This window comes from Dendronephthya gigantea, unplaced genomic scaffold, assembly GCF_004324835.1.
Source record: "Dendronephthya gigantea isolate DGI-Jeju-01 unplaced genomic scaffold, DenGig_1.0 000009F, whole genome shotgun sequence".
Taxonomy (NCBI): Eukaryota; Metazoa; Cnidaria; class Anthozoa; order Malacalcyonacea; family Nephtheidae; genus Dendronephthya; species Dendronephthya gigantea.
In genome coordinates, this window is record NW_021163019.1 from 1,882,063 (window position 1) to 2,019,225 (window position 137,163).

The 137,163-nt window shown below is 37.5% G+C and overlaps 16 protein-coding genes, 1 long non-coding RNA gene and 1 pseudogene across 25 annotated transcripts in view; 14 read left to right on the plus strand and 4 right to left on the minus strand.

Moving 5' to 3' along the window:
• Positions 1–450: 450 nt before the first annotated feature.
• Positions 451–3,250, minus strand: LOC114517565 (homeobox protein XENK-2-like). The gene is made up of 2 exons (XM_028537344.1): positions 2,506–3,250; positions 451–1,484 (listed from the first exon to the last, which is right to left on the minus strand). Exons 1-2 carry the CDS (start codon positions 2,687–2,689, stop codon positions 1,021–1,023), a joined length of 648 nt encoding a protein of 215 aa, XP_028393145.1. The 5' UTR covers positions 2,690–3,250; the 3' UTR covers positions 451–1,020.
• A 5,817-nt stretch (positions 3,251–9,067) lies between these two features.
• LOC114517569 (malignant fibrous histiocytoma-amplified sequence 1 homolog) lies at positions 9,068–17,835 on the plus strand. The gene is made up of 11 exons (XM_028537349.1): positions 9,068–9,878; positions 10,420–11,441; positions 11,570–11,786; positions 12,476–12,837; positions 13,150–13,485; positions 13,661–13,860; positions 14,129–14,354; positions 15,065–15,319; positions 15,911–16,124; positions 16,459–16,530; positions 17,070–17,835. Exons 2-11 carry the CDS (start codon positions 10,443–10,445, stop codon positions 17,348–17,350), a joined length of 3,162 nt encoding a protein of 1,053 aa, XP_028393150.1. The 5' UTR covers positions 9,068–9,878; positions 10,420–10,442; the 3' UTR covers positions 17,351–17,835.
• A 325-nt stretch (positions 17,836–18,160) lies between these two features.
• Positions 18,161–24,972, plus strand: LOC114517587 (ubiquitin carboxyl-terminal hydrolase 37-like). 3 transcript variants are annotated; one of them, XM_028537373.1, is made up of 25 exons: positions 18,161–18,349; positions 18,422–18,581; positions 18,820–18,942; positions 19,171–19,482; positions 19,642–19,679; positions 19,793–19,913; positions 20,178–20,235; positions 20,433–20,654; positions 20,874–21,002; positions 21,199–21,319; positions 21,393–21,485; positions 21,563–21,621; positions 21,694–21,756; positions 21,853–21,895; positions 21,973–22,052; positions 22,273–22,373; positions 22,485–22,542; positions 22,686–22,802; positions 22,921–23,626; positions 23,747–23,795; positions 23,945–24,015; positions 24,103–24,190; positions 24,360–24,433; positions 24,610–24,674; positions 24,856–24,972. In XM_028537373.1, exons 1-25 carry the CDS (start codon positions 18,167–18,169, stop codon positions 24,896–24,898), a joined length of 3,177 nt encoding a protein of 1,058 aa, XP_028393174.1. In that variant the 5' UTR covers positions 18,161–18,166; the 3' UTR covers positions 24,899–24,972. The 3 variants fall into 3 exon arrangements, with proteins under 3 accessions (XP_028393174.1, XP_028393176.1, XP_028393175.1); XM_028537375.1 differs by having other exon boundaries at positions 19,171–19,341; XM_028537374.1 differs by having other exon boundaries at positions 18,820–18,927.
• Positions 24,973–25,451: 479 nt separating this feature from the next.
• LOC114517670 (CD63 antigen-like) lies at positions 25,452–29,031 on the plus strand. The gene is made up of 7 exons (XM_028537454.1): positions 25,452–25,619; positions 27,487–27,675; positions 27,955–28,029; positions 28,276–28,368; positions 28,488–28,613; positions 28,718–28,801; positions 28,878–29,031. Exons 1-7 carry the CDS (start codon positions 25,560–25,562, stop codon positions 28,941–28,943), a joined length of 693 nt encoding a protein of 230 aa, XP_028393255.1. The 5' UTR covers positions 25,452–25,559; the 3' UTR covers positions 28,944–29,031.
• A 588-nt stretch (positions 29,032–29,619) lies between these two features.
• LOC114517744 (nephrocystin-3-like) lies at positions 29,620–42,368 on the plus strand. The gene is made up of 33 exons (XM_028537554.1): positions 29,620–30,502; positions 32,210–32,443; positions 32,658–32,794; positions 33,076–33,159; positions 33,253–33,338; positions 33,652–33,744; positions 33,827–33,881; positions 34,005–34,076; positions 34,465–34,620; positions 35,031–35,134; positions 35,206–35,320; positions 35,391–35,537; positions 35,684–35,793; positions 35,868–35,967; positions 36,253–36,335; positions 36,422–36,467; positions 36,587–36,655; positions 36,802–36,966; positions 37,466–37,557; positions 37,733–37,855; positions 37,928–38,105; positions 38,303–38,424; positions 38,550–38,628; positions 38,971–39,011; positions 39,175–39,250; positions 39,609–39,739; positions 39,906–40,025; positions 40,122–40,173; positions 40,270–40,338; positions 40,429–40,460; positions 40,687–40,780; positions 40,938–41,063; positions 41,591–42,368. Exons 1-33 carry the CDS (start codon positions 30,007–30,009, stop codon positions 41,732–41,734), a joined length of 3,831 nt encoding a protein of 1,276 aa, XP_028393355.1. The 5' UTR covers positions 29,620–30,006; the 3' UTR covers positions 41,735–42,368.
• Positions 42,369–42,714: 346 nt separating this feature from the next.
• Positions 42,715–50,134, plus strand: LOC114517644 (regulator of MON1-CCZ1 complex-like). Its single transcript, XM_028537428.1, has 27 exons — positions 42,715–42,834; positions 42,973–43,052; positions 43,424–43,508; positions 43,618–43,674; positions 43,752–43,838; positions 43,924–43,995; positions 44,084–44,152; positions 44,232–44,341; positions 44,480–44,590; positions 45,019–45,088; positions 45,422–45,457; positions 45,869–45,977; positions 46,156–46,209; positions 46,326–46,379; positions 46,533–46,591; positions 46,673–46,742; positions 46,815–46,921; positions 47,172–47,212; positions 47,723–47,789; positions 47,971–48,045; positions 48,235–48,300; positions 48,466–48,504; positions 48,787–48,855; positions 48,971–49,024; positions 49,366–49,477; positions 49,558–49,617; positions 50,033–50,134. Exons 1-27 carry the CDS (start codon positions 42,715–42,717, stop codon positions 50,110–50,112), a joined length of 2,013 nt encoding a protein of 670 aa, XP_028393229.1. The 3' UTR covers positions 50,113–50,134.
• Positions 50,135–50,780: 646 nt separating this feature from the next.
• On the plus strand, positions 50,781–53,372 carry LOC114517734 (trans-1,2-dihydrobenzene-1,2-diol dehydrogenase-like). Its single transcript, XM_028537545.1, has 4 exons — positions 50,781–51,162; positions 51,868–52,192; positions 52,317–52,482; positions 52,780–53,372. The coding sequence occupies exons 1-4, from the start codon at positions 50,797–50,799 to the stop codon at positions 52,925–52,927; spliced, it is 1,005 nt and encodes a 334-aa protein (XP_028393346.1). The 5' UTR covers positions 50,781–50,796; the 3' UTR covers positions 52,928–53,372.
• A 133-nt stretch (positions 53,373–53,505) lies between these two features.
• Positions 53,506–55,669, plus strand: LOC114517733 (annotated as a pseudogene).
• A 510-nt stretch (positions 55,670–56,179) lies between these two features.
• Positions 56,180–70,503, minus strand: LOC114517729 (1-phosphatidylinositol 4,5-bisphosphate phosphodiesterase beta-4-like). Of its 2 annotated transcripts, XM_028537541.1 has the most exons (37): positions 70,211–70,503; positions 69,871–69,948; positions 69,490–69,552; positions 67,408–67,443; positions 66,813–66,950; positions 66,655–66,734; positions 66,459–66,509; positions 66,296–66,380; positions 66,083–66,183; positions 65,841–66,007; positions 65,474–65,620; positions 65,156–65,219; positions 64,600–64,687; positions 64,444–64,523; positions 63,857–63,941; positions 63,639–63,759; positions 62,701–63,365; positions 62,019–62,169; positions 61,739–61,823; positions 61,484–61,556; positions 61,259–61,310; positions 61,123–61,174; positions 60,884–60,986; positions 60,574–60,738; positions 60,379–60,478; positions 60,167–60,271; positions 59,848–59,939; positions 59,371–59,572; positions 59,050–59,099; positions 58,907–58,972; positions 58,639–58,754; positions 58,437–58,512; positions 57,886–57,984; positions 57,552–57,724; positions 56,878–56,935; positions 56,691–56,777; positions 56,180–56,564 (listed from the first exon to the last, which is right to left on the minus strand). In XM_028537541.1, the coding sequence occupies exons 1-37, from the start codon at positions 70,289–70,291 to the stop codon at positions 56,493–56,495; spliced, it is 4,107 nt and encodes a 1,368-aa protein (XP_028393342.1). In that variant the 5' UTR covers positions 70,292–70,503; the 3' UTR covers positions 56,180–56,492. The 2 variants fall into 2 exon arrangements, with proteins under 2 accessions (XP_028393342.1, XP_028393343.1); XM_028537542.1 differs by lacking the exon at positions 67,408–67,443.
• Positions 70,504–70,712: 209 nt separating this feature from the next.
• On the plus strand, positions 70,713–76,815 carry LOC114517732 (DNA primase small subunit-like). The gene is made up of 12 exons (XM_028537543.1): positions 70,713–71,392; positions 71,904–72,064; positions 72,190–72,296; positions 72,498–72,571; positions 73,404–73,540; positions 73,859–73,917; positions 74,236–74,431; positions 74,769–74,895; positions 75,098–75,167; positions 75,501–75,583; positions 75,886–75,993; positions 76,602–76,815. The coding sequence occupies exons 1-12, from the start codon at positions 71,266–71,268 to the stop codon at positions 76,619–76,621; spliced, it is 1,269 nt and encodes a 422-aa protein (XP_028393344.1). The 5' UTR covers positions 70,713–71,265; the 3' UTR covers positions 76,622–76,815.
• Positions 76,816–79,377: 2,562 nt separating this feature from the next.
• Positions 79,378–97,357, plus strand: LOC114517500. 2 transcript variants are annotated; one of them, XM_028537256.1, is made up of 21 exons: positions 79,378–79,574; positions 86,922–90,724; positions 90,923–91,046; positions 91,214–91,298; positions 91,372–91,521; positions 91,672–91,808; positions 92,110–92,263; positions 92,493–92,647; positions 92,819–93,172; positions 93,339–93,582; positions 93,997–94,193; positions 94,308–94,384; positions 94,475–94,512; positions 94,612–94,687; positions 94,912–95,049; positions 95,211–95,341; positions 95,460–95,615; positions 95,716–95,865; positions 96,249–96,426; positions 96,522–96,618; positions 96,690–97,357. In XM_028537256.1, exons 2-21 carry the CDS (start codon positions 88,023–88,025, stop codon positions 96,774–96,776), a joined length of 5,430 nt encoding a protein of 1,809 aa, XP_028393057.1. In that variant the 5' UTR covers positions 79,378–79,574; positions 86,922–88,022; the 3' UTR covers positions 96,777–97,357. The 2 variants fall into 2 exon arrangements, with proteins under 2 accessions (XP_028393057.1, XP_028393056.1); XM_028537255.1 differs by lacking the exon at positions 79,378–79,574 and adding an exon at positions 80,713–80,929.
• Positions 97,358–97,521: 164 nt separating this feature from the next.
• Positions 97,522–101,065, plus strand: LOC114517557 (synaptosomal-associated protein 25-like). The gene is made up of 9 exons (XM_028537328.1): positions 97,522–97,642; positions 98,687–98,767; positions 98,896–98,937; positions 99,015–99,181; positions 99,330–99,409; positions 99,540–99,597; positions 100,190–100,234; positions 100,397–100,496; positions 100,758–101,065. Exons 2-9 carry the CDS (start codon positions 98,696–98,698, stop codon positions 100,824–100,826), a joined length of 633 nt encoding a protein of 210 aa, XP_028393129.1. The 5' UTR covers positions 97,522–97,642; positions 98,687–98,695; the 3' UTR covers positions 100,827–101,065.
• A 4,986-nt stretch (positions 101,066–106,051) lies between these two features.
• Positions 106,052–107,145, plus strand: LOC114517440. The gene is made up of 4 exons (XR_003686384.1): positions 106,052–106,092; positions 106,333–106,377; positions 106,539–106,638; positions 106,899–107,145. It is a non-coding gene; the product is annotated as an uncharacterized LOC114517440 (long non-coding RNA).
• Positions 107,146–114,475: 7,330 nt separating this feature from the next.
• On the plus strand, positions 114,476–118,173 carry LOC114517437. Its single transcript, XM_028537167.1, has 10 exons — positions 114,476–116,390; positions 116,486–116,566; positions 116,681–116,867; positions 116,963–117,049; positions 117,156–117,239; positions 117,333–117,365; positions 117,453–117,524; positions 117,598–117,670; positions 117,777–117,848; positions 117,920–118,173. Exons 1-10 carry the CDS (start codon positions 114,569–114,571, stop codon positions 118,061–118,063), a joined length of 2,655 nt encoding a protein of 884 aa, XP_028392968.1. The 5' UTR covers positions 114,476–114,568; the 3' UTR covers positions 118,064–118,173.
• LOC114517645 lies at positions 118,065–119,989 on the minus strand. The gene has a single exon (XM_028537429.1). The coding sequence runs from the start codon at positions 118,974–118,976 to the stop codon at positions 118,065–118,067; it is 912 nt and encodes a 303-aa protein (XP_028393230.1). The 5' UTR covers positions 118,977–119,989.
• Positions 119,990–122,225: 2,236 nt separating this feature from the next.
• On the minus strand, positions 122,226–124,122 carry LOC114517439 (stimulator of interferon genes protein-like). The gene is made up of 2 exons (XM_028537171.1): positions 122,531–124,122; positions 122,226–122,385 (listed from the first exon to the last, which is right to left on the minus strand). The coding sequence occupies exon 1, from the start codon at positions 124,060–124,062 to the stop codon at positions 122,548–122,550; it is 1,515 nt and encodes a 504-aa protein (XP_028392972.1). The 5' UTR covers positions 124,063–124,122; the 3' UTR covers positions 122,226–122,385; positions 122,531–122,547.
• A 60-nt stretch (positions 124,123–124,182) lies between these two features.
• Positions 124,183–128,367, plus strand: LOC114517438 (rho GTPase-activating protein 11A-like). 3 transcript variants are annotated; one of them, XM_028537169.1, is made up of 11 exons: positions 124,184–124,317; positions 124,406–124,509; positions 125,162–125,256; positions 125,390–125,486; positions 125,586–126,132; positions 126,236–126,352; positions 126,486–126,609; positions 126,814–126,950; positions 127,147–127,387; positions 127,658–127,712; positions 127,813–128,366. In XM_028537169.1, exons 1-11 carry the CDS (start codon positions 124,311–124,313, stop codon positions 128,029–128,031), a joined length of 1,743 nt encoding a protein of 580 aa, XP_028392970.1. In that variant the 5' UTR covers positions 124,184–124,310; the 3' UTR covers positions 128,032–128,366. The 3 variants fall into 3 exon arrangements, with proteins under 3 accessions (XP_028392971.1, XP_028392970.1, XP_028392969.1); XM_028537170.1 differs by having other exon boundaries at positions 124,183–124,509; positions 127,147–127,294; positions 127,813–128,367; XM_028537168.1 differs by having other exon boundaries at positions 124,184–124,509.
• A 144-nt stretch (positions 128,368–128,511) lies between these two features.
• LOC114517712 (apoptotic protease-activating factor 1-like) overlaps positions 128,512–137,163 on the plus strand; it is a 9,734-nt gene continuing 1,082 nt past the window's right edge. Inside the window, exons 1-15 of one of the 3 annotated variants that reach the window (XM_028537515.1) lie at positions 128,512–128,529; positions 128,852–128,992; positions 129,200–129,524; positions 129,652–129,954; positions 130,395–130,732; positions 131,199–131,838; positions 132,193–132,603; positions 132,689–132,943; positions 133,215–133,439; positions 133,842–134,060; positions 134,406–134,649; positions 134,885–135,123; positions 135,233–135,321; positions 135,602–136,052; positions 136,227–136,861. In XM_028537515.1, coding sequence (XP_028393316.1) covers positions 129,224–129,524; positions 129,652–129,954; positions 130,395–130,732; positions 131,199–131,838; positions 132,193–132,603; positions 132,689–132,943; positions 133,215–133,439; positions 133,842–134,060; positions 134,406–134,649; positions 134,885–135,123; positions 135,233–135,321; positions 135,602–136,052; positions 136,227–136,861 — 4,350 coding nt within the window. In that variant the 5' untranslated portion in view covers positions 128,512–128,529; positions 128,852–128,992; positions 129,200–129,223. Of the gene's footprint in view, positions 128,530–128,711; positions 128,993–129,199; positions 129,525–129,651; positions 129,955–130,394; positions 130,733–131,198; positions 131,839–132,192; positions 132,604–132,688; positions 132,944–133,214; positions 133,440–133,841; positions 134,061–134,405; positions 134,650–134,884; positions 135,124–135,232; positions 135,322–135,601; positions 136,053–136,226; positions 136,862–137,163 lie in introns of those variants that run through there. The other 2 variants (XM_028537513.1, XM_028537516.1) reach the window with 2 other exon arrangements.

Genomic DNA, 137,163 nt, shown 5'->3' on the forward strand with positions numbered 1-137,163 from the left:
GTATATTCAAATACATGTGTATTTATATAAAATTCCAAGCATTATTGCTTTGGACACGTTTGATGTAAAACGATGTCGTATTGTGTACGAAGAAGCAGCTGTTTTCATACGGGATATTTTCTCAGTCATAGGTTGAAATCTACACGCACGCACGCAATATATGAAAACGCCTATCATTCCTTGGCATGGGATTTAAACAAAGCATTCAGACACACTTGCATGCTTTTCGGAATGAATTCATGAGAGCTATATCAATGCCAATGGCCTACTCCGATAAGATCTTCCTTCTTCAAAATCTTTTTCAAAAGGTTAGCCCCAAGAGAACTCATTTTAGTCACTGAATCATGCCCATTTACACTATTCTATTATTTTCATTTAAAATCTTCTATCTGTACATCGATTTTAAAATAAATATATACCATATAATACTATATATATACAATTCTTTCTTTTAAAATATTTTTTAAACTGTCCACAGAAGATCTCTTCACTAGCGACAAACGTTTTCACTTTGAGCTTACATTTATCTATATATATATTTCCAAATTTTTCGAGCATTTTGCTGAAATACAACCTGTGTATATATGCATTAATAAGTTGTTGTTTTCGTCCATTGGTATTTTTCGAGGATAAATTTTACTACTAAATTTACAAAGTTGAGAAAGGTAATAATTACTTTTGAGTTCAACCGAAACATTTTGTTGCTATTATATAGAACTACTGTATCTATGTCTTCAATTTATCCGGTTTAAGACGCGTGGGTTCGTGGATGAAGGCGATAAATTTTGTTGTGATTTGCATGCATGAGCGGAAGGTGAAATCGCTTCAGATATCGCGTTTTAAGACGCTTTGAAAGCAAAAGGTCTTCACGGGAAACTTCAGAGTATTTTCCAATGCATCGTAGTTCAAGAAATAAGGCTGTAATCCGTGCACGTATATCAGTATAGAATTCATGAAATGTAACGAATTCAAGTCTACTGAGGCCAGCTCATATCTCATAAGCACGCTTTCACAATTCTTCTACCACGAATGGCAAGGAGCAGCGGTAAAGTACGGAGATGCTGGGAGATGTGCAGGGTAAACACCGCAAAATTCTCCTCCGTGCGGTGGAAAATACGATGTGTAGTTGCCAGTTGGGTTGTGATAGACTAAGCCATCTCTCACGAGCATCGGATAGGCTGAAATGCTGTGAGCCATGCTCAGGCTATCGAAGGCATCTTCCCCGTGCTCGCTGATGTGTCTTTTCTGTTTGTAGCGATGATTTTGGAACCAAATCTTGACTTGTGTTGGCGTAAGGCATATCATTCTCGCCAAGTGTTCCCGCTCAGGAGCGGAGAGGTAACGTTGTTGACGAAATCTTCGTTCCAGTTCGAAAGTTTGAGCTTTCGTGAACAACACCCTTCGCTTACGTTTCTTCTGCTTCCCCTTGGAACTTTGTTGTCGCTCGACTTCAACACTTGACGCCACCAGCTTTGGCTGTTTTTCTGAAACAAGTAAATATAATTTTAAGATGCTGTGTCCTCGCGCGTAAAATACCTAAAAAATATGCTTCGAATGCATCAAGTTAGTGTAAATCTAATCTCAAACAGCGCTTAGAAAATCTCAGCTATTCTGTAAGCCAAAATACTTCAAAGGGTAAAACTACGTGTATATGTATATAATTTGGTTACATCGTACTGTTAATCTGTACCCTTTTCAAAAACAGCTTTAATAGTGTTAACCAGCCTGGAATTGGCGACATTCAGCTTCGGAATAGGCGGGGAACTGATGATATTAATTTGAGAGAATTAAGTGACACATCAATTCATTTATTCCTATTGTTTTCGAGGAGCCTGTGCGACCACCTTCTGGCGTTAAGTTGTAATAAGTACTTCTAAAGAATACGAAAGTCAAACGAAGGAAGTACTTGGACCCGATGTATCATCGTGCTTTCAATTCTAAAACTTCGCACATGCACAATGTGCCGAATCTGGTTATGCGCGTGTCCCTAAGCTGACGCGACAGGATAGACAGGCATCGATTGTACGGCTTTAAGCCCAATGCCTTGATTCCTTCCATTCTTAAGTTAAGCGCAAATAAGCTTCCTTGGTTTAGCTCTGAATAGATTAGAAGGTCTTTGAAGTTTTCCGTGCGCAGAGCCTTCTTCAGAACAGATCAGCACCCAGTTGTAAATCATTGCTCTCTAAGACGCTTAACCGTACCGCGAGTGTCGTTCCTATCATGTTATTCAGCGCAAAAGAAACGAACGCTTAGACGGCCAATATCGCTACGTGATCTGGGCTACACAAATAATAACGTCTTCTTAAATGAAAGCCAATTCACTTTGAAAAGAGGAAGTCCTCCAAATGAATTGGCAAATTTTGATTCATAAGTGCATGCACGGCATGCCATCCAGCCTCGCTGGATCAATTGATCTTATACGACTCTGATACATTTTGAAATGCACTCATTTGAACTCTCAACTATTCCAGGAGGAATATCATAGAAGATCATCCCTGTTATTACCTTTTAAAGATGACTCCTTCAGTTCTTTCGCTTCCCGACTTGGTGGTCCATCCTTGACTTCATTGGCAAGCTTTTTCGTTGGAATATCTGGATTCTCTCTTTTCGTGTCCATCTCCTTCGATTGAGGCATATTGAGAATATCCCTGACGGAAAAAGCAGTTCTACTCGAATTAGAGGTCTCCATGACGGTTTCGAAGATCGCGACTTACTAACAGCTCTTTGTCGACGAGCGTTGCTTTCTTGATCCTTCAAGACTGAACGCCTGACCAAACTAAGGGAAGTGCAAAACAGCCCACTTTATCTCAACGCTAAGTAGACAGAGTAATTATTTAAAGAAGGTTGTGGGACAAAAGGCGTGCGTCGTTTTGACACCTCGATAACTGACGATAAACATTTCAGCGTTGACAATTAGCAAACATGTCAATATCACGGTGTGCTACTCGGAAGTTGGTTTGAAGGCTATTAGTAAGCGCAGAGGACTAATTCCTGCCATGTAACAAAATCTACTCCAAGTCTCAAAACACGTCGTTGGCTACACAAGTTTAGCGGCTCCAACCGCATACCCTAGGAACGAACCATGACGTTCTGTTACCTGCCGGTACCAACGTGTTTTTGGTCAGATTAAAAACCTCATTTTGGGCAGATTACCAAACTGCAAGCGAGCTAGACACGCCACTGTGAATACACCGGATGCTCACATATGTGGTCACGAGTGTTAAGCCGTATAAAATTGGTGAACTTGAAATCCCATTAAGATAATAAAATACGGTAAACTATATTAGCTACCAACATTCTACAGGTCTCCACAATGAGATAAATTTAGCAGGCGTTTAATGGTTTTTAAAGCTTTACGGATAAGCGTTTAGATCATTAAATATTTGGGTTTGAAAATATGTGAGTTTGTTGTTTTGTATCATGGATTTGGTTGTATGTTACCATGAATATACAAACAAACTTGGGTTAGGTTCATGGCTACGCCAAACACGAATTTACACCATATTAACTAAAAGACTGTGCTTTGAACATTCGGGCATAAAACTCCGCGAATTTATTCACCAATAAACTGCTTTGCATTTCGAAAATAAAGTTATCGCAGTTTCGTATCAAAATGTAGGTAAATAAAACAGATATATTCATATTGAGACACCAAATTTTTAGTTGAATTTATTCAGATGACATTATTGTCAATTCTGACATGATAAAACTGCATGGTCGTTTTTGTAAGGAAGGAAACACGGTTCATGGTAAGGTTTACACAACCAATGCCTTGTTCTTTTCAATCTGTGTTATACTGGAGCAAACTTTACATTTTAGTTCAATTTGGCTTTGTTTACCCACGATTATGAAGACCGGATACTGGTGTTGTTTGGACGATCATTTGTCACAGAAGTGGCATTGGTTGTAAAAGATGGGAGGGTTTTAACACTTGACAAACACAGCGAGTCGTGAATGCTATTCGATCGCTGCCTAATCGATTTCTGAGTGGGCTTGGACGGCCTAATTCAACAAAGTGTTTTTGGCAAAAGCACATATTCTCGCATTATAAATCCGAGACAATTAACCATTCGATAGTCGCTGAATGAATAGCTATTTCCGCAGTATGGCGTTTCATTGCCGTATGTTTCTGAGATATAGCTTGTTGTAAACACCTCTGATTTTGCTCAAAATCGTGGAAACCCTTGAATCGTTTTTAGGCATGCAAGGAAACAATTTGAGCCAAGGTCGGTGCGGTAAACTAAATTTGCGCGCTCGTTTAAACCCTTGAGGCAAAACTATAGATGCAATTGATTTGATTTTATCACACACAGAAAACTAGGCGTTTCAATTTTCAAGTGAATACAAGTTAAGTCATCAACGTTTTGACCTGGGCGAAGAAACTGAGGAAGTTCAGATATATATATCAGACACAACTGCCTCTCCAAGTCTGGCAGCGTCGAAACTAAAATGTTTTTAGAAGCGTTGAAATGTCGCAATTATTGGCAAGCTTTGGACAAGCTGTACATATATGCTAGTATCCAATAACTTTAGATTTCTTTTTGTATCTTCAGCAATATTTCCTGCTTTGAATTATTCAATGAATTGGGTTTCAGCTAATCTCCACGTTATCCATACTATAGACAATTGGAATGGTATTTAAAAAAAACGTCAGTGCCTAATAACTCTGTGAAAAGCCAGTGGATGACCTTGGAATACAAAGAGAGAAAAAAGTTTTTTATGAACCATGCATTACTCTTGGAATGTTGACATTCGATAAGTCTCAATAGGATTTAAGTAGGACGTAATTGCGATTAATTTAGTTATCGTTTGAAGTTGATATACTTTTCATATAAATCACTTTTTGAATAGTAAATATTTCCAAGTGCTAAAACAGGATATCATGCGGGTCTTATCAGACCGGTTGAATCTTGGTTGCGATAAGAAATCGGGCCATTAATATGATGATATACACCTATCAGTCATTGTACCAATATCATTGGTTTTTATTCTGGTTAAAAAGCGTCTTACTATGCATCTTTAGAGTCAATCGTGCCAATCAAAACGAGAGGGGATTGGGGTGGAGGCTTGTGTGTAGGGGGGGAGGGGTTGAATGGCTTCAGGGCCGGAATTATCGCTTTGAATCCTGCCAAAAGTTAATGGTTCTTTAGCTGGGAAACTGCATGGCTTACAATTAACACAGTTATGAACAATCAAAATTTGGCCAAACTTCTAAATAAACCACAAGATGTTTGGGATTGCTGATTACTGTGATCCGAGTAAATTTGCATCAATCATACTTTCAAAAAATATTTTGGTTAAATCCTCCTCAAATAAAACGATAGAAATTCTAATCTAGTCTAAAAGTGGCAATATTTTCGCCAGAGATTGCGATTCCCTCGAAACCCGCATCTTCACCTTTCGTTGAAAGCATCCCAAGGCTATCTTCCCCGAAAAGGTTCGAAACGGAAAGCTATTATCACATTCTAAACAGATCCACCTAGGCGGCAGACGTCTTCGTCTTCTTGTTTATTAACCTCTCTGACTTATTAAAATGCCATTCTTTAAAAGAAATAATCCTTCAGTCAAGACTTAGTCAACTTCAAGCGCTTTTGAGAAACAACAGTTGAATTAACATCTTCAATATTTTCGTATCCGGATTGCCGCATACTGGTACAAGGCGCGCAAAGCCATATACGACATTTTTTTCCCATTCTGTGTTTGTTTTGTGCAGGCTAGTTCAATATAAACGGTCCCCATGCCTGGCGCTAAGAGCCTAAGTGGGGATGTGCGGTGTGTTGTATGTGGGGTGTGTTGTATGTGGGGTGTGTTGTATGTGGGGTGTGTTGTATGTGGGGTGTGTTGGATGTGGGGTGTGTTGGATGTGAATGTGTTGGATGTGGGGTGTGTTGGATGTGGGGTGTGTTGGATGTGGGGTGTGTTGTATGTGGGGTGTGTTGGATGTGGGGTGTGTTGTATGTGAAGTATGTTGTATGTGGGGTGTGTTGGATGTGGGGTGTGTTGTTGTGGGGTGTGTTGGATGTGGGGTGTGTTGTATGTGAAGTATGTTGTATGTGGGGTGTGTTGGGGATGTGATGTGGGGTGTGTTGGATGTGGGGTGTGTTGGATGTGGGGTGTGTTGGATGTGGAGTGTGTTGGATGTGGGGTGTATTGTATGTGGAGTGTGTTGTATGTGCGGCGTTTTGGATGTGGGGTGTGTTGTATGTGGGGTGTGTTGGATGTGGGGTGTGACCCCCTGTAAAAAATAAAAATTGAAGAAAAGGTGTTTAAGTCTGTTAAGAGATAATTTGTCGACGATCAGGGCTGAGCAGTAAATTGTTGTTGGGCGGTTATCTGAGGACAGCACAGGACTAGGACTCTAGGTTGCGCTAGAATAGGGTGACTCTCTTGTGGAAATATATGGCTTATGATCATCCGAGTGATATACGTCTAATTCGCTGGATTACCTCATGTTCTGTGTAAATATCATAAATATGATGCTCGCAAATACAGCTGTACCTTTGAAAATCTGTTGAGTAAATAATATTAAACTGTATTTATATTATTTTAAACTGAAACACATTTTATGTGTCAATCTTACTCTTGCTCACATGTAATGCGCCGAATCACAAGCTGTAGTCGTGATTTTAACATGCCCATAATGGTGGTTTTTGAATGTTAGAAATTTAACTGCTCAAATTGAAAGCGCTGTTTATTTTTACATGAAAGTATTAGCGTAGCGAGTTATGAGATTAGGCAACCCTTTGCCGGCCTCGCATATAATATTCTTCCTACCTCTGTTTGTTTAAGAACATTAATAGCGTATATGATAGCCATTTAATTGATCAATTTTTTAAAAGGCCCCCAATTCACTTCATGTTTTCATCCACTGAAACAACACTGATATGTATTGTCGAGTGGTATTAGGAAGCCAGAATTTAGCGATTATAGAGATGCCAGATTAGTTAGGTCAGCAGAATGTAATGTAAAATGCGCACGAGGATTGACGCTTTAGATCTGAACTCGCGGGGTTTCTTAAAGCGCGCATAACATATTCACTTTCTTTACTTTTTATCTACCATTCTTAGAGTCCTGGGTTTTTTATAAGTTCGTATTTAGCAGGCGATATATATGTTTTGAAAGCCTTGCCATGCAATTAATTCCGTGACAAAGGCGATATAATTTGGGATTTGAAATCTATTTTTACCTCTGATAGCCATAGACTTAGCGTCCTTTTTTATACCAATTTAAGTCCTTAAACGTGCTATGATTGTGCACAGTAGTCATGGGCATGTTGAGATTTGGCATATGGCTTGATTTAAAGGTAGAAAGGTGGTTTATATGAAAGTAAGTATAAAGTATGGCCTGATCCTAAACGAATACATCCCAAGAGAGATAGTTTCCTAACCATGGTTCCTTTCGTTGGAGTGGAGTTCATACCCCCCTGGCCACCCTCGTCCCCCCCCAAACTCCAGCACATCCTAAATTTCAGGGTGACTCAAATACATGTTATTTATGAAATTCTAATGGCTGCTATTATTAAGAACACATTTAAACAAGAATGATTCACGGTTCTCCGACATGATTTATAGTTTTACTCTCCCCGATTAATTCTGTCAAAAGGCCAGCGTCGGTCATTCCGGACATTGCTCAGAGCTTAGAGTTGAAGTGGCCTTCGTATTTTCTCGAAGTGCTTTGAAACTTGAAAAGGAGATCTTAATGTGTTAGGGTCAGGGTTCAAGGTCTACCACTTTTAATCCGCTTTCTGTTCTCTGGAAAGTGTGTTCATTAAGCCGACGATAGTTCATTAAAAAGTGAATGTTTTTCAATGCAAGGCCATCCCACACACAGAGTTGAACTCACACTTTAGCAGACTCGAGAATGCCTCGCGTTTCAAAAGGGACGGGAAGTGCTACGCGTTTGCCATTCTGACAGATCCAAGCCAGAAACGGCGCTTTTTTCTGCTCAACCGCGTAAATCGAGACGGAGAATTTCATGGTGAAGCATTTGAAAGGCATGCAGCAGAAACGGAAGTATTTTTGATAACCCGCGTAACTGAACGATAAGTCATGGGAATTGGAATCGCAGGATTTGGGGGAATTACATTCGATATGATTACATAAGTTTACCATGAAGATTTAAACAAACTCTATTATCGCTGACTTATTGGCATATTGGATGCTGTCATATACGCCCTCTCTGCGTTAAAAAAACAACTCTACTTCAATATGTTAAATGTATGTCATTTGGCAATTGAACTTTACCAATTCATAAAGATTTGAAGCAATAAAATTCTTCAATGCAGTTTTTCCAAAAATACTTTCTCTTTATTACTCTGTGTATAATTAGGGAAATTAGAGAATTCATTGGTCTGTTAATTTGTTTACTTTCTTCGCCAAAACAAATAGAATTTAGCGAAAGAAAGGAAGGAAGGAAATATTAGATTAATTGGAGGCCAGAAAGAATGCGAGATATTTCGAGAAATGTATTAATACGAGGCTATCTCTCTGTTTATGGATGTCATGTCATAACTCTACTTACACAAAGATATTCAATTTTTGGACAAAAATGGTCAAAATGCTGTTCGTTCAAGGTGAAATGCTTTTAAGCTAACATACCTCGCAGTTAAATAATTTAACGGGGTTATCATGGACGATAGTTCTGAATCTTATCAAAACCATTACGAAATCGCCCGAAGACATATCCAGACGAATTTTTACCCTTTCATCAACCTCCATCTGAATTTTTCATGGAAAGTTACAGGTTTGCTGAGTCTGCGTACATGACGTGTGTCTTAAGAGTCAAAAATTCGCCTTAAAATAAATACGAATTTTATATCTTTGAGGAAGAAATTTTGGCGCAGTGAAAAGTCACCCAAGGGTATAATTACAACGCCACCTCACCGGAAATTGTGTCGAAAACGTCACAGCGTAAAATAGTAAATATTTTTCATCATATTTTTGAAACTATCCAGCTTATTGAGTTATTGTGGGATTAATGTTGAACGCACACCCAAGGTGCGAAGATCCGAAATAATCTTTTACAAAAGAAATTTTTGTCATACTGTTTTTGGCGTCATGGTGACGCATTGGCTGTTATAGACCAACCACATTTATACCACATTGTAAATGTTCCAAATTGTTTGAAAAATGTTTCGTGAGGGTGATGGTAGGTTAATGGTGGGAAACAAAAGCGTTCTTGTTTCATTTTTTGGTGTATTACGAACACTTCTAGTCTTCGAAATTTTCGGTAAAATATGTGTCCTTGGATACCCCTTGGATAAGTCGATTGTGGCGAAGAATTGCAAAACTTAATGAATGCTCAGCTGCTGAGTCAGGTATGAAAGAAGTTGGAGTCGCGCCTGCCTTGCACCCTGGCCCTCCGTTCGTGGGTTCTCGTGGGTCGTGGGGCGCGGTGTATTCGTTAAAGCTCCTTGAAGATGATTGTTAAACAATCGCAAGTAAGGTAATCGTTTTATATCCTAGTACACAAGCTTCGATACTCTGGGAAACTTGAACATAAATTAGCATAATTTGCTCGCAATATTTGACGTCATTTGCGTCATTTTCGACACTTCCCGTCCAGCAATCGTTTTTCTCCGAACGAGGAACGAGAACAATACGAGTGTTGCCGATTGAGATGGGATGCAAACATGCCAAGTTTCAAAGAATTCTACGGACGTTTGAGCAAGATGTCTTTTCTTCCTCCATGCACGAGATAAGCGAAACTCATTATGCACGGATGATTTGAAGGCAACTTCCTTAGGGCTTGAACTTAAAAGTTACTTTTTCGCGACCCCCTATGATGTGTTTATGTGAATATTCCCAATATAGTGTTGACTGGGTTTTATGACACTTTGCAACAAGTTGTTTTATTATTAATATGTTCATCTTTCAAAGGTAAGCCGTTGCATTATTTCACACTGACTGCATTGATTTGCGTATTGTTTGTCATATTGTCTTTCACTTTTGAATGAAAGGTATCGATATGGATCATTTTTTTGCTTTCATTTCCCTTGAGGTAGCAACTTTAGATTGTGATTCTTTTGCAAATGAGGACTTCCTAGTTTTCAGTGTAGAAACTAGCGAATCATGTTTACAGTAGGAAGTAGGAATTTTCATCACAAAACAATAGTGAAATGATATCCTTGTTTATATTTGCGTACTGTACAAATAATTAACTGTTTATAAATAATTTGTCTAATTGTTTATGTATGGATATATTGAATTTCTAGGAAAGAGTTGTTTATTGAATAGCATTGTTTTGTAATTAAACCAAAGGCATTAAGCCCTATTAAATATTAAGATTTATTAATGATGCTGTATCCTGATGAATTCCAGCTCTCTTGTATTTGCTAAATAATTTATATCTTGTATGTCAGACTTGTCTTTCAGAATCGCTTCAACAAAATTGTATTGAATCTAAAACTTATTTGTTTAGTTCATGATATAAACTTTTTCATCATGGCAGAGGAAGATGATGATTTTCAATTTATATATAACAATTTCCCCCCGGATCCTCCTGAAATAGATGAAGGTGACAAGGTTACCTGCGATTTAACAAGGTTCGATGCACCTCCACAGTTTCCATTCAGCGTGTGTTCACGTCAAGACCTTCAAGTTCTAAAGCTCTTCGTTGATAATTTTCCCTTCATCCCAAAGGAGCTCGGGAACTTGGTTAACCTAGAACACCTTGTTCTTTGTCGATGTGAAAATGAAGTAGATCCTGACGCACGGTGCATTAAAATCCCTTGCACTCTGAAGAATTTAAAAAACCTGAGAGTTCTTGATTTACGGAACAATCCGCTGGGAACCTTTCCGCAACAGATTACCGAGTTACTGAATTTGGAAGAACTTCATCTCAGCAACTGCACACTGCTTGGTGTTCCCGATGAGTTAGCACTACTTCAAAGTCTAAAAACTTTAGACCTGAGTAGCAATATGTTTAGCACCCTACCAATTGCAATAACCCAGCTTCGCAATCTTAATATATTATATCTCAGTGATGGTCAGCTGCAGAGTCTTTGTGGCGAAATAAAAAATTTGGTCAACTTAGAAAGACTTCAGTTGACCAATAACAATCTGAGCTCATTACCTGAAGGTCTGTTCGAACTGGTCAACTTGAAGAAATTGTACCTAAATAGCAACAAGTTGACCTCACTTCATGAGAATGTCGCAAATCTCGTGAAGTTGGAGTACCTTGTCTTAAACCAAAACAAGCTGACAAAGATTCCAGAAAGCATTGGAAAGCTAAAAGAGTTGCGTTATCTCAACCTCCACGAGAACATGTTGTACAAACTTCCCGAAGAGATTACAAATCTGAAACAAATTGAGACACTTTTGATTGACAATAACCCACTGCAAAACCCACCTGTTCAAGTTTGCAATCAGGGTATTCAAAGCATATGTAATTACTTTCAAGCGAAGAAGAACACAAAAAACATTCATGCAAAACGTCTGAAGGTTGGTTGCTCATGATATTGTACTAAATTTTGAAATTTAGAAAATATTTTATGGGCCACACATGTAGCCAGTATTAGAAAGCAATCTTCTCTACCCCCCTCTCTATTTACCATAAACCTTTATCCCAGGTTGTAGTCCTTGGTGAATCAATGGCAGGAAAGTCAAGCGTTGTGAATGCATTAATCAAATGTGACCCGACCGAGATCAAAGAAGATGACCGAACATTCGGTGTTGTGTTCTTCCACTGGAAACCTGAGCCTCACGTGGATGAACTTGAACTCATGGTCGTCGATTGTGCTGGGCAGAGAAAATATCAGATGACCCACCAGCTCTTTTTGTCTGAAGGTATGTCAATTCATTAGGAAAAAAACATTGCCTCTAAAACTAGCCAGCCTTCAATTGGCCATTGTTTTTTATCAATCCATCCTGATACATACATATGCCTGACCATCCTGATACATCAATCCATCCTGATCGATACATACATATGCCTGACCATCCTGATACATCAATCCATCCTGATACATACATATGCCTGACCATCCTGATACATCAATCCATCCTGATACATACATATACCTGACCATCCTGATACATCAATCCATCCTGATACATACATATGCCTGACCATCCTGATACATCAATCCATCCTGATACATACATATGCCTGACCATCCTGATACATCAATCCATCCTGATACATACGCCTGACCATCCTGATACATCAATCCATCCTGGTACATACATATGCCCGACCATCCTGAATACATCAATCCATCCTGATACATACATATGCCTGACCATCCTGATACATCAATCCATCCTGATACATACATATGCCCGACCATCCCACCAATTCAACCATCCTGATATATGCATCCTGATATATGTTTGCCTGGTCCCAGATGGGTTTTTGTGGCTATAGCCTAAAATGTATATTTGATGGGCTAAAATTTAAATATACAAATGTCATTGGTATTTAAAGTGCAAAGTGAATGAAATTTGTTTCTAAGGCGCTGTGTTTTCCTATGCAGGGGCTCTGTTCATTTTAGCAGTGGATCTGTTTCGCTTTATCTTCGAAGATGAAAAGTGTTACCAAGAGAATATTGGTCAGTGGATATCCATGGTTGCAGCCCGCATACCCAGGGCCAGGATTTTGATCGTTCCCACTCACATCGACGAATGTAAAAATGAAGAGGAGATTGATCTGAAGTGTCGAAATATTTTGACCTACCTGAAAGAGCAACGTCAGGAAATGGTCAGAGAGATTGAGGAAAAAAGCAAACATATAAAGAAGACGGAAGGTCGTTGCATTCCTTCAGAAGAACTTGCGAAGATACTGGAACAACACAGGGAACAAAAAGACAATTTGCCCATCATTTCACTAGAGTACAAGGTATGGCAAATGAAAGAGATTCAGTTTTTGAGAGTTGAGGCACAGGCTATGACCGCTTCATGCTCAAGACTAGGAAATTTTTTTTGGACACAAACCATCACAGCTGATTGTAGAAAACTATCTACACTGGGCCACCACGTTTGAGATATCGTTCTCAGGTAGTTCAGACACAAACCACAACAGCTTATTGTAGAAAACTATCTACACTGGACCACCACGTTTATTTGGTCCAGTGTAGGTAATATTCTACAATAAGCTGTTGTACTTTACAAAATACTTCCATTACAAATACTTCCCGCCTTTTGTGCACAGGATGCCAACGACAACCGTGGTGCCTGGAACGAGTTGAAAATGAACGTGATTCCTGTAAGCAACACTAGCCTCGAAGGAACGCCTCTTTTAAGACAAGAATTAGTAAGAATTGCTCGCAACAAGACCCTCTCCCCAAATGTCGACATCGATCTTCCTGAATCGTGGGTAAACATAGAGAAAGAGATAAAGAAATGCCGAAAAAACGAAGATATTCCCTGGTTGTCCATTGCGAAGCTGAAAGATGTTCTAAACGAACAGGGTATGGATGTCAATGAGGGAGAGTTGCAATCCTGTGTAAGCTATCTTCATGCGATTGGAGAGCTGCAGTATTTCAAGGTTAGGCAGAATTTACTATTTTCAATATACTGTTGCATATGAATTATCTTTCACCAGGCACCATTTTAGTTCATTTACAAGGTTTTTTAGTTTTTAGTCTTTTTCCTTGTTGTTTTGTAACTGTTATCGTGTCGTTTGCTATCTCAACATCCACCATAACCCTTTCTTTTCTTAGGATATTTCTGGTTTGGAGAAAAACGTGATCATCAATCCGTACTGGCTGGGTTCAGTTCTGAGGCAGTTGTTTCGACATGATATGGAAGAATATCTGAATTACAACGAGTGTAGTCGAAATCTGGGCGTCTTTCCACAGCAATTCGCCTTGGATAAGATGGTGTTGTTAAACAGTGGGGTGATGTCACAAGTTCTTCTAAAGTAAGCTCACTTTTTCGCGTCAAGCACATGTAAACAACAATATACTTGAATGCAGAGTTCTTGAACGCTCTAAAATACCAGTAATTTGTCTGTACTGAAATACAACAGGACCGGTCTGGCCGTTTTTACCGCATAGGAAAGCGCCCTTACTGTTTTATCCAACCGTTTTAAACATGCCTGAAAAGCTATCAATTTCAGTTCCTTCAGAAATCTTGAGAATACTGTATACTGTTGGAGTATAACATCAATATTTTCATCTCTTATTTAGATGCATATGGTCAAAATTTCTTGATGACTCGGATACGATATTTCCTCAGTTATTGACAATGCTAGCTCATTTTGGTTTAGCATGTGAGATACCAGCCGCGGTCAATGACTTGGATACACCTGACGGGTCTCCGCCCCCTCCGTGCTATTTAGTTCCATGGTTTTTTAAACATAGCCGCCCCAGGTCCATGAGCAATGATTGGCCTTCGCTGACCCCCCGTAACCAGGCAGGTGTCTTTGTGGTGGATGTTATCGTGTGGCGTGGCGTTGTGTTGCGTGTCGTTGTGTTGCGTGGCGTTGTGTTGCGTGGCGTTCTGTTGCGTGGCGTTGTGTTGCGTGGCGTTGTGTTGCGTGGCGTTGTGTTGCGTGGCGTTGTGTTGCGTGGCGTTGTGTTGCGTGGCGTTGTGTTGCGTGGCGTTGTGTTGCGTGGCGTTGTGTTGCGTGGCGTTGTGTTGCGTGGCGTTGTGTTGCGTGGCGTTGTGTTGCGTGGCGTTGTGTTGCGTGGCGTTGTGTTGCGTGGCGTTGTGTTGTGTGTTGTCCTGTTAAGCCCGTTCTCCACTGGGCGAATTAGTTCGCGCGAACAGATAAAAAGTAGGAAGCGATTCTACTTTTTCGCGGCGAATTTTTGAGCGAGCGGCGAGCCAATCACATCGCTGGATTTCAGATTCGCCTCGCGTCGCGCGAATAAATTCGCGTAGTGGAAAACGGGCTTCAGGCGGCTTTTGTGTCGCGTGGGGTTCTATCAGTTCTGTGAGTTCTGTGACGTCCTATTAGGTTGTGTTGCGTTAAGTTGCTTAGCGTTCTGTTGTGCGTTGTGTTGCCTGCTGCTGCGGTGCGTGCTGCTGTGGTGCGTGCTGAGCACTGCGGTGCGTGCTGCTGCGGTGCGTGTCCCTGTGTTACGTCGAATATCGGTTCGATTCGTTTTTCTCTTCATTAGATTGAAGTGACGGTTGGTTTTGCGCTTCTACGATATCTCCCGTTTGGCTTGTTTGAGCGATTCAGCGTGCTGTGCCATAGACACGAACCACAAGACTACGAGCATTGGCAGAATGGATTCTACATGAAGTTTGACAGCGTTTTAATACACAGCAATATCTTCTCCGTTAAGAAATGCGAAACGCTGAAAGTGTGTGCAAGGGCACCGAAAGATAAACTTGATGATTTGTGGCGGACATTGTTAATATTATTAGAGGTATGGACGCTCATCTTCGTTGGGTGGTTCTGTAGAAGCAATATCTAAACGAGGTCTTGTCCCAAGGCATTTATTTATGAAATATGATGCTTTCTACTGGAGGAGGGGGAGAATGCTTAAGAAAACCTAGGACAACGAATATTTCTTCTTCTGGGGCCAGTTGTATAAAAGCCGGATAGCACTATCCACCGGATAGCACTATCCACCGGATAGTGGTTTTTTTCAATCTCCTCCAAATCGCCCGTTGTTTGGTATAACTTCGATTAAATCTTAGTATTCCTAAATTAAGGATCCTCTTTAACGATTGTTGGTTCCAAAGCTGAAATTTTATTGCTCTTCAAGCATCTTTAGAACGGTTGAAAAAATCACTATCCGGTGGATAGCGCTATCCAGCTTTGATACAACCGACCCCTGATCAGGTCCGGGGTTTTGTGGAAAGCTTACTAAAGAAACGAATGGTTTTTTCCCTACGCCTAGGGTCTTGAATTTTTTTGCGAGGCCATTTTTGTTTTAGAATATCATAGTAGAATGTAGCCCAGTATTGTCAACAACCTGCTACGAAACGATTTAAGAGAGTTTAAATATTTTTAGGAAGTTCAGAAACTGTTAAACGAGTGGCCTGGTATGAATTACAAGAGAATCTCCCTCTGTCCAGGGTGTATTAGACGCGAAGCATCGCAACCTTATCATTTTTACTGCGACTGGTTCAAAGTCCATAAAAGAAAGACAGAGAAGACTGTTTGCCGAAATAAAATTGATGATATATCACATGAGGTTCGACTGGATCATTTGTTCCCATCCGAAGGTAAAACTGACGTTATTTTTAATAAATAGAACAACTGACTCACTTGTAAAACTGGTGTGAGAGTATCAATACAGTCAATACACTTAAGGCGCTGATACACCATGCAACTTTCCTTGCAACTTGCAATGCAATTCTACTCCTGAGGCATCTAAAGTTGTCAAACACGAACATTTCTTACGATCCGCTAATGTTTTCTTAGCATTTCGAACACACTTTAAAAATTATCATCCCTCAAAATTATAATTGCATTGCAAGTTGCAAGGAAAATTGCATAGTGTAACAGCGTCTTTAAACAGTTTAAAATTGTTGTAATATGGAATAAATTGTATTTCAGATGTACTAAATTGTTACCGCAATCCCAGGGTGGAATATTCTGATGAGATTCCAGATTGCATCGTAGAAGAAGGTGAAATAAACACAGCTTATTTTAGTTAGTAATTTTGTTAGGGAAAGATTATATGGGCCACTTATTGGAACGTGGCTTTGGACGGGGGAGATTCTTCATACTATCAGACTCAGATTTTCATAAACACTTTAATGGATCTTTTGCATAATAGACCAACTTATGATCTGGGTAACAAGAAGAGAAAAATCACCACAGTTAAAAAGAGCATACTGAAATTAGAATGATTGCCAAGTTTAGCTAGAAAACCTCAAGTAGTACGAAAAATATAGCCAAGCGAAGTAGGCAATTTTTGTATACAAAATTTGCCGACTTAGCATGGCTATATCTTCGGCACTTTACCTACCTTCTCCGCAGACCCTTTTCGGGCAAATATGGCGGGCGGTAATATTTTGCGGGTAGGATTTACAATATTTCGCAGCCAAACTTGGCAGTTTCACTAAGTTTGGCATGTTCTTTTCGGAAATTCTCTTTGTCACCAGTATCAAAAATTGGTCTATTATGCAAGTGGTCCGTTATGGGTTTGGCAATTTTATTTATAGATCTGTTTGATACGATTGCGCTGAGTGTTGGCACAGATTGGACGTATTTGGCACGTACGTTGGGCACGAAGCTTGTTCGGGTGAACAGCATAAAAGAGGAAAAAAGAGGAAATATACGTGAGCAGGCTGTTGAGATGCTGAGAGAATGGAAACAAAGACTTGGTAGCGAGGCGAAAGTGAAAGTTATTATCACTGCGCTGAGAAAAATGAAATTAAACGAGGTCGCCGATTCTGTTGTGCAACAGACTCGAGCAAGTGAACATTCCGAGAAATCTCAGTGATGCTCTGAACGAAGACACACCTGCAGGAATTCTATTTTCACCATGAGGAAAAATTCCAACAGTTCAGAAGAACCAACATTGAGATAACTTTACACAGTTATCAATTTTGGCACTCGTGAAGAATTATGAGTGGTGGGGGGGGGTCTCCCCCCAAGCTGGTCAGCAATGAGGGGCAAGCCCTGTCGAGCTTCAACCTTCAAATGAAACAACCTTCGGTAATGAGAAAGGTTATGCGAATGATTTCGATAATTTCTTCCCATATAGTTCTTATGTTGGCTTTGAAAAAGAGCCCAGAAACACTAGAATTATAATAAGTAGGAAAATAACCCAGGCGTTGAATACGCTATTTTTTAAATGAATTTTTTTTATTTTTCCGAGATGAAAAGGAAAGTTAAACTGTATATTCACAATAATTTTTCAACTACTTTTTACTGCAAATGTACACAACTCGTTTAAAATAGTAAATAAAAGCGCTTCAATTCATATCTAATGTTTGCAAGATGGAAACCATTTGTGAAAATGGGGACCATTAGGATTTTAGTAGCGTTTCTGACAGACTGAATTTCGGTGAGTACGAAATCAAGTTTTAGGTAAACTGTCGTTAGAGATCTGTGTTGTAAAAAGGGAAGCCGGATAACCTCGCAGACGAACTTATTGGTGAAAGAAATCACTGGTGGTAGATGGTCATAAAAGTGGTCATCATCTGTACATACAACGGCACCAACGTCCAGGCAGAAAATTAGGGAGTTCTGTAGGTATGCAGGCTAAATTTCCCGCGCTAACCCGCGAGATTTCAAGATTCGAAGGGAAGCCAACATGGCGACTGGTAATTTGTATAAACTAATGTGTGAAGTTAAAGGGCAGGTGAACTGGAGATCGGCGAAAACCGCTTCGATACCAAATAGGACGCTGCCGGGGGTGTTGTGTTTAAGCAGTTTGGGCGATAATTTTTACATTCAATGTAAATACAAGCAGGGGAAAACCAGTAGAAAATACAAGGTGAGCAGTTTGAGAATTTATACTTTAGGTTTCCTAAGAGATCAGCTCAGTTGTGATTCTTCTGTCTCTCAGCTCGATGTAGGACAACTTGTCGAAACCAAATTGATTGCACGGGAAAGAAAACTCGCTATTTCAATCCCGGAGGATACTGGTACGTGTTTTAACCTCCAGGAAGCAGACGAGAATGAGATCAATGAGTTTATATCTAGCTTGGATAAAATTAAAGAACGTGGTAAGCAAGTTTGTGCACATTTCGATTTACTCTGGTATTTACTCTCTGAGAAATCTACCCCTCCGTCTGATATCACCTCCAAGGGGCAAGGGCAAACTACATAGACAAATAAAAATGATCTGTTGTTAGACAACAAATACTTGAGTACGTACCGCACATCTGAGCTCATTGTTGGCAGTGAAAGGCATTATTTCATTCATTATTATCACAATGATTACTTGGTTTCTGTTCTCTGTAGTTTTGTCCAAAGCATTGTCGAAGAATACCCAATTATTTGAACATATTGGTCCAGTTACGAGGGTCAGTACCTTATCTGGGTCAAAAGAAGCTCCTCAACGACTTTCAGGTGCCAGAAAAGATGGTGTGTTTAATTATGTGCAAATATGTTTTATAAAATGTTTCTTATTTTGTCAAACCAACCATCCAATTCATCTTGATCGATCATCCCAACTTGTCATGCATTAGATGTGGTAAAATACTTAATGTATGATGTATATATGTAGATTTTTCTTGGCAAATGCATTGATATTTTATCAGTGTGATTCCAATTACTCCATTAATTCTTGATGCCCATTCACCTGCCATTCAGAACAACTGGACAAAAGCTCCATATCCCAGAATAATTTCCAAGAAAAACGAAAGTTGGTGTCACCAAACCCAAACACTGAACCACAGGATGAAAATCAAATGGCACATCCTGAAACGAAAACTCTGAGGCAGATAAGACGGGAACGAATCTTAAAAGAATTGTCTGAAAAAGGTGTGTCTATTGAAGAAGAAAAAGAAAGGATAAGGGCGCAATTAAATAAACTGGCTTCCAGTGGAACTAAGAACACTTCACCAAGGGATATACCAAAAATTATGCCGCACCCAAATAATCAGCATAGGCAAAAAAGTCCAGGTTTGTTACAAAATACAAAATCAGAACTTCTCTTGTCTTCCTTTGGGTTTCCTGAGGAAGAGATGGGCAGGAAAGTGTGTTTGGTCTAATTTGTAAGTTCCTCACCAGAACTAACTTATAAACTGCCCACTTTCATACAAATGTTTTAACATTATGTAGAGAGAACGAAGGGTAAAAGAACAGAAAAAGTAGCAACGGTATTTGAAGACACCTTTATTAAACTACCAGTTCAATCTACTGCAGTACACCTGCAATAGCTTTAAGACCTCACATAGAACAGCTTTACGTTCTACGTGATCTGTTTGTTTAGGATGACTTGGAAAAAGAAAATATTAATATCTTTGGATCAACACTAGAGAGGAAAATAACTCCAGTTAAACAAGTCACGTTCAGTTCTCCTCGGAGACAGTCTCCTTTGAAAGAGAATGAAAGTACGTTGGCCGTTGGCGTCGTTTCTAGATTTGTTTTTTACCTCTTATCATTTCAGCTGCAATATTTTCAAATTGCACTGGGCTTTTTTGGATTTCGGGGTCCGAATCAGCAGGAGCAATCAAGAAAAATACACTCTACATCAGTTCTTTTCGTTGTTTGACAGTAAAAACATAACATTTCCTTGTTTTCACAATGAAATATTACGTTATTGAAGCATCTATATCTGATATCAGACTCACTACGTGTTGTATTTTTTGAAACAGCTTCTCCGCAACTTCGTCCAGTCAACGCTAGCTCATTCTACGGAAGCAACAATAAAACGTAAGCAAAAGGTTTCATTTTGTATTTTACGAAAGTCGCCATTTCACTATAGCAAGGCCTGGGGTTTTTCATGTGCTTCGTCTACATATATCTTTACGTGATCCAAAGAGACCATTGATATGGATGTTTTTAACTGCAGAGTATTAATAATGATTTCTCATTTCAACACTTAGTAACTGAATCAATCTTTTTTTTAGTCTTCGAGTGAAACGAAGTGCACGGAAGCCTGCAGTGAAAAGAAGTCTGGACATTCGATTTTCTTCCCCCCCAATAAGAGAATCACCGTTCTTCACAACCCCCCTGGCATCAAGTGAGACTCGAAGTGCCAACAAACCCTCAAAAGACAGTCGGTCAACTTTTCGGAAACAAGCCAAACTTTCTTCGTCATATTTTAAGGATTCGGTTATCACTTCGCAAGGGTAAGGATTATGTTACTTTCCGCTCAATGGCGGCAAGTTCCGAACGAGTTTCCGACTTACGAAACATGCCGACCGCCGTAAAAACTAATACACAATATTAGTTGTATCAGAATAATGTGCCTGGAGCAAAAACGAGCCTGGCTATAGCCCAAACAGCTTGTCGACAGTCGCAAAATGCTGTCCGTAGCGGCCTAATCATGTATTATTTAAATCTTTCAGATTCTCAAATCTCGGTAATACTTGCTACATGAATGCTATCCTACAATCGATCCTCGGTCTTGTGCCGTTTGTTCAAGATCTTAAAAATAACGACATACTTAAAACTGTTAATCGAACGTCTTTCTACAGGTAAGAAAAGCCTTCTAGAAAACTATAAAACGATTCTTTATGTACTTCCTAAAAATACAGGTGCACTGTTATTTCTAAAATGTTTCCCAAATGTCTACAAAATTTGGATAGCTAATGGCTATAGCGCTTGCGAGAATTTTACATCAAACATGGACAGAATAGTTTGAAAGAGTTTTTTCTGGGGTTTTTTATTTAGTTGCTTAACAAATTTGTTTCAATGTAAAAACAAAGATGGCGCAAGTACAGCGAAGGAAACTGCTCTAAAAAGATTGAAAAATTCTATCAACTGCGAACGTTTCAGTGGTTATGAGCAAAACGTAAGTCGCTCGTCACCGTATCAAAGATTAATCGATGTATAGTGTTGTTCTCAGGAGTTAAACTTTTCTCTAGGATGCACACGAATTTATGTACATTTTCTTGGATCAAATGAAAGAAGAAGTCCAACAGGCCTTGGAAGATAATTCTGAAGAAACGATTGCTAAGGTAATGCAGTATTAGTTTTTTTTCGTTCAACCGTGGAACCAGCCTAAATTGACCTTCTTGCATTGTTGTTGTTTTAGGTCTGTCCCGTGGTGAGAAACTTCGAAGGCTCGCTTAAACATGTTATCGAGTGTAAAGGGTAAAAATTGTGTGCCATTAAAGAGTAATACAGATCTTTAGGTTTAATATTTTCGGAATATTTTCCTGACAGGTGCAAAAACGTCGTGACTAAACACGAAATATTCAACCATTTGTCACTTTATTTACCTCGCTCGTAAGTTTCATTATTGTCATCAATATTTTTTCTTGGTGAATATATGAAGATACGATCATAATTAATTTATTTTTTTTATATATTTCCTGTTTTTAGACATACATCCAGCCTGACAAGATTACTCGGGCGTTTTTTCCAGGTCAGTATTGTGTTGCCTTCGCCGCTTTCAAAATGAAATCGATTCTTAAGACTTAAGTCCTAATTCATTTATCCAAGGTGGAAGAGCTCGAGAGGACTTGTGAGAAATGCGATTGTGAAACTGCAACGCAGTATGTTAAAATACAAACTTTACCAAGGTATAAAATTACACTGTGCCTATATAGCAGATATTATCATGTTAAAAACGAAGGTTAGTTCTTACAGGAACATTCATATTTACCTGCTTGGCGATATGTTGATATGCCGAGTACCTAAATCTGTGTAATTTAAGACGAAAGCTAGATCCGATGCTTTCCTTTCACTTCGAAACACATTGAAAAATAAATATGCAAATGCCTTACAACGTCTTCTTTGCAGAGTCATTATTCTACATATTCTTCGAAGCGGGTTTGACCAATACAGAGGCACACAAGAAAAGATTTCGAACCAAATTCAAGTTGATAGATTTCTTGTTGTAGGTTCGTAAACGTGTCTCAGTAGAGATTACAAAGAGATTTTGGAATTTGGAAATGATTTTTTATCAGGCTGACTGTATTTGGATATTCAATAGGAATCTCCTTTCATTGAAGGTAGTTTTTGTTGTTCTGACGTCTCAGGACCGCAGCCATTTTTTCGTCGAAGGAAAAGGTACAGTGGAATATCCTGGTACAAAATTATAATAATCTATCGGTGCTAGTCAATGAAAGACTCGAATTTTAGCGCCCCACAGTCCCGTGAAGTGAATTGTCACCTTCTTACCATAAACATTATACTTACATTACATTTTTCAGTCCATCTAAAAGCGATTTCGTAGCTGACTGTGATCTGACTCCGTTTTCTGACGAGGATTTCGCTGTTACAAAACCGCGACGACGATTAAACATGTCAGCAGCAGACGATACTTTGAGGTAACCTTTTCACAACACATATCCGTGCTTTCTCAGGTCGCAAAATAAAATAACTACAACCAGTTCGTGTCTGATACAGATGATTAATATACTTCGTTTATTTCATGTTATTATTCAGTGATACAACTCCGGAGAAAACTGCATTTTGCACGCAAGAAAACTCGTCTTCCTCGCTGAAGAAGAATGCGTTTTCCTCGCAAAAGAATGCAAAGAAAAAATATCCTGACTGGGTATATGCACAAACAAAACGTCCAACAGTAATCAACTGCATTGATTCCAGCGATGATGATGATTTAAACAAAGCTAAGCTAGCAAGTTTAAATCTTCTTTCCGAGGAAGAACAGATTCGACGTGCTAAGATTGAAAGCTTAAAGGAAGAAACAGAATTACAAAATTTCGAAATTACAGTGTCGGTGGAACCGGTTTCAGACTCTAGCGCAAGTGAATTCCCGGGGGTGAAAACTCTACAAGAAAATAAATCACTTGAAAGCGAAGAAGAAGAAATAAGACTCGCCAAGGTTACAAGTTTAGATGAATGTTTTCCCAACGTTGAAGAGCGAATCGCGACGGAAGGAAATGAAATCCGCGGTGGTTCCAACACTAAACGAAGAAACTTGTCAAGCGAAGAAGAAACAAAAACACATCTTGAAGAGTTAGAACGAGTAAATACGACGGATAAAACGCAAGCAAGTCATGGTTCATCATCTAAAAGAAGGAAAATTGAACAGACGGGTAATAAAACTATGGATATGGACATAGTTCCTGCCGATTATGATGAGAATAAACACTTGAAGGAAGCTTTGGAGATGAGCTTGCGAGATAAAGTGAGTATACTTCGGTGATGAAAGTGGGCAGAATATGTTGTCTGGTATAGCCGAAACGTGATTATTGCTGTCCTGGTTCATCCAGGCAGCCTGATTTAAATAACATGAATATTGTTGTAGGATTTGGAACAATCACAAATGGAGGAAGCCATAAGAATGAGCCTTCAAGGTATTCTGTGTTATTTTCTAATGTACCTTAACGATTCTAATTTACTTCTGATTAATGATTCTAATTAATTATCCTATAATGTGCTTCTAATTATTGATTCCAGAACTTCTAATTTATGATTTTAACACGTCTAATTGTTTTGTATACAGATGGATTGGATAATGTCAAGCTAAATGATATAGTTCTACCGGAAACATCAGGGGATGATACCGACATGAAGGTACAGTATCATTGATTTTTTTCTTATATTCACTTTTATCTTTACAACCTCAGCCGGTAACGTGTTTGCTTACAATATTGTCTACAGGAAATGGGTGAAGAAAATGCTTCGACGGATGATTTCAGTTACAGACTTGTCAGCGTGGTTAGTCACGTTGGATCAAGTGCATCTGTAGGTATGCGCATATCTTTCGTGTATAACTCCACATGAACGATAAAACTGAACAACTTCACACACTACGAAAAATTGCACCGCGGTAACATGGCCTTTAAGCTCACCTAATCAGTTTGCACTTCGGTACCTTCTTTCGGAAACCATTGACTTTCTTTTCTTAACACATGCAGGCCATTACATTAGTGATGTTTATGATATTGAAAGCGAACAGTGGACGAGGTACGATGACATCACCGCAGAAAAGGTAATTTCGATATTGGGCCATTGGCATCCGTTTAAATTTACCAGCTCAATCCACACTTTTGAAGACCTAAAAGGATGGCGATTTTGAGATAAGTTAAAGGTTGCAGCCCTAAATATACCCAGCTTATGCTGCTGTATACGCCATCATGTATATTAAAAGATTCCTTTTCTTTAAAGATTGAGGAGTATGCTGTGAGATACTGCAAACGTTCTGATGGGTATATTTATTTCTATATGCACAGGTATAAAAACTATTTTTAAGCCTTTCAATTTTAAATCTTTTCAGTTAATTGTTATCAGTCCTAAAATGATTGGCTTTTTTGTTTTAACAAGATTACACTTGAAAATAATATTTGACCACCTGCACGTCCCAGTTACCTACACAAGCATCTTTTAAAATATTGTATCTTTGTTGCATTACAGAAGTTGTGTCAACTTGCTTCAACAAAAATCAACCATAAGCTGACTGGGGTGGCAAAATACTGACTTACAATAATAATAAACCGAAATGAAATTGTGTTTTTAATAATAAAAAAATGATGTACGTATACAATATAAGTTTGTGCTCGGGTGATTTTAAAAAGCCATTCATCACAAGAATACTTGCGAGTTGGCTTTGGAATTGAGCACCCGTGCTTATTGAAACCCGTTTTGTGGGAGTCTATTAGGAAAAAGTCCGTTTATGGAATCACCTGGGAATCACAAGACCGACCTAGGGATGCAAGGCTGAGTCATTGTTAATAAAATTGATGCCAAGTAACGCAGATACGTCATTAAAAAATCCAGTTATGGGATTATGTCATGGCCCGTTAATAAAAAAATAGTGCAAGTTTGGTTGGTAAAGATTGGGTCTTAAGTTTTTTCTGACTTCGACAAAAATATTTTTGAAATTTCCGAGAAAAACTGCGCTCGCATAAAGTTTGAAAATCAAAAATGATGATATAAATCAGCAGTGTTTGCGCAATATTACATGATGTCATTGTGTATATTATTAGTAACTGCCGGGTCATATGACCATATCACACGGCAAGACATGCACAATAACACAAACACTCGCAAGTTGCATAGAAGCTTCTGAGTTCCATCTACAAACAGCACTACAACGAGCAGATTTATCAACATACATAATGGGTATTGGTGTCAAAATAGCACAAGCTTTATTGGTTGCGTTCAATTTAGTCTTTGTGGTAAGTGATGTGGTCGAAATAAGTCGTTTTTAAAACATTTCTGTATAGACGCAAGCTCGTTAATTTTATTTGCCTGTTTATACCGAATTTTAATTAAACTTAGGCCACGTAGCTGCTAGCTAAAAGCCGAACACCTTTCAGTTTTTTCTTCCACGGAATATGCCTAAAAAAACGCGATTCGGCACGATAGAATCACGTCAATTCCTCCGGATTTGCAACAGCAAATTCCCTAATACAGCAAGCTACATATTTTGGAAACCGAAGTATGTGATGCATGTCTTTTCATTAATTCGTTTTATTGTACAAAAATCCAGGAAAATCAGTTAAAATACCTGCTAAAACGTACCCTGTTATTATAGATACGCGTATTTAGATATTGACTACTTCCCCTGTACGTTAACTGGACAGAAAATAAAGCAAAAACACCTTTGTATGTTTCCCTACAAGTTTTCGCACCGTCGCTTCCGTGAGTCGCGAGAGCATTACATAATTTCGTTTTGCACTTTTGCAAGTCTAACCCATTAAGGACTAATCGGTGGGTCACCAACTTACGAATTGCTTTGTGAAACGTAAAATCTACGACTGTAGACTTTTGCTACATCCGACTGTATTTGCATGTAACAAAATACAACATAAGTTCCTTTGGGTTAAGCTAAAGTAAAAGTTTGATCAACACGCCTTAATGAAACTGTCAAGATGTGTGTGCACAGCAGGATTTAAGGCCTTCTCGATATCAGGGAAATTTAGAGCTTCAGGAAGGTCCTGACTCCTGAGGTTGGCTATGTGTTTAATGTACGGGTTTAATTTGTTAGTGTCTTTGTGTTGCAACACAGGTCTTTCAGCAAACACCATTTTCTTTTCAAATTTTGTGCATGACCAACAGAGCAAAACTATTAAGTAGCAAAGGTTTCATGTTCCTATGTGGCTTTGCCGCTTTGGGCTTTAGTGTACTTGCCTAACTTAAGACCTAACTGTTATTCTGAAACTTTGTTATATTGAGTATAGCAGCATGATTCCAATGCTTAGTATTAAAGGTTCTAAATAAGAATTTCTTTCTATTGAAAATGGTATATATAAATGTCTTTTTTAATATATTAGCTTTTGTCCTTGAAGATTTCATTTGCATATATGTTATGTGAATAAACAAGCTAATTGATATTAGTACCAGTTATGCACACGTAACAACATCTCTGCTATATGTATCCTAGCTCAAAATATTTTTGGTTTTTAATTGGTCATTGCTGAATGGTGTATGCCCTGTAAATCATCTAAATTCTAAGTTTTGAAAATTTGTGAGTGCAAGCTTATTGGGCAATCGTCTTCAGATTTAGGCTTGGTTCACACAGGACCAGACAAATATGGGACCATGCTTGGATTTGTCTCGTTTCCACATGTGAACATGTAGCTCTGATCAAATTCTTACTGTGTGAACAGCAGAACCAGGCAAATTCAAGTACAGTCCTGAATTGGACTGTACAATCCTATACAGAACCTATTCTTAGTTCTGATCCTATCCTCTTGCTGTGATCCAATCAAACACTGTGATGCTATCAAATTCAAACAAAATGCAAATAACTCAACCAAGATTTAAATATAGCTATTCACTGCTTAGCAATTTTAGAATTCCATTGTGATTTATAGCTTTCAAGAGAAGACAAGTGAATTCCTTTTTACTGTTCTCCAGAGTCATGTTAAAAATATTTATTGATTGTAAGCACAAAAAGCAAGCTCAAACTAATTGGCTGAGATAATAAAAATTCAGTTAAAATGCATATATTTTCCACTAAAAATGTTCTGGGGGGAAAATATTTTGACAATGTTTATCTGGCAACTGTTTTTTTCAATTATAGTATTTTTTTTCATGTAGCTGATTGGCCTAGCAGGCATAGTTGTTGGTGCCATTATTCGCCTGAAGTATGATGACTATGAGGAGCTTTCATCACACAATGTTGGAGGAGTCTCGATTTTGTTGATTGCCCTTGGTGGAATCATATTCATTGTGTCTTTCTTTGGATGCTGTGGGGCGATACGAAAAAGTGTCATTATGCTTACCATTGTACGTAGCCTAGTACAGGCATCTCTAAATGTTGGGGTGGGGGGGGATCACATTGGGATTGGGGGGGGGTAGCAGGGAAAGATGTATATTGAGGGAAACTCATTTTTGAAGCACCCAATAGCTAAGGTGCTGCTGTGGATATCAAATAATAAAAAAATTAAAATCATGCCACCTCCAAACACAAAATATTCTAAAATAATTTTTCACTTGATTTAATTCTAATTTAGCAGTAAAAGACATTATTTACCATGTTAAATCTTATGTTTTGCATACTTATAGTTTGTGGTATTGCTGGTGATATTACTTGTCATTGAAATTGCTGCTGCAATCACAGCATATGTCTACAAAGACAAGGTGAGAAATATAACTTTAACTGACCATACTGAATGTTGTGATATTTTTTTGTCACCTAAACTCATTTTGTTTTATATTTCCACATTTCATGGTGATTATCTGTTTGCTAAATCAAGTTATTTAATGACATGAATGACCAGAATAAGATACAGTATATCACTATGGGTGTATGACACAGATTGATATATACAATGGCTGTTTTATAAATTTTCTTCTTTTACGCAAGCAAGTTTGGGTTCTTTTTAGATGAAAGGTTATCTTGAAGATGGATTTAATGATGCATTGGATAATTATAATAATTCGGACTACCGAAAAGCTCTTGACACAGTACAGAAAGATGTATGTTTTTTCTATTTCCAGACATATATATGTTCAAGATATCAAAAAGATTTTTGATTTGATATGTTTATTATTTAATTCAATTATGCTGAATGTTGTGACTTAATTATTTTTGTTAGTTTGATTGCTGTGGCGGGACTGATGGTCCTGCAAGCTATACAAGCAGAAACATTACCATCCCATCTTCCTGCTGCGCTAAATTGAAAAATGGAACTTCATGTAATGAACATAATGCTTATAAAAAGGTAATATCATTATGTGGGTTGCTGCAATAAACATTAATATTATAAAAATGTTATTTTTGTTATAGTCAAGAGTTAATTTACAAGCTTCATCTACATATTTCTAGGGTTGTGTTGATAAATTGTTTGACTATCTTGAACATCATTTGGCAATTGTTGGTGGTCTTGCTGTTGGTGTTGCTGTTATTCAGGTAAAAACGGGAAGAAAAACCCTTTAATTTCAGACATCATAGCTTTTTCTAGATTGAAAACTTTTTTTCATTTCAGGTTATTGGTATCATCTTTGCTTGCGTTGTTCGTCGTGATGTCAAGGAAGGCTATAACTATGTGTAATTTTAGTGTTAAAGAATTGCTGTGAAATTATTATTCCTTAAAGCACAATATATATATACAACAAATGCATATATAATATGTACATAATTGTATGTGTATGATTTGTAGTATGTATATATCATATTACAAGTGATTTGTAGTAATTTAGAAAATCAGCAATATAATTTGTAGTGAACAAGGGCTATACCCAGAACAATTACATAGTTTTTCCACAGTATTTTACTCTGCAGTGTTACTCAGTTGCAAATATTGACAGTGTATTCTTCAATTATTACATTTTATTTTATTGTTCCATACGTTGATACAACAACATGATTTAAAATCAATACTGATAATTACAAGTTATATTTCACATTATAGTTTTAGTAAATGAGAATATTTGCTGTAGGTTTAGAACCATTTAAACATTCATTAGCATGAGGGGGATTCGTTTATTATTTTGTTAAATGGACATGGTCCATATTATATTACCATTGCTGTTCATGTAACATATTAGCACAGTTTATTTTGCATCGTCATGGGTCGCATGACCTTAATACATGGTTAATTTTCCATCAATACGCTTCATACTACATTGTCACGGTTATTTTAATTTATCACGGTTCATTTTGCATATTAACTTACTCTTTCGAGCAGCGTGTTATCACTGTTATGAGGTGGGAACCTGCATGTCTGGAGGTTCCTCAGCAGTTGCACGTCTGTTTCCTGTTGTTGTCCATAGCGACCTTTCCACATGAAGAATATAGTGGAATAGTACACGATAATGCATTAGTACAAAAATAATGCATGAAGTACAACAATAATGCATTAGTTCTTATGACACTTTGTTACGATTCTTTCTCGGACTATAAAGCTTGTTAAATGATGAAAGAAGGTGTCGAAATGCAGACAGAAAGCGTCGACGGAAATTAGATATTTGGAAATACATAATCCTTTTAAAACTGAGTCGTATTACAAACAACAACACAGTTGAAATGTGGCTTTGTAAGAGTGAGGAGCAGGCATGGTTTTCCCCGAGTTTCGAGCATAATTAGAATAACAATACATATTGTCGGGGGAAAATATGGGCAGTGGTGCTTCGGTCGGGAATATAGATCGTGAAAACTGCGAGCAATTTGGAGACAGAGTCGAAGTGACAAAAAGCCTTCCAGTGGAAAGTTTTGGTGAAGACAAAACGTCCACAAAGGACGGAAGGCTAGATAATGTCGTGGAGAAAACCTTTAGCTCTGTCTCAGTTAGCGAAGAGAAATTTCGTGACCGTGGTACAGCGAAGGTTAGTAAATCGAGGAAGTCCTTGGGATCTTTGCTTGGTTTTACAAAAGGAAGATGGGACGATGTTGAACGCACGAACAGCGATCTCTTCGCGTATTCCGCCGAGGCTGCGGAGATAAAGATCGCTCGTTTAACGAAGAAAAACAATGATTTACAACAAGAAAAAGAACGGCTCAAAAGGGAACTGGAAAGCTTGCGAAAGAGCAACGCTCGCTGGCAAAATGAACGTGAAAAGGCAAGAGAGGACGAAGAGCAGGCGAGAGAAAGAGCAAAAGTATTTGAGGATGGTAGGTATTGTCCAGGGTATTGTACTTTGTACTATTGAGCTACTAGGACTAGTCGTACTATCGACAACCTTCCGACAGTCTACTTTAAAACTGTAAAACATCTGTGGTGATGTTTCATTTCTCGAAGTTTTCCTGTAGTCTGATCTAGACATTCATACTGCACGCACAATTCATTGAAACTCTTATTCAATTATTTACATTACCAACCACAGCGTGACATTCTCCAGCAGTGTTTATACGCTATGCCTTCCTTCCTTGTATCATATTTGCCACACCATTTAAAAGATTTACTCTAAAAAGGATTCACGTAAGGCTAAATTGTAAAAAATGCATGCTATAGTTTCAATTGTTGATCTCCTTCACGAGATCAACACAATCATTATCAGTCATAACAACTCGCATCCTGACATGCAATACGCTCCAACATTTTGTGTGAAAAGTTACATTTTTTAATGTTTGTGACAAGAAATTGCCTGTCACGATTCCGCTGGTTGAAATTGACCACCCTGCATTTGATGATATAAATATGTTTAAATCCTATTAAGATTCCATGGAACTATAGAAAATTGAGTTACAGAGGAGACACACTAAGCTATTAGAGAATGATTCCATATGGTGTTTTTTCAATTTTTTCAAGAATTTTTTGGCTGTTTGGTTGTTAGGAGGCTAATTGAATTGAACAGGATATATGATTCCTGCATTAGGCTCATTAATGGACCACCACAAAGGAAATGAAATATGTGTGATTAATCCTATAGTTATTATAATAATCTTTATCCAGGATCGGTTTTTATTCCGCAATGGATTAACTTGTAACAGGATGCAGAAAAGTAGAATGTGTGCAATATGTATTTCGAATCAAAATAGTATGTTTATCATTAGCCTTTTGAAAACATCACTAAACTCATCCTAACATATTAGGTTGAAATGTTGATGAATGAATATAACGAAAAAAACCCTTGTCCCTTAACGGATTAAGGAGATGTGATTATTGCAATTTGACTTTATTATTATAATTAATATGCCATAACATCTAAGTCTTAAATAATGTTGTGATAAAGCATCATGTACCCCGTCATTCCATTCATACGCTGGTGATTTGCACCATACCACACTAGTGAGTGCATCTAGGCATGAAATTAGGGATTTAAGTTTTGTCAACAATATGCCAGGACATGCATATTTTTTAGCCATTATTAACACATTACCGCTTCACCTTGTGGACAGATGCCCCCTGTTGTGTTAAGTAGAAAATTTGAACGTTTTTTGAGAAAACAAGATGTTAGAATAAAAGCAGTTTCTCCTACCAGAATTTTCCTTTTTCAATTATTCATCTAAATTGTCATTTGTTCTAAAGTGTACCATGTAAAGCCATTAGTTTAATCCACAATTTGTTCCCATAATTATAATGGGAAGAAAATAGATGTCTAAGTAGATTTTCATATAAGAGTGCTCTCAACATCTGTATTGAAACATGCTAACAATGTTTGAAAAACCTATCAGATTTTGAACTTTACCTTATTGCATTTTTTCTTTATTAGTTGATAGTGTTTTTTTATTAGTTGATAGCGCTGTCTGATGTTTTTTTGCCCAATGTTGATGGTACTATCAAATCTTAAAATATATTTCTACCCTAGCTTCTGTTGTTTTGCAACAATGTATGTTTCTCTTATCGAGATGTGTAAGAAAACATTTTTGCTTCTTCAGAGCTGGAAAAAGTGAAAAAGCAGTTCAAATCTTACAGCAGTGACAAGGAAAAGGAGATCCATACACTTATGAGAAGAATTCATGAGCTAGAAAATTCTCTGAGATCAAGTACAGCAGGAGAGACAAGCAGCTTATATCCCTTGCCAGAGAGTTTGATTGATTCCTTTGAAAACGATGCTGATGTTGATAATCTTAGTTTGTTCAAAGCTCCAGGAAGTCTTTTTGACGAAAAAAGTAAGAGATTCCAATAGTTTTTGTGACGAAAAATGCTGATATAGAGGTTTTTAACTGTACAAAATGCCACGAAAATCCATCATCTTTTAGTAAAATTCGATAATAATACTGGAGGGGTTTTAAAAAAGTTTAGAATTGACAGTTGTGAAAAAACGGGGTGATGAATAACAGTCTTAATGATGGTAATTCTGAAATTTTTCTTGTTCTATTTTAGTACCAGATTTCAATACAGTGTTCCCTCTTTTGGCGCAAGTTATGACAACCTTAAAACCACCCAACAAGAACCAGACATTCAGATTCTTCCTGTCCGCAGATAAACAAGCGAAACGTGATGCAACCTTTTTTACGAAGGTCAGTACATATACCACGGAAACTACACAGATTATTTGTCACAAGATTCGACAGAGTTTATCCTTTTCGCTCACGCGTAAAAAAATATAATGCTTCTACGCAGGGGATTAAGAAACGAACCACCCATTTTTTGCTCAATTTCCTCCAGACTTGGAACTATCTGCCAGAAAGAAGTCGATAAAACTCTTTTAGCAAAATCTCATCGAATCGTCTCAAGCATCATTGTTTTCTAACGACATGATTCAAACTTAGGACATTCTTGTAAACTCTATTTCATTCAGGTTATTTTTCCTCAACTGCAAAAACTTTGTAAAGAAAATGGGAAATTTCTCGTTATGGTGGAATCCGATGGGCATGGTAGAAAGGTATACGGTTTTTCATGCGTTTTTATCCTGGAAAAGACTGTCTTTTCGCACTAGAATTGAGGCTAATGTTCCAGCTTGTTCTATGTCTTTCAGTCAGAGATGAGAGACAAAGGATGGCAGTCGTACCTTATCGCAAAATGCGACCTATTCTTCGGGGTGCTTGGAAGTAGTGTCAATAGGTTAGTGACATAGTGTTTCTCATGATAGACATGCTTTTTTGTTGCCGAGTCACAACAGGATAGCAGTCTGAAACCATCTGAAACTTGTTCACAACAGGCTAAAAAATCTGTCATGAAGTTGTTTACGCACCAGAACCATTCATTAACATTGTATTTTTCATTATACCCTACACATTATAGGAACAACAGTTAATTTAAAAAACTTATCATACAACCTTTTCTATAAGTCGTGAACACACTGGAAGCTTTAGCCTTTGCGGCCGTAGCAATAAGCCAATAGCAAGCTAATTACAGGAATTTCCTGGAATTTCAGATCCTTACTTGACAAGTGGAGAAGTTTTCACAATATTTTCAATACTCGTCGAAGGCCGATTTTTTTCTGCTTCAAGGAGGCAAAACACAACGCGTATGTATACTTTGTAAACATGCATGTTTCACTTTAAATGTTATGTCTGGGTCGTTAACTACGAAAATATGTTTTTGCAAAGGTCTGATGGCACAGAGGTCACCCATTTTCTTGACAGTATTGGTGAGAAATCAAAGGTATTGTCTATGAAATTAAATTGTTTGGGAGAATATATTTCTAGAGAACTTACTACTCTTTCTTCCAAGGAACAAGGGTTCCTCTCGTTAAGCAGCTGTGAATAGCGTTAAATCTTAACCTAGGTGTCATTTTATACTCATGCTACAAATCTGGTTGAGGAAAACAACGAAGTTATCCATGAAATTGTGAAAGAGGTAAGGTCATTCGGACCAAGTAAGCAGAGATAATCTTTTTTAAACCATGAGGCTTGACGACCCTCATTATAACAGTATTCCGGCTAAATTTTCACTTTTAGTAATCGTATTCGTGTGTTTTCTTTCAAAAAGGATTCACATGCGAAAGCCTAAATCCTATATATGTTTCCATGTTATGACGAGTTTTTTACAAGAACTAAAGTACATTTGCCGTTGAAGTTCACTTTTTGACAATATTCATAGTACTTAACGTCCGTGTACGAAACTTGGTACAACAGTAGAAACCAACGGTCTAAATTCATGCACAAGTTCGCTGTTAGCTACCAAAGTTGTGTGATAATGCGGTGCTTTCTTTCTTTTTTCTTATTACGTCATTGTTTCGTTCCAGCATTTTGGGCTGAGTGCTGATCAGAACGCAGAAGAGCACTCCAGCAGTGATATTTCAGACGAGGAATTGATTTCAGATGGCGAGTCGAGTTTACGACAGTTGGACATTCTACGAATGTTTACGATGTCTACCGAGAGTGATGTGGGGTTTGAAAGGGTACGCCTGTCGTGACGAATCGTTAAAAATAACAACCCTTATTTGGACCTCTTGAATGAGCAGTTTGAACTGATAATTTGTAAGACAAACCTTTCTGGACCTCTATAGTATGGATAGATAAAGCTATCCAGTATGAATAAAGCTAGTTTAGTTTAGGTTTCCTCCTGTAGTAACACTGGATCTGTAAGCGCTAATCCTTTCTGGACCTCTAGGAAGAACAGTTCAGGACTGATTAGAGCTATCCAATATAAATAAAGTTGGTTTAGTTTAGGTTTCCTCCTGTAGTAACACTGGATCAATAAGAGATGATCCTTTCTGGACCTCAAGGAAAAACGGTTCCGAACTGATTAGAGCAATCTGACAGTATAAATCATGTTAAATCATGCGCTAATTGTTATTATTTTTTGTAGTATTTTGAGAAATTAGACGAATACGTGAACAGTGTTGGTCAATGCCCACCGTTGTTGGTCACCGGCGCTTCTGGATCTGGAAAAACTACACTATTAGCAAAATGGTGAGACATATACTTTTGGATGCTGTTGATTTTGTGCCGCTGGCATCGCTATATTATGTTTTGTTTTGAAGGATCACAAGGCAAATTGCGTCTGGGGAGAATGTGATTTTGTATAATTTTGTTGCCAGTACAACCAACAATGTTTTCACGAATCCAGCGCATGTTATGAGGCGATTCACATCACAGGTATATGATACACAAGTGTGCCGTGAAATTTTGATGTCATTTTGCATAATTCGCGTCTCTTCTCGTTCAGTTTCTTGGCTTATTTCCATGTCTCTGTGCCATGCTGCATTGTGATCCAGTAAAATGTGAGGAATATTTCCTGAAATTATTAAAAACAGTTCCTGCCAAAATCAACACAAACATTGTTATCGTCATCGACTCAGTTGACAAGCTTCAGGTAGAATGCCAATTTTTTATGCTGTGTTTGTGAAATGTGTTGCTCAGTTCTGCTAAAACGACTCATTTCATCCTCACCAGATGTCGGTTAGCTATCACAGTACTGTGGTACCATATAACTATTGTTTCTACTGTTATTCAATGTAGAATTTTTCGTCCACGCATTATTTAAACTGGCTGAACGAAGTTGAGTTGTTGCCAGCCACTGTGCGCGTGATACTTTCGGTAACCACTGGCAACGAGCCATCTCATTTGAGGTAGGAACTTTGGTGATTTTTTGCAATTTCCGTGTCACTCCGCGTGAGTTTTTAGACTTAACTTCATTGCACAGGTCGTGGAATCTAGAGATCTCGCCTTTGACGTTTGATGAAAGTCGTGATGTTTTAGTCTCATGTTGGCGACACTCAGATATAACACTCCGTAATAATGAGGTCAGTTTGTTTATTGTCTAAATCATGTGATAGACATTCCTCGTGGGGGGGGAAATCTAAGTACTTGAGGAAAACCGTTGGGTTGCCTCCCCCTCCAATCCACGAAATATATTCCACAGTTTTGAGTTGTCTGAGAGATTTCAAGGCTTGATCTCATTTTGGAGGGGGGGCGGCTTGATCTCAGTTGGGGGGGGGGGTGGCTTGCTATGACAACTGTTCAATATCTTACCTAAGTCGTGTCTGCTGTCAGACTTTTGTAAACATTATCAATTATGTTTTTCTCAGGCAAGTAAGTTATTGAAGAATCTCTCACACACTGCAATCGCATCGCCGTTATTCTTAACAATGCTCTCGCGTGAACTATCAAGGTATGCTGGGATGGGATGGACTCGATGGCCAATGATATAATTTGTAACAAAGAAGATATTTTATCCCGTATCTTGAACTTTCACAGGACATCCGATGTTGTCACAGATATTCAAGAGTACGCTCTGTTTAAGGTATGTTTAACATACTAAATTCCTCGCTTACTGATAACAAAAACTTAACTCGACATTTTGCAACAATATATATCCCCTCTTTCACAAATATATCATCTTAATTGTGTAATTTTTGGCAGAATGTGGTGGAGCTGACTGTCTCGACTTTGAAATCATTGCAAGAAAGCAAAGGACCTTTGATAAATGAGGTATAGCATTTTATTTTGACTACGCGCTGAAATGAATGAAGCGATTCCCATAGACTCCTTGCACATGACGCCGCAGGCCACAGCAAGCATCTGGAGAACGGTGTAAAGTCTGCAATCTTTATACGAATCTTCGTAAACTTCCACAGATATTGTCTCTGGTTGCCTGCAGCCGCAGTGGTTTGACCGAAGCAGAATTGATGGAGATTCTTTCGTTGCAATGGTCTGAATGGGAACCTCTTTTGAAATGCCTGGTTTACGATCGACCAATACTTTGTGATGTCAACGACTTTCTTGTTGTTTCTCATGAGCAGGTATAGATAGTCGCGTCAAATTCAATTTGAACAAAAGATAATGAGATAAACGTCATTAAGCTTCATTATCATCTAATTATCTATATATACATTATCTATATGCGATGTATAGACTAGTTCTGAGATTTCATTCTTTTAGAAACATTGGCCGTTTTCACACTAGAGACGCATTATGCGGCTTCAATATATTTTGTCTGGTCATTCGTCTTCAATATAAAGACGGACAACAGACGCATTATCCGTCTAGACGAACTACTGTTGGTTATGCGTCCTTAAGACAAAAAACTGAAGACTAAACGTCTGGACGTATTATACATCTGTTGTCCGTCTTTATACTGAAGACGAATAGAAACCAGACAAAAAATATTGAAGACGCTCAGTGTGAACTAACTAGTGTAACTCTCTTGACTGAGATGTTATTTGGGGACAAAAAATACGCTTGACCTTTGGTTGAGAGGTAAAAATTGATTGAACACCGATGCCTTAATTGTTTTCCTAGATATTAAAAGGAATCTTCATTCATTTAAATGGTGAAGAAACTATGCGTCAATCCAGAGAACGTCTTGTCGAATTTTACACGGACAAACTAAAGTAAGACAAACTGTCGTTGGTTTGGTTCACGTTCTCGTAAACATGCAAAGGAAGATAGCAATTTCTTGGAATGTGTTCATTTTTTCTTTCATAGACATATTGATATCGGTTTCATCTATTCTCCGCAAAAAAAAAAGAGTAGAAAGAGTGTTTATGAATCTTTTTAACGCTTTAGAAACGACGGTGTGTCTGCCTCGGTTATCGACCAACTTCCATGGCTTCTTGTCCAACGAAACGACAAAGAATCTTTAGAGAAATTCATTTCCCGCATCGACGTTTTTCTCGTGTTTATAAAGAGGTAGATGGAATACCTTGGCGCTTTTTTACCACTGCACTTTCCGGAAACTAATCATATTTTTTTTCACCCAAGGAGTCTGTTTTCCGACTTGTTGTCATATTGGCAGAATCTCAACTACGAGTGCTCAGCATTCGCAAAAATATACATGGATAAAATACGAAAGCAGGAGGGAGACACGCCGTGTTTGGAAATCGCACTCCGATACGAGATCCTTGGAAGATTTCTGAAAGGCATCGGTTTGTTTTCATTGGTAAGTCTGACATGAAGCTAAACTAACTTTATTTGCAACAGCGCTGTTATTAAAGAGCTTCCAATCGTTTCTACAACCACAAAAGCAATACAGAATATTCTGAAGAACCCTTGTAGATTTCGCCGAAATCTCCTCCTATGAGACACAAGCGATACTGTGAGTCTCCTGAATTGTTTTTTTTTATGTTTTTTTACAAGGCGATGAAATGTCTGGAACGCGCCTTGGAAATGAAGGAAATGGTTCTGGAATCCGATGACCCGTGGGTGGGACAATCCTTGCATCATTTAGCTGATCTATATGTCATGCTTGGAAACCTGGAGTAAGAATTTAGTATCTCCAGTATCGCATTTCGACATGCCCTAGAAAAGGGCAACGTTGGACATGTTTTAATCATCCTGCTCAAGACTATATAACGAGGCATTCTTTTTGATTTCCCTTGCTTAGATCTGCTGAGGCATCGTATAAACAAACTTTGGAAATCAATGAAAACACCTTAGGCAAGGATCATCCATTGATTGCAAAGGTATAGACATATTTATCATGTTGCCTTAGTACTGCGGCCGGTTGTATCAAGCCCGTTTAGCTTAAACGGTGGATAAGTCAAATTTAAATAACACTCTTACATCTCTCTTGCATGAGTCAACTGGAATATTATGCACTCAATATACAGTTGTAAACAGTATCTTTGTATCTTAATACAAAGATAACCTTAGTTAAAGACATTTTGTTTGCTTCTTGAATAAAACGATAGACTTGCTTTCTATTTTGAACTTAGCCACCATTTAAGCTAAACTGGTTTGATACAACTGACCCCTGAATGCTAAAACTAAAGCTTTGAATTTTAAACTCTTTCTTTGTTTTTCAGGAGCTTGAATGCTTGGCTCATGTAAAGAAGAAACAAAAGAAGTATGGCTTTGTTTTTGCTTGTCATAATCTCTGTAGTTCTTCCTAGGCATGTCAGAAGAGTGCATTCAGTTTGGCCAACCAGTGCATGGACTTTGAGGTTTACCAGTTTCGTATTTCACAACTTAAAATAATAAACTGACTATGCATTTTCTCATTGTGGTAGAGAACGAGCTTGTACAGAACTCGAACGCAAAGCAGCCAGGATACGTCGGAAAGCTTCGGTACCAAAAATGTCTATGGTAAGTCAATTAGGTCGTGGCACTGCTATATTGGTAGCCCGATGATGCCAATAAGAGTAAGGGACTGAGTTTTGAAGTCTGCACATCTGGGGCGGGTTTTTCGAAAGGCGTTAGCTAAACGGTGGATAAGTGAGCTGAAATATTTCGATGCAAATAGTTTAATTGTCAATGAAAGTACATATTAAATGCATAAGATGCAGGTTCAGTCATTCACAAAATATATGAGAGTATTTTTAAACTTTGGCTTATTCGCCGTTTAAGCTAAACGCCTTTCGAACAACCGGTCCGTGGCTGGCTCGTCTTCTTTTGAAATGAATCAAAAGGTATTTTATTAATCCCCAGTTTTTATTTTATCCAGCTGTCATTCTCAAACAATCTGGACTGTAGACTTATTCAAGTCAATAATCTTGGTGCCGGAAGAAAGACCCCGGAGACTGCGACTTCACTTCACAATGTCGGGGTGTTACTATCAATGGAAAAAAGATACCAGTAAGTTATGGAAAAAAAGATAGCAGTAAGTTGTGGTGAATCACAAAACCGGTGGGTGTTGATGGTCACTCGGTTTAGCACTAATTTAATATATACTTAGACAAAGAACGGTTGATCCTTGTTGAGATACTTTGACTTAGAAGATTACAAATATTGTCGCCTTTAGAGATGCTGAAACTTTATTTAAGAAATCGCTTGCAATGCGGGAATTCCTGTTTGGCGAGAAGGATCTTGTTTTGACACAGTCTTTGGATAAGCTCGCATCTTTGTACTATGACAAGAAAATGTAAGTCTAACTACTTATTTCTATCTTTTGGATAGCCCATGTTGATCACTGCCTATCAAGTCTGGATAATGCTGTGTTGCTTTCTATCGATTGCAGGTATTTTGATGCGATAACTTATCACAAAAGATCTCTGGTGATCAAGCGAGAGGTGAGCGTTTTCTAGACTCGTATAGAAAGTACATGACATTGACTGACCTCTTGCATGAAGCGATATCTAATGCACTGTGTTTGTATGCTTTGAAAGAAATTGGAAGAGGGTGATCCAAGTTTGATTTCAACTTTGAATCAACTGGCAATCGCGTTTAGAAAAAATGTACGTATATTATCTCCTCCCACTTCAAGTCTTGTTCAACGTCTTTCATGAAATCCAATTTGTGGATATAGTCTTGTTTCTCTTTTTCAGGGCAACTTTGAGGCCAGTGAGTCTACTTATAGGTATATCAATCACATGCATTTTATACTTGTTACTACCATGCAAAAGACCATTTTGGAACCAATCACATGCTTAAAATGAAAATATTTCACTAGTTCATTCCCCCCCAATGTGTGTTTTCCTCAGCCGACGCTCTTTACAGAGAACAGCTTAGAAATTCGAATTATTTGAGATATGAACTGAGGGTCAGTTTGGTTCAGTCTTGATGGGAAAAATTTTCGTATCTAGAGAGGTGTTGGTAGAGTTAAAGAGAAAGCACGACGGCAAAGATCAAGCAATTGCTACGGCTTTGCATAACCTTGCTGTTGTTAACTCTGATCAGGTAAATGTATTGTCAAAAGATGTGAGGATTCATAACAGGTTTACTTTGGGGGATATCCTTGAAATCTTGTGTTAGTTGATGTTTAAGAGCTCTCTTTTGGTTTGAAAAAACTTTCCTCTAACAGTGCCAAGGCATTAAACTGGAATTACGTTTTTAGAAAAAGTTATGTGAGGCTCTGCAGCTATTTGAACAAGCTTTAAAAATCTACGAGGATTGTCTGGGAGAGAATCATCCAAAAGTGGCAGATAGCTTGAGAAATATTGCAAAGGTTCATCTTGACATGGTAAGAAAAGCAGACTTCTTCGTATGATTCAAGTAGACAACCAGTAAATGTTTCGAACTGGACCAAAAACATTGCAAAGCAGTAAGTACTAGACTAGTCAGGCTAGTATTAGTAGCAACAGTCAGCACTTAGTCAGACTAGCAGTACTGCAATGATCAACTAACATTGAGGAAGGTTGAAAGAAAAACACTGAATAAAACATTGCAAAGCAGTAAGTACTAGTAGCAATCGTTAGCATTCAGACTAGCAGTACCGCAATGATAATCTGACATTGAGGGTCGTTGAAAGAAAAACACTTCACAAAGCGGAAAGTACTAGACTAGACAAGCTAGTATTAGTAGCAATCGTCAACACTCAGTCAGACTAGCAGTACTGCAATGATCAACTGACATTAAGGAAGGTTGAAAGAGAAGCACTTAACAAAGCAGTAAGTACTAAACTTGTCAGGTTAGCATTAGTAACACCGGTTAGCACTCGGTCAGATTAGAAAGTACCGGTACCTTGCAAAATCATTTTTATACTTGCAGGGCAATTCAGATGACGCGTCGTCATATTTGCTTCGTTCCCAGACGATCAACCAAATCGATACTGACTTGTCGATGACCACTTCCTCTCTCAACTCCTCAATGAGTTGGATAAATGGGAGCACACTGGAAGTTATGGATTGTTAACAACACACAGAATTACTCACAGTGTGCGATGGCTGTGATGGGGGAATTAATTCACAGGTGAAACGGATTTTAACTCCGTAAGGCGATGGTTTTCAAGTCAAGGACAAGTGAACGCCTGGCATTTGGTGGACCCGTTTAGAGCAATTTGGTGAAATACCAGTGAAATTGGTACCAATATAGACAAATTTTCCTCCAAGCGCTGTTACTGTACCTTTCCTATAGACGGATACCAAAAAGAGAAGATTAAATTGAGAAAAACCACTTTGCCAGTTAGGTTAAGATTTGTACTTCTGGTCTCAATGAATCGAAATATGATGGACAAGAGGTGCATAGCAACACTCTAGTAGAAGTAGGCTCTACTGAAATAAAATTTCAGTTTTGTATAAATTGAAGGGCATATAGTATGACATTTTCTTTGACACGACACTCACGTCGAGATGTTGTATTTTATATTTTTATAAAAGGGTGTTCGCCCAGCATGAACCGTAACTTATTAAATTATTGTGAATATAGTTTATTTTAGGAAACGCACTAGAAATGCCTTCAAAATGCAGGATATATCATATTAGGTATGCTATAAGCTTGTGAGTAATTATATAATATATTGTATATGATATTGATTGTGATTAATTTACAATGATTTCCATATTTGTTGATGGTTTTAATAAACAGATGCACATCATTTGGTCAACGGTCCCTAAGGTTTGAATCCATATAGTTTATTCTATATCCAAATAAACAAAATTCGAGTATACCAGTATGGGAAAAGGGAGTAATATAAACTTGGAATATTTCGAGAGTCAGAAAGGGAAAAAACTTTCGCTGAAAACGTGGGCCCCGTAACGATGAAAAAGTGGGTACACTCATTAGAAAATTTGCCACGCCCCTGGCGTCAGCAAAGGTCAAAATCCGCCATGTTTTTTGCTACAGCAAGTTCTCCAGGTGATATAGAGCTCAGTGTTCAACGTACGAAAAGAAACATGGCTGCTTCTCCAGGAGCGGAAAGTTTTTCATCTTACGTATGTTTGTCAAATAAACCATTACGGTTTGATCCAGTGAGCCGAGAGAATAGCGTATTCTTTGATGAAGCTAACAAACAGGTACGTACGTTTATGACGTTCATCCATACTGCATGCAAGTGTGTTTATCCAAACGTTTTATATCCATACATACTGCATGCAAGTATGTTTTGTTTATAGTCTGAATGATTTATTAATACGTACGGTATGTTTCTGCAGGTATTTTCAGTACGTCAAGTTGAAGGTTACACCAGAATCATCGTAAAAGGACCCGACCATCAGAAAATTTCGCGTTTTGAGTAAGACATTTACTTCATTTAGTTTTAAATCCTAGTCGATCTTCCTGGAGCCTGGAGGCAACACGGAAACCCTGAATGAAAAGTTAGCAAATTGCATGCTTGAGATTCGCGGAAAATAATAGTAAATAAATAGACATCAAAATTGCATTCTCAATATCTCATTTCTGCAATAGTGTAGATATACTTTCCCTACTGGTTGAAAAGAAATATGTTCGTTAGTTATATACTAATACAATCCAGTCACTGATGTATTATAAAACAAGACCCAAGCCTTACACTACCTTAACCTGTGAATGAAGCTGCCTTATAAAGAATGATGATGCCTTTAACACACTTGATTCTCATTATTGTACAATTGTTGTCATTTAAAGCATCCCAGACAAAGGTCATGTTGCATCAATCAAGTTTTCACCAGACCAGACCATTCTCGCTGTGCAAAGAACAGCTAAGACTGTTGTAAGTTTTTCTATATAGAACAAAATTATTCATGTCCGAAGCTTGGCTATGGTTTAAGCATTGTTAGCAACTGTTCAATTATTATTTCCAATAAAAATTTCCCTTGTAGGATTTCATGAATTTCATTCAAGGTTCAGATGGAAAGGAATATCAGCAATCATGCAAGGTTTTAGAAATTAAAGCTTCTTATTTCTTCATAAACTACCACATATAAGAATTACCATTTATATTCAAATTTGTTAGAGCAAGTCGGCCCAAATCATTGGGTTTAATTGGACTGGAGCCAATGAGATTGTGTTTAATACAAATCAAGGATTGGAGCTCTATCAGGTCAGCGTATATCATGTGAAGAATGGCGTTCAGCATATCCTTTTCGAAGCAGAATTTAAGCAAACTAAAGTGATTTTATTTTCAGGTTTTTCCAGAGAAAAATAGTCTTAAATTAATCAAGAACTACAGTGTACAAGTCAACTGGTTTGTGTATATGGTAAAGTCTTTTTTAATGGTTAAGAGTTGGTTAATACATTGCAATTATTGCTCAGTATATTTTATTTTATCCGAACAATATTTTGCAGGCTGACATTACATTATTGCTATTCTCATCCACGTCATTAGGGAATGTGATTCACCCTTATTCAATCAGGGTATGTGTGAAATGAGTAATAGATTATAAGTCTAATCTATGAAGTATGACCCTATTTAACATATTATTAAATTGTATAGGCTGGTGCAGTTACCAGGCTGCCTAAGTTTGAAGTTGAACTCCCCCCTGTTTCCACACAAAAACCCAAACCAACCCCCCTGCTGGAGAGAGATGTCACAATTTCAGTGCTGTAAGTTTTCTGATAATTGGGCAAATTTCAATGTCTATTGTGGCTGTAGCACAACGAAATATACCTGTTCCGTGGTTTGTTTAGTTTTTCTTCTCATATACAGTAGTACCTCTTCAAAACAACACACTCTTTCTTAAGGTATGGTGAGGTGTATGTGATCATTTTGAGGACACAATCAAGATCTAACAGACCTCGTGGAGAATCGCGATTAACAAGTGGGGCTGAGGTTGTTCTGTATCATTTGTCCAGGTACTGAATATTAAGACTGGATCAGTTCATGTTTAAGTGACCCCATGCAGCACTATAGCTGGAGGCTTAATTGGCAGGATGTATATTCATATATTATGCCTGACTCATTCAGACATAATATTTTCCCATAGAGTGATGCAATTTTCCCATAGAGTGAAAACATGAATATTTGAATATAGACCTGACAATTAGATGGTCGAGCCATAGACCACACATGAATCCATGTCAGTGGTGTTTTGTACTTCAATGACAGTCAAATTTTCAAATTCAAGTGTTGTCTTCTTCAAATGAATTTTTGGGTTCTCCGCTCACTTTCAATTGTTTTAGTTCTGTTATTTTGACCAGAATTTTTTATATATAAGTAAAATTGCAACCCAAAAGGTATAATTTATGATGGCCTATAAACAACGGATATGTAATTTCCACAGTGATCGTCCAGCACGAAAGTCATATGTTCTTCAGCTCAACACCTGCGGTCGTTTTGCTGTAAATACGGTGGTATGACACGTCTGGGACCGGTTGTTCGAAAGGCGTTTAGCTTAAACGGCGGATAAGTTCAAAATGGAAAACAAAATTATCTATTTATTGAACAACTGAGCTGAACTAAATATTTTGATGTAAATAGTTTAATTGTCAATGAAAGAACATATTTAATGCATAAGACACAGGTTCAGTCATTCACAAGATCTATGAGAGTATTTTTAAACTTTGGCTTATCCACCGTTTAAGCTAAACGCCTTTCAAACAACTGGCCCCTGGAATATTTCATGGCTTGTTTTGTTTAAACACACCCCATATTCTCATTCACATGCATGATTTTTGTTTTTTAAGGATAATCTTATCGTCGTTCATCACCAAGCTTCCAAGGTATGTGTATTCGACTAGACTAAACTTTAAAGTTTAAAAAGCCAGAACTCAATAGCGGCTTAAAGGCATCAAAGGAACTTATAGTTTTTCCTTAGACTGTATCACTATATGCATGCAAATATCTTGTGATGCCATGTTCTCGTATTTCTTATTAACTCGCTGATTTACGTCATCGTTACTTCCTGACAAATTTGTATAAAGATCGCAGCTTGCTTGTAAATAGTTAGTTTTGACAATGACTTTGAAATAGAGTCGAAAAATCACCTTGAATATTGTGTCTTGTTTTTTAACAACTCATATCTTGGGTTTACAAGATGTTCATTTTCGGAGTATGTTTTCTCTTATATTTCGCTAAACTTAATCGTATTGATATTCAAGTTTCATGGAAGTCTTTCTCAATATTCTCTGTAGACAAGCATGGTGTTTGATATAAAAATGAAGGGGGTATCTGATGGCCAAGTTACGTATCTCGAACCAGTTCTAGCTCCCCTTTCTATTGAGTCGTTCACTTTGTATGAAGGTGAGTATATACGAGGTCTGGTTAGGACGTTTTCTCAATCCATTGTTCCGATATGAATGAAAGAAAAAAGCTCAGCTTAGAAGAAAAAGCAAGTTGTGAGATGAACACTTTATATTGAGTGGAAATAACTTAGCTGCAAATGTTGGTATAAAATCAATTTTTTATCTTTTATTTCGAGGTACTGCAGCATGCAGCTCGCCCGAAGATCGTAAAATAACTAATTGTGAAATGTGTATCCTTTTATGAAAGCGCTTATAACAATCACAAGGTCTAGCCGCATGTTTTTCTATCCATGTACAGTAACGTCTGGTTTTACCAAACGGTGTTTCCTCTTGACAAACTCGATAGATTCGGCGAATTGGATCGTCTTTCAACCGAATATAATAATTGACGCGAAACTTGGTAGGTCTATAAAGCTAAGTATTTAGCCTTTTGAATGACAACAGATTTCGTAAAACTAATCAATGACAAAGATTTTAATGGCTTGCTAGGGCATACTGTATTTCAGATTCCTGCATGGAAAGTTAAGCATTACCTGATATAATTATATTTCAGGTTGCCTTTGGGGAGTCTACATGAAGTTGAACCCACTTCTGAATATGATAGCGGACAAGGTTGGCTTTTCGAAGTTGTATTTAAAAGAATAGGCACGTTAATGCGTACTGATGTACTCAACGAATCTTCTCAACCTCCAGGCAATGTTGATCGAGTTTTTGCTTCTAAGACGAAATTCCAAGGGGAATATTATCGATGTTTGCAAGCAAGGTAGAAATATCGTAAAACTCCTCTTTCGTTGATAGTGTGTGAAATGAATATTCCTTCGTTTATTTTCTTCAGCATTAATGCCTCTATCTCATTGTCCACTGGCGATGATATCCAAGATCTTTGATAGACTAAACCGCGCGTATTTTAACTGCTTGGAGAATGAGGGAAACTCATCGCAGGTGAGTTATAGATGATGTTTTTATTCCTAGGTTACCCTCTGATCTAGCGGAAATGGCAGATTTTTAGAGGGTACGTACACGACAGTTTCATCTCCATAAAACAATAAACAATGTCTGACTCGATGATAAGGGAAGCCACATTTCCAACTTTTTTCCCGGCAATCAAACTTTAGTTTCACTAGACTGGATTTTCATTATTTGTCGCTTTAGAAATTAAACCATATATCAAGGGATCTTTTTCATTTAACAGACAGACCAAAGCAAACGAACTCCAACGTCAAACAAGGCCAGGTATGTATACACCCTGAAGTTTTGCTGGAATATCTCGTAATTGTGACCTGTTTTGAATGGAGGATTTCGTAAGTATACTCTATATCGAGTTTGAAGAAGTACAACTTCCCCAGTACGACTTTGTGTTTTCACGTAAAGACCGCACACACACTTATTTACACATAACAAAAGCGTTTCCGTATATATAAAAGATTACTGCAAAATCGTCTTAAGGTCTGTTCACACGATCCAATTTTGTGGGATCCAATTCACTTCTGACGTATGAAATATAGTCGGTTATTGATAAAGCAGTCCTGCATTGGCCTCAGTGGATTTGCTGCTCATATACATTACAAGACAACAGACTATAAAACATCCATCAGAAGTGAATTGGATCCAACAAAATTGGATTGTGTGAACAGACCTTTACTTGATGAATTCTGTCTCATCCAGAGAGTTGCTGGTTTCTGTCAAAGGGAATGAAAGGCCCTATAAGGAACTGACTTCGATACCTCTATATCTTATTTGCAGAAATCGTCGTGTTGTCGATCAGGAAGATATGTACAGAGATGTGTTCTCGCCTGTTGTTGCACACGAGGTATAAGAAACAGAAGGATAGGGAAGGATATGGAAGGATAAGGAAGGATAGGAAGGATATGGAAGGATAGGAGGGATAAGGAAGGATGAGGAAGGATAAGGGAGGATAAGGAAGGATATCCGATCACTGCTTGTAATTATCTCATAATATGACCTCGCATGCAATGTTTTCTATTTTAGGACACAAATACAAGTTTATAGTTTCCGTGTTGATCGAGTACATAAGATCGTTGAATGAACTACAAATTGTTGTCGAGGTGAGGTTGCATTTTCAGTGTATCGTATGTTTCACGTCTGAATGACCGCCGATAGTTGCCAAGTGTTTGCATGAAGTTTTATCAGCTCATAAACTATCATGAAAACTTCGACATATGTCAAGTCATTAGCAGCGAGCTCAAAGGAGAGTATATCCTTAATAACTTTGCTATTATTTTTCATTATTCTAGTATTGTATTCACGAACTCTTGATCAATATTCTTGTGCATAATAAACGCTACTATCAGCTTCATCAAGTGAGCAAAATTTCCTATTCAAATCATGCATTATGTCTCTAAATAGATCCAAAGTATTTTCAAAGATTTTTTCAAACGTTTTAAGCGTTTTTTCACCAACGCCTCTTCCAATGAACTATAGAAAAATTTTAGAACTTCAAACACCTTTTCATCTTTCTCAAACAGCTGTTGCAGTATCATGTAATTACTGATTCCAAGCACCTGGTAAGTTTATGAAACCCTACGTTATATTTTACATTACAAAGCCTACGCTATAAAGCCTGTCGTAAACAGGTCGTTTTCACCGATGGGAAAGAGTCCAGATGTAAATTCATCTTAATTGTTTTCTGTATTCAACTCGGCTATTGACCGTGCACCCATAACGATATTCTATCACATCAACCACCTTGACATGTTCACGACATTTACAACGACAGTAAATGGAAACGTTGCTAAATCAGTGTACGTTTTAGACTCGGTTTTTAACTCGATTTCATCTCGTTCAAGGCTTGTGTAATGTTGTCGTTGGAAAAAGCTTACCCCCCGGCTTATCAGTTGTCTCTCGACATGCTCAAGGTAAGACGATGATAATAGCACGTCTAAGTTTAAACTTTGAAATGAAAGCTCTGAAAAAGCTGTTTGGTGTATACTTCTCTTTGAGTTGAAGAGTGTAGCTTTTATCTTCTTGTAGAGGTTAAATTCGGCGAATGAAACAATTGTTGAAATACTATTATCCAAGGGTCAGGTAACTATAGTAACTTCATTCATTCTAAATCCCTGCATGGGGCCGGTTGTATGAAAACTGGATAGCGCTATCCACCGGATAGTCATCTTTTTAAAAATTTTATCTTTGAAAGCAACAATTATTAAAGAGGATACTCGATTTAGAAACACTAAGATTTAATCAAAGTTATAGCAAACAACGGGCGATTTTATACAACCGGCTCCTGGTCATAATTACAGCTGCATCGACTAGATAATTACTTCGTATGACAAGCACAAGACCTTGATTCTTGCTGCTCAAAGTTCCTCTATTCTTTCTTGATCATACATGGATAGAAAACCTTGTTTTTCTTTCATTTCCAGCTATTACCAGCACTTCGTTTCCTCAGAAGCATAACAAGCGAGGACTCCGTTTCGCCGAGGAAATTTCTCGAGGCGGCACTCAATACAGGCGACTCAACGCTATTTTATACTGGTTAGCGATGACATGAAATCACTGTACTCTTGGTATAGGTCATTTTCATTTGACTACATCTCTGTGTCTTGTTCTTCTAGTTTTTAAATTTTTTGAACAACGTAATCAAAAGTTGCGAGGGCATCCTATGTTTGTCCCAGGTATGTACAAAATATCTCAAAATATCTCGAACTTAAAGTTAAAGCTGCTTTCCACTTACGCGTTTTTTATACGCACGTACACGTACGGAAAATTTTAAATTCTTTTGAATTTTTATTATTTAATATCTAGAGTCAACTAATGCATACTAAAATATGCAGAAAACTAAGTTATTTCGATTTATTCACTTAGTTTTTTCAAAGGTAACATGTACAAGGATTAAACTTTTACGCGCGTGTACGTGCGTATGAAAAACGCGTAAGTGGAAAACAGCCTTTAGAAATACCCAAATGGATGATGATTTTGGCCGGACAGTTGAGAACCGACGAGATTATCATCATAATGTGGAAGTGATTTTCTCGAAAAGGGTTCTCGAATTTACAGCCACGCTTATGGCACTGTGTCGTGTCTCTTTAGGCGAGCACTGTGAACAATTTGTGGAGTTATTTGAGACGAAATTCGGTGATGGAATACAGAAACTGCCTTTGAAAACGTGAGACGGTCATTGTTGTTTTTGCATGGAACGAGTGTTCTGTAATATTCTCATTGACACAGTGGTAGGTGAAAACGCTGTATAAAGACTAATAATTTGTATAAAGAAAAGAGCTTCGAAGATGGATTCCGAAGACTGGCACTTTTTTAATGAATTCGAATGCGGAATCGGGCGGTCACATGATTTGGTGAGATTACTGGTAAATGTAATATGCACTCTAAATTTTGGGATGGGCAGTCGTCACTTGTGACTTGACCCAATCATGAATCATTGACGTTAGTGAAAGCTGGTGATGGATATACATTTTGGTGAATAATTTATTTTGGCGTATTCTGATAATTTGCAAGAATTCATATCTGTACATGACTGGATGCCTTCAGTCATATTTTCCGACTGGGTAGATGTCGAATGATGTGTAACCTAACCTAATCTTGTTCAATACAATAACGATACAACGTTACAACATTATTGCACTGTAGAAATGTTATCATTGTTACCCACTGTTACCCCCCTTACTTCTTATAGTTTGCATAATTTGCGTCTCATATGGGCGGGTCCCTCCTGCTTGCGGGCTAGCCACCCCAGTTCTCTATTATAAGCTCAGCGCAAATTTAGTTGGAGCATAGCGAAGCTAGCTTTAAAATTACGATTTTTGCTTAAAAGTTTTAAACTATTGCAAAATACAGCGATGGCGCTACGATGGGGTATTCTGGGTGCGGGAAAAATAGCAAGGGACTTCGCTTTGGCGCTCAAAACTCTTCCTGAAGGCGAAAATATAATGGTCGCTGTTGGATCAAATTCCAAAGACAGAGCAAAGACGTTCGCGCAAGAAAATGGCATCTCCAAATCGTATGGTTCTTATCAAGAATTACTCCAGGATCCTGAAGTTCAAGTCGTGTACGTGGCCGGATTCACAAACACTCATGCAGGGACTTGTAAAATGGCTTTGAATAGTGGAAAACATGTCTTGTGCGAAAAGGCATTTGCAATGAATTTAAGAGAGACGAAAGAGGTGCTGGACCTTGCTAAGCAGAAAGGGTTGTTCATAATGGAGGTATTTATTCTTCGTTATTTGGTGTGTTAACCTAAAACAGCCCAATCCCATTTGTTTAATTTAAATATATTGCTATTTTTTGAGAAGTATTAGTATTAATTATGAGGTTAGAATTGGTTATCTAACAGCCCTGGTCTCCTGACGAAAAACGTGGGTTTTGTATGGAGCAACAAACCGTTAGTGTATGTCCGTTTACTAGTATAACCCAGATTATTAGCATGTTATCCTGTTTTAAAGACTATAGTATATATAAAGAGCCAGAAGAGGTTGCCTGTATTATTTTTAGAAGTGCATGGTAATGTGGGGGTAAAAGGGTAGTGGGTGGTCAGTGGTGGTGGTTCCTGATTTGGGATGGACTAATTGAGAATTAAGGGGGGAAAGACAGTTTTGCAGTGTTGTATTATACAAGTTCTGAGAATTAAGGGGGGAAGGACTGTTCATTCAAAATGTATTATGATTTTGAAAAAAAAATCCCACAAAAGCATTATATAATGCTGGAAAGATGTCTTATATATATGTAACTAGCTGGTCATTACTCTCAGAAATAGTACCAACAGTCAAGATTACTGCTTTTAATTTCTAAAAGTTTTAAGCAACATTGAGTTTTTACTTTTACTTTTTACTTTCACTTTTGAGATAACATCATTGTTATTATAGCAATGAATAATGTTGACAACATTGACTGATCACTATTTTTTATCATAGGCAATGTGGTCAAGGTTTATTCCATCATATTGCTACCTTCAAGAACAACTCAACAAAAATGCAATAGGCAAAGTGTCTGTGGCGATGGCAACATTTGGTCTTAAAATGGATACCAAACCAAGAGTATATGATAAGAACTTAGGAGGCTCAGTCCTCTTGGATATTGGGATCTATACATTGACATTTGCTGATCTTGTGTTTAATGGTGAGAAACCTGAGAAAATCACTGCTTCTGGTCATCTTTTTGAAAGCGGTGTTGATCACACGACTAGTGTTACATTGATGTTTAGCGGGAAGAGGATTGCTCAGTTGCTTTTTACTGCTGGTATGCAAAGTATTTTTATCTAAGTTTTTTCATAAACTGTTCTTTTATCAACAAAAATACTACGGGTTAATTGATACCAACCACATGTCTAATATCAACTAAAATTATATGTACAATATTCCAGGTGTGGTCTTGCCAAACACAGCGACAGTTATTGGCAGTGAAGGGTCAATTTCTTTTGAAGCACCATTTCACTGTGCCACCAAAGCGGCCACTCCTGATGGTATGAAGGAATTTTCCTTACCCGAACTGGAGCATCCATCTAATTTTCAAAACTCTGCAGCCTTAAGGTCAGTATAGTTGAAACATAAAGTAACTTTGAATTGGAAGAGGCTTTGTTTCTATATGCATATGTGGCTTCAGGTTTTATCAATTACTGCAGCCTATATGTAGAACTCAGTAGCGTAGCCAGCCTGTCAATTTGTCCCTGAAAACAATAGATTTCTAAAGACATGAATAATTATAATAACTCGGAATTTACATAGCGGGACAAAACCGTCAGGCTGGCTATGCCACTGGTAGAACTTAATTGTTGGCCTGTATGGGACCACCTTGGTGCATTTTGTTGATCAGATCCATCTTTCTAGGTATGAAATTGATGCCACAAGGAAGTGTATATTGGGCGGAGAATTGGAGAGCGACATAATGTCGCATTCAACAACCATCAGGATTATGGAATACATGGATGAGATCAGGAGACAACTTGGAGTGAGGTTTGATCAGGATGCGGAATGATAGTAAATGTCAATTTTTTACCCTCTGATGAATATTAGATATACAATACACCCTTTTAATTATCTAGTTTTTCAGTATCATGTGAACATATTGTGTAAGAATTTAGCTAATTATTACGTCTAGAACAAGTGTTTTAGTGAACATAATTTTAGTGACTTAGTGGCCGAAGGTTTTGATTGTCACCCTGCCAATCAACCTCTTCCGTTTTGAATATGGGACGATTGAACTGGGCAATCAAATTGCAGCAAATTAATAAATTCACAACAGAATTTATCAAATTGTTAGAATTCAATACATTTATTGTACTAAAAAGGCTTTTATCTTTCTTCTGTGAACGAAATTGTTCATAATTGTTGAATGAATCTACCATGCGAACAGAGTCTTTAATATTTTCGTTTCGTTTCCCCTTCCTGAGCAGGAGAAACGAAAATAAGAAACGAAAATAAAGCTCTACTCGCAAGGTAGAAGGAATCATAATTGTGGCACATTTTTCGCGTGAGTGAAATGTCTACGTCAGGTTCTGCATGAATGATTCTATGAATGTATGAAAGATATTTTTGTGACGTAACACACGATAATGAATATCATATGATATGATGAAATGTTGTTATTCAATCTGGTTTAAAACGTGTTTGGTCCCTGCTGTGTTTTGCGTGCACGAGAGAATCTCTGTACTTGTGTCGGTTGTGTGTATTTGGGAGCAGTGATTTATTTGATACTTCGCACTTTTATTTGGTAATATTAAAGCTTTGTCGGCCACGAGGAACCACAGTAACGAAATACAGGTCTTAGCTTTTGCTTTCTTCAAAGGTAAGTTTACTTCTTGTGTATCGCTGTACTATAATATTTATACAATTCGTTGAAGAAAGTGTCTGATCAGTGGATTTACTTCGTACGTATCATGCAAGTGCTAATGAAATGAAAAGCTGATTAATTTAATTACGTATAGCTTATTCTGATGTAGCTTTGGAAATTGAACAAATACCCGTAGTGCTAGAAAATCCGGTTAAAATTTTATCTTAATTATTTTGGCGGCCTCCGTCGTAGATGCGAGGTTTCGGCAGGTAACGATCACATATTCTTACGGGACGAATATGTTCCTTGCCAATCTTAGAATTTTAATCCAACCAGCACGAAATGTAGCTAAATATTTGACATAAAAACGAGGCTATTGTATACAAACTTAACTCAACAGTAAGGTCCCCCCCCCGCCTTCCTAACCTGTTGTTGACCCCTTGCTTTTGCATTTTCAATTCAACACTCTTCGACTTGTGAAAGTCGGTAACGCAACTTGCTTGTAAAAAAACTGTTGGAAAATATAACCAAACTTCTTAGTGTTTGTTGAATAGTTCATTTAACTAAATTCTTGCGAACTGTTTCATCACATGCTCTTTCATTTTTCTAGGCGACGAATAATGTCTCTTTTGAAGCCAGATTTTCATTTGTTCGCATTGAACGCCAGCTTAGACCTGGCAGAGAAAGTTTGTTCAATATTGGGCATCCATGCTTCGCCTGCATCGGTTGGTTCTTACGCCAACAACGAAACAAAAGTGGAAGTGGATGTCTCAGTGAGAGGAAAAGATGTCTTCATTATTCAATCCGGTATTGGCGAATCACAACTGGGAAGTACCAACAACAGCTTGATGGAACTGCTTATTTTTGCCTACCATTGTAAAACGGCGTGTGCAAAGAAAGTGGTCGCTGTCATTCCATACCTCCATTACTCAACTCAAAGTAAAATGCGACGCAGAAGTTCAATTCCTGCGAAGCTCGTCGCGAGCATGTTGTGTCGAACTGGCATCGCAAACTTTATCACCGTCGATTTACATTCGAAGGAAATCCAGGGCTTTTACAACCGTCCAGTTGACAACCTTCGCGCATCGCCTTTTCTAACCGCGCATATCCAGAGCCATATACGACCGCGTGGGGAACTGGTGATTGTCGCCCTCAACCCGCACACGGCTACTCGTGCTAGTCCCTACGCGGAGCGCCTTCGTGTGCAACTCGCAGTGCTCCATGGGAAGGTAGAGGACGACGATCCTGAATCGGACAACGAAGACGATGTCTCGTCACCAGCTTTCAACGACAGCACGGAGTTTAGCTTTGACAGCGTCCCGACCGAAAGGCGAACCCGTGTCGAGCGCCATTCGATATCTTACGACACTCCTGGGTTCTTACCGAAGAGTAAACCATCGATGTATGTCGTCGGAGATGTCCGGAATAAAGTCGCTGTCATTGTGAACGATCTAATTGACGATGCATCACCTTACATAGTCGCCTCTCAAGTTCTCAAGTCAAATGGTGCGAAGGAAGTATACGTAGTTGTTACCCATGGTATTTTATCCGGGTCTAGCCCCGAGGAGGTAGAAAGTTCCGATATTGATGGTTTGGTTGTGACAAACACAGTTGAACACGAGGGGAAAAAGAAACGCTGTGGTAAAATTAAGACGATTGATATCAGTAGTTTAATAAGCGAGGCGATCAGAAGGATTCACAATGGTGAATCCATTTCATATCTCTTCCGAAATGTTTCTGTGGACGACTGAGCCGCTAGCGTTGGCCATTTAGTGCTTCCACAATCGCGTATGGAAGAACCCCACGATGAAAACGAGGCTAGGACTAATCATGCTTGAATATACATTCTTCAACACACATGCAGATGAGCTAGAAGAAAACCTTGACTTTTGACCACGGTGAAAACATTCATTAATCATAATTAACAATTAAAGCCATACTTCAGTTTTTCAAAATATAATATCCCATCGTTTCAAATAAATACATATGTTTTTTCCCTTGGAGGGAAGTGTAAATAACTGACTTACAATATATACATGTATATAACATCGTTTGTGCAGTTCAGAGGATGAAATTTTAACAAAATACAATTGTATTAACTAATCATCAAATAAAATCATATGTGATTATTAACAGCAATAAATGTACAATATTAGATGTGCGTGGATACATGGAATGTTTGGTTGATTGTGCGGGGAATCTAGGGGTATCCGCGAACATTTTTAAAACGTTCCTATGTGCAAGCTATAACCGAAACTTAAAGTATTACTGGAACGACTTTTAATAGGAAAATCACAAAATTATCGCACAAGGTTGTAAATGATATGAAATATTCTTAAGGATTCTATGATGGATGTATGAAATAAGATTCACAAGAATTGTGAAACTGTAAACAAATACTCTGAATGTCGAAGTGTTTGACCAGTTTTTCCTTGATGACTTTCAGATGTTTTCATAAGAAAATGAACGAAGGTTTCGTTCATCGGATAACGTGATCTGCATGGCACAATGGTAAAGTACCAGTTTTGTCTATTGATAGACAATGAAGTCGCCGTAATTTCAGTAAAATTGTTTAACAACCTTGGTTTCAAATTCTGAGAAATCCTCTATTAGGTATGGGTATCGAACTTTTATAATAGAGTTCTCCAGACTCTTTATAGGAGTTGGACGTTGTCATGGAGTGATTCTTTTTATACTTTCGTGGAAAGGAGGCTCTCTCGTCTTTCCCATATTACCTTTGGAAAAGACGTTTCCATTTCTCTTTATGGGTTCATGTAAACAAGAATGGTTTTCTTAATGCTTCTTCTCCTAACCTAATCTCGTCCTTGTGCTCTTTAACTTCCTACAATAACAACAAATTTGTAGTTTATCAAATTTGTTAGCTCCACGTACTTTGTCACATGGCATGGTGCTTTCACAAAATAAGTTGCTTCCTCCGTTTCTCATGAGGTCCCTTGTCAATTCTTACCTTTTGAAAGTTAATATCCAACTGTTCCTTCTCATTCTTATGGAATTTCTTCAATTCATCGACCTCTTCTAATTGTCTGTTTTCCAGCTATAAAACGAGGGGGATAATTCGTCTGACTTATAGTTAGTGATGTGATGGAACGGGAGCCTGCGTTCAAGCTGTATGGCGCGATTGAATTCATAAATACCCTTTGTCTTTCTTCCATAAAATCTTTGATATTTAGTCTGTCTAACTCTCGCAGCATCCTAGGATAAAACGAGACAAGACGTTCCAGTTACATTACTTCGTTCTGTTCTAATTTCGGTTTGCGCATGCTCATGAAATATACACCTGCTTCAGACTGCAAGGTTGGCTGATGAATGTCCTAATGGATCGTTCTTCAGAAAACACCTACAATTTTTAGGTTCAAGCGAGCTAAGCTAAGCACAGATATCCAATGCCTTAATCTCGTAAGCAAACCTACAACTTCTTAATCTCGTAAGCAAACCTACAACTTCTTAATCTCGTAAGCAAACCTACAACTTCTTGATCTCGTAAGCAAACCTACAACTTCTTAATCTCGTAAGCAAACCTACAACTTCTTAATCTCGTAAGCAAACCTACAACTTCTTAATCTCGTAAGCAAACCTACAACTTCTTAATCTCGTAAGCAAACCTACAACTTCTTAATCTCGTAAGCAAACCTACAACTTCTTAATCTCGTAAGCAAACCTACAACTTCTTGATCTCGTAAGCAAACCTACAACTTCTTAATCTCGTAAGCAAACCTACAACTTCTTGATCTCTTAAGCAAATCTACAACTTTTAGCAGAGTTTAAAAAAACTTCTCTGCCTAACGTAAACAATCCTAACGGTGTTTACCTCTCTCTTTCTTCTTTGCATTTAATTTGTTTTCCAGCATTTTTGGACGTTTCTACGGACTGTTTTCCCTGGTTCTTTCGTAGATCCGAGCATTCCCTCTCATGCCTCTGTTCCATCACTTTCAACTGACTATCATGAGCGGCATCAAGTAACTTCTTTAGAAGCGAACATTTCTGCAATCAAAATCGATCTGTTTTAAATATGACCTTGAGAAATATGCATAAGCTCTGGCGAAACGGACGCAAGCCGATGCAGACATCTACTTTTGAATGCTGGTTGGAATGGCTTCGTTGGTTAAGGGAGTTAATTTTTCTTCATAAATTCAAATTATCACCTGTGGCGAATGGATGTCGTACAAATCGAGCTCTTCCTTTACTTGCTGTGAAATGAAGTTTGACCATTCTTCAGATTGCTTGTTAATCACAGCTTTTACCTAAAATAGGTAGAGAATGCTTTTAGAGCTTTCTGGGACAAGTAATGTTCTACGTATAGTGAAGGTCTTTTAAGGGGCTGTTTACATGAGCCCGGTTACCCGAGATTCAACGAAGCGTGAGATGATTTTGAGGTATTGAAATGAGCAGATAACATGATCCTGGCAGTCGTATAATCACCACAACAATAGCATGTGCTTGTTTGGTGTCATAAAGACTTCTTTCAATACCCACAAATATTTCAAATATTCACAAATATTTCAAAGGCCTCCCACGCTTCGTTAAATCTCGGGTAACCGGGCTCATGTAAACAGCCCCTAATTCACTTTAACGCTCAGTTTTTGCGGAGACAAATTTTTCCAAGGTGGGCTGGAGATTTTTGATCTGGAAGTAAAATGTCCAAGCATCGTTCCTCTTCTTTATTTCCCAGCAGACTTGGAATATAAAAGCTTACCTCTTGTTGCTGTACCGTTGTAAGGTATGCCAACTTTTGCTCGTGAGCATTTTGAAGCTGTATCAGATCACTACCACTAAATAATATATCGTTTATATTTCGATAAAGTGACAAACTTCACAACTAGATTCACTGAAAAACATGCACGTCAGTCAAACTTCCTAAATAGAGTTTATCAGTCGTATCGTGAAGATGAACTAACCTGTATTTTTTCTTTGATCTCTCAAAAGTCTTTTTCTCATTCTCTTTGTTCTTCTGAGCGTTTAGGAAAAGTTTTTCCAAAGCTGCGTTGTGAGTTTTGCTCAGCGCGGTTCGTTCCTTAAAATCGGGTTTGACAACCTGAGATAATTTCTTTGCTTATCGTTTCCCTCATTCTTTCCCCTCTATACTTCTCACCCACCCCTACCTCGTTTCCTCCCCTCTCCGTTTCACCCTCTCTATCCCTCCCACTCCGGATTACCAATACCCACCTTCACTAATCGTTTTGTTAAGGTGTCTGATTCCTTCTGATGTTTCTTCATCAACTTTGTAAAAACCTGAAAGAAAAAGAATTAACAACAAATATTAACTTCCAATGTCAAGAGAAAAAAGATGGTGGAAAGTTCTCCCAAACCTTATCTTTCTTTAATTCCTCGATGTTCACTGCTTCGAGATTACTTTCGACTACAGAAGTTGAAAGAGACCATGAAGGATGTTTATATATTGACTGACCTAACACAGGCCTGTTACATGACGTACTGTTGTAACACAAGACAGAACATTGGCTAGTGTTATAGTAACAGTGTTCTCAAGCAGCTGTAAGTTTTTCACTCTGTTGCTACCGTGTTAGTTGACAAGGGACGGCCATTGACAGCTTCCAGGCTTAGGACAAGCTGTGCCAGCGCATTTTAATACAAATATGCGCTTAACCTGCAAGTAGAATGTGATTACTCACGTTGGGTGGGAAGTCGATCCAACAGAAAGTTATTGAATTGTAAACTTGATGCCGAAGATGAAAGACTAAGGGTAACAGTCGATTCTCTTCTGTTGTTAGGAGAGAAATTCACCAGTGGTAATGAGTTGTACGAGCCTTTGGGAGACTTCTGACTAAACCCATTTGTGTTCGTTGGATATGTATCAGATACCTCGTCATAATCCTGGAAAAGTATACCACAAAGATGCAAGGTAAGATTTCATACAATTCTTCGACTTGTTGCATTCTTCTTAATAAAGCCAGTCAAGTAAACTAAGCTTAGAATATCAAAATCGATCATGTTATTTTGAATGGCACTGTGTGTATTATAAATAATCGATTGTTATCAATAATATTGGATCAACCTTCATATTAACAATCTGAATTACTAAATTAATCTTAATCCTAAACCTAGCTAGAATCCTAATCCAAACCTTAGTCTTAACGTTAATCCTATACCTCTTCAAAATCAAATATCCTACAAATCGCCTCAGCTCTTTTCTCAACGGCAGACTGATACTTGATTGGCTGCGAGAGCTCATCAACAACACCTGGAAACCCAATCAAACACCAGTTATCAATCGGCAATGTGGAATATGAAATTTCCCAAAGGGATTCATCAGCTTGTAATGTTTAGTATCGAACAGATATCCATAAATCTTACAAGAAAATCCTTCAAACACAAAGACATTAGATATCCATAGATATCCATAAATCTTACAAGAGAATCCTTCAAACACAAAGACATTAGATATCCATAGATATCCATAAATCTTACAAGAAAATCCTTCAAACACAAAGACATTCAGTGATATATGACAAAATAGTGTTGAAAGAGATAGCGGACGGCATCCTTCAGTCCACAACGGAATATGACGATAACCTGAAGGAAAGTGAATTCAAAGTGGTTAATTCTGCATCTGAACTGGGTATAGAAGTCTTCATAACATTCGCATAAGATAACCTTGTATAATTTCTGGGGACAATTACCTGGTTGAATCGAGCTAACTGGAATAACTCGCTGTCCTAGGACTCGATCACTGTCGTCAAGAACTGTGAAGCGAAGTAACGCCAGTTCTGGCAGTACAATCTAAAAGATGAGTAGAAATGCACTGTAAATTAATTTCACCAATTTAGGAAACATCATAGCAACTGGTCATAGATTTACGGTGCAATGAAACCTACCCTCTTGAACGAGAAATCCTCGCTGTCATAAACGGGATTCATTCCATTACTGTTGACTATTTTGGTTTTATATCTCTTTCTGACAGTGTCTGTGGGCAGGCCGTACAAATCTACTTCCACATACGTTCCAACTCTTTTATCCGATAGAAACTGCCCTGAAATGACCTAAGGGAAAGATTCTTTATTAATGTATCACGTGTGCTATTACGTTGCTATCACGTGTGCTACAGGTGTTCTATCACGTGTGCTATCACGTGTGCTACAGATGTACTATCACGTGTCTGCCATCTCCGGCAAACGGCAGTATTACCTTAATACTAATACACGTCGCCACCACGCCGTCCACAGGAAGTTCAGTAAACGGATCGAAGTTTTTATCGCTTTTTCTCATCACCGAAGGTTTCAACAAATATCTAAGGAAATGGGAAGCAAAGAATATATCTGGTCAATTGGAACCATAAAAGTAGCGAGTGGAAGGTTGGGGGGGGGGCGAAGAATTTACAGGAACTAAAACTGAAGGTAAGAAGTGATAAGGTAACACTAGCTTACCCACATCTGCCATTATCAACAAACTTCCCCGAGTTTAATTGGAAAGCGAGATCTACAAGTAATTAAGAATATGTGTTGAACATTTGCGTTGTACTATACATATGGACCATGACGTTTTACACATATTTTACCACACCTGTTGTTTGAAGGTTCAGAGCAACCATTTGAGTACCAGCGTTCCAGAAAACCTATGAGTATGTTTGAGAGATGAGGGAGGGCCATTTAAAAAATGGCTTGAAAGCTTCCAAGAGATATACTGAAGCTTCTGAATTACATTGTAGAGTGTATGTCACACAGCATGTTTCCTTAGCTGCCAATAGACACAGTGACACATTGATATCGTAACCATCTTTATTCTTACCTGGGGCATGTAGTTACTGGAATCGACACGGCTACCTTTGGGATATATTCTTGAAAGCTGTCGCTGATTGTATCTTCAAATTATTAAGGAATTCACCCACCAAACGACACGCAAAAAATTCTACTCGTTATCATTTAAAGATCTGAATGTATGGGTGCAAGGTTTCCCTATACGCGTCGATCCACGTATAGCAAAGTTTTGAATGAGTTAAGACCTGTGCGAAATCTTTGTAACTCTACTTAAAGAAAAGGATACCTGACGAATTCAACTGGATTGCCTTTAAGAAGTGTAAAAGCGGCAACCTCGTTGAATGAAGACATTCGATAATGAAGGTTCGCTTCTAAAAGAGGAAAACAAATTCGGTTTACCGCGATGAAAGAGAAGTTCTTCCTCGATTGGACTGGCAATGTTGGTTCGGGAATTCGACTTCGTGGTTTTGGGGATGGATCTAGAGTACCGCCCTGGTTTAATCCGTGGGGTACTAGGAGTATACCTTTGAGGCTTTAATCCTTTCTTCCTCATATTTATGGCTTACCTTCGGATCTCTCAAAGCCTGGAAAAGGAATCGGCTGCATGTAGTTGACAAGACACGAGAGACTGGGATGAATGTTGCTAAGCGACGCTGAATGATGGTAATTTGCTAAAATATCCACCACCTCATCTGTACTGATACTGCTCTGGGAATTCTAAGAAACAAAATTAGAATTAGAAATATTAATTGCAAGATATTTCGTGGTGTTTGACCGCACGAGCATTGGATGTTGATTCATTTATATTCTCAAATCCATCTTGCTAACTGCATAATGACCTAAGGGAAAGATTTTTTAATGGATCACGTGCGCTATCACGTAAATATAACGTTGTAGGATTTGAAGGTTGGTATAGTCTGAACGGAGAACCATCAGTGCATGATAAAATTTTGACTGTAGTTCACAGGAAAAACTGCGATAGAGCTTATAAATAGCTAAAGAAATGAGCGATCTTTGGGCATGTCTCTCTCTAACCTACACTTGATAGAATAGGGGTGGGATGGCAACTGGGACATCAGTCCTGTATCTAACTCCTGCCAGTCGTCTATTTGGTAATTTGTTATTTGTATAAACATTTATGTTATTGTAATTTACTGGCGAATTAATTAAACCTAAACCTAATCCTAATCAGGCATGCAGTAATATGCGCTGATTGAAAATGAACTCATCAGGCTGCATCATCATCACCTGTCGTTGTTGGACAATTTTGATGGAGCTTCCAAAGGACGCAAAACTCTCGCTTCGTTTCACATCTCGTTCCTCGTCAGACTGCGTGGAATCCGTACTCGCTGACGAACTCTTCCTCGCTGTCATCAACTCGACCTCGGGCGGCAACTTTGTTGTTCGCTTGTCTTTACTTAATGTCGGGTACATCGCCTCGGTTTCAGTCAGGCAAATATTCGACATAATCACCAAATGTTTGTCGTCGTCATCTTTGGAATCACTTGAATCCGAAGAGTCGATCTCCAACATCATCTCATCAAAAGCATCGAGTGCATTTTTACCCCCCTCTCTAATCACACCCTCAACTTCTGTATTCGAAACTTCCTCCTCAAGCTGTTCTCTTCCTTCGTCGATACAACCATTGAACCGTTTCGCCGCGTCCTCTTCTTCCAGCGAACGTTTCTTTCGTTGCCTGAAGTTGTGCCTACGTTTATCGTTCGTGTTATGGTTGTTTCTCTCTGAATTAATTGACGAACGTAAAGTCTTTTCGTCCGTTAAAATATTAACAAATCCGTCGTCTTCCTCTTTCAGCGCTGCCTCTTCCCCGTCGTTATCCTCAGATAGCCTTGTCATGCGTGGTCGAACGCTCTTGATGTCCTCAAGACGAACTTCACTCGATTTACGGCTTTCTGTGAAAGCAAGGACATGGTTGAGATCAGTGGATCAGGATGGAGCAGTGGAACTGCTGTGGAATCGGGCATTTGCAGAACTTGATCAAGAAACGTTTAGCAGATAAAAAAGATGATGTCGTTTATGTTTTTTATTTATGAATCAATGTTTTTTTTTCAAGAACTGGGTGGTTTAAAACGGAATGGTTCTCTATAGTGCAGGATATCAACGACTTTGTCCCAAGCCCGAAATCTTTTCGCAGATTAGCAAGTCATGAAAATCAAAAGTTTTACCTGAGGAAGCAATACTTTCCGAGTCAAAGTTTGATTCCTGACCAGGTCGTAGCTTCTTATTTTTTATTAGAATTTTTCTCTTCAAATGATTTGGTGAAGGTAAAGGTTGATTCTCCTCCAACTAGAAGGGTATGAAATGAATGAAATTAAAACCTTATAGTTCGTCTTGATATTGAGAGTATATGTATTGAGATTATATTAGAATACAGTTGAATTACCGGGTGGGAGTCGAATGGTGAGGATAACAAGAGATCTCCGAGTATTTCAGTGCAGTAGCACGCAATTTTATACTGCTGGTACTTACTACAAAACAAATTTGAATGTGGTGAATTACACGAGTAATCTAGGGAGATATAAGGAGAAGAGATGGAAAGTTGGTCAGAGATATTATAGAATAAAGTGATCGGACGTTTTGAAGTGGTAGAGAGAAGATGAGAGAAGCAAGGTTGAGATGATATTGACATGTAATAAGAAGAGATGAAGGAGAGATGATCTGAGATATTATGGAATGAAAAGATCAGAAGATGCGAGGTGGTAGACATTGCAGAGAAGATGAGGGAAGCAAGGTTGAGATGATATGGACATGTAATAAGAAGAGATGAAGGAGAGATGATCTGAGATATTATGGAATGAAAAGATCAGAAGAAGATGTCAGGTGGTAGACATTTGCAGAGAAGATAAGGGAAAAAAGCTTGAGATGATATGGACATGTAAGAGGTTGTTGGACAGAGGTTGTAAGAGATATTATCGAATGACGAGATGAGAAAAAGATACGAAGTGGGGATAATTCAGTTACAAAACTGACCTGCAATGATTCTCGAACGAAAGTAACACTGGATACTCCGAGGTGACGAAAGCAGTATCTCTAATAGCCTCGATAACATCCTTGAAAAAAATCATAGGAATTAGAAAGTTTAAAATATGCATATTATCAAGTCGACTTCAAGCGATGGTGCCTCACCTTAAACATGATGTTAGTGCACATTGCTTTGCCATGAGTAATGATGGGATCATCGTTAGGACCATCCCAACAATCTAATTCAATACAACTAAAAACCAGAGATCAATTTTGATCAATGGAAACATTTAAAGGTATATGAAAACACTGAAAATCAAGCTCAAGTGAAAATACTGCTGAAGGATGTGATTGAGATCGCCCATTCAATGAGTTTGAGGGTGAGTGAGTTTTTACAATACAAGGTCAGATTTAGGAGTAAGGTCGAGTCCGTCGGAAAACCGCGTTTTCGACCATGGTTGAGCCCGTCGGAAAACGGCGTTTTCGACCATGGTCCTAACTTGAGTCAGTGGCGGATCTAGGGTTGTGCAGAATGAATTACTAAAGCTTAAAATCGGAATCGCATTGGTAGATTTTAATGTAAAAATATTCTTCTCAAATCTATAACCAATAGCATTGTTACTAAGGTGTTTTGAATTTAATATTAAGCTGTTCAATTTATTCTGCACACCCCTAGATCCGCCACTGACTTGAGTTGCTGGTTTAGTTAACTTGTCCTTACCGGCATCCGCTCAGCAGACATTGTCGATATATTTCTACTGAGGATTTTCCTCCAATCTGCCTTCCTAAAACGTACGATGAATTTCCCGTTTAATTCATGCGTTCAATTCACTTTGTGAAAAGAAGAATTTTGGGGCAAATCATATTACACCGTGCAGAGAAACTATGATATAATTTTAGCGCGTTTTGTGCCTGAAATACTGACTTAAAAATGACTTAAACATTTAGTTGCTTTCAACACCTTCACGCGCTGTGAGTGAGGTCTAATGACTTGTCAGTATTGGCTACACAGACATGAAAGAGATAATCCGTTATTTACCTGTTAAGTACGTGTTATGTGAGGAGTTTACGAAATAATGCGAGAGAGGTTGATTCATATCTTGATGTACTTCAAAGATTTCCGATTTCACGCTAAGATTTTCATCCGACATTAAATATCGTGATAAACCATCAGCACTCATACGTCCTGCATACAAAGTAAAGTATTTTCCTAAAACTCGGGTCTTGGGTGGAATAAATACAGACGGTACTAATCTAATTGTTATTAGGAGCGTTAGAGTCTAGAGGTCGAAAGGTGAAGTATCCTTGTATATTCTCCTAAGAGTATCCTTGATACTGGCTAGATTGTTAGCGCAGTTAAACTATCAACGCGTAATATCGTTTTCGGCTTAATGAAGGACCTATACCTTGATTCACCATTTCTGCACATTTCTCGTACTTGCTAATGATTTTGATAGCTTTTTCTTTGTTACAATAGGGATACAAGATCTCATTCGCGCTTGGATCTCGCTGTTCAGTGTTGATGAATTCCATCAGTCTCGTGGGGGTTATATAAGGTGCTTTACCGGCTTGCCTGGAAGCGAAGACACAGGCGTCAAAATGCAAACGTGGATAAGATGTGTTTCACCATTGCGGATTCTAGTCTTACCATTTGGTAAAGATTTGATCGAAATCTTGTCTTGGGCAAATTGTTGCATACAGTTGGTAAAATGTTTCAAAAGTGAATAGGGTGTGGTCAATTTCGTCATTCTAAAATGGAGTAAAAATAGGTACGTTTAGCGTACACGATTCAAGATGAAAAACCGAGAAGATTCGTCTCATTTTCTGAATTCCATTTTCTACATATATGCTTGGAATATACCTTTTCATGGGGCAGATCCATCGCTTGTAAACCATCCAAGATACGCTTTTCATAATTTTTACCACAGTTGAAACATTTACAGATACTTGAAGAAAAAGAAGGAAAATTACTATGTACGCTTTTCTATAAACTTTCTAGGACACCATTGCAAACAGGTAAATACCTTTTCACTGAAATTTTCCCATTGACCTTTAGTAATGTTGCCTTTACATATCTGAAGAAGAAAATGTTCAGTTTTATACGAACCCACCTAAATGACAGACTCTTTCAAAAGTTACAAGAAGATTTTTTATCTTAAAAAAGGATGAAATAACAGAGACATATGCCAGTCATATCAAAGTCAGATGTGAATCACTCACAATTTTAAAAGCATAGCCATCACACTTAAGTTTGTTGCTTTTACAGAATTGCATATTTGCTGTAAGCCTTCAACCCATTCCTGTATCGAAAAGAAATTATATTTCATGCTAAGTTGGATTAATCTATATGGAGGAAGCTAGTGTGAAGATCGACCAACCCTTGCAACCCTTGAAGAACTTGAACAGAGATATATATTAGTTGTTTCCACCAGATTTTGTGAAACAACAATTGTAAGCACTCGATCCTTAATAGGCTCAGGACCGCTGCATTCCAAGCTGCTTCGTGCCTTTCCATCCTACAAAGATAATTACATTCTTTAAGACATGCTCAGGGCAAAACGTAATCAATGTTATTAATTCCCTGGGAAAATAAGCCTGAGAGTTGTATAAAAATTTGATTAAAGGTGACATGTTTGGGCAATGTTAAGAAAAGGTGATTAAACACAGGTGTACTGCTCTTATTGAACAATAGGGCTGAGATATATTGCATGCTATCAATTCAAAATAATATCTAGCCTGGGTTGTTTTTTGGAGAATATTAGGCTTCAGTGTCTGTTTTGTGAAATTAGCAATTTTTAAGCTTACCCATTTTCAATGATGACAATCAACTCCCTAAATATGGACTTTACGGTATTTCAAAGATCATTGATGATTTAAAATTAGTTTTATTTTTATTTTATAGCAATTATTGAAGGATGACTTCAATAGTTTTTGTTATATTTTAAATTTATTGATAATCAGATCATGACTTACACTATTAAATAATCTTTCGTATTCACGTTTCACACCCTGATTGAAGTTAATAGATTAAATCAGGATTAGTATGGGGGTTAGTATACAACATTTCATGGTTTAAAAAAATTATCATAAAAAAAATTGTGGGCAAAATGGAGTCTATTTTTTTAATCAGTAGTCAACCAGAATTTTTAATTTTTAGACAATTTAACGATAAGTACATTCAAAAATAACTTTAGTAAGTTGGTATAAAAGTTTGTGGTTAGCATTTGCATCTTTGAACATGAGAAAGCAATGAAGACTGGCATAAAGTTATTATGTTTGAATTTGGGGGAAAATATAAGGTCAATTTTAGATTTTGCTAAATGTTAATGACAAGTGTTTTTATTCGTATCTTTAGATGGGGTTCAGCAATTAAGCTTTATTTTAAATCAAAATGTTTCTTAATTCAAGCTGCAGGTTAGTTGAATGTCTGCTGAATCATTAGCCAAACACAGTTATCCAATGCAAAAAGACCAACAACATTGAAAAACTGGTTAAGTTAAGGGTTATGCATGACTGTGCTAACTTATCAAGCAGTGATCACACTGGCAAATTTTTAAAGGATATAGACTAGGCGTACAATTTCCTTGTTTTACGCTGTATTATATAGACATAGTGTCGGATTTCCAATTGCATAATTCAATTAAAGTATGGAAATTATTTTCTATTTATTAAAAGTGTCGTGTATAACGTGTATGCTAAAATTGATATATCAAGCTGTCAAAAAAATAAATCATCTCGTGAAATATCTTAAATTTGACATTTACTTGAACCCTACTTTAAGTCTTTAACTATCGTGTTTTTGCTGTACAATTTGAAGTCTAATTTAATTGTTGAAAAAAATGAGATTTTAGGCATCAACGGTATAAATATAACACATATACGCGTATATGTCAGTTGAATATGTAAATAAAATATAAAACGCTTGCCAAAAATGAAAGTGGGTATTACATTATGTAATAATGTAGTTACACTTCATGGAAATATCAAGTGGTTCAAGGTAATAGGTTATCAATATCCTGACAAGAAAAAGGTTTGAGCATGAAAATGATCTAGCCTTTTATTGCCTTAATGAAACTGTCTCGTTCGATTATGCATTATCTTTCAACAGCAGGTATTTCGTTTAAATATTACAAGCGAAATATCTTTGTTATTTTTCAGGGATCTCAAACGAAATTTACGAGCACAGTAGGGAGCGCAGTTGACGAGTGAACCGCATTTGGGTTCGTAATAAAAACATACAAAATACCGAAGTACCAAACATAGTTCAAAAGCAATTTGGGTTTTTAATTGAGAAAAGAAATTTAAAAGCGCGGCTATTTTGAGATTTAATGAGTAGGCTTGCTGCTAAATGCAAGACAGCTGTGTTCTGGCCATTTGCATTACTATCGTCACAGAAAGCGGCTCAATTTATAGATATCGTTTAAACCCTAATTCATCGGCACATGTCTGGGAATTGCACTTATTGCAGGAATGTTTTATCAAAAAAAATATGTGTAAGAAGCGCTTTGTGATACTGCTCGAAAATATAAACATCGCATGTATTAATCGCTGCGTTTGGGTTTTGTAAACAAACGTTGTTTTGGACATATATAATTATTTCGTACTATAAGTTTCAAGAATTGCGTCGTCCGCGATATCAAGAACTCTTTCGAAATGAAGAGATTCATATTTAAAAATAATTTTAGAAAAAGCGCATCGAATGCGTCTCGTCTCTGATTGTAAAATGCGTCTCTGTTTTGGTTGGACTTTAAATGAAGATTGATCGTGCAAAGGAACTAGCTAATGAGCGTTGAACCTGAATATTGAAAACAATTACAATTTAGGATTTATTGCATGTTTCATGTCTGATAAGGAAATATACGCCCGTTCTACTGTCATTTGTGACAGAGGCAGCATATCCCAACATTATCAAATGGAGTTCTGTTCAAATATTAAAGAGCCATAAACTACGGGGGTCATAAACGCGAGTGATTAAACTCGAGATATTTACAAGCCATGATACTCTAACTTGTAAGGGTGCAAAAATTTATATAAAATGAAAAATAAAATAGTCACCTTCGGCAGAAATCCTCCTAGCTTCACTTCAGTTACATTACTCAGGTCCACACAAGACGGTTCCTATGTCATAAATATATGATGTCAAAGTCTTCAGATAAAATCAATAAATATGGACAAAGCTCGAAAAATTAGCTTGTTTCCTACAAACTATAGCTTTATTGTATTTTTCCTAGCGTTACATAATTTATGTCACAAGTCAAGAACGTAATTGTTTTATCGACAGATAGTTTAAAAACTGCGAACGAGCGTCTATAATAACAGATCACTGACACTAGCCCATGTGTTTGTCAAATTTACGGGATCTTGTAATTTAATTCTTTGGGATTTAAGGTGAAATATTCGGGAAATGTGTGAGATATATGGATATACTTTACAAACCTTTTCAGGCTCACGATAAGCGAGGAAAAAACCATATCGATCGACTGTAAAATGACATTCATGGACTCCACTGGACTCCTAATACAAATTTTTAGTAGACGAAGGATATGTCAGTGTTTATCAATCAGTGAATACTTAGTGAAACTTTTTATAGCGAAAGAAATGTACAAAATGCCCCTTTTGCACTTATTTTTTTCACGCATTTAAATATAGTTTAAAATAAGCCGAGTCGTAAAGAATAATTACATAAAAATTTCGTACGTGATTCGCATAAATCTTCTTCTACCAGTATATACAAAAAATATTTCAAATGATTCGAATTAAGTGTCAACTATTTTACCTCGTCCCATTTATGCAATATTGTGCCGGATTGTAGTAAATTCGGTACAGCAATATTCCATATTTGCATTGCTATATCCATATCAGACTTTGTGTTTGTTTCACTGTAGTTTTAAGTACAGTATCGCTGCACAGTGATCGTCTCGTCCATTAACAAGTCTTTCTCATTTGTATACATTGTTTCGTTTACAAAAGCCATATTACCCGATCAAAATGCATCGTATCCCCGTACAATAAATCATTACACAAATTCTACTGGGTATCATTAAAATATATTCAATAGTATTATTGACTTCCTTTAATATATGTCGATAAAAACATCTTTTCGCGACGGCCTGGTCTGCAACCGGAAAAAAGGTGGCTGCACTTTTGCTGTAATTTCCGGTAATGCTACGATTGGTCGAAATAACAAAGAGCTTTGTAAGGGCTTTGTATTAATGCTTTTTTATTTACTTGCAATGAGTTTGTTTGTATATACAAACTTCCTCCGCCGTGGAAATAATTCTCAATGGTTATGCTTTCATAAATATCGCGTAACTAATCTCGTTACTCTTGTTCCTGTACTGTAATAATATGGTAGTAACTCGGCATCTTATATTGTGGTCGCTTTATCAGATTTAACCCCTGCTTAAACCTTGAAAGATCAGTTGGCTAAAAGATCAAAGTGTTCTTTCTTCCACACTCTAAAAGTCAAGCGAAAAAAATGAAAGTTATTTACAATTTCTGTCCACAGTTATCTCCGTAATGTTACGTCACTACGCCCTCAGGAATGTACCCAAAAATTCACTAATATGTGAAAAAAATGTTTAATTGGTCCGGTGTCCTAAAGGTGTAACGGATTACTTGATAGCGCATGCATTTTTTCCTTATTTATCCCCTTTTTCTACAAAAAAAACACTCAAAAATGTTGTGAAAAATGCGTACTATGCACAGTTATCTCACAGAGTTCACTGATCTCATCCAAATTTTGTGCGAGGAGTGCCCGCGTGGACGATATGACGTCATATCCGCGCTAGGCGTCGCGGGAAGATTAAAGCGCGGGAACTTGTGAACAAAATGGCTGAACAAGAAGGATCGCAAAATTCTCAATATAACCAAAATGATTTACCAGAATTACTAAAGCAATACTACAAACGAGTATTTCCCTATAAATTGTATTATCAGTGGCTCAGTTATGGCGAGGGTAAGACATGTATCATATGAATTTAATATTGAAAATAGATACCATGTATTAACTCTAAGGGAGTATTATATTTAAATAATATAGAGGAATCTCGAGAGGAATTATATTCGTTTGTTAAGAAATCTTGGTTAATGACATTATTGGCAAATTCATAAGATATCTTAAGAAAGGCACGTACATATAGAAAGATGTGTGCAAAAGAGGTGTGTCTTGTCCCTTGGGGTTTGGGGGAGGTCTCAGGTAGCAGGTTAGGCGCCTAAGGGCACAGTAATATTTTAGCGCATCCATAATTTTGGCTGATATGGAGGGAATAGATTATTAAATCTTAAGTGTTACTTTAACTGTAATTACTTCCATATCAACATAATATTTGTTCGCTATGGTTCAAAATGATTATGAACTAGAGCTTGTGTTCAGAAAACCCTATAGCATGCAAAATTTACTGCAATTTTTAAATCAACAAGCCTTGCAGATTTCACTCTTAAAACTCTTTATATATTTATTTTCACAGCTGGTCGTTCAAGATATTTTGCCCATCGTGAGTTTTCTTTCACTCTGAAAGATGATATCTACATCCGATATCAATCATTTACTGATCAAAATGACATGGAGAAAGAAATTCAAAAAAGATGCCCTCATAAGATTGATATTGGTGCTGTCTTTTCTCTGAAGGTACACTAAGGAATTACTGCAAGCAATTTGTACTTGAACCAAATTATGAACAATTTGAGCCAAACTATTTTATTGTTAGTGATTATTTTTTGATAAACTTATTTATTTTTATATCTATTTTCAAGCCTAAAGATAACAAATTGTCAAAAGCAAGCAATTTCCGCGCAGAAGAAAGAGAACTGGTTTTTGATATTGATATGACGGATTACGATGAAGTCAGAACATGTTGTTCGTACGTTTACAAATTAAATATTTTTTGCATGATATATATATATATACCCGTTAGCTTAAAAATTTAAATAACTGCTCTATACGTCTTTCCTGCACTGATATGTTAAATCATCTGCCCTTAGTCTGAACAAAATGCTAAATTTTGGCACTTCTGGGTGCATTGTGCCAACTATTGGGTCAATTTGTAATTTTTATCTTCCAGGGGAGCAGCTATCTGCCAGAGATGTTGGCCATTTATGAAGATTGCGATGAGAATTGTTGATAGGGCATTAAAAGGTGTGAAATAGTTTTCTCTGAAAATTTAACCAAACCCCATCTTGTAGTAAAATGTGGTATGACCATCTCTCTAATATGACCATCTCTCTAATATGACCATCTCTCTAATATGACCATCTCTCTAATATGACCATTTCTCTAATATGACCATCACTCTAATATGACCATTTCTCTAATATGACCATCACTCTAATATGACTATCTCTCTAATATGACCATCTCTCTAATATGACCATCTCTCTAATATGACCATCTCTCTAATATGACCACCTCTTAAATATGACCATCACTCTAATATGACTATCTCTCTAATATGACCACCTCGCTAATATGACCATTTCTATAATATGACCATTTCTCTAATATGACCATCACTCTAACATGGCCATTTCTCTAATATGACCAGCTCTCTAATATGACCATCTGTCTAATATGACCATCTCCCTAATATGACCATCTTTCTTATATGACCATCTCTCTAATATGTCCATCTCTCTGATATGACCACCTCTCTAATATGACCATCCCTCTAATATGACCATCCCTCTAATATGACCATCCCTCTAATATGACCATCCCTCTAATATGACCATCCCTCTAATATGACCATCCCTCTAATATGACCATCACTCTAATATGACCATCACTCTAATATGACCATCCCTCTAATATGACCATCCCTCTAATATGACCATCTCTCTAATATGACCATCTCTCTAATTTGACCATCTCCCTAATATGGCCATCTCTCTAATTATGTGACCATCACTCTAATATGACATCTCTCTAATTCATCCACCAAATTAATGTTATTTTCGTTTCTTTTATTTAGAGGACTTTGGGTTTGAACATCGTCTTTGGGTATACAGTGGTCGCCGAGGCGTTCATTGTTGGGTTTGTGATGAAACTGCTCGGAAGTTATCCCAGGGTGCAAGGTCGGCCATTGCAGAGTATCTCAGTGTTATAAAGGTTTGTGACCATTCTTATTCAAAACATTTGGGATGGATTCTACATGCAGTACATCTTGACATCTCTCAACATTCACATTTCTTTTATTACCCTGGTGGCTGTATATAGTATACTCTACCTTGGTGATAAAAAGTTAGTCAAGGTCAAATATACTGGTATATGGTGTTCTCTACCTTGGTGATAAAAAATTAGTCAAGGTCAAATATACTGGTATATGGTATACTCAACCTTGGTGATAAAAAGTTTAAAGTCAACTGTACAGATGTATTTAATTCAAAAGTATTACCAACAGCCTTCGTTTGGCTTTTTTTCAACAAGGGAGGAGAGAATCAAGTGAAAAAGGTTCATTTTTCATCAAAGCTTCATCCTTCACTAAAGTAAGCATTGTTTTCAATATTCTTGACTTTCTGTAACAATAAAAATTAGCGAGGACACGTTTTTATTCCACGACTTCTTATCTGAGAGTTTGAGTTTTGGTTTAAGCTTTGAAGCAAACAGTTTGGCAAAAATTTCATGTCATAGTTTTTTTCCCATGGTTAAATGAATTACAATGGACTTATAGACAATCAGTTTATTTACTTTTTCCCTTGTTGTCTTAAATGTATTCTTTTTTACCACCTACTTTTTCTTGTGATTTCTCTTCTCAAAAAAACTCGGGTTTTTTTGCAATGAAAATTGAAAATTCTGATTTTTAGCCGAGCATTAAGAATATTGGAAAAGTATTTTCCGTCGCTGATGTTGAAAGACCAAGACATTTTATCAAATGAGGAATCCTGGAAGAACGTTTTAGCGTTGGTCCCTATGGAAACGACCCAAAATAAACTCGAGGAATCCTGGAAAAAACAGGATAGAACATCCACGCAGAGATGGGAAGAATTGGAAATTGAATTGGTAATGTATTTTTTAATATTTAACTATCAATACTGCAATACTTCTTTTACCCGCGAAGTTGTCTGGCGTTTGACAGAGTGAAATGAAATTTCGTTTCCTCCTAATTATATAGAAATTTGATATGTTTTAAGATAATTCTCATTAGATTCTAATTTAGAACATTCTATCATTCTAATTCAAATTAGAAGATTCCTTATCCTTTTTAGTTAGATCGTTATCCTACAGTAATTAAGAGAACTTTTATTATAAAGATTCTTATCCTAATTATAGTAAGATTCTAATGCTAATACGTAAGATTGAATCCAATTAATGCACGATTCTAATTGCAATTCATCAGGGTAGTGGGATGAAGAAATATCGTGAGGAAATCATGTTCCAATATTGCTACCCAAGACTTGATGTCAATGTTACGAAAGGACTTAATCATTTGCTCAAAAGTCCGTTTTGCATTCACCCTAAAACAGGTATGTATAGTGCACTGTTGTACATGCAGAATTCCTGCCGTTGATAAAGCTTGTGTTGTAAGTTTTAGCATAGAAACAAGTCGTTTTGCACTACAGTTGTGTCCATTATTCTTCACAACACAGTAACAGTTTCAATGAAATCCTTCCAATTACTGATATTTCGAAACTATACTATAACCTTAATTTTCTCCATATTTCACAGGACGGGTCTGCGTTCCTATTGATATCGACAAAGTTGATAGCTTTGATCCTTTTGAAGTACCCACAATAAGGTGATTATAATATATCCATTGAAGATATTCGCTATCAGTTCCGTGCAGTCATTGATCATGTCTGAAAGTATTACTTTTGTTGCGTATTCTCCTTGTTCTTTCTGTTCACACGATCCAGTTTTTGTCGGGTCCAACTCACTTCTGATGGATGTTTTATAGTCTGATGACTTACAATGTATGTGGGCAGCAAATCAGCTGAAACCAATACAGTACTATTTTATCAACAGCAGACTACATTCCTTTCGCGAGAAGTGCATTGGATGCGTTAAAATTGGGTTGTGTGAACGGACCTTTACTAAGCGTGATACCAGACTCTCTCTCTCTTTTTTCTAGCGAACTTTGTCAGGAAATTGACGACACCGGCAAAAACACGCCGATTAATGAAAGCCAACAATCTGAATCTCAGACATCCAAAGGTTAGATTTAAAAATGTTTTTATCCTCTGTTTTAGTAATCCTGTAAAGGAACACGCTTTCTAACTGGCTGCATGGTAATCAGTAACCAGGCATTGTTGTACATGTGTTACAAAGTACTAGTTAATTGATGCATGACAATTAAGGCACTGTTTAGCAACAACCAATCAGACATGGCCTTTCAATTGGTACGGGCTAGCTCTCTTGTTTTAACGTTTTTTCAACATCCGAAAGTTAAAACTATGTCTTTGAACTCTACCACTGAACAACGTCTTTTACTTGAGAATTTCTTCGATACAATTTAGGATACAAGAGCGCTTTACTGGAAAGCAGCATGAAAGTTTTCGAGAAATTCTTGCAAAAACTCGCCGTGGAAAACCAGAGACGGAACAGGGACAAGAGAAAGGAAAACGGTATAATTTCAAGCTCTCCTTCATACAAAGGCATGCCCTAGCTAGCTTAATCTTCATGTTCGCTTAATTTGATGTCTTATTTTCATGCGGTTTTTCGCTGTGGTTTTGCATGTTTGATTCATTCTACAAGGTTAATTACTGTGGCTATGATAGAGAACAAACACCTTTACCAGCGGAAGGTTGATGAAATATAGGAAAAAGCATGCTCCAAAAAACAATATTTTGCATGTACTCAAGTTACGGGTTACAGAAACTAAAAATTCCTGGCGATCTTTCCACTTTATTTCAAAATAAATTATATTTAATTCGACTTTGAAATGTTAATAAAAGTCAAAAAATCACCGCGAATTGTTGTATTGTTTTATATAATTAACTTATAATCTTGAGTTTACAAAGTGTCGTTATCCGTTTTCTTCCAATACAGAGAACAAACTGAGTTGATTTATTCCGCAAACTTTATCCTGTAACCATGCCAACTTGTCTATTGCGTGATCGACAGCTTGCATGATGAAAATAATTATTTGTGCAAATATTTTGAAAAAAGGTGGCGGTAATTACAAACCATCTATATACTATAATTGATTCTCGTTCTTTATTTTACTCTGTAGAGAAGACGACGGAATGGTGAATATTTATTTCACATGCAATAAGAACGTTCCAAGTGAGAAGATAAGTTCATATATCATGTTTGGTCTATTGTGAAATATTGAAGAAACTAGAAAGTGATTTTACATCCACTTTACTCATGAAAATTGAGGACATTCTCGAATATTTGATTGACATTGGTTAAGACGTTGAAATTGGAATGTGATAATAGGAATTTCTGGGATATATCATAAACTTGAATATTCTATTTTCAAAGGCTTAAAAATCTTTTATTCTGCGTTTTGGACAATGTCAAATGGGTGAACTTTAATGAAAATTATTAGTGATTTACTTCATAACAAAGCAGCCAATTTTGACTCAAAAATAGCGACCTTTTCAAGAGTCATTTTTGACCAAAACGTAAAAGATTTGCCTTAGGAATGTTAAGGCAAGACATTTCTTTTGGTCGTTTTCCCCGGCTGTTTTTTTAGACATTGAAAAATACAAACAAATTGGCCAAATATGGCCATTAGTTATAGCCATTTCCTAAAGCTGGCGAAAAGCGCTCAAGAGTGAAAGTGCAATAATGCTTTTAGCGGGTCTTCAAAGAAGAATTAAGATAATGGATCGATGGTATCTGCAAACCACGATGTATTGTCTCTCCCCGGATTCGACCATTTTAAAAGACTCAGCTCTTTCTTGTTCTATTAAAAAGATTAAATGAGGAAGTATATTGTTAGGACTTCAAAGGCATATATGAAGCGTGGGAGTTATTATATTCAAAACTGAATTAGTGTTTCAACTATAGATCTAAATACATGCCCATTTACACTATGCGATTTCTCGTATACGATTCTTTCTCTGGCGAAGGTGAACGTTTGAACACATGTACAAACATGACACTTTAAATCTCACCCTGAACAATATAAATGAACATTCTGGGCCCTTTTTTGAGAGCATAGGCCCTCTTTTGCATACGTCAAAATGATAATTGCATACAACTTATCGTGTGGTCTAAATAGGCCTTAATAAGTCATGCAAGCAGAACTCACGAAAATGATACAAAAAAAGACTTTTAAATGCTATAAAAATGCGAAGAGGTCACTAAATAGATTATATAGGGAACGTATTTTTAGAATGAACCGTTTATAATCGAGATTTCACAAGTGTTGCTACGTAGGTGTACTACAATCATATAAAGATAAAAAACGTTAATTGCATTTTACCAAAAAAATGGAAGCTATTATATTTGCATAACGCAGCACGATTCTTTCGTCGCATGTGAAAATATCAAACGCTGTAATTCGTGTTTGTTGAATTTGTCCATTTCAATTGAGTAAAGAGTTTCTGAATAAGGAATATACCTGGTGCCTAACGGTCTAGTCGTTCCATACCAGACACGGAACTTGCTATGATGCAAGATTGCCATTCTTTGCTTCGACGTCATCAAATTATAGGAAGAGCATGTTTCGAATTCTCAAAAGGCACGCAATTATTTTCATGACACAACACTTGTTGCGAATTGCCGCCCGTTAAATGACATCGTAGGCCACTTCAAACTAAACGCAACGATCAGCATTTAACCTTTAAGGTCTAATCGGCGGTGGCGCAAGCGACTTTGCTACTCAAAGCTGACACGAGCAGATATCGTGTAATCTTTTGAGAACATTCTGGCATCCAAAAATTTCATTTCCGGTGTTTTGAACCCACACATAGAAAAGCCAAGGTCATTCTTTTAAACCTCGGTGATATACGTCATTTACCTTCAGAATCAAGGCGGGTACGTTTTGTGTTTTTGGCAGCATTCAATATTGCTCAGTCGCCTGATATTTTCGGCGTCAAATGATTACATACAATAACTGAATAACGGCTTTATGCCAAACATGCAATGTCAAGCTCGTTGCATTATAAAACGACAAAGCTACGCTGTTGTGGTTTGTCGACATCATAACGAGGTTTTTGCACGGACAAGAAAACCACATTAAAAAAGCTCGTGCTCTGTCATATTTTGTTGCCTCCTAGGCATGTTTTGTGGATGAATATTGTTACAGAAAGACAACAGTGTTTACTTGCAATTTCTCTGAACGTTTAACGGGTCTTTAACCAGCTATATTATTCTGCACACGTCCAAATTCATATTTAACCTTAAGGGTCATGCAGTTTAAAGCTTAATGCCACTTGCAGAAGCTCTTTATCGGAAAAATGAACTTGATATATTGAGCTAATTTAATTTTGGCCGGATTTGGCCTCGGTGTTAATGGGAAAATAAGTTTATCGAAAACATCAAATATCATGGATGATTCATCTATAATTTTATATGATAGCGGGTCTCATATTGTTTTTCAAGCAGTTGTTTAGAGTAAGGCTTATAGAAATTCTTGAGTATTTTTCGTTGAAACTCGTTCTTATCAAGCATTGAATGGCTTCAAATGAATATTGAAAGCAACAGATTGTGACTTTTGACTTTTGAATGATAAATTCTGGGCTTGGCCGTGTTAGCTATTGTTTTGAAATGCAATTCCCAGTAGGAATAATAGAAAACTAGCTTGCCAAGAATAAGCAAAGAGTTCTTCTCGCTGACTTAGCTAGTGGGATTTCCTATCTTTTGCAATTTCGCCCAATTTTGCGGCGGAAGTGCGTTAAACGGTCTACCGTGAGCCCTTTGGCCACCAACAAAGAACCACTTGATAATTTCTATAGGAACGTATGATCACGCATAGCTAATAAGATGAAAAAAAGTTCACCCACTTGAAAATTATCTCAGGCTTTATTTATTGATGCCTGTTCGTCGCGTAAACATCGCTTCCCTTTCAAGATGGTTTTAAACGACACGATGGAACTTTGTCAGTTAGTATGAATCGAGGAATCGTGAAAATCACTTAGCCAGGATAATTGTTGTTATCGCGAGATAAGCAATGTTGTCAGGGGATATAATCAGTACAGGTGTACCCAGCGTCTATACGACAATCAATAACATAGATGACACAAGAAACAAGGTAAATATTTATCGTTTATTACATTCTTTGTGCCATTTGACTATACAGTAATATTTCACTATCATTTGACGAGTCTGCTGCCGTATTACGGTCGATTTCGAACGGAAATTTTATCGTTAGACAAAAATTACGACAGGACGAACAAGCATGTGTATGCATTATGGATTATTCATTGTGTGCAAAGTATAAATATTGCCACGAAGATTTGTCCCGGTAGACATCGATTCTTACGACTCTTAATCCTTTGTTATTAAATATAAACATTTATTTATTCGAGTTTATTAAATTCGGCTCATGTTATGAATAATTTGCCCAGAATAACGATGTTAAACTTAGCAACATTCAAACGTAATTATATATTCTTTCACCAAACCAAGACAGCTATATCAATGCTGTGCCCAGTATTGAAGAGCAAATATACGATAGAAACAAAGTTATTGCTTCTAGTGCTAGTTCAAAGCCTTCTGTTCCGAGATTAGCTCGCTCTTTGCTAAAAAAATGTAGGCTTGTCTCAAAAAAATATAGTGGTTTTGAGGGCATTTTGTAAACAAACTTTGCAAAGCCCTATCAGGCTATCTTCCCTTTCCTCTGTACCGTTGTGAAGGTTTATAATAATTAGGTCATTCATAGTAATTCCAAGTCTCGTGTCATCAAGTTATCACTGAATGTTTTAAAATGATAGCTTTCAACACTGAAGTAAACCAGCAGGGGAGACCGAAAAGATCTGTTTTGTTCTTTTTAGCCGTTAATTTTCCTAAAAAGGAAATACATTGCTTAGTTATACATGCAATTATACAACCATGTACCTCGGCCTATCTTTTTGGTTGTACCTCGATTATTTCGCCTCTCATTTCGTCTACGGTTGAGCAGAAAATGTTTATACCAGGAGAGATCATGTTATAGTCCTTGTTATCAATCACTCATCGTCTGTGTATGGATTTTGCAGACGTTTCTATAGCGAAATACAACTGTGTTCTCCCGATACGAGGCGCCGAGGTCCACATGCGAGACCTGAGTTACTCTACGTAAATGTTTGCGGGTAATGTTTGGCAAAAATATTTTCTACCTAGATTATGTCAAATTCAAATGATTTATGTAAATTACTGCACAATGATTTCGCGTCATGCTGTGCCTCCGATGTAGCCGTCAATTCGTTTGTTGACACTCCGTACTTGATCATTTCTGACCGTCTTCGTGAAGAATTTTCACGCTGCCAACAAAACTGCCAAATTGAATAAGTGTGTTCCTAAGTTCATCACCTTTTGTCGTTGGATATCAGTCTAAACCTCGTACGAGAAAAGCAGTTTCTTAGCGATCGTAGAATTCAAGGATTCGTAAATAGAACTATAGGAAAGGTAAGCGCTTTTCCACAACATTGGAGTCTATTTTGTTCCTTTTCGCTCCGTATATTCTAACCTGCTTATCGGGTCCTTAAAGCTCAGCTTGTAAAAGCTCACGTTAGAAGCGAACAGTTTGGTTATAAAAGCGAATCATTTCATAATTATTCGTTTTTTTGTTGTTAGTACGGGTCGTATTGTTATGATATAGCTGGACTATGCTATAGTATTTAAAATGTAAATATGATATCCGGTCATGATGAAAAGCTGGCGGGTTACGCTTCCCATTGCCATATGCGAGGAACGATTTAGGCAGAGATAGACAAAGCAGATTGTGTTGAAATCTTTGGCTTAAATGCCACTTCTGTTAAACCTTATGTCAAGGGTCAGTAATTATGTGAACTTAAATAGAAATTGGCGACAATTCGGCTGGCCGTTCAATGATATTTGCTCAACCGTGCATGCATTGATGAAATCTAGCTGTGACAAACTATGTTCACTGGCACCTTTCCTTCGTCTTCAATTGCACTAAAGCAATATAAGTAAACTCTATGTCTGTGATTATAGCTATACCGTACAGTTCTAGTCTAACTGAGCAAAATCTCAGGATATTATCAGGAAATATCAATTTATCCCAATCGAATTTAAAGGTCTCTATCCATATACAAAGCCTTTGGCGCTGTGTTTGTACTCAATCCTGGAGGAAACAAAGCGGTCGTTTTCAAAGCGCACAAAAACTCCATAAATGTATAATTTGGAATTATAGCACTTCGTGCAATGTTCAGGACCCCCTGAGTCCACCTTATTAAAGCCTAGCTTTGACTCTGCTTGTGTTAAGGCCAGCTGCATTGGCGCGGTTGTCTTTACAACACAATTTGCATGTTAGCTGTTTGGCCCAGTGTGGTAAGGATTGCAACAGTGAATACAATCCTCTGGCACTGCGAGGTCAAATCCCTCATAACCAATGATACATTCAAAATGAGTAAAATACTTTGTATCGCTTCTGGGTATTTTTGGTATAATTGAGTGTTTGGGTGACCTAAGAGCTATTATGGAGGTAATTATAACCATATATTTCTCCTTGTAATTTTGTACTTGTGAATTAATAATAGTGTGTTAGGGTATCAGGGCATATCCAATCTTGTGGGATTTTAATGCATAACGCCTAATATCTGTTCATTTCAGGTCTAATTTTGGCTTTTTGCCAGATTCTACTTCTGCATTGCGGCAAAAAATCTCGTGCTTTTTTCCCTGTACCCTGGCTGAGCTAGTTTATGAACTTTGTTTTTTTTGCATGTTCGTCTTTGTTACTTTCAATGTAAGAGAGATTTAGTTCCTCGTCTTAATATTCTCACACAGATATTTGCTTTATCGTCGAATTATTACTAATTGCTTATTCATTAATTTGCTATTCTTTGGCCACAGAATCCTACAAACTCAGTTAAAAGTAATAGTGCATGACTAGGTTATTCTGGTTAAGTATAATCTGTAGTCTGTACATCGTTTCTATTTATTTTTCGTGTTAATTTCGGTCCTAGTTTCTTACTCCAATGTTTGGCGCCAAAACTGTGTCTAGAGCGTTAAACTAAAGTCAAATATCACAGCTTACTGTTAAACTATATAATTTGTTGTTTATCGTAAATATACTAAATTGTGCCAAATATATAACGATGTTATCATTAACACTTCATACAATGTATATTCAAAACATTAAGATGAATAACTGCGAATGAATATGTAACGATTAGGCAATGAAAACGATAACTATTGTCTTTTCATACAAAGCAAAGGCAATATTGTTCAAGTATCACATTCAAATGAATTGAAGTGCTTTGTTTTCTGTTCGTATTCTTTCTCGTAGGCCACATTATCTACGTTTTCTTCTTAGACCGAGGACATATTTAAACAATCATCTAAAATGGGTCTAGCTAGCCCTGCTGGGAAATTATTTTACGTGTATTTTACGAAAATATTAATTAAATTTTCGTTTTGTATATACCCTGCACTAAACCAGCGGGCTCTCAATATTTATTAACACCTAGTTTAATACAATGCTCGGACTATTTTGGAGAGCATTGCGAGAAAAAAAACAGCAGACACCGACATAACAATATCAAATTGAGTGTTATTAGGAAATTACTCTAGAGCCGTTATCAGCAATAACATTTATTGAAGATTCTCACAATTGCATGTTTAATGAAATAATTGTTAAATCTTTTGTCCTGGTACACCTGAAGTAATTAGATTGCATGCATACCTGAATAAAAGTAATATAGCTATTACTGCTGAGAGCCATAGTGCGCTATATAAATATATATATACGTCCTCTGACAAGACCTGATCATTGGCTAACTTGCGATAATGGTTGTCGTCTTGGGTACCTGGCCTAGAGAGCCATGCATGAAATCACTGTCATCCTCTCTCCAGACGCTATCTATACTTAGTCTTAGAAATTTTCCTTCAGCTTAAGTACCTGGGGCTTCCTCATTGATAACGTTACTTTTCCTGATCAATTTAGCACTGGTCGTCTAAATGCTTTGAAAGAAATTTCGAATTTTCCCCTCCAGGCTTACGACACAGTGAGCTATATTAGTTGTATCATTGAGTGGCTTCCTTCCTTTCAGCCTACCAAAGACCGACCTTTGTATCCTTACATGACTTAACTATTGGCCCAATAAAAAGTTCACTTGATCAGATCTCGTGGCCATAAAAATATACTCTGTAAATAAAAGAACTTCTTATGTGCCAATCTTTGAAAAAAGGATGGTATATGTGTCATGAATAATTACTTTTCAGCATGTCATAGTTTTCAAACACGTCATTCAATAAACAAAGAGCTTTTTCGAATTTTATGCAAATTCATTTATCTCAAAGGATGTGCAGACCTCACCCAGCCAAAGATGACTAGATTATAACAGCTGTCTTGGCCATAAATATATATAATTTAGTCCGAACCAGCTCCAAGAAATTTAGTATATCTCAGAAAGGAAGACGATATGTTGTTTGTTGGTTTGCCGAAGAAAATTCTAGACATAATAAAGCTTTATTTATGGCCGTCGCCTTGGGTGAGCTGGGCTTTTTATTTCAAAATATTTATAATATAATATCTGATATTGGTTTTCACCTCTGAGGCTATACGTATATTTAGCTATGTAGATATCTCGTTATATTTTTCAGCCAGTTTTAATAATTTTTAGTCAGTTTTAACGGGGACTAGATTCTTTATATATCCTTTATGACTTCTTACATTGGCAATTGAGATAAACTCGTAAGGTTTGTTTGGAAAAAGAAAATTTAGTGTTAAGAGGAGACATGTTTTAGTTCGACGCATGTCTTTTCCACTTCAGAGTTAACGTTTTCACCAGCTTTTCACGAAAAATTTCACCCCAAACAAAAATCTTTCCTAGTTATTGTACAAGTCATTGGATAAAGGTGCACAGTTGCTAATAATTATAAACTTCTCCATGTTTGACATTTTTTCATTCACACAATTGAATAAAACGCCAAACTCCAGGAGGAAGTCGCTTGCGAAATTAAGAGCAAGCTCGTCGGTGAAGTGGAAAACAGGGCTTAATATAGAAACTTTCATCATAAACAGTGCAAAAGTCACGAGCTTATCAGCTACGAAAAACTGACCAAATACGACAATATATGCATGTTACCATAGATTCAGTTGCCACGATGGTCAGAAAGAATGTCGAACGAAGCCGTATGTTTAAAAGCGGGGGATGAATCATGAATTTCCTGCCCAACTTTGCCCGAGTGGGAAGTTCTACGCAATATTAATAATGATTCTAAACTTCGCTTGTTTGCCTTAGAGTAACCAAATTTAATGATGACTGCATGTCATGCAATACTTGTCGGCCTCTTTCTATTGTTAAGTCAAGGTTTATTGCGTGAAAATATTTATCAGATGAGCTTCATATATATATTTATTGTACAAACAACTGAAATTTTTTTATTCATTAGTGCACTCAATTTAATCTAATCGTATTGCGCTTGGTATACATAACTTCTCAATATCTCTGTTCCCATGCAACGCCACATCTTATTTCTACTGTGTCAGTGACGCAACTACAACGCCTCCTATTCTGAAGTTACTGTAAAGTTATTGAAATTAAGCCAATATCTGTGAAACACCCTGATAAAGTGCACTTTGGTCTTTGTGATTTCTTGAGTGCTATCGTCAAAGGGCTTATCGTAAATTGCTTATCAAAATTTGCAGCATTTCGATAGAATCTAGACGGTAAGTTTATTCAACAATTTAGACTGCTGTGTGTGGTTGAGGATTCGTCATGTAATGAAAACACATGTAACGAGAGCGCTCTAATTTGTGCTAATTAGTATATTTGTTACACACCAAATTATCACACTAATTGTGCCGAGAATGGTGCATGTACATTTATTTTTAATTAACGACGCCATCTCGATATTTTTCAATCAAACCATATCCACCGGCTAATGTATCTTTGCTATCAGAATTGTTTTGACAGCTCTATAAGGTGATTGGCTTTCATATTTTTGTAGATACACAATATTACATACCCCCAACTGTTGAAGCAATTGTTCGAAAATGAAAACGTCTATTTCTGTATTTTGAGCAAGACAAACATGTCATTACTCTATTTTGTTTAGTTTTTATTAACGCTGAGCGGACATGTTGTGCTTTTATTTTGATCTAAGAGATTCTCCCTTGGCATTACTGTTTCATTTCCTGCGGGGATTTACACCACTTACCTGAAATGGCTCATGCTAGCATCGTAATTAATGTTTTGAAATACTTCCACAAGAATCTCATGTTATGATTCAGCGTGTTCTGAAGACACACTGGACGTTTCTGCCCTTTACAATACGAAAGTCTTTCAATTTTAAAACAGGCATTATGAATGAAAGTCTTTTGAGGCTTATAGGCAAGGGAAACTACTAGTCTAAAACACGTCACCTGTTGAAATATTCACAAGAGTAACTGGCAGGTGGGATAGATGGGTAAATCCATAAAAACAGAAGCAGCATCGTTTTTGCATGCAGATGAATTTCACAATTAGTTACAACATACATCTATTGTTTTCTTTTGACGAATGACGTATGCAACGTCAATCATCTTGGAATATTTCATATGTGCTTGCTTGTTTGGTATTATTATTCCGTTGTCTGTATATCATATGGTAGAAACAAAGTTATAACCCAGATTCATTATGATAAATGGAAGTAAATTCAACATAAAATTAAATTATAGAGCAAGATGGTGTCTTTGACGAGAATGATCTTTCACTCTTTTGACATCTTTTTAATTGAGCATAATTGTCTTAGATAAATATTTGTTCTTGCAAGTAATCTGATATCGTAAGCTATTCATGTGGGTTGCGCTGAAACAAGCCAGGGAGATTAGCGAAAGATTAAATAAATATTCCTCCACATTTCATGGAGTATAACTGTTATAGAAGGAATTGTAAGTATTGAATGCCACTCGTGAATCAAATTACGCTATAGTGTTTTAGCGAAGTTCTCAAACAGCTTCGCATGACGGTAAACAGAGTGCAACGCTACATGTAGTCTGTTTCATGGAAACGCTACTCGTTCTGTCTTTGCGGATTAGTTGAAGGGAAGCTTTAGAAGCAGCGAAAATACGTTTATATCCAATGATCTGATCTTGGACTTCAGAAGAAGAGTGTCTAATTTTCCTTAATTCATTTTGCAAAAGACGAGGAATGCTCTGGTCGCAAAACAATGAGATTCGAGTCACTGAGTGGTCCAATGACACTTGCTGAGCCATTGAACGACCGTTTGCATTAATCCCTTGCAACTCCCAAGCTGAGTGGTAGTGATAGCTGCCAGGAATTTCCTCTCATCCGGCATCAATATCCTCCACTCTTGTTAAAAATCTTGCTTTTCAATCTATTAATTTACCTTTTAACTCAGCATTTTCTAACGGTCTTTTTACGTGGTAATTAATTGAAGGCAAGTTCTTAGGCTTAGGTCGATCTAATCCTTCCTTCTTTTGGTCTTTTAGGATCCGTTTGACGTGGAAAACGAGCGCCATCATGGATTCCCACGTAACACCAACACCGCTGCAAATGTCGTAGTTTTACCTTCGCACAACAAGTGGAACTGCTTTAGCATTCCCGATCGAAAAACCGTCGTAGGATCACGCGACACGATGAATACAGCGACGATCAATACCGTATTCAACGAAAGAGTCGCGGATTATCCTGCCCAAACAGGTAGGACAGCTACAAATGATTCCACGAGAAACATCAGCGGCTTTCGTAGGCTGACCTTGCGAGAGAAGCTCGCGAAACAGAGATCCGAGAAAGAAAACGAGTCAAAGAACGATGGTAATACCCGCGAACGAGCGCATTTAACGAAAGCAAGCTTGGTAGAAGCATCAACGTCATCGCCCAGGCAGTCGAAGAGCAACAGAAACGAGTCAGTCTACGGAAATTAAGAGCAAGGCGGAAGGATCACCTCGTTTGACAAAAGCAACAAGTTTTGGAGGTGCCTCGACCTGGTCGACTAGTAATCACAAACCGGTGTCGAGGAGTCAGTCTAATAATGATGCGATTACTGAAGAAAGAACTGTGTTTGGTTTTAAGGTATTGAAAGGAGGACTTCAGAGTTCACCATCGCAAAATACGAGGAATTCTGAATCTACACGACCTGGAAGGACAGCAAATAGCTACAGCGCAAATAACAGACTCAGAAGCAAAGGAAATACATTTTTTTATACGCCAAGGAATAATCGAGGCTCTGAGACAAATTCCGCGGTCAAAATCCAGCCAGAACGAAGAGTTAGCGTGGAAATTCAAGAAAATTTTGTAAGTAGTGATAAGAAAGTCAGGGAAACGATTCCAATGTTTATAGTGGAAGAACAGTCGAAGAAGAGGAGAAATTGAGTAAAAACTCTGACAGTAAACACACTAGCGAAGATGAAGTATTTTGTGTGAGTAAAGAAATCGAAGTAAAAAACGTCGAGGGGAAAACGGAAAAACTGCTTATTCGAGCCGAGTCTCTACGTGAAGGTAAATCGCGGCTCGAGGAATTTCGGGAGAAGCAAAAACGTGGAACGCTGACGAGGTCGTTGACCAATCCTGATTTTGAACAAGGCGAGAACATGGCGCCTGTAAAGGACAGGAATATCAGTGAAAGTTTAGAGCAAATTAGGAAGAGAATTCGTGAAAGAAGACGGAAGAAAGGGCAGTTAAAGAAATCGCAATCAATGCCGGAAACTGAGTCGCCTCCGAAGATGGAGGATGAGGAATCTTCGAATGATTCCAAGGAAATGAAACAGAACGAAGGTAGGACGAGTATAGAAATTGAAGATAGAGTAAATGCTAAGGAAGTTGAACTGAAAAAGGGTGGAAGAGAAGACTCAAATTTGAATGCATTAGAATACTTAGAAATTGAAGAAAACAGCACCGTGAGATCCAGCGAAACTCATGGGAATAAAATAGCGGGGGATACGAGATGTAAGGATGTGATAGAGAAGGATACAAAGTGTGAAGATGTGGTAGAAAAGGATACAAGGTGTGAAGATGTGGTAGAAAAGGATACAAGGTGTGAAGATGTGGTAGAAAAGGATACAAGGTGTGAAGATGTAGTAGAAAAGGATACAAGGTGTGAAGATGTGGTAGAAAAGGATACAAGGTGTGAAGATGTGATAGAGAAGGGACTCGGTATGAATGATGTATTAAAAGCGAATGATGAAGATGATTGTAAAAATAAAGAAAACAGAGAACTTAAGGTTGATATTGATATAAAAACGACAGAGAAGGAGGCTTCAGAAGGAAAGAAAATGGAACTGAAAGAAATACTATCGTTTAAGCAAGAAAGTGAACTACGGAAAGAACCAACGGATGTTAAAACTGAAATCTCAACAAGCCTGTCGAAGGCGGGAGAGCAAAGTATACCAGACGTTAAGAAACCCACAAAGAGAGACAGAAGGAGGCGAGAACGATATCAGCGTTCAAAAACCATGGACGCTATCATGTTTAACGAAATATCGCTTGACGCCCGACGGGAAATGGGTCACAAAGGAGAGGACACAGGTAACGAAACTGTAGCGATGCCTTCGGTGTCGGAAATCAAGAAGCGGTTCTTAGAAGCGGACACTGGAGGTTCTAAGGCGCCCGAACTTGGTTTGTTTTTCGCTGGAAAAACCTCGCAGAGCAAAACCCCAGGAAGCGGTTCAACGAAGGATGACTCCGGCAGAAGTAAAGTGAAATCAGAGGCTCGCTCCAGAAGATATCTCTCACGGAGTCAAACGCTCGCACCTGGAACGACATTTCAGCAAAACCTTGCGAAACAAGAGGATGATAAAACAAACCTATCGAAGAATGCCATTGAAAGCAAAACAAAAACAACCGAAGATAAGATACCGCTGTCCCGTAGTCGCACGCTGCCCGGGTATACTGCGGACGAATCAGAATTGAAAGAAAACGAGAATTCTTCGAAGAAAGAGATTTCGGAAACCGGGCGACGACCGCCTTTGCGCCGCCATACATTCTGCTCGGAAACCAGTTTTACTGTAAGTCGTCACAATCCAGTGAAATCTCCCGAATCTGTCGAGGCATTGCGAGAGAAGTTCTCCAAAGGTGGAGCACCCCCTGTCTTTGATTTAGCCACTTCGGGCAAGGGAAACACCACGTCTAATACTCGAAATGATCGTGAGGATTACCAGAAAATTCGTCGAAGAGTTGTTAGTGAAAGCAGCATTGAAGAAAAGTCCGTTGATGGGTTATCATCACATCGTCCTACGAGACAAAATTCGGAGAAAAATCAACAGGAAAGACAGAAATTTCTTGACAAGTTTCTCGCGAAAGATGATGAAGTCAAGAAATCCGCGGAACTCGAAGATGAAACAAGTAAAACAGATGTGGAAACGAAGACGGACGCCAGCGTCCAGACGTCAAAATATGGGAAAAAGGACAAGGAAGAGAAATTATCAGTTTTGAAAATCAGAAAATTGTTTCTTGGGCAGGCTTCGCACGAGAAGAAGACGAAACTTAGAGAGAGACGAGCCAAGACGATCGCTGGCGGGGAAAGTCGGGAGATTATGAAAGAGATTAATAAATTTGTTGTGAAACCTGATATTTATGTGAACAGCACAAGTCAAGAAGAGAACAGAGACGGAAATCATGAGAGAAGACGCCGCAGTAGTGACTTGAACCCCGACTCTTACCTGTCGTCAAAACCGTCATCACCGGAGGAAACTGGAAATGATGCTGTTTTTGACGAGGCGAAATCTTCCGAAGTTCAACCAGAAACTACTTCAAAAGAAACAAAGACACCTTTAAAACCAAAAAAATCCGCGTTGAAACCCAGGATACGAATGAGTGTCAGCGAATCGGACTTAACCGGAAAGTTTTCCTCAAACGAAGTAAACACAAATCAAGATGAAGATGAAGATGAAGAGATCGACTCGAAAACTCCAACAGACTCTAGTGTTTCTCCCGTTACCTCTCCGCGTCGGCGAAGCGGTAGTGAATCTGATATGAATACCGAAGACCAGTTTGGTAAGAAACAAAACTTGGATGACTATCTTACCAGCGCTATAAACACCCTGACTGAGAGTCCCAAATCCCAAAGATCAACACCACCACGAGGTTCGCCGGCAAAAGGGAAGTTTAAAGCCAGTAAAAGCTTTGATAAAGGCGACGCGATCGAACACTTGAATGTTGTGGAGACCAACCTGAGTTTGCATTCCTGGTCCACGTCGGATTTGGACAAGATCTTTCACAGTGGGGATAGTCCGAGCGCCAGTCAAATGGACTTAACCAGCACAGACTTTGATGAAATATCTGGCAGCACAACCAGGTTTGTTTACTTTATTTTTTTCTTTCGTCTTGCATTTTCGTAGTACTGAGGAGAATAACCGAATCAGCTTGCATTTAAATTTGAGGAAAAACGGAAACGAGTTACTCTTGTTCAAAATTTCATGCAGTGGCTGACAGTTTCAACAACTTTGTAATCTATTTGTTTGAAGTTTGCCTAATTATTTGTTGTTATTTCAAGGTTACAGTCATTGACTGAAGGCAGAACCAAAGTAAGGCCAAAGAGAACCAGCTCCAAATCATTGAATCCCATGAAATCTTTGATGGAAAGAACTGACGTGAGGACACACACGGAAGAACCCCAGGTATGTTAAGGGATCCGGAGGTATTGTGAGGTACCCAGAGGTGTATACATACACTATGAATCCAGGTACAATTTTCTGAACAACCATAATCAAATATATCGCTTTGAGACAAATACTTTTAATGAAGATTTAAGCTGTAATTTATTTGTCATGCTTTTGTTTACCAGACGGATGAAAACAAGCAAGCATCTGGGTTTGAGAAGGCAAAGAAACGAAGTAATCCCAGAAAGAAACGATCTCAGTTAGAGCCTTGTAAGTGTCAATAGATACAACAGAATTTTTCCATAATTTTTCATTTTTTGATCAATTTTTCTTCTCTGGACAGGGCGACGCCATACTTTGGATCCTGTGGCTTTGGCCGCACTTGCAGGTCGTGAAGATTTCTCCAGAGTATCTCTGAGAAAGACGAAAGGACCTGGAAAGGAGAAGGATGAATATGACGGAAGCTTGCCTGTGATGTTGATCCAAATCAAAGGTAAAATCTTCAGCGCAGCAGTCATTTCTGAATAACTGTCGAGCAACGCAGCTCACAGCTTACCTTTTCCCCTCATGGCTAAGATTTACATGGATAAGATATGGTGAACTCGTGTTCATTTTAACCAGGAATGTTTGATACGATGTTTAGGTCGTCGCCAGGTGCAGACTCGTCTCGTCGAGCCCAGTCTGTCTTCACTCAACACTGGAGATTGCTTTATTTTGGTTACGCCAAAAGAACTGTTTTGTTGGATCGGACAACACGCTAATACCATTGAGAAAGCGAAGGTAAAGACAAACTTCGGCCACTATCGTGGCCTGGGGTTAGCGAGAAGAGTCCTGGGCCGAGTTCACTGTATATTACCACTTCTCTACCTAACAAACGATGTTGACAATTCCCGCGAAAATTTGCCGAGCTTATAGTTAATAAGTGTACCGTATGGTAAATAAGGTGAAGTTGAATACAATACATGCATGAGTTTAAGTCGGGAAATGTAAAGCTTTTTACTGAATGGAAAGAAAGTTGAGGTTACAAGATAAATTCTAATTTTCGCCCAATATTTATTGTGATTTGTCGTATGTTCTTCAGGCTGTAGAGATCTCATCCAAGATCCAGAAACGAGGTGATATGAACTGTAAGACAGGAGATGTGTTGTATATTGACGAGGCCAAACAAGGAAACAGTCTCGCTTACCGGAAATTTTGTAAAATATTGGAAGGTGACACAGATTTTCCGATTGAAGGCGAGTACTGCGGTGCACCGTACGGAATCCCTATTTTATTGCCATTTAATTGTTATCTGGATGAAGCCACCGAGCGACTCAAATCCCATAGTTAAAGATTTAGAAATTCACTGAAAGTGATTAAAAATTTTTATTGAGTGCAAACTAGAAGCTGTTACCTCATTCAGAGACCGAGATCTCCAGAACTCAGTAAATCTCAGTAACAGGGTCGTCTTCGTTTTATATTTAGACGAAAAGTTGTGTACTCAAGACGAAATTTATGAACGAGAAGTGATCTCCACAAACAAAGTCTATAAACTTCAGGAAGGCGATCCACCTCATCTAATCCCTATCACAGAAATATGTGGTTATATGCCAAGAATTGCAATATTGAACACAAAGGAGGTAAAAACTGTCTGATTATATAAAACACATTGTGTCGTGTCCTACAATTATTGTATCGTGTCCTACATTTTTGTGTCGTGTCCTACAATTATCTAAATCCAAATGGTAGTTTGATGGTGTCTCAAGGTATTCTTCATCGGAATTGTTTTTCATTCAAAATATCTCTCTCAGGTATTCATATTTGATTTTGGATCGGAACTGTACGTGTGGACTGGCCAGCAATCGTTATCCAACAAAAGAAAAGTAGCATTTCATTTAGCGGAAATGCTTTACAAACAAAAGTTCGCTTATGAGGGTGACGTCAGCCCCATCGACCCAAGGCGACCCATGAAAGGAACCCAGTCCTCTCAGCAGATATATCACGACGCTGATGGCAAGGAACGAGGCAGACCCACCTGGACGTTGTTTGCAAGACTTCACGAGAAAGCAGAGACGTTACTGTTCCGAGAGAAGTTTTTTGATTGGCCAGATCCGACAAAGATTATCAAGATGAAAGGTCACGTGAGCAGTGGAGAGGTTCCAGAGGTATGCACGTCATCTTAGCACCAGTTGAAATAAGATTCAATTCAGTTCAATTCTGTCATCCATTTGTGTTTAAATGTCGATAAAACTGACTATGCAAAGTACTGTGGTAAATGAATCTCTTTAAACTTCCACTTTTGTTTAACAAACTTTCTTCCAAATTTTTTAGCGTCCTCCCGCAATCGAGCTGAAACCATGTGATCCCACTGAGATGCAAAAACCTGCAAGTGATTTGGAGCCTGCCATTTTAGAGTCGACAAACCTTGGTCGAGGTTTGGGAACTCCAAACGTTGAGGTGAACGGCGAGGTGAAAGAGGGAGACTTGGTAACGACTCTTGGGATGACAGTTTGGCTTGTCAGCCAAAATAAACATTTTGTTCTACCGAAAACAAGCGAAGGACATTTTCATTCAGGTTGGTTTAACACCTTGTAAACTGAACTGAACTGAACTAGGCTGGGCTGAGCTGAACTGAACTGAACTGAACTGAACTGAACTGAACTGAACTGAACTGAACTGAACTGAACTGAACTGAACTGAACTGAACTGAACTGAACTGAACTGAACTGGACTGAACTGAACTGAACTGAACTGAACTGAACTGAACTGAACTGAACTGAACTGAGCTGAGCTGAGCTGAGCTGAGCTGAGCTGAGCTGAGCTGAGCTGAGCTGAACTGAACTGAACTGGACTGGACTGGACTGGACTGGACTGGACTGAAATGAACTGAACTGAACTGAACTAAACAGAAGTTTATTGGAGTGAAGTGAACTGTATATTATATGCATATTATTCAAGATATGACTGATACAATTATCTAATATTCTAGGTGATGGTTACGTCATACGCTGGGTGTATTTTGTCGCGAAGAACCGGGTGGTTCGAGATAAACGTGGTCGTATACGTCCGCTGACTGGCAGACAACGCTGTGCATATTTCTTCTGGCAAGGTAACGAATGCAGTGTGAATGAGAAGGGAGCAGCCGCTATCATGGCTGTTGAGCTTGATCAAGAACACGGACCACAGGTAGGCTGGGACTAGTTTGTTGCCTAGAAATTGCGTCATGACGTCAGTTAGAACTGTAGCACATATTTCTATTACGAGAGGAACACACAATCTTAACACCGTCTTCATTTGCAGATACGCGTTGTAGAAGGCAAAGAACCTCCTCATTTCTTGAAGTTATTTGATGGAGCAATAGTCATCCATTCTGGAAAGTATGTTTCGTTTGGGCAATTTAGATTCTGCATAACGTTTTGTGTTGAAAGGTTGTGATAAATACCTAATCGTATACCATTTGCCTTCAGGAGAATCCGTGTGGGGGAGGAACAGGATGAATTTTCAGGTAAGGATACGGATGAGAGTTTAACTGTTCTCATTCAAACCTTCTCCTGTCAACCTCGCAAGGCCGCTGATATCTGTTCGTTCTTTTCTTTAAATGAAGATGACTCCACCATTCGAATGTACTGTGTTCGTAACGAAGATGTCTCTGAAGGATGTCTTGTTCAAGTTGAAAGAAGGTAAACAAGATTGGGGCGTTTTTACACTTGCAATTTCCGTTATGAATTTCGGTGCGATTTTCTTCTTTTAACTAAAGCATAAAATTAACTTTCGAAGGCAGATGTGCAAATCTGAAACCTATATATTACCTATATATATAACTTTGTGAAATATCCAGCACTATCGTATGTTATATTTTCGTGAAGTTTTACCACGAAATGTTTAACCCAATGTTTTGTTGCAGTGCCTCGTCTTTGCGATCAAGATCATCCTTCGTGGTCATTGATTCTGAACAGGGCAACATCTTCGTGTGGCATGGTTCTAAAGCCAACGAATATCACAGAACCTCTGCTACAAAAGCTGCTAATTTCATTAAAGAAAGGTACGAAGAATAAAGTGGATGTTAGGAGCGGATATCCCGTCATTTCTCTTGCATCCTAGTCATGTTTGAAAAGAGCATGTTTCGTTGTTCTTTTGGGGAATTTAGCACACAGCTTCAGTATCACTACACTCGGTAATTGTGGATCTTGTGAACTTTTCTAGACATCCTATAGAGATGAATTTGTCTGAGAACGCGTCCTTGACTATGATTGAAATCGAGGAGGGTCACGAGTCTGACTTGTTTTGGTCCACTATAGATGGAAAAAGAAGTGACTACATATCATTAGTAAGAGGTAAGAGAAGTTTGTTTTAAGGTTCTGGGAGTAAGACAGGATCATTAGGCAAGATACCAGTAATGCCACGGCAGAGATACTCATTTTAATTACGTCCTTTGTCTATCTTTCCTTCCAGATCCGTTAAACTACGATTTCTGTCCACGTTTGTTCCACATGAGTAGTGCCACAGGACCCTTTATATCCACAGAGATCCTTTGTCCCTCCAGATATCCCGGGAGAACCTGTCCGTTCCCAATCCTGCAAGATGACCTCTACTCTGCGTCCCAACCAGGTAAACAAGATGACAGTATTGCAATACTATTAATATTGTTGGTATAACTGGGGTAATATAATAATCTCACAAAGAACGAATCTTTTGTGCTATATTTTAGCAACGTTTTTCTATGATGTTGGAAATGAGGTTTATGTTTGGGAAGGCTGGATGCCGGCCGAAATCACGAAAGATAAAAGAGGATCTGCGAAAAGACGTTGGGATGAAGAAAGGAAACTCACCTTGCAGACAGCATTGTCTTATATTGAAAGTAAGTTGCACATTCAGCCCAAATTCTGGCCTAGTTTTTTAACTCAATTTTAGTAGACTTATTCTGGAAGAGGCACTCGGAACAAGCTTAAAATAAGTTGACAAATCCGCCAAGAAACATTGTTCTTTATTATTTCATTGTTTTTCACCGACTGCTCTGTTTTCCAGCGGAGATTTAGGGCTTTTAAACCTGGTGTTCAATGTTCATCATCGTAATTCATCATTCATTGGCGCGTTCATACCTTACTTTGTCTAGCAAAAAATCTTGATCTAGTGCTGACCTTGGGTCGAAAACCAGGCTTTAATTAAGTAGCGAAGCGGGACAGATTGATTGCATTTCTTATTATGTAGGTATCTTATAGCAAATTATTTTGTTTCTTCTAGAAGCCAATGGTAGAATAAAGAAAGGTTTCGTAGTTCAAGCTGGTCTGGAACCATCATCCTTCACAACTCATTTTCCATTTTGGAAAAGAAATCAAACGATCGCTGAAATACAAAAGAAAGAGAGAAAAAATTATTTCGAAAGAAAGTCCGTCGAAGAAGCTCTAGAGGCCTTTGAAAAGTGCGTTTCTTCTTACTGTTTTTTGTTGAACGAATTTTCTTTTAATTTGTATGTCTCCTTCATTCTAACATCCTTGAATATTTTTAAATTTTCAGGAAATATTATAGTTTACAAGAATTAACAAGTGACTGTCCTCCTGACGGAGTTGACCCATCAAAGCTTGAAACGTATTTGACTGATGAGGAATTTCAAGTATGATACATGTCTTATTCGTTTATTTGCTGTTTTGAATTATCACTCATTTTCTCATGTATGCCTTGTAGAAAATCTTCGAAATGTCACGTGAGTTGTTTAATAATCTACCCGGATGGAAACAGGATATATTGAAGAAGGCGTTGGGATTATTCTGAACCGCCGCTTGTGTATGCACTCTGTGTACCATTGTAAACATAGTTGTACCTACAAATACCTAGGTGTACACATTATTACCTGGATTGATCGATGTTCGATGTGCCTAGTTCATGGTTACTACTCCTAGACGTACCCATATGTACTCCAAGTACCCATAAAAGTCCCAAATGTCATAAAAGTCCCAAATAAAATATATTAAATAAACTTTATATAATTGATTTAAATAATAATCTTGAACATACTATATAAATATATGTTAAAGCGTGAATCTAAAAAATAACGGTTAATATAGAGATTGTGTACATAAAATTAAGGTTCTTACCATCATTTAATATCATTTTCTGGATATTTAATAATGTAAATGAATGTTAGTTTATGTTCTTAACCGTGAAATTTTAGATTTCAAGAGGAATATAACAAGAATTGTTTATTTTAGTTTCATTAGGATTTAGGTATTAACATTTTATAGAAAATTACCTAGAACCATAGTTTCTGTTAGAATGGAATGTGTATTTGAATGCACACCGTAGTGGTTTCAAATAATCTATAATAGCCTGTATTTATATGTATAATTTTGCGGGTGTAAATTATTTTAATATTTATGGTAAAAAAATACATAATTTAATTTAACAAATAGTGTGTGGTATTCACTAGTGGTATTCAATACTGGGAAAGGACTTCATAAGATTAAAAAACATGAAGTATCGCGTTGAACCGCATTGTGTTACAACGACGGGCTCGACCGAGGGTGTTTCGCTGGGGAATTTGCGAACGGAAGCCTATATTGCATTTTTGCCTTTAAAAAAAATAAATATTGAGCTTTTTGTGCATTTTGCGATGAAAACATAGCAAGGGAAACGCAAAGGTAAGATTAGATTATCTTTTTTGTTCTGTATTACACTCGAATTGCAAATTTTTTTATGAAATTTGAGCAACATATTGAGCATGTATGATCATCATGTGGCCTTCACTTTGTGATGTCAGGAAATTACATTTGTCAATTTGTAAACATGACATTGGCTTAACTTGCGTGAATAAATGCTATGATTTTGTAAATATTTCCGTCTCAAAACCTGAATGATTATCGAAATTGCAATGTCGAATAGGTCAGTACTTGATATGTACTTAGATTTCAGATTTGATCCTGCCGGAGATCGTCAGATCGTCAAATGATGGATCATAAAAATCATATTAATGGCGCATTATTAAATAAAGGATATTTTTTACACCCAGTGTTAATAGGGTGTCAAGGGGAAATATTGCTTATATACTATTTAGATGGGGTAAAAATCCTGTTACCATGACATGGTATAAATATAAACATGTCCTGGTTTGCAATAGTGGGTGATTATATAGCCAATTCAGGATTTCACCCACCAATGTGTTTGACACCTGTATTTTGTTCATTGTTTAAAGCCAGACTACTTTGCAGCAGAAACGTACTGCTGATACTACGGGATAGAAAGTATCTATCAAGTGTTTAACTGGAAAATTTTTATTGCACAACTGAGATATGAAGCTATTTATTTACTAGTATTTTTTGGAAATCTCAGGTGTGGAATTTGCAGGGTTAGGGTATATATCCATGCCATTCCTGAGTTGCTTGAAAGTTGGCCATGTGCCAAAATGGGTTAAGGTGATAATGTCTTATGCGAACAAATACTTTCTCTACATTATATTTCTTGAAATATGAGACACTATCTGCATATTCAACACAATATTGGTTTGCTTTGGATGTAAATGAGCATAAACTAGAAATGATGTCTGGAAAAATCTGAAACATGTAGCAGGTCATGCATTATTATAAAGAGAACCAATGCAGAGACCTGACTACTGGAATTTTATAAGGATTTTGCTTAAGTGTAAACCTGGGTAATTTTTCCTTAATTTTTTTGCAATGTGCTTAAAGTGATTCAAAATGAATGACGAAGATCGTATGAGAAATGAAATCCTGTCCATGCAGGAACGTGGGGACCAAATAACTGATGAGGTAAAGATGAATAATTAATACAACCCTTGTGGAAAGTATGGATCATCACCAGCAATTTTTTTGCTATAATAATTTTTAAATCTTAGGCCTGACGTTTCTATTGATTATATGTTAACTTTTATGTTTAGTCATTGGAAGCTACTCGCCGTATTTTGGGTACAGCAGAAGAGGTAATTTCATGATTTTTCAATATCATTACATACGCAGCGACAATGAATAGCAACATTCTTGTCAAATGTAACTCCAGACACAAGATGTCGGCATCCGCACACTTGTTATGCTTGATGAACAAGGGGAACAACTGGACAGAATCGAAGAAAATTTGGATGAAATAAATGTTGATATGAGAGAGGCAGAAAGAAATCTCACAAACCTAGAAAAATGTTGCGGATTATGCGTTTGTCCCGGACGAAGGTTGGATGTTTTTCACTTTCATTTATTAATAGATCTTTAACAGGTCTAATTTTGAACAAAAGTGTTGACCTACTATTCTGTCTAGGCAATCCATAATATAGTAAATATACCTACTTTAAGTATTTACTTCATCTCTTACTAATTTTAGAGCTGCAAGTTTTGAAAAATCTGATGCATACAAGAAGGCATATACTCCAAATACAAGAGATGTCGTCACAAAACAACCAGGTAATAATGAATTCAACATTGACCCCTGTTTAATTCCGATGTGCAATAGGGTAATCACTTGTATTTCATGAACAGTTTTATAAATGGAAATATTGTTTTGTTAAATGATTTGATGGTAATTCTCTTAAAGGTGGCTCAGGTGACAACCGACAGCAGAAAGGTGGCGGCTCAGGTGGATTTGTACAGAGGTTTGTGTTTGTATTCAGGCCCGGAGTTACGGGGAGGGGTTTAGGGGGGGTGTCACACCCCCCAGAAAGTTTATTCCTAGGTTTAGTCGGTAAAATTGCTATTTTAGTCGGCAGACAAACATACTGTTGACACTATAGACCGATCCAATATAAACTTGACAAAGTTTCATCCAGAGTGTAGTCGGTACAAGTCAGTCGATCAGTCGGTTTAGATTACCTTACACCCCCCCTGTAAAATATCCTGAGGACGGCCCTGTTTGTATTTTTTGTTTTTTAATTTATACCACATCCAACTCTTATTTAGTACTGTTGCCGGGCAGGAAGCGCCTTGGATAATAAATACTATATTAATCTAAATATTCAAATTTGCATGTTAGTTTATCACTTAGTCTGAAGATGTCTTCAGCTAAGATGAAACATCACTATGAAATGTATTTCGAAGAGGCTAATTTATATTTTCTCCACATTAATATAAGCCAAAATATGTTTTACCTTTGAGCTATTGTTGTGAGAGCAAAATTACCATGGATTGATGATACCGGCAGTACCACAATTTGCTTGTCTGCGATTTTTATTTTAATGCAATTTTTAGAGTCACAAATGATGCAAGAGAGGACGAGATGGATGAAAATTTGGGGTGAGTTGAAAGAAGACTTCGGAGACTTCAGGAAAGTTTAGAATTAAACTAATAATGTGGTGTATATCACAAACATTATTGACTATTGTACAAATCTCCTTCAGTTTTTCTGCCTTTACCCTGTACATTATGAGAATTACATGTGATGTCTTATTTTTTTAGGCAAGTCAGTGATATTGTTGGTAATCTAAAATCCATGGCAATTGATATGGGAAAAGAAATTGACACACAGAATCACCAAATTGATAGAATCAATGCAAAGGTGATATTCATATTCGTTTGTTGAAGTTTCTTGTACTGAAATATTCTTGTTATGTCTTGTCGCATTCTGAATGAAAGTTGATGGTGACTCACTGAGTGTTTCCTGTCTGTCATTTGTTTGATTGAAAATTTCATTAAAATATGTAAACCATGATACCTATTTGGCCAAACGGGTCAAAGAGCTGCTTGGACCACTGTTGCTTGTTAACTCCCATTTGATCAAGAGCTAGTAGCATTTATTCATCAATTTTTATTTTACTAGGCTGAATCAAACGATGTTCGTATCGGAACTGCAAACCAGAGAGCTCGACATATCTTACAGAATGCTTGAAGATTATACGGACGCACTTTCGAAAGTGTTACATGTAAAAGAAATTGATTGTATTTAAATTTCACAATTGGCCAACTACATAACGGTTAGTCACAATTTACTAATTAGTCTAATTAAAATGCTTGGTGTATTTTTGATATGTTTTATAAACATTTGACAATGATTGCTGGTCAATGAATTTTAGCTCTAAAAATGTTATGTACTCACTAAATTTCTGCTTGTAATACAGTGTAATATATTTATACTTATCATATATATACTCTTGCAACATTCGTAATGTAATCTTTCATTACTTTCATTATTTAAAACCAGAGTAGCAATAATCGCGATGGAGGTATACCTATAATCATTCTAAATAGTTCCACAATTTTATTCGTTCAACCATGGATTTCATAGACTCCACGGGAGGTTGTGGTGTACGTAGTTTTGAGTAGTTGTTTTTAGTAGATCAGTGCAATCAGCCAACCATTTATAAAATTCTAAATCCTTGTCATCAATTGACTGCTTGCATAACACACCAACTTTAGATTTCAGCAAGAAAAAGGGAATTTCAGAAAAGTGCATACCCTACCCTAAACTTAATAAAATTGCAGTTTAAAGTTTGGCTGCAAAATATTGTAAAGTGTGGAAAATATAGCCATGCAAATTTGGTAATTTTCTATAGTTTTTAACTTCAGCCAGAAGCTTGTAACTACATAAGTTACACACTTCTGAGCCAAAGTAAAAAAGTATACAAAAATTGCCTACTTTGCATGGCTATATTTTCCATACTATGTGACATAAAAGCAGCCAAACTTGGCAATAGATCTTTCTTATAATGACGTCAAAGGCTGAAAGTCTGAAGTTACACAAAATTTGATTGGCTCTACAAAACTATTGAGCCAATCAAACTTTGTGTAACATCAGACTTTCTGCATTTGACATCATTATGAAAAAGGTCTATTATACTAATTTTGGTATGGTCTAGCTTTTTAGATGTTGTGATTTATTTCCTTCTTTTTACGTAGATAATAAGTTAATCTATCGTGTGAAAGGTCAAATTCATCTTCACTGCTTTTTAAATCATGGGATATTACTCTTCTTTTAACTTTGTAATAATCAGGCACAGGGATACTGTTTATTTCAGGATTTGAAAGAGATCTTTTTATACTTTGTACTGCTGTTTGTTCTGGCAAGTGTACATGACGCTTGACAACTTTAGTTTGCATGGCGTCTGAAGTGGTCATGTGCGTCTGAGGTGTCAGGATATCAGGGGTATTGATATCAGGGGTATTGATATCAGGGGTATTGATATCAGGGGTATTGATTCTTGAAAAGTCTTGACCTGGTCCTTTATCTGATAGTAAGTAGTTCGTGTTGGTCTCCCCATGTGGTAATTCTGTGTGCTCGGTTTCAGATTCAATTTTTCTGGTATTTTGCATGATTTGTTCAGCAAGCCATCCATTCACCATATTTTCTGCCTCTATACTTATTAGAATACAATTATTTCTGCACTCTTCATCTCTAGGGAGAACTTCAATATTTAATGTTTGGTACAGCAAGTCAACTTGCTTTTTTAGATCATCTTCATGTATACATTTAACCCCTTCATGAGAACACATCTGTTGCAAAGATCGTATTGGTTCATCAGCATACACTATAACACACTTATACTGCTTTCCATGAAATGTAAATTCGTAAACAGGGAAGTTGTATCCACCTTTGGGAAAATCAGTAATTTTTTTCAAACTATTGTCTATTTCAAACAGTGGTTTTTTAGTGCCATTGTGGGGGAAAAGCAGGATCATTTTTTTAAAGTCTAAATGAGGAATACTATCTTGAGTGTCCTTACTGCAAAAACATCTGTGGAATATCGGTACAGCATTTCTGAGATAATTTAAATAGTAATACCAGGCAATAGTATATGCTGGATACAGCCCTTTTTCCTCTAGACTTCTCGCAAGATCAACCTTCGACTGTCCGTCCAATTTAAGTAAGTATGCTACCAATGGATAAACACCCACGCCTCCGAAGATAAACATGAAGTCTCCAGTTTGAAAGCCCTTCCTCCCAATCATGCAGAATATAAAATCGATTACAAAAACAACACCGACGGCCCTCAACGGCACTACACTGAAGCATGATTTAAACAACCTAAATACACTTCTTCTGTTACGCATCTGCAGTTGAAACAGTTGTTCAATAAACTCGCACAAACATCGGACTAAAGGCGCAAGCAGGATCCCCAACAATCCTAATCCAAGGCTTATAAAAACTGGATACGTTTCTTTTTCCTCTCTTCTGTAGCAGGTTTCTGTCGGTGTTTCGTTTTTTGCTATTTTATTGCGAAGATCGTTGTCAGCAAGAAATTTTACTTCCTTCTTCTCAATAAAGGCATAAGTAACCATCCATATTGCAATGAACACGTATACAACAAAAATCAATCCTCTAACTTTCCTGCCTCTCTTCAGTTCTCCAGATCTTTGACTATCTATTTGACTCCCCTGGCTTAACCATAAAGCACTTTCCGCGTCCATATCCATGTTTAAAAGTATACTGTAAGCCTTAGAAGGCTGTGGAACCTCCAACAGTATAGAAAATTCTAAAGACTTAGGGACTGGTCATAATTTAGCAGGGGGGGTGGGGAGGTGTAATTCAATATTTTAAGGAATGATATTTTGCAACCCTGTCTTGCCTTATCCACAAAAAATCATGCCCCCTCCCCTTGTTCGAGACGGTAAAAATGCCCCCCCCCCATCCGTCAACGTTTTGATAAACACTGCTTCAAAATGAGAACTACTGTAATCTGCACCGTCATTCAAAATAGTAATTACACCTTCAAAAATTTTTCTGACAACGTTTTATAAGTAATAATTAATTTTATACGTCCACTTATATATATTCCAAGGGTGGGTAGACTACAAGTTTTGTGTAGTTCGCTACAACTACTGCTATTTTAAAATAATGTAGTCACCTACAACTACTGCTATTGTCAAAAATATGTAGTTTGGTTCTTTTGACTACGTGTACAGCTATATCGCTAGAAAAATGTAGCGAAGTATTCGCTACTTCGCTACAACAAAATTCCTGGTATCCGTGTTTGTAATTTATATTGATTTCACATGTTTTAAACATATGAAATGTTAAGCATAATATGCTCATATATTCTGATACTATGGATTAATGGCGGATGAGCCAAAGAATTCTAGAACAAAATGTGGGTCCAAACGAGATTTGACATGGTATATTAAATGACTAGTTTTGTATTATAGTGTATGAACTATAGAGTATATAGTCGAGGGATATTAAAAAATCGAAAAGTGGCGAATAGCGATTGTTGTTGAAAAAGTAATCAACTACTTCGCTACTTTTAATATAGAAAATATAGTTCGCGACAACTTCAAACTACCAGTTTTAAAAAGTAGTCTATACAGTTACTCGCAAATTGTAGTTCGCTACAGTTGCAAACTCCAACAACTCCGATACTACCCACCCTTGACATATTCATATGTTAAAATTTGGTTTTAAACATAATATGTTAGTTATTTCTAGTGAAAGACCCTGCTATTTAAAATATAAATATTTTAACACAGTGACTTATATAACTTTTCATTTTAAATTCTATAACTAATTTTGTTTAATGTTCTAAGCAAAGCTTATGCAGTGCAACTCAAAGTCTAAGCATGTATAAAAGAAATAATTACAACCAGAAATAAGCAACCCCCCCCCCTTATAACTGTCTAACATTTTATGAACCCCCCTTTTTTCTGGCTAAAAAATATGTGACCCCCCCACTATTTCCACCTCCCCCCCCCCTGCTAAATTATGACCAGTCCCTTATTTCTAATTTTTCTTTTAAGTTTTATATTAACCGTTATTAACCCTGGTTTCCGGGATTTCCCCAGTTCGTTTTCCGGTGTTAACCACTGACCTATATAATAATTTCAATTAATTCCGCCCTGTTCCCCCCTGTTTAGGAATGACAATTATCATATCACGTGCAACGCGAATAACCAATCAGCGAGCTTCAATGTCGAGAGCGCGATGGTTCGAATGAATGTTGTGTAAAAACAGTTTGTGTTTGGATATTGGGAATGATTTGAAAGATTTAACTTGAAAAACCTGCAGAAGAAATGACGGAACTGTCTTCAGTAGACTACAAAGATGGTGTACGAGCTGTTGTTAGGCGAAGATTGAAAGAAATCGGCATTAAAGCTCCGAAATTGAAGTTACGAAGTGACTATAAAATTGACCATGTGAGTTGTTTGTTTTTTATTCTTGGCTTTGATATTGACTTTGTTTTCATTCAACGATATAGTAACCAGCATACATGTCTTAAAATATACACTGTGTCTGTGCTCTACGTTGTAAGTGGGTCTTCAGTAAACAGGCGTCATATTTCACACAATTTTCCTGTGTTTACTGTGACAATTTGTAAATCCCACCTTTATATTAACGTGTTAATCTGATTAGTTTCTGCGACATCCAAGCCAGGCTTGATTTCTATAAATAAGGCAAGCCTTTGCTGCGTTATATTGTGCTAAAGCTCTCAAGGTTTACCAATATGCAAGTGGACATATTTTTGAAAATATGTGTGCTATTTTTGAAATTAGAGGCTTTCAAAAGGACTGAGGGTTGTATGTTATGATTGCTATCAAATTGTAGCAGTTAAGCCTGTTACTCTGGCGGAAATTTAAATATTAATTCACAAGTTTTCGAACAAATCTTTTATAGTACAACCTCATTTTCATTGCTATATTTTCTTGTGAAAAACCATGAAGTTTAGAATAATTTTTCCAAAGATTTATAACCTTACATGGTTATGGTAATAGGATCCTGATTTTGTTTCTTGAACCTATAAATCATCTCAAAATTCCTTAATGAATTTTTCTCCTGATATTCCCGATCACTGCTTTGTCTCAGGGTTCATATGACAACCCAAATGCTGTTTTTGGGATTCCCCTGGACCGACTAACAACAAAGAATATTGGCTGTAATGATTATTGTCCTGTTCCCAGGTATGTGTTTTCATGTTTTCGTGGTTGAATTTCATTATGAATCACCTACAGTTTCATACATAAATGTGAATTAACCATAATTAAACTGATATTTCACTGGTATCATTATGAATTGTAACAATTTTTCACTTAGATTTGTGATTGAGGCCACAGAATGTTTGAAACATCGCCTTAGCAGTGAAGGCCTTGAAAGATGGTAATTCTATTAAAGGTGGCTCAGGTGATAATCGACAGCAGAAAGGTGGCAGCTCAGGTGGATTTGTACAGAGGTTTGTGTTTGTATGTTCTGCTTTTTAATTTATACCATATTTAACTCTTATTTAGTACTGTACATTGCAGAGCAGGAAGCACCCTGGATAATAAATATTACATTAATCTAAATATTCAAATTTGCATTAAATTTGCATTAATTTATCACTTAGTCTAAAGATGTCTTCAGCTAAGATGAAACATCGCTATGAAATGTATTTCTTGCTTGTCTGCAATTTTTATTTTAATGCAAATTTTAGAGTCACAAATGATGCAAGAGAGGACGAGATGGATGAAAATTTGGGGTGAGTTGAAAGAAGACTTCGGAGACTTCAGGAAAGTTTAGAATTAAACTAATAATGTGGTGTGTATCACAAACATTATTGACTATTGTACAAATCTTCTTCAGTTTTTCTGCCTCTACCCTGTACATTATGGGAATTACATGTGATGTTCTATTTTTTAGGCAAGTCAGTGATATTGTTGGTAATCTAAAATCCATGGCAATTGATATGGGAAAATAAATTGACACACAGAATCACCAAATTGATAGAATCAATGCAAAGGTGATATTCATATTCATTTGTTGAAGTTTCTTGTACTGAAATATTCTTGTTATGTCTTGTCTCATTCTGAATGAAAGTTGATGGTGACTCACTGAGTGTTTCCAGTCTGTCATTTGTTTGATTGAAAATTTCATTAAAATGTGTAAACCATGAAACCTATTTGGCCAAACGGGTCAAAGAGCTGCTTGGACCACTGTTGCTTGTTAACTCCCTTTTGAACAAGAGCTAATAGCATTTATTCATTAATTTCATTTTACCAGGCTGAATCAAACGATGTTCGTATCGGAACTGCAAACCAGAGAGCTCGACATATCTTACAGAATGCTTGAAGATTATACAGATGCACTTTCGAAAGTGTTACATGTAAAAGAAATTGATTGTATTTAAATTTCACAATTGGCCAACTATGTAACGGTTAGTCACAATTTACTAATTAGTCTAATTAAAATGCTTGGTGTATTTTTGATATGTTTTATAAACATTTGACAATGATTGCTGGTCAATGAATTTTAGCTTTAAAAATGTTATGTACTCACTAAATTTCTGCTTGTAATATAGTGTAATATATTTATACTTATATATATATATACTCTTGCAACATTTTTTAAGAGTGGTATAGTAAGTCTACTCGGACCAAGGTTTTTTAAACTTTTTCACAGCCACTAGTGTGTCTTTTAGTTGTTGGGTCGTGATGTAATCTTTCATTACTTTCATTATTTAAAACCAGAGTAGCAATAATCGCGGTGGAGGTATGCCTATAATCATTCTCAATAGTTCCACAAGTTTATTCGTTCAACCATGGATTTCATAGACTCCACAGGAGGTTGTGGTGTAGTTTTGAGTAGTTGTTTTTAGTAGATTAGTGCAATCAGCCAACCATTAATAAAATTCCAAATCCTTGTCATCAATGGAAAAATCTTCCATCACCGCAAAATGTTTGCTTGATCACGGTAAAACCTTCACAAGATCACCATGAAATCTTGGAATGATCGCCGTGACGTTTTGGCAAGATCATAAGGAAATCTTGGCAAAATCATGCTGGATTCTTGGTAGGATCACAGAGTAATCTTGGTAAGATCATGCTGGATTCTTGGCAAGATCACAGAGTAATCTTGGTAAGATCATACCAAGATGGCAAGATCTTAGCAAGATCATACCAAAATCTTAGCAAGATCACAGCAAGATCTTAGGAAGATCATACCAAGATCATACTGAGATCCTAGCAAGATCACACCAAGATCTTGGCAAAATCATACCAAGATCTTAGCAAGATGATACTAAGATCATATGTAGCAAGATCATACCAAGATCTTAGGGTAGTGTCGCAGCTCCTCACAAGAATGATTTTCATTGGCTAAACTTTACAATACATTTCTGTTTCAACCAATAGCATAGCTTTGTTCTTTAGAAAGCATAGAAAAGCATTATCCAATTGGGTGAAAGCTTCCGAGCTCTGCGAAATGTCCCAGATCATACCAAGATCACACCAAGATCTTACCAAGATTTTACCAAGATCTTAGCAAAATCAAGGGTTTAATGAACTTCGATGTTTGTTAAAACAATAGCTTGTTTGCATGAGAAGATTTTTGTTGTAATTACATATTTATTATAATACAATATTTAGACATTCATATCAAATTCTTGCCAAGTTCTTGGCAAAAGGATACAATAGTTCAGCCAAGAATTTCCAAGATCTTCACATCTTGCCAAGATCTTATAAATATCTTGCCAAGATCTTATAAGTATATTGCCAAGATCTTACTATGATCTTTCCAGATCTTCCACGATCTGGAGAAACTTGCGAACCTGGGATCGATAATCATTTTTACTGTAATCATTTTTACTGTAATCATTTTTACTGTAATCATTTTTACTGTAATAATTGTCAAATTCATCTTCACTTTCATCCGAAGAGTCACTTTCATCCAAAGAGTCACTTTCATCCAAAGAGTCATAGGGACTGCAGAATCTTGCTTTTCTTCGAAATCTGTAATGATTGGGCACAGTGTTACTGATTATTTCAGGCTTTGAAAGAGATCTTTCTCTGCTTTGTACTGGCAAGTGTACACGACGGTGACGACGCTTGACAACTTTAGTTTGCGATTCCTTGGAAGTGGTCATGTGTGTCTGATGTATCAAAGAGATCTCAGGGGTATTGATTCTTGAAAAGTCTTGACCTGGTCCTTTATCTGATGGTGAGTAGTTCTTGTTGGTTTCTCCATGCGGCACTGCTGTGTGCTCAGTTTTTGATTCAATTTTTCTGATATTTTGCATGATTTGTCCAGTAAGCCATCCATTCACCATATTTTCTTTCTCTATTTTTACAAGGATACAATCATTTCTGCATTCCTCATCTCTACTAAGAATTTCATTTTCCAATGCTTGGTACAGCAAGTCAACTTGCTCTTTAAGATCATCCTCATGTATACATTTAACCCCTTCATGAGAACACATCTGTTTCAAAGCTCTTATAGGTCCATCAGCATACCTTATAACACACTTATATTGCTTTCCATCAGATGTAAATTCATAAACAGGGAAGTTGTATCCACCTTTAGGAAGATCAGCGATTTTTTTCAAGCTATTGTCTATTTCACACAGTGGTTTTTTGATGCCATTGAGGGGAAAAAGGAGAAACATTTTTTTAAAGTCCAAATGAGGAATACTATCTTGAGTGTCCTCACTGCAAAAACATTTCATGAACATTGGTACAGCATTTCTGAGATAATCTAGATAGTAATACAAGGCAACAATGTATGCTGGATACAGCCTTTTTTTTTTAAGACTTCTCGCAAAATCAACCTTCGACTGTCCGTCCAATTTAAGTAAGTATGTTACTAATGGATAAACACCGATGCCTCCGAAGATATACATGAAGTCTCCAGTTTGAAAGCTCTTCCTCCCAATCATGCAGAATATTAAATCGATTACAAAAACAACACCGACGGCCCTCCACGGCACTACACTGAAGCATGATTTAAACAAGCTAAATACATTTCTTCTGTTACGCATCTCAAGGTGAAACAGTTCTTCAATAAACTCGCACAAACATCGGACTAAAGGCGCAAGCAGAATCCCCAACAATCCTAATCCAAGGGTTATAAAAACCGGATAAGTTTCTTTTTCCTCTCTTCTGTAGTAGGTTTCTGTCGGTGTTTCGTTTTTTGCCATTCTATTGCAAAGATCGTTGTCAGCAAGAAATTTTACTTCTTTCTTCTCAATAAAGGCATAACTAACCATCCATATTGCAATGAACACGTATACAACAAAAATCAATCCTCTAACTTTCCTGCCTCTCTTCAGTTCTCCAGATCTTTGACTATCTATTTGACTCCCCTGGTTTAGCAACGAAGCACTTTCCACGTCCATATCCTTGTTTAAAAGTATACTGTAAGCCAAGGCTGTTGAACCTCCAACAGTATAGAAAATTCGAAAGATTTATTTCTAATTTTTGCGGGACTTCCCTAGTTCGTTTTCCGGTGTTAACCACTGTTCTATATATAATAAATTACGTAATAATCAAATAATAATTCCGAATAATTCCCGTCGTGTTCCCCCCCTGTTTTGGAATGACAATTATCATATCACGTGCAACGCGACTGACCAATCAGCGAGCTTCAATGTCGAGAGCGCGATGGTTCGAATGAATGTTGTGTAAAAACAGTTTGTGTTTGGATATTGGGAATGATTTGAAAGATTTAACTTGAAAAACCTGCAGAAGAAATGACGGAATTTTCTTCAGTAGACTACAAAGATGCTGTACGAGCTGTTGTTAGGCGAAGATTGAAAGAAATCGGCATTAAAGCTCCGAAATTGAAGCTACGAAGTGACTATAAAATTGACCATGTGAGTTGTTTGTTTTTTATTCTTGGTTTTGATATTGACTTTGTTTTCATTCAACGATATAGTAACCGGCATACATGTCTTAAACTATAATACTGTATCTGTGCTCTACGTTGTAAGTGGGTCTTTTATAAACAGGCGTCATATTTCACACAAATTTCCTATGTTTACTGTGACGATTTATAAATCCCACCTTTATAATAACGTGTTAATCTGATTAGTTTCTGCGACATCCAAGCCAGGCTTGATTTCTATAAATAAGGCAAGCCTTCTCTGCGTTATATTGTGCTAAAGCTCTCAAGGTTTACCAATATGCAAGTGGACATATTTTTGAAAATACGGGTGCTATTTTTGAGACTAGAGGCTTTCAAAAGGACTGAGGGTTGTATGCTATCAAATTGTAGCAATAAAGCCTGTTACTCTGGCGGAAATTTAAATCTTAATTCTCAAGTTTTGAAACAAATCTTTTATAGTACAACCTCATTTTCATTGTTATATTTTCTTGTGAAAAACCATGAAATTTACAATAATTTTCTAAAGATTTATAACCTTACATGGTTATGGTAATATGATCCTGATTTTGTTTCTTGAACCCATAAATCATCTCAAAATTCCCTAATGAATTTTTCTCCTGATATTTCCGATCACTGCTTTGTCTCAGGGTTCATATGACAACCCAAATACTGTTTTTGGGATTCCCCTGGACCGACTAACAAGGAAGAATATTGGCTGTAACAATTATTGTCCTGTTCCCAGGTATGTGTTTTGATGTTTTCGTGGTTGAATTTCATTATGAATCATCTACAGTTTCATACATAAATGTGAATTAACTATAATTAAACTGACATTTAACTGGTATCATTATGAATTGTAACAATTTTTCACTTAGATTTCTGGTTGAGACCCCAGAATGTTTGGAAAATCATCTTAGTAGTGAAGGCCTTGAAAGATGGTAATTCTCTTAAAGGTGGCTCAGGCGACAACCGACAGCAGAAAGGTGGTGGCTCAGGTGGATTTGTACAGAGGTTTGTGTTTGTATTTTTTGTTTTTTAATTTATACCATATTCAACTCTTATTTAGTACTGTTGCCTGACAGGAAGCGCCCTGGATAATAAATACTATATTAATCTAAATATTCAAATTTGCATTAAATTTGCGTTAATTTATCTCTTAATCTGAAGATGCCTTCAGCTAAGATGAAACATCGCTATGGAATGTATTTCAAAGAGGCTAATTTATATTTTCTCCACATTAATATAAGCCAAAATATGTTTTTCCTTTGAGCTATTGTTGTGAGGACTGGTCATCATTTTTCGGAACGCTTCTATTGGTACGACTGTAAGCAACAAATGGCAGCAAATAAAGTTTTAGGCCAGCAGGCAATAAAAAAGAAGTGAACTCCAGGCAAAATCAAAGCGTTCACATAATAAAAAGATATGAAACCATTCTGTGAAAAAGGTTGGGCCTTGCAATTTCTTTGAAGCACAAAGCCTAAACTTCCCTAATAAGAGTTTCCACTTGTTTCGTCTTTAGTGGATTGTGATCTTTCACACCAGCTTTATAAATCCAATTTTATGCAAATCATGTTTTTGTTAAACAAGACAAAATAAAAAAGTGGAGGGAAAACTGTCAACATGAACACTGTGGCTTGTAACTCCCACTGTGATCAATGCTTTGCATTTTTTACCAGGCTGAATCAAATGATGTTCGTATTGGAACTGCAAACCAAAGAGCTCGACATATTTTACAAAATGCTTGACAATTATAGACAGGCTTTTCACACTTCATGATTGGGCAACTATGTAATGGTCAGTCACAGTTTAATTACTAATTAATCTAATTAGTATACTTTGCATATTTTTGATATGATTTAAGAATATTTGACAATGATTGCTGGTCAATGAATTTTAGCTCCAAAGTTGTTATGCACTCTCTAACTGCTGTAATACAATGTAATATATTTATACTTATTATCATTAGTCATGCTAACCAGAGTTTTTTTATAGTGGCTAGTGCAATAGGTGCAAGAGTTATTTTAACAGGTATAATCATTCTTACTGGTGCAACATGGACAACAATATGGTTTATGGGTTTCATGAGAGGTGGGGGGTGTCTTGTAGTTTTTCTGTTTGTTTGCAGATTTTACATGAATTGACACCTCAATAGTATATCTTTTAAGAGTCCATGAGCAATCCCCCTAAATCTTTAATAATGGGGAAAATATATGCTTTACCAAAAGTATATTGACCGGTCGATGTTAATTTTAATTACAGAGAAAATGACATATAACCAGTGAAAAATCTAGGGGTAGTCAGAATAAATTACTCAAAATATTCTTTTTAAAATCATAACCATTGGTATTAAGGTTTTTGAATTTAAAATTTAGCTATGTAATTTATTCTGTCTACCCCTAGATCTGCCCATGCTATTAACATGTGCATTAGTCGTATCAATAATTTAATGTTTTTGTGTCTGTCAAATTTAACTACCTGTCAGAAGTTTTGTGTCTGTCAAATTAACTACCTGTCAGAAGTTTCGTGGCCTGAGTCGAAGCCCAAGTCGGAGCCCAGGTCGGAGTCCAAGTCGGAGCCCGAGTCGGAGCCCGATTGAGAGTCTTCTACTTCGGCTGGTGTAGGGGTGATCTGCAGTTCAACATTCAAAATTTGATGAATGATTAACCGAGCAAGCCATCCACGCTCCATATTTCCTTCCATTTTAACAAGGAGACAACTACCTCTGCATTCCTCATCTGTACTAAGAATTTCGTTTTCCACTGTTTCGTACAACAAGCAAATTTGATCTTTGAGATCATTTTTGTCTAGACATCGTATTCCTTCAGGCGTGGTCATTGTTCGTAATGTTTTAAAAGGCTGTTCAGGATATTTTATGACACACTTATATTCCTTTTTACTGAATTTAAATTTGTAAACAGGAAACTTGTATCCATCTTTAGAAACTGAAGTTGAATTTTTCAGAGTATTGTCGACTTTAGACATGGGTTTTGTTTTACCATTGGAAGGAAAAAGCAGGATAATTTTTTTCAAACTTAACCGAGGAATATTGTCCGTGTTATCATGTGCTGGAGTATCACGTCTGGTAAAACATTTGTTGAATATAGATACAGCCTCTTTGAGATTGTTTGAATAGTAATACCAGGCAATGGTGAAACCTGGGTTCACTATTCTTCTCTTTCGACTTATCTCAAGGTCATGCTTCGACTTTGTGTCCAGTTTAAGTAAAACTACTACCAATGGAGGAATACCGATGCCTCCCAAGATATACATGAGGTCTCCAGTTGTAAAGGTCTTTTCTGCTGGTTCATAATATCTGAGAACTATGCAGAATATCACATCCAATGTAACGAAAACACAGATTATCGCCCATTGGACATTACCAAAGCCTGATATAAACAATCTCCATATACTTCTTCTGTTACGACTTTTCAGGTAGAACAGTTGTTCGATAAACTCGCAGAAACATCGTACGAAAGGTGCAAGCAGGACTCCCAACACTCCGAATCCAAGGCTTATTATCATTGAAAACGATTTTTTTCCCTCTCTGGCTCTGTTGAAGCAGGTTTCTGTCGATGTTTGATTTTTTGTTATTCTGTTGCATAGATCTTTGTCAGGATAATAATAGTCTTTCTTTTCTTCGAAAAAGCCACAAGCAATCATCCATATTGCAACGACAACGTATACCAAAATCACGAGATAGCCTGTCTTGCGTTTCTTTATAGATGCGTGAGCAGTAGATGCGTTTCTTCCCAATAAAGAAACTGCGTTCATCTTTATTAATACGAAACTTTGGAAGTTTACATAAACGTATAAAATACAGTAAGAAAGTGATTCTGCGCGTCACTAATAAAATGTGCTAAAGATTATGTTTTGTTAATGACACGTGAACAATACACCTTTTACGCAATGAAAAGCACGTGTAGTATCACGTGACATTTATATGTAAACAAAGCGTAATGTTCGGACAATGAAAACGCGCGCAATATTTAAATCGTATAGAAAGCCTGAATATATATTCGCATAATATTCATATATAAAGTAAAAAGTTGTTTCGTTAGTGCTTTGTCCGGATTATGGATGCTACTCGCGAGTCCGATGTCTTTAAAAAGATGACCGTAGTTCAAATTAAAAATTTTCTACTTGCAAGAGGAGTCAGTGTAAATGGCTATGATAAAATTACGCTGATCAAAATAGCTGCTGCGGTTGAAAGAATGTGTATTCCTCTACTTCCAACCTTAACAAACGATCGAAAGAATGGTGCTGCAAGCGATGAACGTTTGATTATTAATGATATGGAAATCGAAAACCCCTTTAAAATGTCTGTGATGAATAACTTCATCGACTCTCCATCTTTCGGTTTGTACGACATATTCAACTATTTGATTTTCCATTCGACTGCGTACGATAAGCAAGGTCTAGCTGCGTACAAATCCTTCGACGACTACAGTCTATTTGAAGATGGCCATGTAGAATCGTTAATGACTAAAACATTGAACAATGAAAGGCTTCATGTCTATGTAGCTAAGGTGCGACCAGCTATGAAGGTGAAAACTGATGATGGAAAACCTTGCTACGATCTTTGGTTTATCTTGGAAGGTCATGGTCCCAACCGAGGTAGCGTTTTGAAGGCGAAGTGTATGTGCAAAGGAGGCCGTGATGGGGGATGTAAACACATCGGGGCCGCCATGTATTCGCTGGAAGAGGTGCTGAACACGCGAAGTAAAGATAGCGTGACAAGTGGCAGTTGTGTGTGGGTCAAGAAAGCTAGCGCTAGTACGAAAGCATGCGAAGTATCTGACCTAGTGATTGAAAAACCAAAATTACCTTCGTACAAACTGAGGAAGAGGGACCACGCATATTCTCAAAACATTGACGTGGACGTAAGAGCTCATAAGGACCAAAAGCCCATAAAGAAAAGAAAGCTGAGAAGACTTACCGGATTGATGAAACTAATGAAACAACGTCCTGCCATTCTGCCAGTACTCCAGAAACGATACTGCGCACCAAAGAAATCTCCAACACTATTGACCATTGAAAATGGTGACAAGAGTACAAGTGGTACCAGTTCAAGTGATGGGATCATGAAACGTAAAATTTCTATTTGCATGGAAAGCAACAAGCATGCCACAGAAGATTTAGTGTTTCAAAAGTTATCATTCACAGACAAGGAGATTGATGATATCAACCAGGCTACGGTAAAACAGTTCCAGTGCAAAGAATGGTATTGTGAAAAAGCTGGTTTCATTTCAGCATCGAAAGTTAAGCGTGTTGTTACCAGACAGGCAACTATTGAAAAGAACAGACCAAAGAAGACAGATGTCAGCTGTCTGGTAAACATGATTACAAATCCCAAAGTACCACCAAACATTGTTCTGCCACAACAACCACACAACTCATTAACATGGGGGTTAGTTCATGAGACAAGTGCAAGGGATGCTTACTTACGAGTTGAAAGGCACAAACACCACAATATAAAGTTAGTGTCTAAAGGCTTTCTCATTTCAAAGAAGAGAAAATTTCTTGGTGCCAGTCTCGACAACATAAAGACATGCCAGTGTTCCAGTAATTGTCCAGATGTTGTTGTCGAATATAAATGTCCATGGAAGCACAAAGATATGCATCCCAAAAAAGCGTTTTTGACACCAGAAATTGGTGGTATTGAAAAAGATAAGACCTTCTGTCTTACCAAAAGCAGTGCATACTATCACCAGATCCAGGCACAAATGTTTGTTTCTGAGCTTTTTCATTGTGACTTTGTTGTTTGGACAAGTCAAGGAATTTTTGTTCTGCCAGTATCATATGATGCTGCATTTATGGACCATGTTTGCAATCAGTTGGAAGCATTTTGGAAAGCAGAAGTTCTCCCTTGTATGATGGCAGACTCAAACTTGAATGGTAATTATGTTTATTTGTCAATATATATCACAGAGTTACAATTTCAGATTGTATTTCAAATTGTGAAATATATGTTTGTTCTGTTGCTTGTCTAGTTGCTAACACAGTAACTGGGGACAATCTAGATACAAACAAAGAAACTGCACCTAGAGTTACAAACAACAATGGGCATTCAGGTGAGTCAGTGCAGTGCACTGTGCTTAATTAAATTACAATTAGTTGTTCAGCTAGATAGTGGTTTACTAACTAAGTGATCACAAATACATTCTATGTTATCTATATTTATTTAGTTTCCCCTATGGTAACCCAATTACCTTGCAATGAACCTTGCAATATGCAAGTTATGGATTGTGATGGGAACAATTCCACTACAACAACATCATTCAAATTTCACGGTATTGAAGTGTATGAGCAAGATATTACAACCCTCGAGCCAGGAATGATGCTTAATGACACAGTTGTAACTGTCTTATTTGAGTAAGTGTATAAAAGCTTGTGATATTCACTTCATGTAAAATTCATACACAGAACTGGTTAAATTAATATCACAAAAAAAACACTTCTTATTGTAGAGAACTTGCTTGTCCATTCCCAGTCATCGATTCTCTTTTTTATTCTGTTCTTTGTGGGGAACAAGATGTAAGAAAAGCAACAAGCAGGTATTTCTCAATTACTGCATGCATGCACAAGTATTTATTATTAAATTGGTCATGACCATGCATATACATGTCTATCTGGTATCAGATTATGTTTTATGTAATGTAGGTCTGAACGAATCCTATCAGCCCAACCATTTTTCAAGGCAGATATTTTGAAAAATGACTACATAGTAATTCCAATCAACAGGAGGTATGAAACAACCTGATGATTACTTAATTTAAATGTAATCCACAATAGAAAATTGTTCTATCCTAAATGAACTATATATTCATTTACTTGCAGGCTACACTGGTTACTAGCCATCATAACCCCATGGTATTATGTGCAGTATTATATTTTTTGTCTGTAATTAAGTGTTAATTACTTATAATTAATAATGTTGTATTGCATTACATTTTACAGGCATGTGCTTTTTTTGGACTCTTTATCCTGGGAAATTTCTAGCAAAAGAGCTGAAATGAAGTATTTAATCAGGTGGGTTTGTTGAGGCCAATATAGTTGTGCACATGCAATTAATATTGTATTCATGTGTCTTCTTTTTATATAGTTATTTAGATCATATGTCTAATATATCAGGGAATCCCAATAGATGCACAAGTTTGAAATGCCATGTTCTAAAGGTTTGTGTATATATGTGCTATATATCTTGTATTTCCAAAGTGTATTAGGTTTAACCTCTGTTCAGTGTTCTTTTAGATGCAACCATTTTTTGTCTATTATATATAGGTTCCAAGGCAGGATCCTCATACTAACAACTGTGGGATTTACATAGCAATGTTTCTCAGTAGCTTTGAAAAGGTAAATGGTATTCAATATGTCAATTGAATAGTTTTCTATTACTCTACAAAAAGTGCTTTCTCTAATTACAGGACATTGAAAAATATGAGGAAAATCCTGATGAGTATGTCAAATTGACTCATTGTTGGTTCACAGAAGATGAAGCTGAAGAAAATAGAACCAGGATTAGAAACCAACTTACAGGACTGAGTTTATTGGCAAAACATAGAAAATAATTTACAGCTCAAGTCTACAGTATTCTTCCTCCTTGTTTATACAACTGGGCTGCAAATTTACTAATGCAGCACAAACAGCAATTATTGAGTTTACATGAGGCTTCATTGTTAAAGGGAAAGCACCTTTCAGAATAGTAAAACATTTTAGTTTTCTGATCATTCTTTCAATATGTACTCTTATTGTGGCCACACGTCGAGTTTGAGTTGATGTTACAGCAGACACATTTCCTTTCCTTAAAAGAGGTGGGGCCAAAAGCTTTGCTTCTTTGAGTGCTAGCAGGTCTTGAATATTAAAACCTTTGTCGGCCATCACCACATCACCTGCTTCAAGATGATCCAAAAAACCACTTTCTTTTACGATTTCTTTATCACTAATACTGCCAGTGAAGAGTCTTGAAACAAAATTAAGATGAGGTAAAGGAGACATTGAGATCAACAACTTGAAGGTATTGGTGGACTTGTACTGGCTGTAGGTGGTTCTTTGGCAGTGTGGTCTCGAAGGTTTCTCTACATAGAATTCAGTGCAATCAATGATAGCTCTGAGGTTCTTTATACCACGAAGTGCCGTTGGAAATTCAATCCCTTGCAAATCATTTAACGTTGAGAAGGGCACAAAACATTTTAGTTCCTTACTCATGAAGAGAATCCAGGTTACAAAAATCCGGCTACCAGTCCCATTAGAAATGCCAAATATACCACTTAACATTTCAATACTGACATTCCTTCTCAACCTTATTAATGTGAACAGAAACTGTTCCCTGGTTGTGAGTTTGCACATATCATACTTCTTCTTGATATACATACTATGGCTGGTCGTCAACTTCGTTCTCTTTTTACCCCTCCAATAGTGAATTCGTTTTGCTTTTTGTTTTAAGATTTCATTAAAAATCGTATCAAGGCATTCCTTGCTCATGCCTGCAAAGACAATAAATAGTTGTAATAAATCACGTCACACAGCTTGTTTTAAAACAAAACTAACTACTCACCTGTATAGTGCATCGTTTTCTTTGGATCGTCCACTTTAGCTAGGAAAAGATGCTTATGCATCTCAGCACTGTCTACCAACATTTTGTCTTGATATGGGTTCAAATGACAAAGCTCAACGTTGGTCTAAACATAAATGTGAACACTATCACCGAAATTCACGCGCAAAACATTCAGTACTGCTTTTATCAGCTCACCTGCGTACTACAAACAACTGATTGTTCAATCTTGTCGTCTACAAACGTTTCTACGTTAGAAGTTTCGTCGATGCTAGGATGATCTTCGTTGTTGGATTTGTCGCTGCACAGATTGCTGCAAGGGCCAACAGTCGCAGCACTATTTGCACTAAACGACAACAATATCTCAGCGACATTAAGTTCGGTGTCGGTCTTGCAACAATTCGTCGGTGCTTGGGCTAGCATTAGCAGCGAATTTGCAGCAGATTTTACATCACTTCGACGAGGTTTCTTCACGGGCTTCTGTCTGGCAACAGGGATTTTTCGTTTACGGTTCATCATGCGCTGCTGCGTATGTAAACAAACAGTCGATAATAAACACGAAATGTGGGCTAAAATCTCATCATACTTAAGATAATATTGTTGTTACTAACCTTTTCTTTACTTGTTGTTGCAGATATAGGATCAGGGTTTTCTTTTGTGGGCCCATTTTCACCCACAAAGTGAACACTGCAAACGTAACTATCCTTGTTACAATTGAATGAGTCGCCACGTTTACATGCTTCAATCCACCGTTTTCTCCTTTCTGGACATCTCTTCGCTCCAGGAAAGTGGAAAAATGTCACAGGATCACCTTCTACATTTTTTTGCATACGTTCAGGGTAACGAGAGTCGTTTTTGCACGTACCCCAAGCACATCTTTTTGTGGCAACCATAGTTCGATATTTAAATATTGCGCGCGCTATCATTGTCCGAACATCACGCTTTGTTTACATATAAATGTCACGTGATACTACACGTGCTTTTCATTGCGTAAAAGGTGTATTGGAAGTCTTGATACTTCCGGTTTGTGGGTTTACATACAAGAATTGTACTTTTACTTAAGAATTAAAAAACGAGTCGCGTGCCTTTATGGTGTAATAATGCACGATGGGGGAATGTTGGGAGAATACGAGAGAAGCTTGTAAAACACGAGGCGTACCCGAGTGTTTTACAAGCTTCTCGAGTATTCTTCCAACATTCCCCCATCGTGCATTATTACACCATAAAGGCACGCGACGAGCTTTTTTAATTCTTTTATAATATAAGAAGAAATTATAGGGCAACAACAAAATTTATTCATATGATCAATAATAAAATTCTCCTTACATCTTATTTAAGATGTTGCTTAGCAACAAAAACTTCGAAACCAGAAGCGTGCATTAAACGTGCATTATGCCCACAATGCACGCACGGTAGCCAATCAAATTGCTCGTTATATCATACTTATATTATAAACACTAATAAAATGTGCTAAAGATTATGTTTTGTTAATGACACGTGAACAATTCGTGGAAGTCTTGATCCTTCCGGTTTGTGGGTTTTTTACATACAAGAATTGTACTTTTACTGCAAGATATACAGGGTGTCCCAAAAAAACGCAACCACTTAAATATGCAAGAATATTAATATTGTTCGGGTTTGCACCATACAGGGCGTCCCAAAAAAAGAGCAACCACTTAAATATGCAGAACATTAATACAGCTCTAAAGCACAATAGATAAGCACCACTGGGAATTGAAAATGGCTCTTAATCTTTCATTTACAATGCTAAAAGTCATTTTAGCTGAACTATGGTGCAAACCCGAACAATATATTAATATTCTTGCATATTTAAGTGGTTGCGTTTTTTTTGGGACACCCTGTATATAAACTTTTGGAGCCGGTTCGAGTTTATGAGTTATCAAGGGAAGTTTACGACTTATTTTGTAAAAGGTTTATTTTAAAAGATTTGTTTGTTGTTATCTAATACGAGAATTTACGGTGCGAAAGTGGTTGTTGAAAGTCCGGAAAATAACGAAGATTCGAATGAAAGTTGATGGTGACTTACTGAGTGTTTCCAGTCTGTCATTTGTTTGATTTCATTAAAATGTGTATACTCTGAAAACTGTTTTGCCAAAATGATCAAAGAGACGGTTGCCTTGCTTGGACCACTGTTGCTTGTTAACTCCCATTTGATCAAAAGCTAATAGCATTTATTCATTAGTTTCATTTTACTAGGCTGAATCAAACGATGTTCGTATCGGAACTGCTAACCAGAGAGCTCGACATATCCTACAGAATGCTTGAAGATTATACAGACGCACTTTCGAAAGTGTTACATGTAAAAGAAATTGATTGTATTTAAATTTCACAATTGGCCAACTATGTAACGGTTAGTCACAATTTACTAATTAGTCTAATTAAAATGCTTGGTGTATTTTTGATATGTTTTATAAACATTTGACAATGATTGCTGGTCAATGAATTTTAGCTCTAAAAATGTTATGTACTCACTAAATTTCTGCTTGTAATACAGTGTAATATATTTATACTTATCATATATATATATACTCTTGCAACATTTTTTAAGAGTGGTATATATAGTAAGTCTACTCTGACCAGGGTTTTTTAAACTTTTTTTACAGCGACTAGTGTGTCTTTTAGTTGTTGGGTTGTGATGTAATCTTTCATTACTTTCATTATTTAAAACCAGAGTAGCAATAATTGCGATGGAGGTATACCTATCAGTCCCAATGGTTCCACAAGTTTATTCGTTCAACCATGGATTTCACAGACTCCACAGGAGGTTGTGGTGTAGTTTTGAGTAGTTGTTTTTAGTAGATTAGTGCAATAAGCCAACCGTTTATAAAATTCTAAATCCTTGTCATCAATTGACTGCTTGTATAATAGACCAACTTTTGATTTAGGCAAGAAAAAGGGAATTTCAGAAAAGTGCATACCCTACTCTAAACTTAATAAAATTGCAAAGTTTGGCTGCAAAATATTGTAAAGTATGGAAAATATAGCCATGCAAATTTGGTAATTTTCTATACTTTTTAACTTCAGCTAGAAGCTTGTAACTAAATAAGTTACACACTTCTGAGCCAAAGTAAAAAAGTATACAAAAATTGCCTACTTTGCATGGCTATATTTTTCATACTATGTGACATTTTGCAGCCAAACTTGGCAATAGACCTTTCTTATAATTATGTCAAACGCGGAAAGTCTGATGTTCCCAGAAATTTGATTTGCTCCACAAAACTATTGAGCCACTAATAATCACCTTCATAGTGCCTTTCACCTTGACTTTCTTCACTTTCATCCCAAAAGTAGTAGGGATGGAATCTTCCTCTTACATATCTGTAAGAATTGGGCACAGGGATAGCGTTTATTTCTTGAAATGGGAATGGGCTTACTTGTAACTGGGATTTCGGCCAAACTAGACTGGGAACTGGGATTTGATATAAATTTAGACTAGTTTTATACCCTTCACGACCCTTTATACCTTAAGAGTTATAAGAGTTATTCATTATAAACTGGTTTCCTCAAGTTTGTGATCAATCCATTTTTTATCCTGGGAACATTTTGACTTGGGGACATTTTGACCCGGGGACGTTTTGGCGTGGGGATGTTTTGCCCTGGGGACGTTTTGACCCGGGGACGTTTTGACCTGAGGACGTTTTGACTGGCAAGCAAAAGAGATATATCTCTGTTTTGTACTACTCTTTCTGGCAAGTGACGGTGATGACGCTTGACAACTTTAGTTCGTGTAGCCTCTGAAGTGGTCATGTGTGTGTGAGGTGTCACAAAGATATGAGGGGTATTGATTCTTGAAAAGTCTTGACCTGATTCTTTATCTGATAGTAAGTAGTTCTTGTTGGTCTCCTCATGCAGCAGTGCTGTGTGCTCAGTTTCAGATTCAATTTTTCTGATATTTTGCATGATTTGTTCAGTAAGCCATCCATTCACCATATTTTCTGTTTCTATACTTATGAAAATACAATTATTTCTGCACTCTTCATCTCTATGGAGAACTTCATTTTCCAATGTTTGGTACAGCAAGTCAACTTGCTCTCTTAGATCATCTTCATGTATACATTTAACCCCTTCATGAGAACACATCTGTTGCAAAGATTGTATTGGTTCATCAGCACACACTATAACACACTTATACTGCTTTCCATGGGATGTAAATTCATAAACAGGGAAGTTGTATCCACCTTGGGAAAAACCACCAATTTTTTTCAAGCTATTGTCTATTTCAAACAGTGGTTTTTTAGTGGCGTTGTGGGGAAAAAGCACGATCAGTTTTTTAAAGTCTAAATGAGAAATACCATTTGGAGTTTCCTTACTGCAAAAATATCTGCGGAATATCGGTACAGCATTTCTGAGATAATTTAAATAGTAATACCAGGCAATAGTGTATGCTGGATACAGCCCTTTTTCCTCTAGACTTCTCGCAAGATCAACCTTCGACTGTCCGTCCAATTTAAGTAAATATGCTACCAATGGATAAACACCGATGCCTCCGAAGATAAACATGAAGTCTCCAGTTTGAAAGCTCTTCCTCCCAATCATGCAGAATATAAAATCGATTACAAAAACAACACCGACGGCCCTCCACGGCACTACACTGAAGCATGATTTAAACAACCCAAATACACTTTTTCTGTTTCGCATCTGCAGGTGAAGCAGTTGTTCAATAAACTCGCACAAACATCGGACTAAAGGCGCAAGCAGGATCCCCAACAATCCTAATCCAAGGCTTATAAAAACTGGATACGTTTCTTTTTCCTCTCTTCTGTAGCAGGTTTTTGTCGGTGTTTCGTTTTTTGCTATTCTATTGCAAAGATCGTTGTCAGCAAGAAATTTTACTTCTTTCTTCTCAATAAAGGCATAAGTAACCATCCATATTGCAATGAACACGTATACAACAAAAATCAATCTTCTAACTCCCCTGCCTCTCTTCAGTTTTCCGGAACTTTGACTATCTTTTTGACTCGCCTGGTTTAGCCATAAAGCCCTTTCCGCGTCCATATCCCTGTTTAAAAGTATACTATAAGCCAAGGCTGTTGAACCTCCAACAGTATAGAAAATTCTAAAGACTTTCTAATTTTTGAATTAACGGCCGTGATTTCCGGGATTTCCCCAGTTCGTTTTCCGGTGTTAATTCCAATTGCTCCCTCCTGTTCCCCCCCTGTTTAGGAATGACAATTATCATATCACGTGCAACGCGACTGACCAATCAGCGAGGTTCAATGTCGAGAGCGCCTTGGTTCGAATGAATGTTGTGTAAAAACAGTTTGTGTTTGGATATTGGGAATGATTTGAAAGATTTAACTTGAAAAACCTGCAGAAGAAATGACGGAATTTTCTTCAGTAGACTACAAAGATGCTGTGCGAGCTGTTGTTAGGCGAAGATTGAAAGAAATAGGCATTAAAGCTCCGAAATTAAAGCTACGAAGTGACTATAAAATTGACCATGTGAGTTGTTTGTTTTTTATTCTTGGCTTTGATATTGACTTTGTTTTCATTCAACGATATAGTAACCGGCATACATGTCTTAAAATATACACTGTATCTGTGGCTACGTTGTAAGTGGGTCTTCTATAAACAGGCGTCATATTTCACACAAATTTCCTATGTTTACTGTCACAATTTGTAAATCCCACCTTTATAGTAACGTGTTAATCTGATTAGTTTCTGCGACATCCAAGCCAGGCCTGATTTCTATAAATAAGGCAGCCTTTGCTGCGTTATCTTGTGCTAAAGCTCTCAAAGTTTCTCAATATGCAAGTGGACATATTTTTTAAAAATATGTGTGCTATTTTTCAGACTAGAGGCTTGCAAAAGGACTGAGGGTTGTATGGTATCAAATTGTAGCAATTAAGCCTGTTACTCTGGCGGAAATTTAAATATTAATTCACAAGTTTTGAACCCAATTTTTTATAGTATTTTCATTGTTATAAAATTTCTTGTGAAAAACCCTGTGAAATTTACAATCATTTTTCCAAAGATTTATAACCTTACATGGTTATGGTAATATGATCCTCATTTTGTTTTTTGAACCTAAAATCATCTCAAAATTCCCTAATGAATTTTTCTCTTGATATTCCCGATCACTGCTTTGTATCAGGGTTCATATGACAACCCAAATGCTGTTTTTGGGATTCCCCTGGACCGACTAACAACAAAGAATATTGGCTGTAACGATTATTGTCCTGTTCCCAGGTATGTGTTTTGATGTTTTCGTGATTGAATTTCATTATGAATCACCCACAGTTTCATACATAAATGTGAATTAACTATAATTAAACTGACATTTAACTGGTATCATTATGAATTGTAACAATTTTTCACCTAGATTTCTGGTTGAGGCCACAACATGTTTGGAAAATCATCTTAGCAGTGAAGGCCTTTTCCGAAAATCTGGTTCTTCTGTCCGACAGAGGCAACTCAGGGTTAGTTTAAGCTTTGAAAATAAAATATTGTTTCAAATATTGTTTCCCTTCTAAATTGAATTTCTTATATAATCTCACATTCTTTATCTTTCACTACAGAAAACTATCGAAGAAGGTGGCACGTTTGCTGAAGCACAGCCTCATGATGTTGCAAGTCTTTTAAAGCAATTCTTTCGTGAATTACCAGAGCCACTTCTCACAAACCAACTCCATGACCACTTTTTGAAAAGCCTGCAGCTTGGTAGCAAAAATGAACAAACAATGGCAATATTACTTCTCTGTATCTTACTACCCATCGAACATCTATACACTCTGCAGTATTTTGTAAAATTTATGTCGAAAGTTGCAGAGAAATCCGAAGAGAGTAAAATGGGAACAGCAAACTTGGCCATTGTTCTCACACCAAATTTCATGCACTCTGCTGGGAAAAAGGATAATGTTAATAGCTCTGAGAAACTGTTGAAAGAACAAACATTAGTTGTACAAATTTTGTTGGAAAATGCATCAGGGATTGGTGTTGTCTCCGAGGATATTCTCTGTGAAGCAAAGGACAGCAATATCAATGATGCAGGGCTATCTTCCAGCGACGAACTTGATGGCGAACGACTTGGTTTAAGAGGAAGGAGCCGACCCACATCAATTTCAGGTTTGGATTTTTTATTTGGACACTAGGGCTGTTTCTATTTATTTCATTTTCAGAATTTCAATTTGTAGGTTTTAATATAAAAAATAAAAACATCTTTTTTCAGCTTTTGTCACTGGCAAGGTGAACAAGTTTCGTCAATCAAATCACAGAAGATCAAAAAGTGTGAAGGCAGAGTTTTCCCGTCAAAAAAGGAATGTAGAAGTTAACATCAAGGCAAAAGGTATGGTCGTTTAAATGGTTTGAGACTTGACCAGCCTGTAACTAAGGTGTGCATGTCAAAATCAAATTTCCAACCAATGGAATACAGTATTACGTAGTGTTATGGCTAAACGCATGGGCAACAAATATTTCAGATGATTGTGCAATGTTTACCAAACATTTGGTCAGCACAGCAGACCTGCGTGGAGTTATGAAAGATCAGAAGAGGAAGCCATTAGAAAGAGAAGTTGACAAAGACCTTGCTCCCCTTAGCAAAAGGTAAGCTTGGTTTCCTGTGCATGATGTGTAAGATATATGACCTTACTGTCGCACATATATAAAGCCTAAGGTTAACACGATTGACTTAAAAGGAGTGCAAGAAAGTAGATGGCTGGGGACAAGGCTGTGTTATATACCAAAAAGAATTAATATCGATCCCTGGCAACATTTTAAATCTTATATAATGCTATTTCCTCCCTCCAGGAAAATCACCAGCAAAGATTTACAAAGCCAAGCTCAATGTCACGTGATCAGCTCACCATTCAGCGTGACTGGTTCAACACAGATGTTCATGACGCCGAAACGACCAATACCCCGGACCATGCCTCTGTCTGCGCAAGGTAAGTTTCATGCACTGATTTAGAAACTTGGAGTAGATAAGGTTCTTCAGGGAGAATGATATTTCTCTAATTGGTATGGACATATAGAAATTATATTTGGGAAGTAAATAAGTTTCATAAGAGAGCATGATGTTTCACCTTTGATAGTCCTATAGAAACTATATCAACAGTCAAAAGAATCAACTTTTCATTGCAGCGTCAAGCGCAAAGAAAGATGCTTCTCACGAAACGCAACATGTCAAGGTGGTCGATGCCCGGAACTACGAATCCCCGGAAGCTTTACGTCCGGGCGAAATAACCCTGGAATTCACAAAGCTGATGGGTCAGACCCCGGTCGGAGATAAGTACGTGTTTGATTCTCCACACAGCGCGACTTTATCATGTGATATGAAAGCCAAGAGAGCTAAGAGACAAGGACGGAGTAGAGCTAACAGAAGGTTGTTGTGTGTTTGTTTGTTTTTCAACCAAAAAATGTGTGTTCCCTTCACAACCAACGGGTCTGAAAGCGTCCTAAACTTCAGGTTAAGGATACCAGATACCTTTTAAGCAAATTTCACTCGAGGCCTGTATAAAAAATGCGAAAAATCTTGCAGAAAGTCAAAGAGAGATATTGCAACTTTTTTGTGTTGAGGTCTTTCATTTTTCAATCCAATTTCATTTTTCTTCGCTGCGACAATTTTGATGATTGTGGATGGTTTTTCGTTCAGGAATTCTTCTGGTGCCACGCGATGTTTTTCCTCATCACCAAGATCCAGAAACAAGGTGCGTAAGGCTTTGTGCACAGACCACAGCCTTTAATGCAGGAAAACCTCTAAAAACTCGATGTTCGCTGAGAGAGAACGCTTTTATATTTCTTTGTTAGCCATCGAAGAAGAACACGCCCAAGGAAACGCCCTTGGCAAGGGAGGATAGACATGGATCAAACGGGTCAACTACGGATGAAAATTGCAACCTGATCAGCGGAGGAAACTCTTGGTTAAGAAACCCGGAAAAAAGCACCCCACGAAGAAACACCCCACCTTTGCCTCATCTCAAAAATAAGCCAGAATTTCGAACAATTTTTACCGAAAATGTTTTCTAATGTTCTATTGTAATAAATACGAAAATGAGGCGTTCTAGCATAGAGAGTTCTGTTGATATTCTTGACGTAGGGGTATTGCGAATCTTGTGAAGAGAACACAATGGAATTAGGAGTAAATTGAAATTGCAATTTCGTAGAAATTATAGATGTTGCAAATTTACGGTGCTATTAATTCGTAGATGTATTTTTATAATTCTTTCTAGAAAGATTCTAGTTGTCTTTGTGTAAAAAAAAGTTGGAATAAATGTTTTAGTTAAATGGTACATTTCCAATTAATGTTTTACGGCGAGGTTGATGATATGACTGAAAATTGAAAAAAATAATGTATAAATCGCAAATTATTGACGTATATGCGCAGTCGGGTAGATTACGATTGTCCCGCAATCAAATCATATCAGACCAAATTACCATAAATTGTGCAAAACAATGATCAATCGTGGCTCGAAATACTCGAGTGTCGACGTGTCGTGTCCTCTGCCATGACCCCTGGAGCTGAAGGTAACCGCGATATATTACATTATTGATAAATCAATTTAAAATACCGTTTATTCGTCATTCATGAATACTTTGTGTGCAACATCCGTTTATTTTAATACTTCAATATTGATTCTTATGAGTAAATTATTACCTAGAAAGTCGCAAGATTCGTATCGTTAAATCTTTTTTATAACTTAATTATAGATATAATAAATTTCAATGCCTTTGTTTATATAAATACTTTGCGGGTTTACAATGATCAATTACTCGTTACTTCGTTAATAATTAATTTATGCGTACTGTTGCGTACAAAATCACGAGATTCAATATTGTATTTTTCTAGGAATTACCAGCCTTATTCTCAATGATAACATTGCCATTTTTCAAAAAAATTTTCCTGGTACTTTAATCATTTAGCCTTGTGGCTTGACTGGTTCAATGTAGAAACAAACGGTCTCGGATCAGTTTCGAAGGAATTCAAGCGGCAAGTATATTTTAATAATTTTAATATCTGTTCTTTGCTTTCACTAGTAATTCATATATTTTTACTGTGTGTTTATTCATATATATTAGACCAATAAATTAGACCAGTTTAAACATCTCTGGAACATCTTTTAATTAACCAATCAATTAATTAGCTCTTGAATGATAATTATGGAATGAAATATTTATTTATAATTATAAATTGCAGTTTGGTGATTTCAAATGAAGCAAGATGACTTCAAATTGCATACTAGATTCCCAAAAATATAACAAGTTGTGCCTAAAATTATCACGTGCAACACCAGATGTTAAACTGAAACAGCTCAAATTCTTGCTTCAAGATGTCATCTTGGATATTGACATCAATGACAACAGATTATTTGTGGAATTGATAGCAAAGTTGGAGTCGAAAGGGTTGTTGACCCGTAATAAACCAGGGCGCAATGAAGGCCTGATGCTTTGTGAGATGTTTGATGCTATCTCAATGCATAACATTGCAAATGACATTTGTTCAGAGTTCAAAGTTGATAGAGGTAATTATGCATCTGTTGTCTGTTTTGTTGCTTTATTAGACTGTACTTAATTCCACCCTGCTTGAGGAATTTTTTAGTTTGCCCTGTGTGAAGTTTTAATCAACAAATAGAATTTTATTCTTTTTAGATCCTTTACATCAGAAGATCTCTCCATTTAGGAAATTCCTTGTGCAAGTGTCGGATGAATTAAATCAAGCTCGATTTGTTGAAAAGATGAGAGAGTACTTGCAAACTGAAGGTCATGATATTCTACAAAACCTTGATGATCAAGGTCTTTCCTCGCTGGATATCTTGGCAGCAATGATAAGAGCTTGCTTGATCTCCCCAAGTGACTTATCTCAGTTGAGAGGAATGGTTGAATTTATCCCAAGAAGTGATCTTGCTCAACAAATTGACGAGTTTAACAAGAACAACCGCATATTCAAAAAAGGTAAATTTGTAGAGATTAATGCTTTGTTGACTAGCTAAGTTAAGGAGAGAATTTTTAAAATTTTGATGCATATTTTGGTGCATGGAAAAACATTTAAAATATCAAATATTTTTATTCTCACAATGTTTTTAGATTATGTAGTTAACATACTTTTTTTATCCAGGTTTGCGAAATGTTTTAAATGTTTAAAATTTTAGTACTGTTGCAAAATGATTTGAGTACATATTTCAAGCAAGATTTTGAGCACATATTATGTGACATTTAAAAAAAAAGGATTAGGTAAAATAAATAATGCCTTTGCACAGCAAACGATTTGTGAAGTGCAGGAAATGGTGTCTTAATGGTTTGAATCCTGTAAAAATTGTTTTTTCACTATGACCTTGAGGAAATGATTAGGTAAAATAGATAGATTAGAATCACGTAAAAACTCTTTTTCACAGTTCCGTTCGGGCTACGCAATCTACCCCGTGACATGGTCGAGCGACCCTCAGAAGTGAACGAGCTGTTGAAGTTACTTGACGCGGGAAATAACAGTGTGGGCGTGGTCGGAGTTCGTAGCGGTGACGTCATTGGTATTCGTGGTATGGGTGGCCTGGGTAAGACAGTCCTAGCCCAAGCCATCGCCTGGTCTGCCGCAATCACACGTCAGGTTGTCTGGCTTGATATTGGTCAAACCCCGGACTGTTTAGCCCTGATCAATGTCCTGGTTAAAGCTCTTGGGGGGACTGCATCGTTTAGCAACATTGAAGACGCGCAGATGTGGCTACGAGCGAATACCGTATGTATTACAGCATTTGGAATTGTCTGCCTCGTGTTTACTTATGTCATTTTCGATCATGAAGAATTCTTACTGAAGTAAAATTGGGAGCAAAAATCGTCTCGATGAGAGAAATCACAACAGAAGAGCTGGCCATATCTGCTGGCCTCCTTGCAAAAAACGCAGTTTCAAAAAACGAATTCTGAAAAGACAAGATATCTTGAGGGGCAATATATGTTTCAAACAAGACACAGGTTGAGACTGTAAACTTTCGACTTCCAAAGTCTTCAAACAGAATCACTTTATATTGACTCTCAAGATGTCTTGTGTCATCGCCGGGAATTTTTTTACTTACTTTTAAAAATTTTCGGTTATTTATGGCCAAGTTAACCATATTTTTATTTCTAAATAAGTTCGAGGAATCTATATTTGTGCGTAGATTAGACCGCATATTAACGCGTCGAATGAATATTTTGTGTAATTTTAGGTTAGCAAAGATTGTCTGGTAGTGCTTGACGATGTTTGGAACGTTGAACACGCAAGTGTCTTCGATTTCCTTTCTGGAAAATGTCAATTATTGATCACTACGAGAGATGCTGATGTTGTTCGCGGCTTAAAAAGTGCTGCCTTGTACGAACTTCAGACGATGGCACAGGATAAATCCCGCAAACTGCTGTATCAAAGCGCAAACGTAAAAGCCGAACAGTCGAAGTTTAGTCCAAATATGAAACGAATTGTTGTTGAACTTTTAGAGCAGTGTCGAGGTCTGCCCCTCGCTCTTTCCTTAGTTGGTTCAAATTTAACCGACACTCGTGTGGAACAGGATTGGCAGGACATACTGGATGATCTTAAGAACGCTGACCTGGCTGAATTACGTTCGCTGTTTCCAACAGATGCTTATCCACATGATAACCTACTGGCCGCCATCAATGTCAGCTACCAGCGCTTGGAACGAAGCGAGCAACAGAGGTTCCTAGATTTCGCCATATTTCCTGAAGACACAGACATCCCTTCAGATATGCTTGAATTGTTTTGGTCTTTACCACGAGACGGAAGAGAAATATTCAATCCCAGAGCGGGAAGACGCTCACTTAGTGTTCTTGAGAGGAAGTCCCTGATTCAAAAAGGTATTTTTTGAGAGGTCCTTGGCGGAGAAGACGAGGGACAGCAAAAGAAGGTCAGAAGAGGAGAGGGAGGGGAGGGGAGGGAGGGTGGACAGAATGGGCGAGGGAAGGAAGAGAAATAGAGAAAAGTGGGGAAGAGAAATAGGGGAGAGAATGAAAGAGAGACGAAAGGGAAAGAGAATGCAAGGAAGGGGAAGGAAGAGAGGAAGGAAAATGGAGAAAAAAGGAGGGGGGAAAAAAGAAGGGGAGATGAGTAGAGAAAGAAATGAGAGAAAGGAGAATATAACTGCATTTTCAGAAACACTGAAATTAAGTTTTGGTGTAAATTTTTCCCACATTTTTCTTAACTCTTTCTAGGACCGGAAATCCATGGGAAAAACAGCTACCGGGTCCACGATCTCATCTTGGACTTTGCGCGTGGAAAATGTCGAGAGACGATTACCGACGCCAGGCGTATGTTCCTAGACGCACTTCGTAGTCATTGCAAGGACGGTGAATGGCCAGGATTTCAGGGCAATAAAGACTACTACTTCAAATACCTTCCATATCATATTCATTCTTCGGAAGAATACGGAGAACTACTCGCTTTGTTTTTCAACTATCATTGGCTCGACCAAAAAGTAAAGCAGACCAACTTACCTTCCCTGATCTCGGATTTTCGTTTTCTGGGCACCGCCTCGCACGAAATTAAACTTCTCAAATCCTCGTTGATGCTATCTGCCGATGTTATCGAAAAGCACCCGGACTCCATCGGTCTACAACTTCTGGGTAAACGAAGATAACTTTACCAAAGGAACTTCATACCTGAAATTATCTTTAACCTTTTCTTGTGTGCAATAATTTTGTGTTTTAGGTCGATTGCTATCGTATGCAGACGAACATCCAAGCGTGAATAAGCTATTGGAACTTGCCCGTAAAACGAGCGAAGAGACTCGTCGTCTTATCCCGTTATTTCCCTGCCTGTCTGAGCCGGAAGGAGCACTAATCAGGATATTTCGAAACCACAGCGATACTATATTTTCATTAGTTACAACCATCAGTGCGAACGGTACAATTGTCATTTCTGCCTTGGCGGACGGCTCAATTAAGGTTCACGAATTAGAAACAGGTAACCATCTCATTCTTTATAAGATAGTTGTTAATGGTGGTTCAAATTAGTAGGTAAAATTATAGGAGGTTTATTTTACGATGGTAAAGTGATATCTCGACTGATTCTTGTTAGATTCGATATTTTTTTTTTTGAATTTCCGGCGAAGCAAAGGGTTTTATATGCATTCATTGAAAAATGAAAATTGAACTCAGGCCTAGTGGTTAACAGTTTTAAACAACTCTTTCTTTTTGAACAAATTTGTTTTATATCTATGCGTTTGTTCGAGCAGGCAGACAGCTACAATTGCTTGAAGGACATACGATGGCCGTCTATTGCTTGGCCCTTTCTCACAGTGGGACAATTCTCGCATCCGGATCTTATGATTCTACCGCAAGGCTTTGGAATTTGGACAGCTATGATCTGCTCTTTGAGTTACAAGCTGGAGAAGGTGGTTATGTAAATGCACTGGATTTTAGTGAAGATGATAAACGACTGTTTACTGGATCAAATGATGGCAAGTATCTCAAATTTTTTCACAAGTTAGTCTTCCTGTGTTTCGGTACTATTCATTATTTGTTTGTGTTTATATAAACAGAACAACGCTCTTAGATTTTGATCGTTTAACTTGAATTTTCTTTGCTACGAGAAAACGGTGTATTATATCAACGAAGACATAGAGTCTTTTCAAAGAAAATGTCCTATAAGTAAAGTATTTGCTTGTCAGGATTCTTTAAATGGCTGAGTTATGCATATGAACAATAGTTATTCAATGTGACTGTTGGTATTTCAGATTCCAATAGTATCAATCCTAAACTAAAAGTATATTTCTATAGCTTGTCGTGACTGCTAAAGTGACAATTTCTAGATGGTCTTTGAGAACAAGTCAACAATTTAACTAATTTCTAATAACGTATAGGGAACCTTCGAGAATGGGACGTGAACACTGGTGGACTGATAAGTGTGGTTGGTGCCCACGATGGACAGCACATTCGTGGCATGTGTACCACCAAAGATGGTTCATACATCGTTACTGCGTCGCACGATAGCACCATCAAGTTATGGCGGGCGGATACGTTAGCTTTAGAAGCTACATTGAACGGTCATACTGCCACTGTCTACTGTGTTGTGGCGACAAGTAGGTGAATAGATAATCTTAGGTTTAGACTGCGTTGGTAATAAGACTGTTTTAAAGCTCTTGGGTGATTTTCTGGTCACACGCGTGACAATGCTATTCTATTTTGTTACATATGCAAAATATGAAGCCTGAAGAAACAGCAATGTCACATGTGTGACCAGAAAATCACCCTCTTGGGTCCTAGAAGTTGAAAAACGTGTTCCTCTGCGTTTTTTCCAGTTATGAGTAACAACATCATTGAAAGCGTTGGTAGAACTTGTTTAGTTGTTTTCAAGTTCAACTTTATTTTTCTCGATATTTAACTGTGCTTTAACGCACGCAACATTCGCTCTCGTTGTTTTCCAGGTTCCGAAGATCATCCTTCGATGCTTGTATCAGCCTCTGGGGATAAAACGTTGAAAATTTGGGAGTTGACAACATATCAAGAAATACGTTGTCTTCGTGGTCATCAAGGCGACGTCTACTGTGTTGCTGTCACACCAGATTCGAAATATATCATCTCTGGAGGTCAAGAAATGATTGTCAGATTGTGGTGCTTCAACACCGGAAAGTTGCTTTTCAGTTTGAAAGGCCACAGTCAAGCTATCAGGTTGGTTGATCTGGTAACTTTACGAGAGGCTGTGTATCTGCGACTGCATGTCAATATTTCGCCACCCGGGTTATGACAAATGAATCATTTTCTATAACAGAATGCATCTTCTGCAAACAAATTTGTTTTGATAACTCTTTCACTGTAGAAGTGCATTGTTTAACAACGTAAGCGGTAAGTAAAGAAAGGTATTTTACCACAGGTATTTTACCACAATCATCATTATGCATCGTAGGTCTGTCACAGTTGTTTCTGATGGAACAATGGCGCTGTCCGGCTCGCAAGATAAGAGTTTTAGAGTGTGGGATCTGGACACTGATTTGTACACGAAGCAAGACAGATCACGTGGTCATGCGGGAGACGTCATCGACATTGCAGTGGCACGTGATGGTTCGAGATTTGTCTCCTCGTCCATGGATGGGACTTTCAAGGTCTGGAACTGTGAGACCGCCGAGGAATGTTTCACTTTTAGAGGTACTGCATCAATAAAATTGTTTGTTGGCACCCTTTGGTAGCTATTTAGCGTTTCGCCTTATATTATCCAAGTATTGAGGGGGACGTAATTGTATGTCCTTTATTCTAGGTGTAAAGAGAAGAGCTGTAAATGTCTCTGTATCTGACGATTGTCGCCATGTCGTAACACTGGGGAAAGATGCAACATCCTCGATTAAGGTAAAGTAAAACAAGAGCCGGTTGTGTAAAATGCTTGACTACATTTTAGGCTGCTTGACTCCGAACTTTACTCACAGATACATGATTGCGATTTGCCAATTCTGTCGCTAACTATAGTTAAAAGTTGACTACAACTTTTTATACTACCTTCCCCAGGAGACATGATTGTGTACCGGGATTTTTCTCGAACTCAAAAATCAGCAGCTCAGCACTTCTGCCAGAGAATATACAAGGCTAAAATGTAGAAACACATGTATATATTTTTGTGCAATTCCGATAGGTCTGGGACCTGATTCTTGGAAGCGATATTTCTGGTATAGAGAGACCGGATAACCAACCTCGAATAGTTCGCTTCTCACCAGACGGCAAGCTGGTCGTGGTTGGTTGCAATGATGACCAAGTCTTTATCTGGGATTGGAGAAACTACGATGTACCATTAATGTGTATCACCTTACCCGTGTTTACGACCATGGAGATAGCACCTGCCTTTGCGACGATGGACGAAGCTCGTGATAAGAACATGATCAAAACGTGTAGCAGAAATATGGAAGTTTTTTTGATCGATCTCAAAACACAACAAGTAGTGCAGAATATTTGCCAAGGCCCTTGTCCAAAGTGTACGTCTATGGTTGTATTGCCCGACGCTCAGGCTATATTGTCAGGAATTCCTACTGATAGTTCGTTTATTTATTGGGAACTAACGACATCACGTGAAATCAGATACAATGCAGGTAAGCATTCTCCCCAGTTTTCAGTTCATTCCGCTTCTTCATTCAACTCATTTCAGATTCCACTCCTTTTCGCTTCCTTTTATTCCAGGTTTACTTGAGATCTCATTTCACTGTAATTAACTTCTCGTCAGGTATACATACGTCATGTAGCATCAGATATTTCTTTAACTTCAGGTCATCCTCGTGACTCGGTAGTTACTGCCATTGACATAACATCAAATGGAAAACTAGCTTTGTCTGGGAGCAGTTCGGGAACGATGTCTCTGATGGACTTGGAGAGCTCCAACATTGTTCAAACGTTCCAGAAGACCCAATCCGGAGCCAGCGTACGCTTGGTTAGCATCTTGAAAGACGACGAACGTTTTGTATTTGTTGACGAGGCAAATCGAGTCGAGTTAAGACTTATTCATAACAACAACGAGGCTGAATTGGAATTACCTCAACCTTCTGTGGTTCAACCAACAATTAAAGTGGCCTGTGCTACTCCGCTTGGCTCAAAATGTATATTGCTTGGTTGTGAAAACGGAGAAGTGTTGTTATACGATTGTTTCGTAGGACTTAAAGATGAGCATAAATATCAGGCTCATTCGGAAGCCATTACCCAAGTTAAAAGCCATCCAAGTAACGAATTTGCCTTCTTCGTGTCGGGATCCGTCAGTGGTTCTGTGAAATTTTGGTACGTCACAAAAACAGTTCCACCTTTCTGGAGCCAACTGTGGTCACATGATAAGATCCACGCGAATCCCATAACCACCCTGGCGTTCGTGCCCAAATCTGAAGACATTGTGATTGGTTCCTATGGAAGCAAGGTACGTTGAAATCCCTGAATTTAACTACAACAACCACTTTGGGACGTCGCTTTTCAAGAGGTGTTTAGGCAGAAATCCCTCTGGTAGAACTTTAAATCCTCCGTCTATTTTTTTCAAGTTTGCCGATGCAAAATTGCCCCTTGCGAAATTGAACTAATAAATAACACAGATTGATTAACACATCGATTACTTGTTGATTTCAAGAGGTGAATTTGAAGACTTCCAGGATCCTGGCTAGTTAAAAAATCCTACTGAAAATGCTCTTACTGCGTCCTAGCTAATGATACAAACGGTATCTTTGT

What these genes read in the sequence shown, in the direction of transcription:
- LOC114517565 (XM_028537344.1), bottom strand. Translation starts at nt 2,689, where the DNA reads ATGGAGACCTCTAATTCGAGTAGAACTGCTTTTTCCGTCAGGGATATT. An exon ending in GAAGGAGTCATCTTTAAAAG is followed by an intron (nt 1,485 to 2,505) that starts GTAATAACAGGG and finishes TACTTGTTTCAG; the next exon opens with AAAAACAGCCAAAGCTGGTG.
- LOC114517569 (XM_028537349.1), top strand. Translation starts at nt 10,443, where the DNA reads ATGGCAGAGGAAGATGATGATTTTCAATTTATATATAACAATTTCCCC. An exon ending in ATGTCACAAGTTCTTCTAAA is followed by an intron (nt 13,861 to 14,128) that starts GTAAGCTCACTT and finishes TCTCTTATTTAG; the next exon opens with ATGCATATGGTCAAAATTTC. An exon ending in CGCTGACCCCCCGTAACCAG is followed by an intron (nt 14,355 to 15,064) that starts GCAGGTGTCTTT and finishes TCTCTTCATTAG; the next exon opens with ATTGAAGTGACGGTTGGTTT.
- LOC114517587 (XM_028537373.1), top strand. Translation starts at nt 18,167, where the DNA reads ATGGCGACTGGTAATTTGTATAAACTAATGTGTGAAGTTAAAGGGCAG. An exon ending in GCATAGGCAAAAAAGTCCAG is followed by an intron (nt 19,483 to 19,641) that starts GTTTGTTACAAA and finishes AACATTATGTAG; the next exon opens with AGAGAACGAAGGGTAAAAGA. An exon ending in ATGACATCACCGCAGAAAAG is followed by an intron (nt 24,434 to 24,609) that starts GTAATTTCGATA and finishes TTTTCTTTAAAG; the next exon opens with ATTGAGGAGTATGCTGTGAG.
- LOC114517670 (XM_028537454.1), top strand. Translation starts at nt 25,560, where the DNA reads ATGGGTATTGGTGTCAAAATAGCACAAGCTTTATTGGTTGCGTTCAAT. An exon ending in CGTTCAATTTAGTCTTTGTG is followed by an intron (nt 25,620 to 27,486) that starts GTAAGTGATGTG and finishes TTTTTCATGTAG; the next exon opens with CTGATTGGCCTAGCAGGCAT. An exon ending in AACATAATGCTTATAAAAAG is followed by an intron (nt 28,614 to 28,717) that starts GTAATATCATTA and finishes ACATATTTCTAG; the next exon opens with GGTTGTGTTGATAAATTGTT.
- LOC114517744 (XM_028537554.1), top strand. Translation starts at nt 30,007, where the DNA reads ATGGGCAGTGGTGCTTCGGTCGGGAATATAGATCGTGAAAACTGCGAG. An exon ending in ATGCAACCTTTTTTACGAAG is followed by an intron (nt 32,795 to 33,075) that starts GTCAGTACATAT and finishes TATTTCATTCAG; the next exon opens with GTTATTTTTCCTCAACTGCA. An exon ending in TTTTACACGGACAAACTAAA is followed by an intron (nt 37,558 to 37,732) that starts GTAAGACAAACT and finishes TTAACGCTTTAG; the next exon opens with AAACGACGGTGTGTCTGCCT.
- LOC114517644 (XM_028537428.1), top strand. Translation starts at nt 42,715, where the DNA reads ATGGCTGCTTCTCCAGGAGCGGAAAGTTTTTCATCTTACGTATGTTTG. An exon ending in TCAACTGGTTTGTGTATATG is followed by an intron (nt 43,996 to 44,083) that starts GTAAAGTCTTTT and finishes AATATTTTGCAG; the next exon opens with GCTGACATTACATTATTGCT. An exon ending in GTTTTGCTGTAAATACGGTG is followed by an intron (nt 45,089 to 45,421) that starts GTATGACACGTC and finishes TTGTTTTTTAAG; the next exon opens with GATAATCTTATCGTCGTTCA.
- LOC114517734 (XM_028537545.1), top strand. Translation starts at nt 50,797, where the DNA reads ATGGCGCTACGATGGGGTATTCTGGGTGCGGGAAAAATAGCAAGGGAC. An exon ending in AAGGGTTGTTCATAATGGAG is followed by an intron (nt 51,163 to 51,867) that starts GTATTTATTCTT and finishes TTTTTATCATAG; the next exon opens with GCAATGTGGTCAAGGTTTAT. An exon ending in TCAGTTGCTTTTTACTGCTG is followed by an intron (nt 52,193 to 52,316) that starts GTATGCAAAGTA and finishes ACAATATTCCAG; the next exon opens with GTGTGGTCTTGCCAAACACA.
- LOC114517729 (XM_028537541.1), bottom strand. Translation starts at nt 70,291, where the DNA reads ATGGATATAGCAATGCAAATATGGAATATTGCTGTACCGAATTTACTA. An exon ending in TGCAGAAATGGTGAATCAAG is followed by an intron (nt 65,621 to 65,840) that starts GTATAGGTCCTT and finishes CTTTGTATGCAG; the next exon opens with GACGTATGAGTGCTGATGGT. An exon ending in AATCCAGTTGAATTCGTCAG is followed by an intron (nt 61,557 to 61,738) that starts GTATCCTTTTCT and finishes AATAATTTGAAG; the next exon opens with ATACAATCAGCGACAGCTTT.
- LOC114517732 (XM_028537543.1), top strand. Translation starts at nt 71,266, where the DNA reads ATGGCTGAACAAGAAGGATCGCAAAATTCTCAATATAACCAAAATGAT. An exon ending in GTGGCTCAGTTATGGCGAGG is followed by an intron (nt 71,393 to 71,903) that starts GTAAGACATGTA and finishes TTATTTTCACAG; the next exon opens with CTGGTCGTTCAAGATATTTT. An exon ending in TGAATCTCAGACATCCAAAG is followed by an intron (nt 75,584 to 75,885) that starts GTTAGATTTAAA and finishes GATACAATTTAG; the next exon opens with GATACAAGAGCGCTTTACTG.
- LOC114517500 (XM_028537256.1), top strand. Translation starts at nt 88,023, where the DNA reads ATGGCGCCTGTAAAGGACAGGAATATCAGTGAAAGTTTAGAGCAAATT. An exon ending in ACGATCTCAGTTAGAGCCTT is followed by an intron (nt 91,299 to 91,371) that starts GTAAGTGTCAAT and finishes TTCTCTGGACAG; the next exon opens with GGCGACGCCATACTTTGGAT. An exon ending in GATGTTGATCCAAATCAAAG is followed by an intron (nt 91,522 to 91,671) that starts GTAAAATCTTCA and finishes TACGATGTTTAG; the next exon opens with GTCGTCGCCAGGTGCAGACT.
- LOC114517557 (XM_028537328.1), top strand. Translation starts at nt 98,696, where the DNA reads ATGAATGACGAAGATCGTATGAGAAATGAAATCCTGTCCATGCAGGAA. An exon ending in TGCGTTTGTCCCGGACGAAG is followed by an intron (nt 99,182 to 99,329) that starts GTTGGATGTTTT and finishes TACTAATTTTAG; the next exon opens with AGCTGCAAGTTTTGAAAAAT. An exon ending in TGTCGTCACAAAACAACCAG is followed by an intron (nt 99,410 to 99,539) that starts GTAATAATGAAT and finishes ATTCTCTTAAAG; the next exon opens with GTGGCTCAGGTGACAACCGA.
- LOC114517437 (XM_028537167.1), top strand. Translation starts at nt 114,569, where the DNA reads ATGGATGCTACTCGCGAGTCCGATGTCTTTAAAAAGATGACCGTAGTT. An exon ending in GGCAGACTCAAACTTGAATG is followed by an intron (nt 116,391 to 116,485) that starts GTAATTATGTTT and finishes TTGCTTGTCTAG; the next exon opens with TTGCTAACACAGTAACTGGG. An exon ending in TTCTCAGTAGCTTTGAAAAG is followed by an intron (nt 117,849 to 117,919) that starts GTAAATGGTATT and finishes CTCTAATTACAG; the next exon opens with GACATTGAAAAATATGAGGA.
- LOC114517645 (XM_028537429.1), bottom strand. Translation starts at nt 118,976, where the DNA reads ATGAGCAAGGAATGCCTTGATACGATTTTTAATGAAATCTTAAAACAA.
- LOC114517439 (XM_028537171.1), bottom strand. Translation starts at nt 124,062, where the DNA reads ATGGACGCGGAAAGGGCTTTATGGCTAAACCAGGCGAGTCAAAAAGAT.
- LOC114517438 (XM_028537168.1), top strand. Translation starts at nt 124,387, where the DNA reads ATGACGGAATTTTCTTCAGTAGACTACAAAGATGCTGTGCGAGCTGTT. An exon ending in GATTATTGTCCTGTTCCCAG is followed by an intron (nt 125,257 to 125,389) that starts GTATGTGTTTTG and finishes TTTTTCACCTAG; the next exon opens with ATTTCTGGTTGAGGCCACAA. An exon ending in CGGAGTAGAGCTAACAGAAG is followed by an intron (nt 127,388 to 127,657) that starts GTTGTTGTGTGT and finishes TTTTTCGTTCAG; the next exon opens with GAATTCTTCTGGTGCCACGC.